This window comes from Perna viridis, chromosome 3 (genome assembly GCF_037379345.1).
Source record: "Perna viridis isolate PV_CMFRI_1.1 ecotype Kerala chromosome 3, ASM3737934v1, whole genome shotgun sequence".
Taxonomy (NCBI): domain Eukaryota; kingdom Metazoa; phylum Mollusca; class Bivalvia; order Mytilida; family Mytilidae; genus Perna; species Perna viridis.
Window position 1 is genome coordinate 55,554,026 of NC_142447.1, and position 121,896 is coordinate 55,675,921.

The window sequence follows — 121,896 nt, forward strand, 5'->3', positions numbered from 1 at the left end:
TTGCTCATTTACTTTTGTTTCTTTGTACGTGTTAATTTGGTTATTTCGTGTACTTTGTTGTGTATGTCTATTTTCCCAGTCTAGTCTTTATCCTTGGAATATTTTCTCTCTAATCTTGGTTCCCTTGATTACTCTCTACAAACTTGCAAGAACCATCAGGTATTGAGACATCCGGTGTGGATAGAAATATTACCAAAACCAATCGAGGAGGGCCATATGAAATGATGGGTACCTTTCAGAGGGAAACCATATTCGCAGAGGAAGCAGTGACCCAAGTGTGATGAAGAATAAAAAGAATAAGATTGATATTTCAGTAGTTGTTCAGACGACACTGTTTTGTTGTTTTTGTTTCTACGAACCATGTTGCGAAATTATCCGATTTTGATAAACCGATAAATATAATAGCGACTCCTTAATGCACTCGTAATTTCAGTACTGTACATTGGTATATGATTTGCATATATATATATGCAACGACATAGGGAACGACCAAAATTTGCATCGCAAATTTGACAGTCCTAACATCGTTGGGAATTTATATTATTATTATTATTATTATTATTATTACACCACCTTATGCCATGGTCGGTGTTATAGACTTCTATTTCCTATATACCAGTCGACCCCTATATATCACAAAACTTATGAATAGTATAAGTACACTATTTGCTGTTGTAACATATGTTTCGTATTTTTTTCTTCTAAACAAATCCCGATCCCAAGTACTTGTGATCTGGACCACTCTATTTTTCTTTTTCAACATTTTAGAAAATTTTAAATTTCACCAATAGTTTTTGGTTTATCTGTGTCTGGAAAATATATACAAAATACTATTTAGTGGAAAAAAAAAGGCAATAATTCCAATACTTGAGTGTCATATATGCTGGTGGGTTTCTTGTCTCTTTGACATATTCCATTCTCGCTATATATGTACAGTGTAAACGAGTTATTTCGTACACATATTGATAATTCATCGTACCAACCTAAATATATATTTATTCATTTTGTACACCAAAAATAACTACACAATAAGCGGACATAGAAAAAAAATGTGTATTCTCCGTTTATAAAACGCTTAATTATAAACTTCCTGCTAAATTAGCCACGTGCTTGTCTACAACGATGGCACAGAGTCAGAAACCTCTAGCACGATGTTACTACTCAAATGTATATACATGTGAGAAGATCGGATGCAAAAATTATCAAACGGGAGAGCAGAATCACAGGGATTTGCTTCTACTACCAAATATGCAACCCGACCACAAGGACGTGGGTACGGCTGGTTCCCGGCGACCCCCGCCCCCCTCCCCGTTTTTCTCAGGAACCATTTTTGTTTTTGACTCGTTAATTTGATTAAAAATCGTACTTCGCTATTTACTTGAACATATCATAAAGGAATACATGTACCACTATATGACACCTAGTATAAAATGCACTCATCAGAGTTCTAATTAATTGAACAACTTTCTTCAAGTGTTCAGTGGCGGAAGGTACGTTCGGGAAACATTTTTAGAATAAATTTTTCTCCAAATTTTGTTTGCATCGCTTCGCTCGGCAGTTTTATTTACGCCCCCACTAACCCGAAATCTGTGTATTGCTTCTATATCACTGACGATTCGTATTGTGATTACTACATCCAAACTTGCATTTGCTATGGGCCTACATGAGTTATGGAGAAAACAAAAAAAAAAGAATTTTGGCTTTTTAAATTCTATGAGCAATATATTAGGTAAATCTTAAAATGTTATTGGTTTTCTAAATGTCGATCCTAGACAAAGTTGCTTCCCGTAAAATAATAAGATATACATTTGTTGTATAAAAACAAGGAAGGATTATCACAAAGCATAACGTTCTGATAACACTCAGCGGAAAACAAATCATTTACATGTTTTTTGGGAACTGATATTTAACGAAAGTGTTAAAAATATAACAATATACAGAAACAAAAAGTAATTTATGCAAATGTATTGAAGTTTACCTTCTTTCACAGTTATAAATGTAGATCGTTACCAAGTTCATGATGGAGACTTTCAGTCACTGGGGCCGCAATGTCTTAAAATTAAACTCTTACAATTCAAAGCGTAAGTCCCCAGTGATAGAAAAGCCTCCGTTTCTCTTTTAGATCATGGGGGTAGTCTGTTTATATTCATGACGTAGGATTTTAAGACATCACTTGACATGAAAGTATATAATGGCAAGTTACTCATTTTTCCTAGGCCTACAGTCTGTCGTACATGTTTTGTTAAATAACAGACCATAGCTGGAAATTATTGACTTAGTTAAATATTCTACTTACCAGTTAGTAAATTGTGTTATACTTTGACAACCAATTGATTAAGAAAGTCAGTATCAAAAATTTGATTTTTTTTAAATATTATTACTTTTTAAAACACACATTCAAATAAGGATTTTTTTTTTTTTTTTTTTTTGCTTAGTTTGACTTTTTTAACTAAATAATATCCTCTTTAAAGACCCTTTCTGCTCATTTTTTTACTGAAAAAGCAATATACCACAATGTTTCAAAGGGAGAAAATCCATAGATATATACAAAGAACCACTGTAAGTTTTACCATTAAAGTTCTTCTAGTGATATATAACATAGTTGTTTGGCATTGTTATTTCTGTCCTTTTATATAAACATTTAAACAAGCAAATTAAATCATAATTTGGAAACATCATGTGCCACCCACCCTCATATTTCATTGATTTTTATATGGCACTGTACTAAAATGCTTGTCTTAAGAGGTAAAACTTACCTGATGTGACCTCTCTAATTCTCGCTGTAAAACTTACCTGATGTGACCTCTGTAATACTCGCTGTAAAACATACCTTATATGTCCTCTCTAATACTCGCTGAGCTAGTTTCAGGATATCAACTTCGAACAGATAAAATGTCCGTGATGGAGCATGATCAGGAGTCTTGGATATCTCCTGAAATTAGAGAAGTTAATCTGATTTCTAATACAGTCATGATAATACCATTTCGTCATATGTTACCAACCTGGTGTTCTACATATAACCTCGCTAACTTGTTTCACTCTTACTGGGCCAGTATTTATATATACATGTATTAAAAGAAAAAACTTTCTTGTTTCTTAACAATTAATTTTCTGCCTATAAAACATCTAAAGTAGAGTAGAAAAAGGGAAAACTTATCAAAATAATTATTTCTGACACTAAACTTACAGATGTTGTGATGAAATTCTGTGTAAACATATCATACAATAATTCTTTAGCCTCCTTAGCTGATATCATAGCAAAATCTTCTATCTAAATGTAACATTAATAAACGTACAGGAATATGCATATACATTGACTAATTGAATATGTAAATCATAAGAGTTAATAGAGTATAATAATATGGAGGCAAGTCACGACTTTATACATAATACAGTGGCTTATGGTAAAAGTATTAATTTTTACAGTGGACAGAAAAGCGCGATAGTACCCTCGCAATTGATTTTAAATACTATATAATGCTTTTCATTTTTTGAATTAAAACACGCTATTATGTTCACTTGACAGAAAAATATTATATATACATGTACAATAAATCACTTTAGACAACAAAAGTCAGTTAGATATAGTAGGAATTCAGTCACATGTCTGTAAGATAATGTGTGAACTAAAAGATCAGATAAGTGTCATTGAGATACTGTGGGAATTAATGATCAAATATCATCAGTGAGATAAAGTTGGAATTGAAGATCAAATAAGTGTTATTGAGATATAGCAGAAATTAAAGATCAGATGAGTGTCATTAAAATACTGTGGGATTTAAAGACCAAATAAGTTACAGCAAGATAAAGTGGGAATTGAAGATCATAATAAGTGTCAGTGAGATAGCGTGGGAACTGAAGACCAAAACGGTGTAATTAAAATATAGTGGGAATTGAAAATTAGATCGGTGTCATTAAGATATAGTGGGAAGTAAGGATCAGATAAGTAACAGTGAAATATAGTGAGAATTGAAGACCAGATAGGTGTCAGTGAGATAAAGTGGGAACTAAAGACCAGATAGGTGTCAGTGAGAAAGGGGGAATTAAAGACCAGATAGGTGTCAGTGAGATAAAGTGGGAATTAAAGATCAGATAGGTGTCAGTGAGATAAAGTGGGAATTGAAGATCAGATATGCGTCAGTGAGATTAATTGTAATAATTCAAGTTATATCTTTAATGCTGCTATCCCTAAATTATCTAACGGTAAAAATTAACAATATGCCGATCTTCAACTCCCACTATATATCATTGAGATATAGTGGACATCATTGAGATATAGTAGGAATTGAAGATAAGATAGGTTACAGTGATATATAGTGGGAATTGAAAATCAGATAGGAGTCTAAATGTTTCTTTAAGAGTAACACTCTAAAAATTCTAAGACACTTGGAACCAAACCTTAAGAAGTAAATTTTTTATTGATGAACAAAAATTCACATAAAGGATGTCATACTAAGAGGTTTTTGTTAGTGAGAAAATTTGTCTCTGTTGACAAAGAATACAAAGATAAGAAAAATTAAAGAGTGAATGGGTAGCAGTTTGTTTCAAATAAATATGTTGCCATTGAATGCAATATGAATTTCAGACAGTGGTCAAACACCTATGACCAATTTTGCACAGGTGGTATTTTTCATGATTATTGAATATTTAACGTTAATCATCATTCTACTTATATTACTGAATAACATGCTAAAGGTGCAAAATATTTTTTTTAAATGCAATCAACAATTTTTTTCCGAATTTTCACCAATCATGGATCTTTATATACTTATATATATTTTTTTAATTTACATAAATCATCAATCTGCTATTGTTCTGTTAACAACAGGCAACAACAGGGAAAAAGGTCAAAACGACACCAAAATTAGATACTGAAATACTAAACATTTTATCAATTTACAATTAGATCATCAATCTACGTTCAGTTTCTAAATAATAGGCAAAAACTGATAAAAACGTCAAAAATGACTCTTATAAGGACCATTACTCCATGGAGGATCAACATATTTTTTCTGAAATTGCACCAAAAATAGATATTGAAATACTGAACATTTTATCACTTTATATTAATCATTAATCTGCTTTCATTTTCTAAATGAAAGGCAAATAATGCCAAAAAGTTACAATTAGTAAAAAAATGTAATAACTGTAAAATTAGTAAAACAACTATCTTTAAATTTTCAAGGATAATAGATCTCTTTAAGTCAAAGAGCCTGAGATGTATCTGATTTCTTCTATCTGATATGTTTTTGAGATATTAACAAAACTACATGATGACACCCGAGTATTCTATTTTAGTAGCGGTAGCCAGGTTTTTTGGAAAGGGACCATAGCAGGTATCTTTTTTGCAGTAGACCTGCCAAGGATAATTGTCACCAAGTTTTATCAAATGTTGTTCAGTGGTTTCAGAGCTGAAGATTTTTTTTAAAGTTAATGATGGATGAGAGGTGACAATAACGACGGCATTCATAAAGTGATGATTAAAGCCAGGTGAGCTAAAATGTATAAAAACCCCTCAATTCTCTTTGTCATATTGTACCACTTTTCTATTAACTAGTAGTAAGTATAACAAAATATATCCATCATAAAAATGATTTATCATTCTAGAACAACAGTTTCTAGATGTGATGTAGCTATCTGGATTAATGCTTTGTAAATATCTTTCATAAGTTAAGGAATGTCTGGTTAACTTCAAGTTTACTTACTAATAAGACAGAAGCTAGTTTCAAAAGAAGACAAATTTGTTATCAAATGTTCCCTAAATAAACTAATTCAACCCCATTATGGGGATCCTTAAATTTAAAAATAAAAAGTTTAAGACGGATTGTAGTATGACAATTCATATAATACCAACAACCCAACCTCAAGGTTCCTACTTTACAAAGAAAGACCATGACCAGTCCTGTCGATAATGTCTACCAGAATGAGTAAGGTCTCGTTTATTCTGGTTCTAGTTGACAGATTTTATATATTGTATGAGAAATCAACGTTCTACGTACTTCAGTAAACAATGTGGAGAACACAAGTAGGGACATCCCCTGTTTTTTTTTTTGTTTTGTTTTTGTTTTTGTTTTTTTTTTTTTATGGTTTATCAAGGAAACATCAAACCTTTTACCTCTCATCATTAACTAACTTCTTTCTCAAAATACATGTATAATACTGCTATAATTATAAACAAAGGATCTGAATCACTTACTGTAAGTAATAGCTTCATTACTTTAAGAATCAAATTTCTGTAAAGTTTGTAATTTCAGAGCACTAGCACTGTTTTCTTATTTTAATGATTTTTTTTTGTCATCCAAGAATGATGTAAATGTTGATATAAACTTTAGAAGTTACATATAATAGCACATATTTGTGTTACATAGATGCAAACATTTTAAGTGACACCCCAAATAGGACAACCTGGTCAATTCAGGCTTGGCACCTTTCTGAATGCAGTCGTATACTGAACTCAGGGCATCATCTAGGATTCAGAGAATGGGAGAAGTGAGTCGTGAATAGGAAGAAATCCTACTTTACCGCTGGAATTTTTTTTATTGAGTTCATATAAAGTTGTATCTTAATATGAACATTATTCTAATAAACGATAAACAAATAAGATGAGATTATTACTGTAGGTGATCAGATTGTCATTGAGAACTTGTTTCTTAGTAGCATGTTGTCTGCACTTGCATGTGGTCTCTTCATGAAAAAGAAAATATTCGTAAATCATCAGTTCTGTTATTGTAATAAGTGCACTGGTATTGTAGGTGATACAAAGCATAAATCAACCTGCAAAGACATACATATTATTCATCAGCAGTATTGGGGCTTCAGGAAATTTAAGTCAATTGACAATATTCAAAATCGCACACTCCGTCCATCATTTTGCTCTTATTCTTGCACTACAAGGAGTTGTCGGCTGGGTACCATGTCAATTCCGTCAGTGGATAAATGAGATGAGATTCTGGAACAGAGTACTGTCGTTTGATTGTGATCGAATCATAAAAATGCTGTTTGAACTGGACTATCTAAAGTGTACGAACATCTGGTGTAGTGACATGAAATATATAGTCCAGCAGCTTGATATGGAAATTTTTGTTTTCATCTCAAAGTCGACAATAGATTTCAAAGAGTAATCAAGGGAACCAAGGTTATAGCGGTAATCAAAAGAATGTATTCCAGGAACAAAGACCCGACATGGAAAACGGACAAACACAACAAAGAACATAAAGTAACTAAAGTCATACAAGCAAAGTAACAAAAGCAACTGAGCAACTCGGACTCCACTAAAAACCGGGAACATGGACCAGGTGCACCGGTAGGGTAAGCGTCCTCTGCTTTTCTTGACACACCCACCGACTTGCTCATAAAAAGTCGAGTCCGGCGTAAACGAAAGAGGAAAGGAAAACTATGACAACATAGGTAAAAGACTAGATCCACTGAATAACAACATACCAAAGGTCACTCCTATAAACATGTGTACAGCATACCAAAGGTCACCCCTTTAAACATGTGTACAGCATACCACTCCTATAAATATGGGTATAGCGTATCAAAAATTACTTCTATACACAAGTGTACAGTGTACCAAAGGTCACTCCTATAAACATTTGTATAGCGTATCATTTACAAAATTTATATGATTGATATCTTTGTATTTAGTACAAAATAAACAGCATATTGTATGCAAATAAATAGGCTTTGCTATAAATTCTCAATTAATTGTTGTGTTAGACTTATATTGCATTTTAACAATAGTATTATAAAAAAACATGTATACACATACATTCCATACATTTATTTATATTCAACCTTGATAAGAATGAATCCATATGAGTTTAAATACAGACTACAAATGTCGAATGAATAAATTATTGACTGAATGAAAAAGGCAGGCAATAAAACTGTAATATTTTATTTTTTATTTGTGACATTCTTAAATCTTCTGTCTTGATCAGCATAAAATAAGTATATTTCTAGAACAAACATTGTATCATCTATTTGTATTTCACTGTTCTCACCTTAAATATAATAATATTATAAATTTTGAAAAAAAATATAAACGTGTTTATCAAACCATACAATTAAAAAAAACAACAATATGATTGAAATATATATGGTCTGACAATATTAATGTCAATTGAACAATTATTTAAATTGTACTCAACAGAACTGAATACTAGACTTGGACTTCGGAATGCAACACTTGGAATTGAATTGAAAGTATACCAATATATTTTTTTCAACTTTGCTGCCACGTTTACCCTTTTTCCTAGGCTATATAAGCTTTTTAAAAATTAAGTAACAGGTCCTAGTTGACTATTCTTCTTACCAGTCAATAAATTATGTTTTCTAGATGTATTGAATATATTTGTGGCAAAGAAGACCAAATTTGGAATTGTGATGTACCATTCATTGCCTGATTCTGACTACGCAGACTTTTTGTATCGCGCTTATTAGGCTTCTGGAACAGGGTTATATTGCTATAAGATTGAAATCATCACTACAGAAGTTTTATTGTCGTCGTCATGAACTGGGTGTTACGGCGTATCCATCTACACCATGAAAACTGACGTGTTTGTCTGTTTTCCATGTCCATGTCTCCTTGCATTACATTCTTGAGATTTCCGTGAGAATCTTGGTGCCCTTGATTACTCTTACACAGAATGGTACTTTATGGTTTATAATGCCAAGGGGTAGTCGAATTTTTATTCACATTTGAACATTCCGTTTAACAGAAATTCTTTGATCTTTTTTTTTTTTTCATAGGTGTGATAGTTCTATTACTTTTTGGTTATCGTCTCCTTCAGTCTGTTCTATAGAGACCACTGTAGCATCCACCCCATCCTGCTTCTCTAACAGACGTCTAAAGAACAGTTTCAATTCAATTCACTAACATTTTTTTACTTAAATATAAAAAGTCACAATTGAAATTCAAGAAAAAACCTCTTTGTGGCTAACAAACCCATTCATCTAATAGATTTACAATTACAGTACCCGGTATGTCAACTGATACATACTATGTAGACAAATATACATTTTACTAGCATTAAAGATCTGTTGTAAATTATTAAAGGTCACAGCTATCCTGATATTTTTAAAGCAATGGCAAAAATAGTGGCATAAATGTAGAGGGATAGGTCTTAGAAAAAGAGCAAATGTCAATTGTGCCAAGCAAGATTTATAAAAAATAATTTTCCAACTTATCCTTCCTGCACAATTTTGTGGAAAATATATCGGCTGTTTCTGAGGTATTCAATTTTGGGTATGACTGATAGTAGACATAAAGTCCAGATGAGCTTAAACATTCAACAGCACTGTACATTTTCTTTATATTTGAGAAAATGAAAATGACTGTCAATTAAAATAAGAAGGTATATAAATGAGGATAAACACTAATCACTTTTGAATGCATTGTAAATTATACCTGTGCTCTGACTATCTCATAAAAATCAGATCTCTCACTATCTACTCTACGCAACGCCGCGTAGAGTAACATATACAGTGAGCGATCTTATTTCAATGAGATTGGTCAAAAACTAATATTGTGTCCACACTTCTCCAAACTGTTCATGGTTCTACCACTGTGGTTGTATCATGCTGCGCTCCGCAAAGCCCTTTATTTTCTAAAGGAAAATGAAAATTTGCTTTACAAATTTTTGTATTCTCTTTTATATGCTATATTTGAGGTCATTATTATTACACTTAACTAGACAACCTAGAAAATAATACTATACTACAGTTAGTATCATGTCTCCTTTAAATCTATAAATGGGTTTACTTGACCTGAAATCTGCGTCTTGCTTTTATATTATTGACGCTTTGGATAATGATTACTACATCTAAACTTGCTTAGGATATGCATGATATCTGGTGAAAATCACAAAACCAATTTTGACCTTTTAAATTATATATATATATATATTAGGTGAATTTTAAAGTTTTATTGATTTTCTAAATGTCGATTCTAGACAGAGTTGCTTCCCCTAAAATAATAAAAGATGAATTTTTGTATAAAAACAAGGAAGGATTATTACAAAACATACAGTTCTGACGAAACTCAGTCAAAAACAAATCATTCACATGTCTTTTGGAAACTGATATTTGACTAAAGAGTTAAAAAAATAACACGATACAAAACCAAAAAGTAATTTATGCAAATATATTGAAGGTTACCTTCTTTTATTGCGTTATGCACAGTTATAAATGTAGATCGTTCCCAAGTGCATAATGGAGGCTTTCAGTCACTGGGGCCGCGATGTCTTGTAAACTCAAATTAAACTAAACTAAACTCAATTCAAAGCTTAAGTCCCCAGTGGCAGAAAAGTCTCCGTAATTTTTTACGTTCATGATGATTGTCTGTCTGTATCCATGACCTAGGATTATGTTGTCTTTGTCAAATTGATGTGTTGTTCTTTATTCTTTCCAATATTTATATTATGTTTTTAGCATTAAGCAAGACATTATTATTTTACTATTTTTGTTTATTGATCACATTTCAAAGTTGGTTGTTGTTATCTAGAACATCCAGGCTTTCAGTTTGGCCCCACTTTTTCCATCACATTGGGTATTAAGGTTCCACTATATAGATAGGTCACTGAAGATAACTTTATTACAATTTGTGGAAAATATATTGATACACTTAAACAAGCAAATCCAATATTTGTTTTCCTGTTAAAAGTATATATTTTTCAAAACCTTACATTATGAAGATCCATGAAAAAAAGATAGATATTATTAGCATAAGCATTTTTGAAAAGAGCCAGTTGGTGCAGGGAAGAGAACCCAATCCAGTGAGGACCCGAATCTTTCCGGATACCTTAAGGCATGCATTTTACACCTCTTTACCTTCACAAGTTTTGCATCTATTCATGTACGAATGCTTTGCTACCCACAATCAATATTTCCACCAAGTTTCACCTTTTATTTTTAAGTTTTACAAAATTAGACCGGGTCAGTTTTGTGTACAAAACAGTGCACCTGTATCTTATTTGAATGATGCTACTTAAACTCCTTCGTCAGAAATGTCACCCTTTGCAACCATTAAACAATTGTTTATTATAGCTAATATGAATACGGTCTTCATTCCATTTGTATTTCTGTGCCTGGTAAAATAATACAAGCAGACAAACAGGGCGTTACCTATATGCCTAAAGAAAAACGCTTGTGTTTGCCCAAAATTTAAAAATTGCTTTTTGACTGACAAATGTATTAAAGAGTAATCAAGGGAACCAAGGTTATAGCGGTAATCAAAAGAATGTAATCCAGGGACAAAGACCAGACATGGAAAACAGACATACACAACAAAGAATATAAAGTAACTAAAATCATACATACAAAGGAACAAAAGCAACTGAGCAACTCGGACTACACTAAAAACTGGGAGCATGGACCAGGTGAACTGGTAGGGTAAGCGTCCTCTGCTTTTCCAGAAACATCCGCCGAATTGCTCATAAAGAGTCAAGTCCGGGGTAGACAAACGAGGAAAGGAAAACTATGACCCGTTGAATAAATCAGTTTTCATGGTGCAGATGGATACACGTGTGACCGAGTCTGGCACGGATAATAACTCCAAGACGTGTACACTGAATGCTACGTTTATTACAATGGTAGAAGCGAGGATCACAGAATATACAACATGTTCCGAATATATACTATTCACTTATATAAAACATATCCTTAATTCAATGTACATCTGGACATAAATCTGGACATAAACATTCCATGTGTCCAGTTAACTATTCACTTATATAAGACATAACCTTAATTCAATGTACATCTGGACATAACTCTGGACATAAACATCCCATGTGTCCAGTTAACCTGCCTTGCGTATGATTTACTGCCCATTTATTATTTGTGTATAATTAATTATTTTGTATGTGCCTTTGCTTACACTTTAATTGTTTAGCCTTAGGTATTTTTGCTATTGTATAGTTACTTATTTTCATAATACGTTCTTTTAATTCCCACTTTTTGGTTGTTCCATACACCCAAGCATATATAATTCAATTTATAATTAACATGAACAATACTAATTCTTAGTCATCAACACATTCCTCCCTTTCTCAAAATAACAATTTAATCATTAATGTTAATGTCTAAGTACTGTTCTATCACACACGATGTTCATGATGACGACCATTAAACTTCTGTAGTGAGGACTTCAATCTTGTAGCAACATTACCCTGTTCCAGAAGCCAATATGTTAGAATTCTAGCGCGATACAAAAAGTCTGCGTAGTTTCGGCAAGCTCTTGCATAACGTATGAGTTGTGATATGAACACTCCATACGCAGGTGCTGAATGGATGTTGCCACAGATGAAAGGAAAGTTGGAAATTTTGAATGATAAGTCATCACCTTTGTCGTAAAGGTTGGTCAATAGTTTTCCTTTACCATCGATTTCTAAGTGTAGGTCAAGATATGAGGCTGACTTCACATAAAATATAGTTATCAATTATTTAACTATATCTTGTTTGTATTCATTTCGAGAGGTCCCTCCTCGAAACATATGTAAAGTACGATACTTCTTTGATACCACTGCTGATGAAACTAAGGTCTCCGATGGTAGTCACAAGTCCAGACTTTTCTTACCTAAATTATACCGTAGATTTTTTAGTAGTAAAATTCTAGTCCTATAATTCAAGTCCCTGCATTGCACGTGATAGAACTTCCTGGTGCTAGATTTTGCTTCCGATGTTGACATTTTTTTAATTATTATTTACTTCTTGTATTCAATTAAGTTATGTATGTTGATGCTATACTGCTGATGAAAGGTCACTCATATAAACATAATTACAGCATACCAAAGGTCACTCCTATATACATGTGTACAAAATATCAAAACTCACTCCTATATGAATGAGTACAGCATACCAAAGGTCACTCCTATAAACATTTGTATAGCGTATCATTAAAAAAATTATGATAGATATCTTTGTATTTAGTACAAAATAAACAGCATATGGCAGCAAAATAATGCAAATAATTAGGCTTTTCTATAGATGATCCATGTGTTAAGACTTACATTGCATTTTAACAAAAGTATTATAAAACCATGTATACACATACATTCCATATATTTATGTATAACCAACTTTAATATGAACGAATCCATATGAGTTTAAATACAGACTTCAAATGTCCAATAAATAAGTTATTGACTGAATAAAAAAGGCAGGCAATAAAACTGTAATATTTTATTTTTTATTTGTGACATTCTTAAATCTTCTGTCTTGATCAGCATAAAATAAGTACATTTCTAGAACAAATATTGTATCATCTATTTGTATTTCACTGTTCTCCAACCTGAAAAAAATTAAAATTATTAGTGTTTATAAAACAATATAATTCAAGCCAACAACTAATTTAAATATTCAGTTGAAATATTTAGGTCAGACAATATCAAATTAGTCTGTTAATTGTTTCGGTAGTCACAATATGACAAAATAATAGATATAAAACATCACTTGACATGAAAGTATATAATGGCAAGTTACTCATTTTTCCTAGGCCTACAGTCTGTCATAGAAGTTTTGTTAAATAACAGACCATAGCTGGGAATAATTTACTTAGTTAAATATTCTACTTACCATTTAGTAAATTGTGTTATACTAAAACTTTGACAACCAATTGATTAAGAAAGACAGTATCAAAAATTTGGGTTTTTTTATTTAAATATTATTACTTGTCCCTTCCGAGATATTTGTTTACTTAAAATGCACGTTTATGAGTTAGGGAGACAACTTGTGTCAGATCAATAATATGTGAATTCTTAGCAATTTTTTGTTGTTAAAGAAATAAAGCCTTATTAAAAACACACATTCAAATAAAGATTTGTTTGGCTTAGTTTGACTTTTTTACTAAATAATATCCTCTTCAAAGACCCTTTCTGCTCTTTTTTACTGAGAAAGCAATAAACCACAATGTTTCAAAGGGAGATAATCCATAGATACATACAAAGAACCACTATAAGTTTAACCATTGAAGTTCTAGTAGTGATATATAATATAGTTGTTTGGTATTGTTATTTCTGTCCGTTTATACAAAACATTTAAACAAGGAAATTAAATCACAATTTGGAAACATCATGTGCCACCCAACCTCATATTTCTTTGATTTTTATATGGAACTGTCCCCAGGAAACTGTCACTACTAAGTCATATAAGTCTGAATAGGGTACATTTTGTTCTAACTTGTGCTAACTCTGTCTTAACTTTTCTAAATATGTCTGAAAAATACTTGGATTGTCTCGACTGTCTCACCATGTCCAATCAAGTCTCCAAAAGTCTTGACTGTGTTTCGACTTGTCTTATCTTGTCTTGGCCAGTCTCGATCAAGTTTTCACAAGTCTCAACCTGTCTTGAAGAGTCTTGAACAGTCTTACCAGTCTTGAATAGTCCTAAAGAAGTCTCGACTAGTCTCAAATTAATCTCAAACTGTCTCGATAACATATATTTAACAATTTAGGACTGAAAACAGTCCTAATTTAAGAATTCAATGATAAACCCTCTGTATCTCTTTTATGCATGAATTGCCTTTTGCATAATTTTTATGGAGAGTGTTACTTAATTATTCAGGTTATAGGAAAGAACATTTAAAGTGATACTATGATATGGAAAACGTCAAAGTTCGGATGGAAGAATTTGAAAAGAAAGTCAAATAAAAATATTTTAATTGAAAAATTTGATGTTTCACCGCTGCCTGTGAAATAAAAAAAATATATTATATACAATTTGCTCTGCCTTATTTAAATCAATGCATGCATACAAACATTTTCAGTAGATAACAGATTATACATACTCTTAGATTTAAACAGCAATATTGTGCTGAGAAATTGAATCAGTAACAACTAAAAAATGTAAAATTTTGGCCAAAATTGAGCAGATTATAGGTTGAAAACCCGTTTGTGGTTACCTCTGAAGACTGTCTTTTTTTAAATACTCCTGTTCAGCCCCGAAGTTATTATTAAAAAGAATTTGAATCGCTTTTCGGTGCATCTTAACACCGCTCAGGAGTCCTGGGTACAAACAGGACCGGATAAAAATTCTAGGTACCTGTAAGTGATGTTCATCATTATACTAGAGAAAACTGTATACTGGTATTTACGCTATTCAGCCAATATACAATATACCGTGCAACCGGTCTTGGCGCGTGACATTTATTACGATCTTCGAAATCACAATACACATATTACTATAACAAATTTCGAACAAAATTGTGCAGATTATAGCTTGAAAACCCTTTCGTAGTAATCTCTGAAGCCAGTCTTTTTTAAACACTCCTGTTCAGCCCCGAAGTTATTTTTAAAAAGAATCTGAATGCTGTTCGGTGCATCTTAACACCACTCCTGAGTCCTGGGTACACACAGGACCAGATGAAAACACTAGATACCTGTATGTGACGTTCATCATTATACCAGAAAACATTGTATACGAGTATTTACGCTATTCAGACAATATACAATATACCGTACAATTGGCCCGGCACGTGGCATTCATTACGGTCCTCGAAATCACAACACCTATATGAACTGCTTGAATCACATAAGCGATAAACATGGTACCGAATAAATTGATGTTGTATCATATTATTTTTTAAGAATTCTTCTTTTTTCTTCTTTTATTTGTTTTTTTATGTTGTGTGTGCGGTTTTTTTTCAAGAAATAAAAATTATAGTTTATAAAAGGATGTATATAGAGAAGAAAATGTGTTAAAACTCCTGCCTATCGATAATAGTATTATCGTTTTTAAATTAATTTTCTATATCTTAAGTACATCTATGTATAGTCGGAAGAGAAATCAAATTATGTTTTAAGCATTTTAAAACTAATTGAAGATATGAGAGATGCGAGATGCATCCCTATATAGCACAAGGAAGGAAGATAGTGTGGACTGACGGAAGTACGGACACTCTACATGTTTACATATCCTCACTTTGCAAGTTTAGATATAACGATATCCAAATGCCTGACCATTTAATGATATGATTTAACGTCTTTTGGCAGAAAGAACGAGAACGACTTTACCAATCGAACAGACCCTGCTTTAAACTAGTCGTTCAGCCAAATAAAAGAAGTTCGCACTCTCGCTTGCACCGAAAACAATGTGTCTGGCTATCTTTTTGTTAAGATGTAACTTGTATAAATATTGCGAGATATGTATTCAAAATCTGTTGCGGATGTTCCGCGTTTATGTTGTAGATGCATAATTTTGCATGATAACGCAAAAAATATAACAATAAACAGTTTAGTTGACGCTAATAAGCCTCTGTGGTTACATGTACATGTTTGACATAATATACAAAAGGTTTATGAACTATCTCACTTTTTATCTAATAAGAAGCAGACAAGTGACATGCAGCAAATTTGTATCAGTGTCATGTTTAACAATATACATGTAATAAACACATGCAATTATTGACTCCTTTTAGTTTGGCTATACCTAATAAAATAGAATGTTTGAATTTGTTAACAAAACACAATCATCATAATCATCTGAGATGTAAGCAGGTTGTTTCTATAGTTTATAAGCTATTCTTTTTTCAGACGGTAGGTTCGGTGTAACACTTAGATCGATTTTTTTTAAACGAACATGTGTCTATTGGTATCAGAGAGGAGCCAGTAACGCGAGGGTATAGAGGTGAAAGATGTCTTATTTTACATTTGTATAGTTGTTGACCTGTATCAAATTAAAAGGGACTTCGTGTATGTACATGTACCTGTATGATGAATTGTCAATATGTACATTTGTATTACGGTTTTTCTATACAGTAATCTTTATAATATACACGTATGTTTTATCGCTATATTTAATGCGAACCTTTCTTGGGTTAGTCCTAATATTATAAAAAAAAACCTTAATCAGGGGCTTTATTATTCCCTAATTAATTAAGTTTTCAGAATTTAACATAAATACATGTATTTAGACACAAGGTAGTTACCTGACATTACACAGATACTGAGTGGAATTATTTAATATGTAATATACTAGTGGTACACTTGTACATGTATATATAGTTCATTTTTGGTATCAAAGTAATGTCATAAAATCTAGTATTGAGTCTACTGCCCAAGTGAACCGAAGACGAGAAATATGAATAAAATTTAAACCTTATACACATGTAGTTACACTTGTAACAAAGAATTAAAAAAAAATGATAAAATTCCGATCTGAATGGATATTTAAGGCTCCTCCCTTATTCCACTTCTACATGTATAAAATTTACATGAGTATTTCTATTTAAAGATTAGACAGCTCAACTATAAACAAATTACCTTAATGATTAATTATTTCAATGTGTGATGTTTGGTACGGAGACTCATTTTCTTTACATTGTATATGTATCGTACATGTTTAATTCATACGCACAATTAATTTGCGCGCTGGGGTTTGAAATAGGCAGCAGATGTGTGTAAATAATTTGTGTTTATATCGAGTTAAAAATAAAGCGGAATTAGCGAGAAAACTACAATGCAATTTTTTAGAGATGCCTCATTGGAATAAATAAAAATAGAACTTCATGTATTTCAGTGATAAACTCACCTCAACGGTGCAACCAAAGAGATCTTTAATCAAAAATATGTTTACATGTAGACTAGACTAGAAGCTTGAAACTAGTATTTCTATATTAAAAATTTATTCTTTCAAAAAATGACGATTTATGTTGATTGTGCCACAACCCTGTTGTCGGCTATTTATTTTAGTTAATCGGATTCCCTTGGATAAATCCACGATGATATATATACTTATAACTTAATTTTTCGTTTGGACTGATTTGCAAATACATTATGTATCGGACTTCATTTGTAGTTAATTCAAGGGACGATTTTCCCTCAGTTAAAGATAGCGTGGGCAGCTTCTTTTATCTTGTCGCGGTTCGAGGATCTGTTGACACAGGTGTGGGCTTGCAATTAACAGACAAGTATACACGCAGGACTTCATTAGATGTAACATGATTATTTAATTATGAAACAAGTTGCAGAGTCATTAAATCAGGAAAACAATAAGTTTCGGTCTACCCCAGTGGTTTAATGTAAATGTTGCATAACAAGAACAATAAACATTTCACAAGATTTTTTTAAATATGTTTTGGGGAGGAAAAAAATTGTCACGCAAAATCTCTCACATAAAAGAGTTGAAATCAGGGATATCTCCCCTATACCGACTGTCAGAGGTTACAAGACCTCACCTTTGGGAACCCTCTCATGTTTGGGATACTATCCCTCATACGCCAGTTTTTTAGTCCATTGTAAAACTTTAAAGTTATCTAAATAATATGCATACAATTTGTTAAAAAGTGGGAATATTTGTGTAATTTTAAGTAACTTTTGAAAATAAAGTACATTTTCATTTTCATTATTTCATAAGTTACAGGTCCAAGTAAAACACAATATTTCAAGGCCCACAACTATTTAGATATATCCCGGATATGAAAATTAAGAATATTATATGTTTGAAGTGGCTCAAATAAAACGTTAATTACAATAACGAATAAGTGAACAATAGCCACTTTTAAAATGTAAAAAGGAACTACATAAAAACATATAGATTAAAGGTACAAAATTGACAAAATGACATTATGTCGTGAAATGTTAAAGTAAAGGTATATCAAATATTTAGATATTAGAATTAAAAGTATTTTTATTCAGAAAAATATGCTTTAAATACAATAAACATCCCCACTTTTAAATAAATTAAGACAATTTCCAAACATTCTAATGATATAATTGATGAATAACTCACGTCGAGACTAATAAGGTTGTTGCGAGCTTTGAATGAAATTGTTGAGACAGTTTAAGACTTAGTTGAGACTGGTTGAGATTAAGTCGAGACTATTCGAGACTGGTAAGACTGTTTGAGACTGGTCAAGACAAGTTAAGACTGAGTCAAGACAAGTCGAGACATGGTCGAGACTAGTTGAGAATAGTTTTGACAAGGTGAGACTCGGTCAAGATAATCCAAGTATTTTTCAGACATATTTAGAAAAGTTAAGACAGAGTTAGCGCAAGTTAGAACAAAATGTACCCTATTCAGACTTATATAACTTAGTAGTGTGTGGGTTGTAAATTGATAATGGTCAAATGTAACAATGTACCATGTAACATCAAATTTTAATTGCCTTTAATGCCAAGGGGCAGTAGATTTTTACTTACATTTGAACATTTCGTTTAACAGAAATAATTTGAGCTTTCTCCACAGGTGTGATAGTTTGTTCTATTTCATCTTTTTGGTTTTCGTCTCCACCAGCCTGTTCTATAGAGGCCACTATAGCATCCACTCTCTCCTGCTTCTCTAACAGTCGTCTAGGGAACAATTTTATTCAAAATGTTTTACTTAAATATCATAAAAGTCATAATTGAAAATTCCAGAAAAAGTTTTGTTGTGGTCAACAAACCTATTCATCATTCATGCCAATTTAAGTATAATTAAGTTCTCAAGTGATACATACTAAAAAATGTGTCCCTTTTGGTTTTAAGTGAAGTCTTGAGTAGCCAATTCAAGCATATATGCCTGTTTAGTGGCACCAAAAGATCAATTGTTCAGTTAAATGGCGGATCCAGAGGGGGTGCAGGGGGTTGACACCACCTTTTAATTAGAAAATTTGTTATTTTCATGTGTAAAATTGACAAAAAATGGCAAATAATGTCCTAGCATCCCCCTTTTAATGAGGAACCCTAGCTGGCACCCCTCCTTTTCAAAGTGTCTTGATCCGCCCCTGCAGTTTACACGTGTCCAGCATCTAAGTTTTTCAGATATTTTCAAAATAGTAGCAGAAGTATTTTTGTACATTTGAGGAAATAATGATAAATTCAATTAGTACAAGTGGGTATATAGGTGAAAACCAACCCTGACACTTAAAATACATTGTAAATCATACCTGTGCTCTGATAGCTCACTGTCTTTTTTAATCATTGCATTCAGTAGGGCCTGAAAATTTAGTAGATTACTTTGTTACGATGTTTGACAATGTTTATCAATAAATACTTCCAAATTTAATTTAAGATTTTGATGTATTTAAGAATAACAATCATTAAAAACCAGAACTACAAGCAAATTGAACTAAATTTAAAGGTATTACTTGTCTATGTATCAATACTTTTATGAATACGAAGTGCCTGAAAGATGTGCAACTTAACCTGAAGTATTTAAAAAGTTCAAATACAAAACAAATAGCAAGAAAACATATATATGTGTTTGTCTTAAGAGGTTAAACTAACCTGATATGACCTCTCTAATTCCCACTGTAAAACTTACCTGATATGACCTCTCTAATAATCGCTGTAAAACTTACCTGATATGACATCTCTAATACTCGCTGTAAAACGTACCTGATATGACCTCTCTAATACTCGCTGTAAAACATACCAGATATGACCTCTGTAATACTCGCGGTAAAACCTACCTTATACGACCTCTCTAATACTCGCTGAGCTAGTTTTAGGATATCAACTTTGAACAAATAAAATGTCCGCGATGGAGCATGATCAGGAGTCTTGGATATCTCCTGAAATTAGAGAGGTTAATCTGATTTCTAATACAGTCATGATAATATTACTTAGTCTGAGGTTACCAACCTGGTATGCTACATACAGCCTCATTAACTTGTTTCACTCTTACTGGGCCGATATGTTTATATACTTGAACTTAAAAGGTAAAACTTTCTTGTTTCTTAACAATTAATTTTCTGCCAATAAAAACATCTTTAGTAGAGTAGATAAAGGAAAAAATTATCAAAATAATTATTTCTGACACTAAACTTACAGATGTCGTGATGAAATTCTGTATAAACATATCATACAATAATTCTTTAGCCTCCTTAGCTGATATCATAGCAAAATCTTCTATCTAAATGTAACATTAATAAAAAAATGTATGTACAGGAATATACATATACAATGATAATCATAAGAGTTATAATCATAAGAGTTATAGAGTATAATCATAAGGTAGCAAGTCACGACTTTATATATAATATAGTGACTTACTGTAAAAGTGTCAATTTTCACACTGGACAAAAAAGCGCGAAAATTAGTACCCGTGCAATTGATTTTCAACTCTATATAATGCTTTTCATTTTTTGAAACTGCTAAAATGAAACCCACTATTATGTTGACTTGACAGAATAAAAAAATTCAGTATCTTAATACATGTACAATAAAAAACACTTTAGACAACTAAAGTCATTGAGATATAGTGGGAATTTAGTTACATGTCAATGAGATAAAGTGGGAATTGAAGATCAAATAGGTGTCAGTGAGATTTAGTGGGCATTGAAGATCAAATAGATGTCAGTGAGATATAGTGGGAATGGATAGTCAGATATGAGTCAGTGAGATAAAGTGTAATAATTCTTTATATCTCTAATGCTGCTACCACTAAATTATCTAATTATGAAATATTAAACAACATGCTGATCTTCAGTACCCACTATATTTCATTGAGATATAGTGGGAATTGAAGATCAAATAGGTGTCGGTGAGATTCAAAGGGAATTGACGATAAGAAAGATTTCAGTGAGATATAGTGGGAATTAAAGATCAAATAGGTGTCGGTGAGATTCAGTGGGAATTGACGATAAGAAAGGTTTCAGTGAGATATAGTGGGCATTGAAGTCTAGATTGGTGTCGGTGAGATCCAGTTGGTATTGACGATAAGAAGAGTTTCAGTGAGACTTAGTGGGTATTGAAGTCTAGATTGGTGTTATTGAGATATAGCAGGAATCAAATATCAGATAAGTGTCATTGAGATACTGTGAGAATTAAAAACCAAATAGGCGTCAATGAGATGAAGTGGGAATTGAAGATCAAAAAGGTGTCGTTAAAATAAAGTGGGAATCGACAATAAAATAGGTGTCATTGAGATATAGTGGGAATTGAAGAACAGATAGGTGACAGTGAAATATAGTGAGAATTGAAGGTCAAATAGGTGTCATTGAGATATAGTGGGAATTGAAAATTAGATGGGTGTCAGTAAGATATAATGGGAATTGAAAATCAGATAAGTGTCAGTGAGATATAGTGGTAATTGAAGAACAGTTAGGTGTCTGTGAGATATAGTGGGAATTAAAATCCAGATAGGTGTCAATGAGATACAGTGAAAAAATCAAGTAGGTGTCTGCGAGATGGTAAATTATTTAATAACATGCTGTTTGAGGTTGTATCTAGGGAAAGCAACATTGAAGATGTAATTTTGACAATGTTTTGTTTTAGTTGTACATCTATACATGAAACTTTTTTATCTAGGTGTGAGTTAAAGTGTATAATGTCATGATTATGCAGAACTACCACCATCAACAACTTACTTGTTTCTGTTCTAAATGTTTCTTTAAAAGTAACACTCTAAAAATTCTAAGACACTTAGAACCAAACCTGAAAGAAGTAAAACATTTATTGATGAACAAATATTCGCCTAAAAGCTATGTCATACTAAAAAGTTTGTTTGTGAGAGAAATTTGTCTCTGTTGACAAAGAATACAGAGATTAAGAAGAATGAAAGACAATTCATGAGTGAATGGGTAGCATTTTGTTTCCAATAAATGTGGTGCAATTGAATGCAAGATGGATTTCATGTACTGGTTGTATAAAAATGCAAACGTGACAAAACTACGAAAGTGTTCTTAATCTACTTAAGTTTGAGTTAAACAGAAGAAAATCTTAAAACAAAGCTAAGTTCAAGAAACTACATAGATACGTCAAAATGCATAATTAACTGTTAACTTCTGTTTACTGTCCAATAACTCTTCATAGTATTAAAAAAAAACAATGAAATATAAAAGGGGCTTCCTTTCATGAAGACTGAGGCCATTTACCAACAAGAGATTCACAAAAGCCTGAATTGTTCACCTGGTTTAATAGCTTAAAAAAATTGAATACATGCAAAACCGAAAAATTAAACACTTTTGACCAATTTTGCACTGATGATATTTGTCATGGTACTGAACATTTAAACATTAATCATCAATCTACATATGTTAACAGAATAACATGCTAAAAGTGCAAAAAATCATAAAAAATGAAATCAACAGATTTTTCTAAATTTGCTCCATTCATAGATCTTTACATACTTTGACATACATATTTTTTTTAAAATTTACATTTATCGTCAATCTACTATTGGTTTGTTAACAACAGGCAAAAACAGGGAAAATGGTCAAAATGACACTCTCTGGGGCTATGACTCCAAGAAGGGTCAGTAGATTTTTCTGACATTTGTACCAAAATAGATATTGAAATACTGAAATACTGACATCAATCATCAATCTGCTTTTCTCTCTAAATAATAGGCAAAAACTGCCAAAAACCAAGAAGGTTAATTTAGCAAAAAAAGGAAGGGCAATAACTGCAAAATTAGTAAATCGACTATCTTTAAAATTTCATGTAAGATAGATCTCTTCAAGTCGAAGAGCCCAAGATGTCTCAGATTTCTTTTATCTGTTATGGTTTTTGATACAAACAAAAATTTATGGTGACACCCCATGTTCTATTTTTAGTAACAGCAGCCATGTTTTTAATAAGGGACCATAACATATTTTTTTGGAGTAGACATGCAAAGGATAACTGTCACCATGTTTTATTCAATGCTGTTCAGTGGATTCAGAGGAGTAGATTTTTTAAGAAAAGTTAACGACAGACAACAGATGACAACAATGACGACAGACGCAAAGTGATGATTTAAGCCAGGTTAGCTAAAAATGTATTAAAATCCCTCAATTCTCTTCGTCATATTGTACCACTTTTCTATTTACTAACAATCAGTTACATCAAAATACATCCATCATAAAAATGATTTACCTTTCTAAAACAACAGTTTCTAGATGTGATGTAGCTATCTGAGTTAATGCTTTGTAAATATCTTTTATTAGTTAAGAAATGTCTAATTTACTTCGTTTACTTGCTTATAAGACAAACTTAGTACAGAAGCTAATTTCAGACACAATTTTATTTATCAAATGTTCCCTAAATAAACCAGTTAATCCTTCTTACAAGGATCCTTTCAATCTAAAAGTAAACAAATTAAGACAGATTCTAGTATGACATATGATACTAACAACCCAATCTTAAGGTTCCTACTTTACAAAAAAAATCCATGACCTGTCCTGTCTATAAGGTCTACCAGAATAAGTAAGGTCTCGTTTATTCTGGTTCTAGTTGACAGATTTTATATATTGTGTGAGAAATCAACGTTTTACGTACTTCAGTAAACATCGTGAAGAACACAAGTAGGGAAATCCCGTTTTCTTTTTTTTTTTTTGGTTTTTTTTTTTTTTTTTTGGTTTATCAAGGAAACATCAAACCTTTTACCTCTCATCATTAACTAACTTCTTTCTCAAAATACATGTATAATACTGCTATAATTATAAACAAAGGATCTGAATCACTTACTGTAAGTAATAGCTTCATTACTTTGAGAATCAAATTTCTGTAAAGTTTGTAATTTCAGAGATCTGGCACTGTTTTGTTATTTTAATGATTTTTTGTCATCCAAGAATAATATAAATGGTAATATAAACTTTAAAAGCTATAAACAGCACATATTTCAGTAACACAGATGAAAACATTTTTAAGTGACATCCTCAAATAGGACAACTTGATCAATTCATGCTTGGCACCTTTCTGAATGCAGTCGTATACTGAACTCAGGGCATAATCTAGGATTCAGAGAATGGGAGAAGTGAGTCGTGAATGGGAAGAAATCTTACTTTACCGCTAGAATTTTTTTATTGAGTTCATATATAGTTGTATATTAATATGAACATTATTCTAAAAAATGATAAACAATTAAGATAAGTTTATTACTGTAGGTGATCAGATTGTCATTGAGAACTTGTTTCTTAATAGCATGTTGTCTGCACTTGCATGTGGTCACTTCCTGAAAAAGAAAATCTTCGTAAATTATCTCTGTTCTGTCATTGTGATGAGTGCACTGGTATTTCAACCTTCAAAGACATTGTTATTCATCAGCAGTATGGGGCTTCAGGAAATTTAACTCAATTGACAATATTCAAAATCGTGCACTCTGTCCATTATTTTGCTCCTATTCTTGAACTACAAGGAGTTGTCGGCTGGTTACCAAGTCAGTAACATCATTGGATAAATGAGGTGAGATTCTGGAACAGATTACTGCCGTCTGATTGTGATCGAATCATAAAAAATGCTGTTTGAACTGGACTATCTAAAGTGTACGAACATCTGGTGTAGTGACATGAAATATATAGTCCAGCAGCTTGATATGGAAATTTTTTCATCTCAAAGTCGAAAGTCGACAATAGATTTAAAAGCTGTAGAACAGAAATTACTTGAATTGTACTCCGTATTATGGTCAGATTCTTTACAAAATGTTTCGAAACTGAGGACTTGTAGAACTTTTAAAACGAATTTCAAACTAGAGAGTTATGTGACATTGAACTTAAGCAAATCAGAGTGATCTCATTCAGCGAAAGAGTAATCAAGGTAACCAAGGTTATAGCGGTAATCAAAAGAATGTATTCCAGGGACAAAAACCAGACATGGAAAACAGACATACACAACAAAGAACATAAAGTAACTAAAATCATACAAACAAAATAACAAAAGTAAATGAGCAACTCGGACTCCACTAAAAACTAAGAGCATGGACCAGATGCACCGGTAGGGTAAGCATCCTCTGCTTTTCTAGAGACACCCGCCGAGTTGCTCATAAAAAGTCAAGTCCGGGGTAGACAAACGAGGAAAGGAAAACTATGACCCGTTGAATAAATCAGTTTTCAAATTTCGCTTTAAGTATTTTACCACTACACATTGAGACAGGACGTTATATTGGTGAACAGATCGAGGATAGACTGTGTGCAATCAGCAGACCGTGGAGTCAGAGACCCATTTTCTATTAGAATGTGATCTTTATAACATTCGAAATGACACTTTTCATGATATTGTTTATTTTAATGAATATACATTCATGATTTGTTTACTGTCCGAGCTTCCAATTTAAGACCTTCTCACATATGCAAGTGATCAACTGATAACGCTTTTTAATACTTCTACTTTCAAATTCCTTTTTTTTTCTTTTTATTCATTACGTTAAAGATGTTCTATTGACAACCCGTGACTATCTTTTGTTTCTAAATAAAATGATTTAAATAAGAGGTGACTTAAAGGTCCGAAAGGTCGGGTGTTTGATACATTATACTTATTCAATGTAACATAAATATCATATATGTTAACACAGGTCAATATAATAAAATAATTACTTACTTACTTACGTACTTACTTACATTTAAAATGTTTCGTGGAATTAATTTCAAATCATTGAAAATTATAATTTAAATTGATAAATGAATGACTGTATCTTGAAGATGCGGTCTATAATCCAATTATCACGTGACGTGATTTGTACAAAATGGAGTGTTATTTTGCTCTTCAAGAAAACATGGATTTTGGAGTCATACATTTTGTACTTTATATTTTGGACCTAAATTTCGCAACAGTGAATATTATTATAATTATACATTAGCAATTTGCAACTTTTTCAGGATTTTTACTAACTTGCTCATTTATCCTTATTTCATATATTTCGAAAATATTTGTCAGTTTTCATTGTGACCTGACCTAATATAGCCTGGGGGTTCGATTTATTTTGAAGATATATACTGAAAAGTACTCAAAACATAATTTCCTAAGTTGGACTTTGGATCTTATGGTAAAAAGGTTGTAAATAAGAACCGATGACCCCTAACGTCAACCGAATTAGTCAATAAGAACAGTGGCAATCTAGTCAATGAAAGAGACTTCGTCATTGATTACTACGAGTCGGGCTATGGTAGAAAATGAGACGCACAATCCCGTTGTAAGTCTCATACTACAAATCGTCACGAACATACAAAATAGTATTAGCCAATTAAGTGCGAACATAGATAAAAGGCTAGATGCACTGAATAACTCAGTAATGCTTGTATCCGGTAGAGTAACAAGATTAAGAGACCGAAACCGATGATTTGAGTAAGAAATTTCTCCAATGCAAAGAAAGCTGTCGGGGTATAAGTGGCCTATTCGATAAGGCATACCAACAAATAAGACTGAATACCACAAATCTGATTAAATATGATGCAGATATAAAGAAAGTCGGGCATCAAGCGGTATATATAGCCCCAGAGAAATCGCTTCAATTAAGGAGCGAATAGAAACACTAGAGAGGCGTGGTCCGATTCATATGAATACTGCTATAGATAATTCTGCGATACAAAGGCTGCAGGAATCTGTTGAGGTTCTATGAAAAACAACCTAATTTTTACAAACTTACTTGAGCAACGCAACGAAGATATCGAAAGAAAACTAAAAGCTATTCTATTTGACCAACTTGGTATAGAGCACGAAATTCACTTCGGATATGTACACCGCTTTGGAAGACAGCAAAAAGGTAAAATCCGACCGATAGTGGCGAGATTTCTTAATCATAAAGATATGGACCTAGTACTCTCTGAAGCTCGGTGGCTTAAAAACACACTCTGGGGTATTTACGAACAATTCCCAAAATCCGTGGAAAGAAGTTATACCCGGCCCACAAAGAATTTAACAGCAACGGCGGCAAGCAAAACTTGTACGAGACAAATTGTTCATAGTGCACAATTCATACAAAGGACAAGGCACCGAGAATCGTACAACCGAACTTTACTGCTACAGATCCAAAAACTCTGCAACAAACCGAGTTTAATGTAACGGAACCGAAAACCGCACAACCTGTGAACAGTGCGACGCAGGATACTGGCTATAGAGACAAACTTTTATAATCGCCGAAAGACAACGAGAGGCGATATAAACGTACGAAAATGGGATCCAACAGTTCTCAGTCTGGTAGTGATTCACCCTTGCCATCTGACCAACGGTCCAAAGATCACATTAGATCTCCTTCCAACCCAGACATTGCATACTAGGAATGCCTAGGGGATCTTGCCTTCTATGAACTTGCATAGTTGTTACAAAAACGATAAAGATGGTATTATAGATTTAAATGTTTATATGCCAATGTCTTTACTATATCATGAATGTATAGTTAATGATTATGATACGTTCGTATAATCATGTATTTGGATATAAAGGACAATATTACCACATGTTTGAATGTGATTTTTCTTCAGTTAATTCGGACTGTTGTGAAAGTAATTTTTTAATGAGTTCTTATTGTGAACAAGATACTATAAATACTTTAGATAAAAATTTGTCAGTCAGAAATGAAAAACTAAAATGTGCCCTATTTGCTGTGGAATAAACAGTAGATTACAATATCCTGAATTAATAAATTTGCACCAGAGTAATGATATTATATGCTTAGTAGAGACAAAAACGGATGACTTAGATATACTCGACTGTCCAGGTTATAAATTTCATATGAAAAATAGAAGAAAAGTCAGAAACAAACGTTCAGGGGGGTTATTGTATGATTTAAAGAAAATTTTTATTGCAATATTGAATTTATAAGTAATTACTGTAAATTTGTTTTATGGTTTAAATGTAACGAGAGTCTGTTTAACATTGATCAAACTGAAATTTTTGGTGCCAAATATATTCCTCCTGCGTTTTACTAAGTATTCTTTAGAGGAAGCTTTTAATGAAATTGAACAGGAATATCTATCCCTTTCAGAGCAAACAGAGTATGTATAACTTCTAGTGATTTTAACGCAAGAACAGGAACTAATCTAGATTTTGTTAAATTTGACGAAAATGAATTTTATTTCTGAATTCATTGAAGATTTAACCGGACGCTTAGATGCTCTAAATTTTCTGTTGAACGAGTAAATATGGATAAAACAAAAAACCGATATGGAAACTATCTTTTGAATTTCTGCAAATGCAACTGTTTAAACTTAACGGAAGAGCAGGAAATGATAAAAACGTAGGAAAACTAACGTGTAGAAATGCAAGTGTAGTTGACTGCTGTATTTGCAGCCCGGAACTCTTATTGTCTGTACATAACTTTGATGTACTTGACATGAGTAAACTTTACTCAAATGTTCATTCACCTGTTATTGTCAAATTTAAAATAGATATTGAAAACATAATACATGAAAATCGTAATCCTGAAAGTAACGGGACAGTCACGCAAAAAATTATGCCTTGAGACAATGAAAAGTTAAATGAATTCAAAAACAATATCAATAATAATACAGTGTTGGAACTAGAGCATAAACTAATCTTTCAAAGTAACGAACAAGGCATAACGACCGAGACAGTTGACTCACTGCTTAAACATGTGAACTCATGAACTCGTGGATCGTTATGATGTATCCATCTGCACCATGAAAACTGATTTATTCAACGGGTCATAGTTTTCCTTTCCTCGTTTGTCTACCCCGGACTTGACTTTTTATGAGCAACTCGGCGGGTGTTTCTAGAAAAGCAGAGGATGCTTACCCTACCGGTGCACCTGGTCCATGCTCCCAGTTTTTAGTGGAGTCCGAGTTGCTCATTTGCTTTTGTTGCTTTGTATGTATGATTTTAGTTACTTTATGTTCTTTGTTGTGTATGTCTGTTTTCCATGTCGAGTTTTTGTCACTGGATTACATTCTTCTGATTACCGCTATAACCTTGGTTCCCTTGATTACTCTTAATGACTTAAAGGACATTTTCTTGTACTCTGCAGCAGAAACTTTTAGGACTCGTGCTATCAAAAATACGAGAAATGAAAATCTGATAGAAAACAAAGCAAATAAGCGCTGGTTTGATAATGAATGTAAGAATTTTAGACACAGTTTTCGTCAAGCTAAAGGAAAGTTTAAATCAAAGCCTACGATGCAAAATAAAACACATGTCAGGAGCAGAATAGCAATATAAATATATCGTAGACAATAAGTAAAAATCATTTGTAAAAAGTTGTCTGACGAACTACATCATGCATCAAATGATAATCCGATGAAATTTAGGAAAATGCTTGGATCACATAAAAGGAAACAATCAAATATTGAACTTGAACAGCTATTAGATTTTTCCAAAACTTGAATTTAAACTCTATAAATAGTGAAAATGTGGATGAGCTGCTTATTGAAAACCCTACACTGAACAGAAACTATCATATAAATGGTCCAATCTCAAGGGATGAAATACGAAAATGTGTATTTAATTTTAAAAAAGTTAAGGCGTCTGGAGACGATATTACAAATGAATATATTAAAATTCGTTAGACAAATTCTTAGATACCTACGAGAAATTATTTAATATAATATTTGACACTGGTGTAATACCGGGCAGCTGGTTAAGTGGAATAATAAAGCCAATATATAAAAATAAAGGAAAAACTATCGACCAATTACTATTTAAGCTGTCTGGGAAAATTGTTCACAGCTATACTGAGTAAAAGATTAAATAGTTCTTCAGACAAATTTGATATTTAAAGCAAAACCAATACTGCTTCAGAGAAAAATATTCTACTCTCGACAACATATATACCATATATACATTGTTTCAAATTTTGAAAAATAAGAACACTCTATATTGCGCGTTTCTAGACTTCAAAAAAGCTATTGATAAAGTACGGCACGACGGTTTATTTAATAAATTACTTCAAAATAATATCAATGGTAAGATGTATAATGTTATCCATAATATGTATGATAACATTAAATCATGTATTTCCCACAATTCAAAATCTGAATTTTCAATGCGAAATGAGTGTCAGACAGGGAGAAAATCTTTCTCCTTTTCTATTTTCAATTTTCTTAACAATTTAGAAGACTTTTTCGTGTTGCAAAATATTGATGGGTTATCAAGGGTTTCAAAAGATACAGAAAAGAAAACATGGATAAAACGAAAATAATGATATTTGGACTTGGAAGAATCAACCCAAATGAAGAACATTCTTTTAAAGGATCAAAAATCGACATAGTAAAAGAATTTGGATATCTCGGAATTACTTTCACCAGGACATGCAATTTTAAGAAATTTTTTAAGCCGATAAAGCTCTTACAGCAATGCATGAAGTATTAAAAATTGGACGTTTATATAGGCTTTCAGTTAAACTACAATTGGAGCTATTTGATAAGATTATTAAACCAATACTGTCATATGGATGTGAAATTTGGGGCTTTGGGAAAAATGATGTACTCAAGAGAATACACTTAAAAGTTTTGTAACATTTTCTAGAACTTGAAATAATCTTTGCCAAATTACATGGTTTACGGCCAGTTCGGTTGATTTCCTATCAATATTGATATCAAAATTAGATGTATTTCATTTTGGTTTAGATTAGCTTATGGAAAAGAGCAGAAAATTTTTAATAAAATGTACAGACTCTCCAAGATATTTGACCAGGGCAATAGAACTTATAAATCATTACTTTTTATGAAATTTTTTTTTGATGAATGTTGTTAAAAATTGGGTGATGAATATCATATTTTGGAATGTAGTGTCTTAAATGAGGAACGTAAACGATTTCTCTTAAAATATTAACTTCGTAATTATCAGGCTTATTAATTTATCTGTATAGGGACTCCTGGCTTTTTTACACTGTATCATAGGCTCCTGTATACGTTATTGTAAATATCGTATATGCACTCCTTGAGACGTTCATGTTTCCCATTTTAGCGTTGGTGCATCGTTTATCATGCATTTAAACATCAGTTTGTGTTCATTTAAACACACGATAAAAGCATTCATTTAAACACATGCTAGGAGCGTTCATTTAAACGCACGATAGAAGTGTTCATTAATTATTGTACTTTGAGTATTTCCTTGATTAAAATGTTACTTTTATATTTTTTGCTATTATTAATTTATATGATTTCATTAATTCTATCTTTTTCTGTCTTCATTATATGTCAATATTATTATTTTTCGTTGTTCGTCTATCGTGAGTTTAAACGCATGATATAAGTGTTCATCTATCCTGTGTTTAAACTCGCACTAGGAGCGTTCGTTTATCATGCGTATAAATGCATGCTGGGAGCATTCCTTTATCGTGTGTTTGGGTATCGTGCGTGCGGGAAACCTAAATGTCTGAAGGAATGTAGCTATTGTGCTTATTGTATTGTATGTTGCATGCCGTAATCTCTGTACTAATATTTATTGACTTTATGAGAATAAAGATACCTGAATTAGTTTTTCAGATTTCTTAAATTAGTGCCCATAGTGCATTCCATTTCAACAGCTTAATTAACTTTTGTTTGACCTTATCAAAACAAAGTGTCAATTCAGAATCCCTCATACACAAAACTGTGATCCAAGCTGATCCAATTAAAAATTTTCATGTTAAATAATTGTAAATCTGCAGGGGGACTCAATGTGTAAATAAATTAATTATTGTCATCAAATTAAATGATTAATCAAGGAACACAAAATGTACCTTACCTTTTGTGATTGTTTCCCTTTAATTTTTGAACTCATATGCTGAATATGTTTCATTCAAATAGGTTCTACTGGTTTTATCCATTATCCAAGTCACCAAAAGGGGCGAAATATTCCCTGGATTGCTTGGAACTGGTGAAAATTAAGTGAGCTTCCTCCAATTTAAATTTAATTTTTTTTCTTTGCTACGAAAATCACCGCCATTTTGGTTGTTTATTACCTGACATGCTAGAGGTATCTCTCTTTCGTCAAATTGCACAGCGATTTCAATTCTCTTGAAAATACATCAGCTGGCAACTTCTTAGTTTTTTTTTAATTCTTGGCGACTTAAATCTCCATTTTGCTGCCTAGATTATGCCCTGACTGAACTATCCATCAGCATAAAGTTCAGGGAAAAGGAAACATTTAAAGCATTTTCTATTTTCCCCTATACCCTAAGTTGATAGTTTACTGTTATATTTAAAGGATACTGACAACATACATGCCTCCTCCACTTTCATCCACTTTGCTGATAAAACCTGTCTGTGAGAAATATATAAATTTATTAAAGCTTCATTCCTTATTAAAAGTAAATTCTATCTTTCTTGAACAATATCTTGACAATATTGGGAAGCAACTACAATCACTTACGACATATGTACCATCTATACATAGCCCACACTAAATCAATCCATCCAGTAGTTTAACATGTGTACCATCTATACATAGCCCACACCAAATCAATCCATCCAGTAGTACAACATATGTACCATCTATACACAGCTCACACCAAATCCATCCAGTAGAAAAATCTATAATTTTTTACATAATTACATAGATTTTTTACCTTGTGATTTATCATGTTCTGATATGTATAAAATGTTTAGCAGAGGACTTCATAAGTATGATTTTACTTACGTCCAATCCACTTTGTTTAAACTAATCAAGTGGGAGCAAATGACAAAAATGTTCTCAGTTATTCCATATAGTGAAAAATAGCAAAGTTTAACCTAACAGAAAGTAAATATTGGACAGCACCCAAATCCCAACAAATGCTCAGTTGAAATAAATCTATCCATTGGAGCTGAGATAATTGTGATGGAATTTGAACAGACAGAGGGAATGATGAATTGAATGACAGACACACAGGGTGGTTCCAATATACTATCCATTTGTTGAGTGGGGGTATAATATCACAATGGTCTGTTATGCATACAAAGTATACTAATGCTTTAGAAACAATATATTTTTTACAAGTTAATTAAACTACATAACATTGAGAAGAAACCATCTCTAAGGACCACACTATAGCCTAAATAAAGTAAATTATTAATATTTTGGAGAATCAACATTACACAGAAAATTCAAGCTGATCACCCCTCACTGCAAAATACCAAATACTTACACCAAAAGACAACAAAGTTACAGCATGGACAAAAATCATTAACTTGACCTTGAGGTCAGAGTTCATGGTAGGCAACACATCATCTTGAGCTGAACTACCCCCAAATATCAAAAGCCTACACCAAAAAAAACCAAGTTACAGCCCAGACATGATTTGTTATGGACAGATGGACGGCACGACAGATGGACGGCACGACAGATTGATGGACAGACAGATGGACGGCACGACAGATGGACGGCACGACAGATGGATGGACAGACAGAATGATTGCTATAGGATGTCAACCACTTAATGGCTGGCCCTAACTACAAACTTTTTCTTCCCAAAAAATACACATAGATATAATTTTTTCCTCTAACTTTTTTATCAGCTATTTTGTTTTAAATTGTCTACTATTATGATTTCTATCATATATAACTCTTTACGTACTGAATCATCACAAATAACAGACAGTTAGATTTGTAATCAATTATCAAACACATATCTCTACTTACTGAATCATCGCAAATCATAGACAGATAGATCTGTAATAATTTCCTAGTAAGTCCAAAGTCCTGAGGTAATGAGTTAAAAATCTGCAATCAACAAGTGGTCATGTGACTGTGATGTTAAATAGTAGAAAACCTAATAACCTTATCTTCATGAATTAAAAGAAAATTGTTTCTGATATAACAAAGTGAAAGTCACATGATACAAAATTCTTCATACCACACATCAGACCAGTAGAAGTACTTTGTGTATACAACTATTGTACTCATAATGTATAGAAATTCAATTAGTGGTATAAACAACAGTAAAAAAATTAATAATTTGTGAATGGTATAATTAATTGGAACGAGTAAATAACACAACTATTATCCCAAGTGCCAAAGTATGCCAAGATTTATCAAATGTGCAGAAGAATTAACACAAGCATTCTTGACACTACTAATTATATTATACTTATTCATTATAATTAATTAATTAAAATATATTTATTCATGATAATTAATTTATATTATAGTTATTCAGGATAATTAATTAATAATCCTAATTATTGTATAGATTTTTCCCATAATGAATTGTTGTTTTCAACATAGATCTTAAATTCTGTGATTGGTGGATTGATATTTGTGACATTTTGGCAAGAAAATCCAAGAGTGAAATTACCAAATTTATTTCATAGTGTGAATTATCAATTTTAATTAAACAGGGAACATCCCATAAATCACTGCTACCTATATAAACAATAAAATATCAGTAACTTTCATTCCTTTAACAATATTTTTCTTGGTCTACTAAGCACCCATTTATCAGATAAAAATGTACTGTTTGTTCTGTTTTGTTTGGTAGGTTTTATTCCAGGTGCAACAGCAATCAACAACACTGGTCAACAATTGTAAAATCACAATAAGATAAATTCTTCATATGGAGTACAAGCTGCCTCTTTACAGCAATACAAACCTCTGTCAATGTAACAGCATTGGTAACAGTGCTATATGGATCAGACTTCAACTCACTGACTCTAAGTACAGTTCTCAATACCTCTCCGGCCTTCTGTCAAAAACAAAAAAATAACTGTTCAATATTAGATGGTAGTGTTTAAATTGGCATTTAATGAAAGCAATAATTTCAAATTTTGTTGGTTGTAAAGCAAAGACATGAGCTACAACAGCAGTAAAATAAGGAAAGATATATATTAAGATAAATATAAAAAGAGGACACTGTTTAACAGGAAGAAGAGTACTCTTAACACAACTGGCTCTTATCTCATCTTTCTCTATTTAAGTGATTAGAAAAAAAGAATAACTATGTTGTATTTGTTTAAGGAGAATAAACAAACAAAAAAATAAGGAATTTCAATCTCCATAGAATATAAAATACTGCACTGACAGAAAATTTAAAATGAGTAATACAGATTTCAATACAAGTCTATGTAAACTATGGAGTGATTTAAGGAGGTAGACCTAAGGTAAGGGACACAACTCTTACAAATCACTGTATTTACCATTTTACACCAATCTCATGTAAGCATCACAGTAACTTGGACTAATTTTATTCTGTTTCAAAGGAAAGCTTGAAAGGCTTGGTAAAATTGAATATGATACAAACCTGTCACTGATTTCAAGAGTAATGTCCTTTACCCTAGGTCTACCTCCTTAAATAGTTCTCGTGACAACGCTGTAAATTATGTTCTTTAAGCTGTGAGTAGCATGTAAGTCAAAGTGATTGTTTCAGACAACTGTCAACATTGTTCAATATAATTAATATTCATTATGGGTAGAACAAGCCCATTTGGAGTTTGAATATTTCAATCTAACTGTTTGTTAAAACTTCTTTTCACAAGCCTGTACAAAGTAAACAGAGATAATTATCACTATACTCGGCGTCACATAAATAACATACTGTTAAAATTTGAATAAAAATATTTTCTACGACTTTATTGACACCTACCGTCGTTTAAATTGTCTTAAATGACTTGCTCATTCGTTTAGCCAAACGGCTTCTCCCTAAACATTGAATCGTTAAGTTCCGGTCAGATTTTAATTCTAGGTGCCAATATTTACATTGTAAAAAGTCGGCCATGTTTACAGTGATCGGGTTGCTAGGAGATGTTGTTTACATTTAAATGGTTTGTCCAAAAACCGAAGAACCCAGAATGCACTTCGGCATTATTTCGGATATCTCGGATTTATTTTACGCGAACAACGTACAATACCGAGAAGTTGATCAAGCAGACAATTGTCACCGGAGTTCGACGGGAACTTACGAACTTCATTTGTAAACAAATCGTCCCGTAAAAACCAACATGGCGGATATTAGTATGGGATTTTCCCGTAAGGATTTGTTACGCATGATTTAAGCTAATAAGCGACTTGTTTTTGAGAAGCTGTTTGGCTAAACGAATGAGCAAGTCATTTTAGACAATTTAAACGACGGATGGTGTCAATAAAGTCGTAGAAAATATTTTAATTCAAATTTTAACAGTATGTTATTTATGTGACGCCGAGTATAATATATATACAAGAAATTATGTCGAAAATAACAAAGAAAAGTGGCAAGCAAGGTGTCACACAATTAACTTTAAAAAGAACCTTACCCTATCAATCTTGCTGGCTATAGCAGAGATAATCAGCTGATCTCTCATGTATTGGTGGTACCTGTCATAGTTAATTTTCCAATAGATTCCATCATCTTCTGGGCCCTAAAATGAACATAGTGATAATGAAAGACAGATAAAATCTCAGTATATATCACAAAAACAGGTGCAAGTGTAGGGATGTCAATTTCAGTTCATAATTTATCATACAAACAGTAAACTAAAATTTACATTGCCATTTTAATTTGGAATTGAGCATTTAGAAAATGTATTCAATGTATATAAAACACCATCTGAATGTTGACTTATAAGACCAGAAATACTTTTTGAAAAAACTGGTTAATAAATGTATTCGCACATGTGGTAATCTTCATAATAGACCAGTTATATGTGTTTAGACATGTGGTAATCTTCATAATAGACCAGTTATATGTGTTTAGACATGTGATTATCTTCATAATAAACCAGTTATATGTGTTTAGACATGTGGTAATCTTCATAATAGACCAGTTATATGTGTTTAGACATGTGGTAATCTTCATAATAGACCAGTTATATGTGTTTAGACATGTGATTATCTTCATAATAGACCAGTTATATGTGTTTAGACATGTGGTAATCTTCATAATAGACCAGTTATATGTGTTTAGACATGTGGTAATCTTCATAATAGACCAGTTATATGTGTTTAGACATGTGGTAATCTTCATAATAGACCAGTTATATGTGTTTAGACATGTGATTATCTTCATAATAGACCAGTTATATGTGTTTAGACATGTGGTAATCTTCATAATAGACCAGTTATATGTGTTTAGACATGTGGTAATCTTCATAATAGACCAGTTATATGTGTTTAAACATGTGGTAATCTTCATAATAGACCAGTTATATGTGTTTAGACATGTGGTAATCTTCATAATAGACCAGTTATATGTTCTTGGTAAGTAATAGCAGTCCTTGGAAGACTGTAATAATCCTCAGCTTTGCCTCAGACTATTACAGTTGGACCATTATTACTGACCTTGGACATATAACAGGTCCATTATAGAAAAACACACTGATTAATAAACTATTAATAATTAAGTTTTTTCCATAATGGATCAGTTTTTACAGGTACATTTTTTTTTTGTATTTCCAAACCTAAAAAAATAAATAAATATTTTATAGATAAACCAACCTCTCTTTCTGGTGAGTCTATTATCCTTCTCTTCTTTGTTGTCAATGCACTGCCATCTGTTGTATTATGTTTCCTCTTCCTGGACCCTATTAATAACTATTCATTTTACAAGTGTGCATGACTACTTTATCCTAATAAAATATTTGAAATCATGTATTTCTTGTTCAGGTCTTAATTTTTGGGGAATAAAATTACTCCCCTAAAATCTTAGAAATTTGTACAAGTCTGGAATTTGTAGTCCTTTTTTGTAAGTATACAAATAACTGACTGTTGATAATATGAGAATAATTATTTGTTGATGAGTAAAAACACAAACACAGACTGATTATTTCTATCTTGACATGATTTAATATTGTGCTGTATCGTGTAATACTTTAATTTCTGTGAAATTCTGAGTAGTTATCGAGCAACATTGTCCATTTTGTAAAAATTCCTAACTTGGTATTTTAACAATCCCCCTAACTACACAACTACTTCAATGGAGTATCCCAATACACAAAAAGCATGCATGTAAGTTACAAGTGGCGAAATCGATTGACAGTTGATAGTATTGATTTGCATTACAAAATTTTTTTTATCTCATATTGTAAAAACAATATATTGCTATTTTATTTTTGTTTTCTGGTGTTTTTAAATTAAAATATAAGAATTGTTTTCAATTGTTGGTTAGATTATGGAATATAAATGACTTTGGGTTGGTCTACGCTGAATAAACCGCTGGATCAGTTAAAGCTACAACATAAACCGCTTTGTGGTCTATTCAGAATAAACAGACCAAAAATCATTTATATTCCATGATCTAACCAACAACTGAAATCAATCCTTCAACAGTAAGTGTGGAGGTGTAATTTGAATTCTGGTTTTATATATTTATCATGACTTATCGTCCAAAAAAACTTTGTACAAGCAGTAAAACAAACATACTCCAGTGACAAAAAAATGACTTTGTTACCATCATAACTTTGTTCAGGTAATTCATACTTTATGACCATCATAACATAGTTCAGGTCATTCATACTTTGTTACCATCATTACCTAATTCAAGTAATATATACTTTGTTACCATCATTACCTAATTCAAGTAATATATACTTTGTTACCATCATTACCTAATTCAAGTAATATATACTTTGTTACCATCATTACCTAATTCAAGTAATATATACTTTGTTACCATCATTACCTAATTCAAGTAATATATACTTTGTTACCATCATTATCTAATTCAAGTGTTTTATACTTTGTCATCATCATTACCTAATTCAGGTAGTTTATACTTTGTGACTATCATAACCTAATTCAGATAATTCATATTTCATTATCATCCCTACCTTGTTCAGGTAATTTATACAAGTCCTCAACAACACTATCTTCAAAACCACTCTCAGGCTTGCATCTTTGTAGAAAATGTGTATTCACTAAACAATTAAATTTTTCTTGTACAAAACCGGTGGTGATTTCTGGATGACCTGCAAACAAAAGATTTTAATTTTTTTGTATTTTTGAACAGCTCAGAGAAATGTTGCTTTTTATCAATTTATATCTAAGATCAGAATTGATAAAGCAGTCGCCAGAGCCTTTAGATTTGTAAAGCCTGAAACAATTTTTTAAATTTTATTCTAAGACTTTGGTGTTTATGTTAATGTACATGATTTGACAGACAGTTTCGACCTGGAGATCTTTAAATTGAATTTTGAGTTGAAAATTTAGAAACTGAGAAAGGCCAAGTTGTAGTTTGTAGTTGAATTATGCAGTATGTTGAATGTTTTGTGTTATATTCATCTAGGTGTTCAATCCATGTAAACCAACACCTAATCTGAATATTTCGCAAACTGGCACACTGCATGCTAGGATGCATCACAAATTTTGTTATGTGTTTATAAAATGTCCTTCATAATCAGAGTGGTGAATTTAAAAATAAATCAAAGAGTTCAATATTAACAAATTAGAACAATAAGCTTGTTTTTAGATAGTTACATTTGAATTCCATCCCTGTACTTTCCTTTTATTCCTGTTTTTATCCCATATTTTTGCAATTTGATGATTATTTGAAGCGTAAAAATTCAAACCATTGATATAAATTGATTCAGTACTTGAATACTTTTATTTATATATATTGTTATCATACATGTAATATAAGCTTCTTCACATGCTTTAAAGGTAGATCATACCTTTACTAACTAATTGATTAATTAAAAAATGATATTTTCCATGTGTGTCATTGTGCTCATTACTGTACAGCTGACAATGACATGTTGACTGCTTGATGATTTCATAAGGTTTAAAAATCCATCACTCTGTGATACATATACTTTTGTCAGTTAATAAATTGTATTGAGATTTGTTGCTGATTGTTACTGCCTAGAAACAGAAGTTTAACAATACAAATTAAAACAGGCCACTTGCCCTGTTTTTAGCTGTATTTGTTATGTGTTCAAAATTATTGCATTAATGCAAGTAGATTAAATGGACCATTTCAATTGTATTTAAAGTCATTTGTAAAAAAATAACATATACATTGTACCACGAGTGAGTAATACTTATCATCTACACAGATTATACATGTATAATATTTATCATCTGTATGGATCATACACTTGTAATACCTAAATGTATCATTTGTATGAATTATACATGTGTAATTCTTAACATTTGTAAAGATTATACCTTTGTAATATTTACCCAGTATATTTTATACGGATTATACATGTGAAATACTAAACATCTGTACAGATTATACCTCTGTAATGTTTACCCAGTATATTCTATACGGATTATATATGTATAATACTTATCATCTATACAGATTATACCTATGTAATACTTACCCAGTATATTCTATACAGATTATACGTGTGAAATACTAATCATCTGTACAGATTATGGATGTGTACAACTTTTCATCTGTTTGGATAATACATGTATAATACTTATCATCTATACAGATTATACATATTGTCTATACAGATTATACATATGTGATACCTATCATTTGTACGAATTATACATGTGTAATACTTATCAGTATGGATTATACATATGTAAAACATAACATCTTTAGGGATTATACATGTGTAATACTTATCATCTAAACAGATTATACATGTGTAATACCTATCATTTGTACAAATTATACACGTGTAATATTTATCATCTTTACAGATCATAAATGTGTAATGCATATCATTTGTACAAATAATACATGAGCAATACCTATCATTTGTACAAATTATACATGTGTAATACTTATCTGTATGGATTATACATATGTAAAACATAACATCTTTAGGGATTATACATGTGTAATACTTATCATCTAAAGAGATTATACATGTGTAATACCTATCATTTGTACAAATTATATACGTGTAATACCTATCATTTGTACAAATTATACACGTGTAATATGTATCATCTTTACAGATTATACATGTGTAATACCTATCATTTGTACAAATAATACATGAGCAATACCTATCATTTGTACAAATTATACATGTGCAATACTTATCATCTTTACAGATTATACATGTGTAATACCTATCATTGGTACAAATAATACATGTGTAATACCTATCATTTGTACAAATTATACATGTGTAATACCTATCATTTGTACAAATAATGCATGTGTAATACCTATCATTTGAACAAATTATACATGTGTAATATTTACCATCTTTACAGATAATACATGTGCAATACTAATTTTTAGAGATTATACATATGTAATACCTATCATTTGTACCAATTATACATGTATGATACTAATCATCTTTACAGATTACACATGTGTAATACCTATCATTTGTACAAATTATACATGTGTAATATTTATCTTTACAGATTATACATGTGCAATACTTATCTTTACAGATTATACATGGCAAGAACAACCGATGGTTACTACCAACCAAGATATGTAACTTGTAAGAGCAACCAATGGTTACAACCAAGATAACTGGTAAGGTCAACCAACAGTTACAACCAACCAAGATATATAACTGGTAAGATCAACCAATGGATACGAACAACTTTAATACGTAACTGGTAAGATCAACCAATGGTTACTACCAACCAAGATAAGTAACTGATAAGATCAACCAATGGTTACAACCAACCAAGATTCATAAATATATCTAGAATTGAGGTTTTCTTAAAATCCTGAAATTTTTCCTTAAATCTTCAATTGCAAATGATTTGTTTGGTTGAAATTTTGAGTTGAAAAAAAACTGAGATTCTTTATGAAACTAGACCCTAGTAGGATCAATCAATAGTTAAAATGTGTTACCTGCATTAACCAGAGCCTCATTTAATTTGCTAGTGACATTCTGAATGACTTCTGACATCATCATTTTTCCATTTTGTAAGATTTCTTCAGTGACAAGTTCTGCAGCATCTCCATACAGTGTCTTGGCATTGTATATGTATTTTGGAAACCTGACTCTTCTTAGAATATTGTCTGAGTTAATTATGTATTCATTTCCTCCTTTTTCATCATCTTTAAAACTGCATATATTATGCTGGAGGAACACACATAATACTTTCTTGACCTACAAAAAATGGAAAAAGGCATATCAACATAATGTAAATAAAGTTAGTTACATCTGAAAGTAATTGTTTGTTATCATACATTTGTACATGTACAAAATGTATTCACAAAGAGCTCACTGTGACCTCTGACCTTGGTGAACAGGAAAACCCCACATACATTTGTATATCAGCATGTCATCTTTGTATATGCCAACTCAATGTATAATATAATTTAAGATTTAAATCCAATCAATACTATAGTCAAGATTTAACAGGAACCTTACCTTTGGATTCACTATCCTAAACAAACTTTTGTGTCCATCCAACCACAAATCTTTTTAAAAGGTTTGAAGTATAGATACATGGGAATCTCTCTTGAACTACTTGCCATTCCCATGAAAGGGTTTATAATGCAAATTGAGAGCATGTACAAAATGTAAATTGTGTAAAATTTGTGAAATCTTACACTTGTTTCAAGAGGTGTAATAACTACAAAAAATATAATGTATTTTCTTTCTACAACAAAAATTTAAATTTCAAAGTCTACCCGCATCTAATAAGAACAAATGTTATAATGAAACACACAGGTAATTAAGGGAAAGCTCTATAGTGGTTTGTGGAAAAAGGTTCTGTGTCAATAGCATGATATTGCAAATTGCAAAATCTTTGCAGTCATTTCTCAGATATAATCCTCAGTTGATTTGGAGCACTCCAATTTGGATAAAATTTGTTAAAAAAAAAATCCTTACATTAAATTCTCTAACCTTAACGCCTAAGAAGGTTTTAGTTCATATTAAGACCACACAGTTAAAAATTGTGTTTGTTCCAAACACTTGCATCAATAAAACACAATCTTCAAATCATAGTACGTATGTGAAAGTTTACATCACACATTTAAAAGTAAAAGTTATTTCACATACATGTATGTTACAAGTACACGTTACAACTAATCATAACAATCGGAACACCTCAGCCTTTCTAGTTACACAAAAGAAAAACCTCGGAGACACTAGGCGAATGGATCTGTCCGGAATTTGACCAATCCAATTCTAAAATAATAGTTTAACTGGATGAATTTTTTACCATGACTATTTTTCTTAGCTCCTCACTTTGCGTCAAAATTCTTGGAACAGTTGTTGTTCATTATTTCTAGTGCTATCCAACCAAAATTTTTAGCACCACCTGGTGGATGGAACTACTTTGATTCACGTAAGAATACATTTCCAGCAAATTTTTCAGGAAGAAATTCTCCTTTCTGCATCTGAGGTTCTTTTGTAGTGTAGCGGAAATGGCAGAGTAGTTCCAATTGCTAATTATAAGTAAACTAAACATGTATCCATATCGAAATTAAGTTCAAATGTTTAACTTTCAGGAGAAAAATGTGTACTGTGAACAGACTTAAGACTTAACATCTTTTCGGGGTATATGGTACATGTGGTAGGAAAGCCTATCATTGACAGAAACAAGTGCCTGCGCCCGTGAATGTAATCACCTTTTCAAGCGGTAGTTTGTTTTTGGCAGCCAGGTAGCGCAACGCACAGGTATTTTCCTTTAACAAGGAAGAGCCGGTACATTTTGCAAATTCTCCAAAATGATCTTTCAAAATATGTGAACACAGACTGTTTCTTGTGTGCGACATTTCATCAAATATGAATACGGGTTAAATATCGGCCGGGAAATGAATTTATCATTAATGATGTGTTGTAAATTTGTTCGATTCGCCACATTGAATTTTCAAGCCAAATAGACATTTTGATATTGGAGGGTGTAATATAAAATCCCTGTGTCTGACACTACTTGACCAATAAGAACCAAACTTGGTTTATAATTGCATGTTCCTTAGGATATATTGCCTAGAAATGATGTTGTAAATTTTTATCTGTAGACAAACATGGCTGACATTACTAAAAAAAAATGCTATTTTCCTCAGAAAGTATAGAACAGAACGCCATGAAACGGTTGGTGTGAATTGTTGCTTTAGATATACTGCACGATATACCGTAGGGATTATTTATCCTGCCTAGAACCATAGACCTGTAAGTAATTACAGGTGTATGCTAGAACTGAAGTGGGGATTTTTGATTCATCAAAAGGCATGGTCGCTGTTACTAAAATAGAACATAAGACCCTTACTCTAACAGTGCACCTGGTCCATGCCCCCAGTTTTCAGTGGAGTCCGAGTTGCTCTTTTACTTTTGTTGTTTTGTATGTATTGCTTTAGTTGCTTTATGCTGTCTGTTGTGTTTTTTCTGTTTTCCGTGTCTGGTCTTTGTCCTTGGATTACTAGATAGATAGCTTTATTCAGATCAGAACATCATACATACAATTTACAGGACAGCATCCATTCATTAAATACAGTCATACAATATGTAGTATACTCTTATGACAATATAGTATTAAAACTTGCCATGAATGCATCTAGGCTAAATTTTAAAATTTAATTGGTAGCCTTAAAAAGTAAAAATTAGGTCGATGTCTAACATTGGATAGCCCATTAAAGCTTTTCAGCTTATTTCCAATGGGGTCCATTAAATGTACTCAAACTTATTTAGGGCTAAAAATCAAGAAGCACAAATTGACCAACGCACGACTTAGGCAGGCTTTATATTTATATATTATGAAATAAAATTACTTTCTAAAGTAACCTTCATTTTTTCAAAAAGACTTTTTTAATTCAGTTTTAAAACTGTTCACATTTTTTGTTCTCTTCAATTCTAAAGGGAAACTATTCCAATCCTTTATAGCATTATAATAAAATGTATTTGAAGAATGGCAATTAACCGATGGAGTAAAAAAATTGAATTTACTTGATCTTGTATCATAAGTATGAATATCTGCCATTTTCACAAAATTGCTATTCATGTACCTTGGGCACTTATTATAAAAAAATTCTATGTGCATGGTTTAGACACATTTGTTGTACTCTTAGTTCAACATTTAAAAAAAACAGTTGTTAACAAAACATGATAATCAACTCTTTTCCTGTGGTCAAAACCATTAATAAATCGTACAATTTTATTTTGCATAACCTGAAGCTCTCTTTTCAGAGATTTATTTATACCACTATACCATGACGAACATACATAATCAAAATGACATTCTATAAGGGCCATACTCAAAGTCTTCCTCGCATTTTTAGATAGACATTTGGCATTCCTGTATAGAAATCTCAGTCTAGCATTGAATTTTTGGATAATATTTTTTACAATAATATTACCAGATAGGAATTGGTCAATATTTACTCCCAAATATTTTACATTTTTTTGAGATGTAATAGTACGTTCATTACAAGTAACAATAAACTGTGTGTTTTTTGTTTTTTTTTTTTCATTTTCTTTTTGATCCAAAAAGAATACACTCTGTTTTTCCTAAGTGTAGTGATAATTTGTTATCTACTAGCCAATTACTACAGGACTGAAGCTCCTTTCCCAGTTTAGTTGAAATGATATCTTGATTTATATGCGAGTACAATATAGCGCTATCATCCGCATATAATGATAGCTTGCAGTCAGACCCCACACTGGCAGACATGTCATTGACATAGCATAAAAATAGAAGAGGACCTAATATACTTCCCTGCGGGACCCCACAGTTGACCTTACGAAAGTCAGACTGTGTACCATTTGCGCTGATCATCTGCTGTCTATCAGATAGATAAGAATCAAACCAGTTCACATATGATAAACTAAGACCCATAACTTGAACTTTATTACAGAGAATCTTATGGTCAACTGTGTCGAATGCTTTATGTAAGTCAAGCATTATCATGCCAGTGTAGAGTCCGGCCGCAGTCTGCGACCTAATGTGATCAAATAAATGAATGAGGCAAGTGTCTGTACATAAATTACCTCTAAACCCTGACTGTAATTCATACAATAATTTATTTTTTGTTAAATATGATTCAAGCTGACTGTAAACAGCTTTTTCTAAAATTTTTGAAATAACAACCAGTATGCTGACAGGTCTATTATTTCCGACCTCTAGTCTACTATTCTTTTTAAATATAGGGCAAACTCATGTCTCCTTCATATTTTCAGGTACTATACCACTATTGATGGACAAATTAATTATATATGTAATAGGTTTTTTAAGTGCACATGCTCCATCTTTCAGATATTTTGATGGTATTCCATCTAAACCAATACTCTTACTGATATTTAAACTTTCAAGATGTTTGAGAACAAAATCTTCGCTCACTGGAGCTAATTCAAGCCTTAGCTGTTTTGAAAAAAACTACACTATAGAATTTTTTTAAAATATCAGAAGAATAATGATAAATATTTTTAGCTTGAGGTAATTTTGATACCAATTTCTCTGCTACACCTGTAAAAAATTTATTAAAATGATCAACTACTTTTTTAGAATCATGACAAACTTCGCCGTCCACATCGATGACAATTTTACTAGATTCTTTTGGTTTGTTGCTATATCCTAAATTTTTCATTTGTTGCCATAATTTTTTTAGGATTATTTTTATTTTCCTCAATTTTGTTTTCAAAATACATTTCTTTTGCTTTCTTTATTTCTCTTTGAGTTTTGTTTCTCAATTTACAATAATTTCCATAATGTATAGGGTTACCCTTTTTATTATATTTTGAAAAAGATTTATCTCTTTCTCTGATTAATTCCAAGATCTCTGGAGTGATCCATGGCTCAGTTCGGCCTTTAATTCTTATATCTTTAAAAGGTGCCACTTCATTTAAGATGTTAATAAATTTCTGTTTAAAGATATCCCATGCGGCATTTACCTGCCTGTGTAGATATAATTCCGACCAATCTAAAGAAGAGAGTTTTTCAATGAAGATGTTTTTATCATAGTTTTTTGTTGATCTTATTTTGACTCTATTGTAAACACTCTTATTATTTTTGACAACTTTTCTAGTACAAAATATTATACAATGGTCACTGAACCATGACTGTATCACACCAGACTGACTAATTTTATCTTCCGAGCTTACAATTAAATGATCTATAAATGTTTTACTAGAACTTGTAATTCTTGTTGGTACATTAATAATTTATTTAAGACTAAATCTACATAACAATTTGATACATGATTTTGCTAATACAGACATTTTATGAATAAGACAGATATTAAAATCTCAAAAAATATATGTTTCACAATTTGGACTAATCTTTTCAAGAACTTCCTCAAAAATATCTATAAAATTATCTAGCTTTGGTGGTCTGTAAATAGTACCAATAAGTATTGGTTTAGTTTTTGGCAAGATAATGTCTGTCCATATATATTCCATTTTATCGGTTTGAAGATCTGGACGTGGTGAAAACGCAAGGTCACTTTTAATGTAAAGACACACTCATCCTCCCTGTCGGTTTCGGTCATTACATTCTTTTGATTTCCGCTAGAATTTTACAATCAAGTATATCAACCTACAACCCCCTTGTATTTGTAAGTCATGAAACTATCCGGGTGAAATCATATCCTGTGGAAATTATTTTACATTATTATTTATTTTTTTTTTTTTGCGGAGGACATTATTTCACTGAAGAAAATGTCCACGCCTATTAAATTGTTTCCACTACTTGAACAATGATTTTTACTATTATATATTAAGAAGTAACTAGAGGTATTCTTAACTGTACACAGGATATGATCTCATACTGCAGTATTCTACTATATCAAGAAAATGTAGTTCACATAGACTGAACAGAATTCATAATTGTTCATAGGATATTCTTTCATACTATTAAATGAGACATATGAAGAGTGAATAGACTTCATACTCTTGATAAAATGGATAATATTTATCAATTAAATAATATCCTGAATGAAAAACTATATGTAAAACATCCCATGAAAATCGTCCAGGATACTTATTAACATCTGAAAACAACGTGGATGAAAATAAAAATCTAAAAGTGTCATGGACAACATGTCATATCATATAATATTATATGCATCCTTGTATTAACATTCTATGTAGATCGATTCTAGATATATAGTCTAAATATGTTCAACATCACCAAATGATGGTAATATTTACATTGAATATTTCAGATAACCGATATCCTTCATCAGCATAAAACCAACAAAGTTCAAGACCAAAACATAGATTCTGAAGCTGAATCACACAGTGAATGATTGTACCTTTATCAAAGACACACATAACCGAATGATTAAAAATCTGAACGAGAACGAGGGTGTTTTTATATTAAATAACAACGGAAATGAATTAAATGTGGAAAACAAAGAAGAAAAGTCGAATTAAATTATAGTAGTACAGCGTATTGATGTATAGCATAGTGGTGTACCAGCTTTAGATAGGACCTAACAATAAAATTTTTTCTCGTTGATTCCATCTGAGGAAATTGTAATTTTTTTCATCCAAATACTTATTTGTTTTTTCTTATGTTCGATCTTCAAATAATGTTTAAGTTGTTTTAATTAAAAACTCTACACAACGGACAAGCGGGTATCATGTACTACAGACACACAAGCGGGTATCACGTACTACAGACAACCAACGGACAAGCGGGTATCACGTACTACAGACACACAACGGACAAGCGGGTATCACGTACTACAGACAACCATAAGAGTGAAGCGACTAATGGATAGAATTTTCAACAAATAAAACGCATGGTAAATGACTACACTGGACTACTATGTCGAAAAATCAAATTTTTAATGACATCAGAAAATTAAAATAGTAACGTAGAATTGAACTTCATGAGTCACTAGCTCTATAATAACACTGGAAGGCATCGTTTTGATGACACACTATAAAGAAGACGAAAACTTGTAATAATAACCAAATACATGGAGACAAATTAACGACCGCCATGGTAATGATTGATAGTGTTTTCCCCAGACATTTGTGAAGGCATGGTTATTTAAGTATTTTGAGGGCACTCGACCGCACAGTGGGTTTCATTGGGGGCACCCCACCTTAACACAAGGGCAAATTATTTACTGAAACATGCAATAAATATCCTTCACCCTAGTATGGTATTGTAAACGTATCATAAATGGGTGTCAACACAACAGGAGTACTTGCTAACATGCAAATAACTTAAAAATAATTAAATTTATCTTATAATTTGAAAAGTTGGATTTTGCCACTTGGGGGCACATTGTAAAATTCATGATGAAGGCAGCATTGTGCTTGAAGATGAAGGCATGGTGCAGCACCATGCTAAATTGGTCCACGGAATCCTCTATATAATTGAGCATAATTCTGCTCCCAGTCAGAAAACTCTACACGTTGACGTACTTCCAAACAGAGTGGGGAAACGCTCTCGGACCCACGTGGGGTCCGGGACTAGGCCAGAGCGTCAACACAGCAGCCCAGCCGCTAGTAGGACATACTCTGACCGAGTTCTTCGGTCAGGTATCCCGAAAGCTGGGCTCCGCCACCAACACCAGTTGGTTCTACTTTAATCTTGTAGCAACATAGCCCTGTTTCAGAAACCTAACTGTAAGAAGTCTAGCGCGAGACGAAAAGTCTGGCATAACTTATGAGTTGTGATATGAAAACTCCATACGCAGGTGCTGAAGGGGTATTGCCACAGATGGAAGGAAAGTTGACAATTCTGATCACGTTTGTTGTAAAGTTTGGTCAATAGTTTTCCTTTACCATTGATCTCTATGTGTAGGTCAAGATATAAGGCTGACTTCACAGTGTCTGAAGTATCCTTTATCTCAAGTTCTTTGTAGTAGATGTGATATACCAAGTCCCCAAAACTAGGATTGTTCAACGACATTACGTTATCTATATAGCGGAAACTGAGATTAAATGATCTGGCTAAACGATGTTCTTTCTTTCGGATCAAATCAGCTATAAAGTCAGCCTCAAAGAGTGAAGGAATAAGTCTCTATATATGCAGAAAAATGTTTATTAAATAGATTTCAAACATAATTAATAATAATTAATTAATAATTAATAATAATTAATACTAATGATATCATCTCTCTATGTGCTTCTAATGATGGTCTTTTGTTCATTCCGTTAACTTTTTGTCAAAGACAATGCACTGTTTGCGAATCAAAGAAGAACAATGGTATTCCAATATGAATAAAATAAGAACAATGGTATTCCAATTTTATTCAACAGAAACATGTTGCAACAAATATTTTATAAGAGAATAAACAATTGTAAGTAAACTGTGAATATCATTTGAATCGTTCTCCGTAGATTGTGATTGATTTAAAGTTTCAGTAGCTTGGCAGCAATGAGTAGAGACAATACTGAGATGAAAGACATCACGACAGAATCTGAAATTAGAATTGACATATTAACAACTATATATCACCATGTTGTAGAAGCACTAGAACTTGTATTGCAATTTTAATAATAAAATCAAGTCAATTTGAAGTTTAATTGCATTCGACGTACGAATACGAATCCAAACAAAATTGAAATATCTGAGAAAAAATCGTCAAGCTGAATCTGTATTTCTAAAAGAATGTAATTAAAATTATAATTTGTATGCGTGCTTTTCACGTAAACTATGACATTAATTTCATTGGTTATTTAAGTGCATATCCTCACGTATTTTCTTTAAGGGTTATCTTACAGATAAGATTTATAGCTCACCTGCACCAGAACACGTGAAACATCCAGCATGTGTTGCATCTTCGTCACTTCCATCTGAACAGTCTACTACTTTGTCACAACGTTTGCTTGAGTCAACACAGTTCACTGACCCACTGAAGCAGCCATACTGAGATGAGCCACAGTTCTGTAAGAACATTTACATAAAATACATATTTTTTTTCTCTCCAAATAAAACAAAGTGAATTATATTCTATGACATAAAAGCCATGAAACACTGTTTGCACAACTTAATACTGATACTTATTAAAATAAATCACAGAAATTTGAAATACATGTATTATCAATAACTGCTCTAAAACGCTCTAAAATTCGGGTTCTTTTTTTCAGCTTTGTACAGCATTTATTGATAAGATTTCAAGCCCGCGTGTTTTTTTTATACACGCCTCATATATAGCTAGCATAGTTTCTTACTTTATCCAGATTTCCGAGTTGACTAGGGTAACAGGTTGTTGACCAGCATGAAGATGTTTCGGAACCACTACCGACACAGCTGGCTCCACCATTAGCAGGAGCAGGACTGTCACATTGGCGAGTTCTGGTGTACTCCCCATTACCACAGGTTACCGAGCAGGATCCATAGGAAGACCAGGCTCCCCAATTACCATTTACTAAAATAAGAAAGGTAAGTTTTTATGATATTGTATGACACAATCAAGAATGAGTGAATAAGAAGCAAATAAATTAATGACGGTGAAAATATGCCCATTTGATTTACAATCAAATCAAAACTATAGAACAAAACACAGAGAGTAAATACTTGTCCCAAATTGATTACTAGCTATTACAGATTTTGATACTAATTCGATTTCCAATTTTAGTTCTACCTGCTTGTCCATACGTGCTGCAAGCTAACCCTGCAAGGATGGTCAAAGTTATCAGCGGTGCCATCATCAATGACTGAAAGCAAAGAGAGAACAGGTGGTTATACAGGATGTTTTAACCAAATTACATGTAGGTGTCGCAGAAAACAGTAAAACAGTACATGTTAATTTTTTTCTATAAAATTACAGATAAATCGCGTTTTAATGTATAGAACTCTTTAAGCCTAGTTCAAACGCTAATTAATAAGAAGACATGTATAAATGTAACCCTCAGAGATATCAATTTAAGTATAACCACTACAAATTCTTTTGCTATTTTGAAACTTGCAGCGTGGGAATTAAAAATGAAATCATTACATACATTTAAAAAAAAATAATACGTTGTTGTGACAAGGTAAATTAGGCATTATCTTTTTGTGCCCTATGTCGTGTATGTACGGATTTTTTTAATGAGATGTATGTAAAACAACACATTGATATTTCATTAGTGATCATTATAAAGACAGTAAAGATGTATCTGTTTGTCTTTTTTTTTTATTAAAAATATGTAAAGTATAGGCGTAATCAAACGTCTATGAATCTTACCTTTAAAGTCTTTCTAAGCTACCGGATTCTCAAGACACAACTGAAATACTCTAACGAATGTAAGTTGTTATATTTATTTAATATATATTTTCATAAACGACCAGACCTTATTCGTATCTGTTTAAATATTTATGCAAAAGATAAAAAAAAACAAAAATGATATTAAAATAATATATTTAATCGTAAGATAATAGGATTATTACTGAATATCCTAAATATCATTGGGGATTTGGAACAACAATTGAATAGTACGGGGGCTGAGATAACCTCCGTGCATCCCTCCACTTATCGTTTTAGTTGAGCAATAACTTGAAGAGTCGAATTTATGAGACTTTTTACGGAAAAAATCGAAAATATCATTCTTTGCATTTTTTGAAAAATTCTGACTACGAAAATCGCCAAAATTCATCAAAGAACCCCAGAGGTATTAATTGTGATAATACTAAACAGCTAAACAGAAAATACTAAATAAGACATAAATACTCTTGGGGTTTTGACATGAAAAAAATAAGTCAATTTAAGCGATTTTCGGTGGGGATAGGGGTACACTTTTTCTCATTTTACCTCAGAATCCTAAGTGTTACTGCAACATTCTCGGTATCATTGTAAAACTGAGCCTTTGACCTACAAGGTGATAAATTTGTTTAGTTTGTTCACATATGCTGTCCCAGGAAGACTCACAAAAATCTTGGCTTTTTGACCCAGTAAGGTACAAATATAGGCTTATACTGAAAAAGAATCCGAGTATATTCTTCGGCGACAAATTGATTCGGTAATGGGAGGTATAAAGATACCTAAAATCGCCATGAAGTTTATGGGTGATGGTGCACGGTGGACCCTCTCAGCCTATGGACTATAATTACTGTGAATACAAACTTCTGTTTTCTACAAGTACTGTATAAGCCCAGCTTTTTTTATAAACTTCTGATAGATACATTTTTCTGTCGAGTCCTCCAAAAGAACGAGGATGTTAGCATTTTGTGTTAAATCAATGTCCTGTATATTTTACGACCCGTGTGTCAATTTCAAGATTTCAAGATTTCAAGATTTTATTTAGTTAACTCAGACATGGAATACATGTAACATGAGCAAAACATATTGAAAAATATTTTATACTAAATGTATTACATATATGAATTAAAACAGAAATATACATTCTAAATAATACGAAAAATAACTTCATAACATTATAATGAAGTACATCCATCATCACCAAACATGAAAACAATAAATAGCACATAATTCTAGAATTAGAGCAATAAGGCTATCTTTTAATAGACAACGACAACCGTTTATACACCTCAATATTACATATATAAAGAGAGTAATCCTATCATTTTTTATATGTTTGGATGTTTAAGATAGTAACTAGGAATAAGTTTGCATCTTTGAGAAACTTAATGGTCAAATTTGCATGTAAATAAGTAATGAAACTCATCACCGACATCACCAGTATTACATAAATGACATTTTCTGTTTTGCTTAGGAACATTTTTCCATCTACCCGTTTCAATTAAAGGTGGCTGTTCCGATAAGTCAAATTGTGACACTAAACGACTTCTGCTCGAACGCCTACACACGGAAACAAGATACAATGGAAAGCCGAAACTAATTATTAATTTTATATATTGTAAAGCATTTTATACAAAGTAACATACCTGCATGATATAGCTTATAACATGACACTATTCTATAAGCCATGACTTATTTACCAGATAATAGATATAAACATATTTTACCGTACTAGTCGGACTGGAAATTTGAAAATTATGATTAAAATGTATTTGATAATGATAAAACAACATATTAGTATTTGTATGTCCATCATCTTTGTTGTGTAATTACTGAAAATAAAAATAAGCATGCACCATAATTAAAACTTCTACTGAAAAAAAATTCTCCACTAAATCTTCAAATAAACACCATTTTGTACGGAACAATAGTTTTTCATTCCGTACAATTTCCGTCTATTCAAGGTATAAGATGATACACACAATAAGTGGGAGAATCGTGATACTTCAAGACGTGGTGGTAATAAACTTAAAACATATGGAACATTCAAAACTTATATAGGATGCGAACTTGATCTCAAAGCAATACAATCTACTGCTCAGCTCTGAGCATTTGCACAATTTAGATGTGGGGTGCACCACTACGGCTTGAAACAGGACGTTTTGAACGTTTACAACTGAATGAAAGGACTTGCTATGTGTGCAATGATATTATCGAAACCGAAGAACACGTCCTGCTTGAATGTCCATTGTATGACGATATTTGATGCAAACTTTTTGACAGCATTACTGAGACTTATCCTAGCGTGCCAAGATGTAATATTGACTCAAGCTTGTGCCAAAACCTGCAAACTGATTTTAGATAGGCGAGAACGATATTTATGCCATTGATTTTATTGATTCAAATATTTTTGTTCTTTTTTTTAAAACCTTTTTGCATCAGAATTTTTTATATATTTACTTATTTTGTAACTAGGGAATTTTTAAGTTTGTTAAATTCCCAATTATGATTTTAAGGTTTTTCGTTTTAAATACTGCTTTTTCCTTAATTTTAGATTTGAAAATTTCTATAGAGTTTTATTCAAGTTGTTATCGCCTCTCATATTTTTCTTAAAGAATATAGCATTGATATATTTTTATTGTATTATAATCTGTGTATATTTTATGTATATATTGATAGTGAGACGTTAATAAACAATCTATCTATCTGTAAAAAGCGATGATCAATGACGTGTTATATTACGAGTTGTATTTAGCGCGGTAGGTGAACTTCATATAACCACACTGAATATTTTGTAAATACACCACAAAACTTATGTTAACTGGGTTTATTCCCCAAATGTCTACTGGCGAAATTAACATGTCATTCAGGGAGGGGGTTAAGGGGCTATCAAGGGGGTAAATACTATGAATTTTGGCGAATGCACACATGAAATTGTTGTAACACTCTACAAAAAAGTGTATGTATGAATAGTTTTTTAAAATGTTATCTATCTATTTCAAGAAAGAAAATCTGGGTCAATTCTGTTTTTATTCTGTTTTATTTTCACCTTAAATGATTAAATAAACAGTCAGAAACTTTATTAAACTCTGTAATTTTCTAATAAATAATCATTACAATATCAAATCAACTGTAACTATTTTGAAATACGCAATAAAAGCACTTATACAACAGTTCACACTATTGCAATTTGATATTCTTGTAGACTTTCATTTTTTTTAAATCTGAGTGCAATATCTGGGAAGTAGAGTCATAAAATGTAGTTCTTAACGTAATACTGTGTATTCCAAATTCCTAATCGAAGTTTTACGTCATAGAAAAAAAAATTTCTGTACTTTTGTCGACTTTGAAAACGCGTTTGACACGCACTTTGGTATAAAAGAGTAAATCAAGGGAACCAAGATTCTAGCGGAAAGGAATGTAACCCAGGGACAAAGACCAATCATGGAAGCAGACACACAACTAAGAACAAAAAATTACTAAAATAATACGTACAAAACAACAAAAGTAAATGAACAACTCGGACTCCACTAAAAACTGGGAGCATGGACCAGGTGCACCGGTAGGGTAAGCTTTATCAGTTTTTCTAGAAACACCCGTCGAGCTGCTCATAAAAAGTCCAATCCGGGGTAGACAAAAGAGGAAAGGGAAACTATGACACGTTGAACAAATCGGTTCTCATGGTGTAGATAGATACAACGTAACGATCCACGAGTTCATGACGACCATAAAACTTCTGTAGTGATGACTTCAATCTTGTAGCAACATAGCCCTGTTTCAGAGGCCTAATTATCAAAAGTCTAGCGCGGTACAAGAAATCTACATATTTACGGCATGCTCTGGCATAACGTATGAGTTGTCATATGAAAACTCCATAGGCAGGTGCTGAAGGGATGTTATCACGGATGAAAGGAAAGTTGACAATACGGAATGAAAAATCATCGCGTTTGTCGTATAGTTTGGTCAACAGTTTTCTTTTACCAACGATCTCTAAGTGTAGGTCAAGATACGAGGCTGATTTCACAGTATATGTAGTATCCTTTATCTCAGTTACTTTGGGGTAGATTCTATGTTTAAAATCCCCGAAACTAGGATTGTTTAACGATAATACGTTATCTATATAGCGGGAACTGAGATCAGACGATCTGGCTAAATGATGTTCCTTCCTTTGGATTTGATCAGATATAAAGTCAGCCTCATAAGAGTGAAGGAATAGGTCAGCGAGTGGAGGAGCACAATTTTGTTCCCATTAGAATGCCGACCGTTTGTTGAAAAAAACGCGTCCACCACACTAGACAAATATGTTATCGATAAAAAAATAATCCAGCTGTATAAAATGCAGTTAGTGCAATCAATAGAAAAATGTTCAATACTATTTACAACATAACATCAAAGCATGCCTGCATTACAACGAACAAACATCTGAAAGTTGGTGTCCGACAAGGAGAAAATGTGTCATCCTTTTTATTTTTGCTATACTGAAACGATTTAGAGGTTTATATGGCATAAGAATGCATCCGGACTAAACACGATTACCAAAGTTATCGAGAAAAAAAAGTTTTCCCTATAGCAAGTGGTGTGTTGCAAAGTTCATCACCTTTCAACTTTTATTCAATATTTTGTTTTTATAAACATGCAAACATTTTTTCATTAATATGCAATCATTTTTTGTTTTCATTAAAACGAAAAAAGGGGTTACATAGAAGTGCCTCCTACGGCATGAATGAACACAAATTATAAAATACAAATTAATTTAAAAATCTTGCATATTAACAAAAAAATATATCGACTAAAATTGGCAGGTGATGAATTTTGCAACACATCACTTGCCATATTTCCCAAACTTGATATCATTCAGTACGCTGGAGACATGGCTGCTTTGGCCGAATTGGCTGGAGAGCTCCAGGAAGCGCTAAATGAGTTTTACAATTATTGTAAAACCTGGCATGAATGTCATTTTCCTTTAAACAATACCGTCAATAAATATATTTTAAACAAATCTTTCTATTTATAGGTTAATTAAACAACATACACCTTCAAATGACTGTACTTAATTATCTTTCGTTCCGGGAACACACCGGTCATTGTATTCTTCGTCTCTTGCAAGAATGTTACACAAAAATATGTCGGTCTAAAGATGTGACCAAATTTCTTGTGAAAAGATATTATCCAGCTAATACATTGTTACTTTGTACAATACACTGCTTTTATAAAGAAACATTCGAAACAACAAAAAATCTCGAAACACTGATACAAAAAAAAGTTCGGACGTTTTCGTATCCGAGATGTGGAATAGTGATATAAAAAGTTTCTTCTTGACCATTTCAGAGTATAGGTTTCTGTCTATATTTCCTCTTGCATTTCGTTTACTTTTGCTACTGTTATAATGGGAACTATAACGGTTGTGTTGAAGGCATTATTCATCGGTATATATAAACGCCAATGCAATGAAAATAAATTAAATAATGTTAATAACAAGAAGTAGAAAAGATACAAGGTTTTCCTTATGTTTTTGGTAGAATATTTTTCGTCGACCTCTAAATGAAGGTGATCAATTCTATACTTTCATCATATACCAACAAAATACATACGAGGGCAAACAACGGGTTATAACATATAGTTTAAATAAATTAAAATACATGTACTTGTTGAAAGAACTGACATACTTTATCGCAATAAAAATGCGTAAATTCTTTATAATTGAGACCAAATAAGACTACCTAAGAAGTAGTAATGACATTTTTATACAGATCGGGTATATTTGTTTTACTGCTTTCTAAACATAATCTAATGACGAGACTAAGTCTCCAGGTCAAGCGACGTTCAAACATCATTAAGGCAGGCTATCTATTTTCCCCAATGTTCTATCTTACTTATATATTCGGCAGTCCTATACAATGGATTTCTCGATCTTATTACTTTTTATGTCCAATACGGCGCCACCCTAGGATTCCCATTATAATTATATATATTTGACTGCAGTGAGCAATTAATGTGTAGTTCATCTTCTATGTTCGCCATATTCAGATAAAAATGTAATCTATGTATTTAATATGATTTTACCACATACTTTTTTACATATGATTTTCATATTTTTAGGACTTACACGTGCAACATATCAAGAACATATATGCTTAACGCATGCTAAATGGTTTTAAAATCATTTAATCAAAATGATTTTCACACAGCTTTATATATGGAAGGCATGTGTTTTTCATGTGATTTTAAACTGGATTTTGAATGTGTTTTTAAATGCACAAAACACAACTTTGACCATTCCTTTACATATGTTTCCATATATTTAAAAAAAAACATATAAGAGTAATAAAGAGAAACTAGACTCGAGCGATAATCAAATAAATAAAGACAAGTCAGGGAAAACACATCAAAAATTATTGTAATATCATGAATACACATCTGTATATTTTAGGATAATATAGGGTTAAACAGTTGTTTGTTGGTTTGTTTGTTTGTTACTTTTATCAGCGAGCTAAAAACTACCACTTGTACTATTTTTTTTTTTTTGTATTTTTTTCGAAAAAAGTCTTCTTTCTAAAATATATCATAAAAAGACCATTCCAATTTTCTGAAACTGCCCCATGTCAATGGAGTAAATCTCTAATGTTCTACTTTTGAAGAAAGTTGCCTATCAGAATATAGTAATTTTAAAACGGCCATATGATATATATTTTTTAATGTGATTATATCTACATTTCAAGTATGCGTCATATGTATTGTTAGTGACAATGTTAATACCAAACAATTAGAAATGTAAATATTAAAATAAGAAGACTTATCGACACAATAATTATTATACTATCAAAATGCGATTAAAATATTCCTGATGAAATTAAAAACTTAGTGTCCAATATAAGCACAGGTTTTAAAGAAAATATTCATTTCCATTCAATTTCATTCCTCCAGTAAGGTAAGACTGCATTCATCCGTCTACAAATACTATAGCACATAAGTAAAGTTTCTTTCAGTGATAAACATGAAGACTTTAATTCTGTACAACAAGTAATATTAAATAAAGAAATGATGGCGAAGTAAGAAAATCCTGTTAAATGTTTGATACAATATATAGAACCGATTAGGAAATCATCAGATGCTTTTTAATTCGTATACTTTATAATAAATCTTTCTGTAATATAGGGCTGGTGGATCTTCCATCATGAAGTCAGTATTATGCCTGGCGGCTCTTTTTGCTTTGTGTTATGGCCAAGGTAAGTATAAATAATATCTACAATTTTTCTTTTTAAGACATATTCCATGTTACAACTGACCAAGATCTTCAGTGGATTATGGGCTGACAACATCTTTTTTTCTAATCAGATCTGGAATTATAGTAAAACAAAGTTGTGAAATCATGAGTATAAAAAGTATCTTATATCTAATAATTTTTTTTTATTTATTTTTTATACTTCGTCTTTAAACTGACCCTTCATCTACGACTTTTAAAAAAATTTTCTCTTCAGGCCGGGACAATCAAGGAACAGAGTTTATTATGGGATGGATGGATAACACGAGTAAGTGTAGTAGAAAAAAGATGTGAATGGAATTAGTTATTTCCAAAATTAAGTTAACGTTTTTTTTGTATTTTAACTTGAAGTTTTTTTCTGCTTTAATGTTTTAATATGAGTAGTATAAGTATGATTTACACCAAAAATTGTAGTAACACAAAATCTACTCTTCAAACTAAAGACCTTTGTACGAATATACCAGCCATATAAATCAAAACAAATATAAGATAAATTAAATTATGATTTATTTTGAAGTATCGGGATCCAGCTACGATCTTGAACTGTTTGTCACAACAAGTTCCAACACACCAGCTACAGTAACAATCACAGCACCATTGTTCTCTCCTGGAACAACCTTAGCTACAACAACAGTCAGTAGAGGTGACATTGAGAAAATCAATCTTTCAAATAGTCTTCGTGGTACAGGCGTAGAGGTCAACAATAAAGGAGTTCTTATTGAAGCAACCGAAGAAGTTACTCTTTTCGGAGTCAACAAGGAAAAGTGGTCGACAGATGGGTTTGTTGCTTTTCCAACGGACGCACTTGGTACCGAATATATTTTGATCACTTGGTCTTCCGATGGTCAGTTTATTATCATCGGGGTCACAGATGGTACTACTGTCACTATCACACTTCCAACAGCTGTGTCGTCCACGCTATCGGTCTCATACAATGGTAATTCCTACACAAACGGAGACTCGTTTACTGTCTCACTAGATCGTTACCAAGTTTTCCACTGTTATCAAAGTACCGGAGACTTCACTGGCACAAAAATAGTCGCAAATCACCCTGTAACAGTTTTCAGCGGTGCAAAGAAAGTCGCTGTCAGAGACTCCATGACCGGGGGCAGCTCAGACCATCTTGTGGAACAGATGATGCCAGTCGATACTTGGGGTAAAGACTTTTTCACCATAAGTACACCCGACCGTACTGTAGGAGACTACTTCAGAGTTGTGGCAAGTGAAGATTCAACTACTTTAACCGTTGGTGGCACGACTCAAAGTTTAAATGCTCAGGAGTTTGCAGAGCTGAACGTTGATACCGGAGACTACAAGACTATTTCAGCAGACAAAGCAGTTATGGTTGTAATGTTTGGGAAAACAGCCAGTTCTCAGTCTGGTGATTGTGTTAATGGCGGAGACCCCCAAATGACAGTGATGCCACCGGTGCCACAGTTCCCCTCAGATTATACTTTCAGCACAGTCCAAACGACTTCCGGAGACTTTACAAATTACGTCCTTGTCGTCATCGATACATCAAAAACCTCTGATTTGGTAATCGACAACAGCCCAGCTAGCACAACCTGGACTCCTGTTTCGGGATCTACACTTGTTGCAGCAACGTTTAATATCAGTCCTGGATCTCACTCCGTCTACCATAATGATCCTGCAGCAACATTTATGGCCATTGCCTTTGGAAACGCACAAACCAACTCTTATGCTTACGCTTGTGGGTTTCGCCTGGCCACCATTAATGGAGTAAGCATAATTTTTTAATTCTTATGACTGAAAACGTAATAAAAGATACACACTTACTACGAAAAAGACGATGAAGTAATTTCTTTCTACATAAACTGTCTGATGTCTCATAAAATAATCTCATTTCATTAGAAATCTTAATATACACTAAATGATGTTACATTCCATTGTTTAGTTTCTATTATAACTGATGGCTGTGATATGTCATAAGCTTATATACTCCGCCACACGAAGTGGTGAGGTACAATATACTACCGTTAAAAAAGGTGCGTGGTCATCCGTCTGTCAACGGCGGTTTCTAGATGACAGCAAAGAATCTTTTTTGCAAACTTTCAAAAGTATTGGGTATCATAAAACGCAGATTAAGTTCGAATTTCAGTGAAAACACTTTTAAGTATGTCATTCTATTTAGGTGTGTACCCCCACTTCCACAATCGCTGGAGACATCATTGACAATGATTGTGACGGCTGGCTAGATGAAGAAACTAACAATGGCATAGATGATGATGGAGATGGATTGGTGGATGAAGATTTAGCTAACCCTCCTCGAGGTTAGAAAGATAACAGTGTTTTGGATTATCCCCCTTTCTCGATAATTGTTACTAAATATTTCAATTGATTGTTTTAAGATAATGTAAAATCATGTAATCAATGTGATTTGGTGGTGTCTTTCTATACATAAAGGGAACATTAATTGGTGTCCACTTGTATTTTTGAAAATTCATTTGCTATTAGAGTAATTATACTTTTATCTAAACATCACTGTATTGCTACTGAAATAAATATGATTTTTTTTATTTCTTAGTTAACGGAAACTGGGCTGACTGGGGTCAATGGGGCGCGTGTTCATTGACATGCACTAGTTCCGCATCTCCTGCATCTGGAACTCAGACTAGAACAAGAACATGTACAAATCCGGCACCAGCAAACAATGGACTAGACTGTTCTGGGTCAAATACCGATACACAGGCGTGTACCATATCAACCAATTGTCCAAGTAAGAAGGTCTATCTATAAACGTCAGTTATCTTTCATTCAAGATAAACCGAACCATATATGGAAACCCAAACCAGTCAAATTTCGTATTCTGAATTTTGAATCTCCCATTTGTGTATTTATATACCGTCTGAAAAAAAAAACCTTTAATCTTCATATAAAGAGCTGTACATAAAAGCAAAAACTTGGATATCAGTAGAATAATCGATTGTTGATTTCCAGTCGATGGTCAATGGGGTTCCTGGTCTGCTTGGTCTGATTGCTTGGTGACATGTGGTGTTGGTCAGGTTAACAGGACACGTGATTGTGATAATCCCGCCGCACAATACGGTGGTGCCGACTGTGTTGGTAATAGTACAGAATTTGAAACTTGTTGGAATGGCACATGTTACCCTTCAGTAATTGGTAACATAGACAGAGTAAGTCTTGTCCTACAGAAGCAGTATTATAATTAAAGTTAGAACGAGTTATCGCGTAACAACGAGAAAATTAATATATGTATTCTGTGTCAAGTAACAATAATTAATGTTTGGTAGTAAAGAGTTCAAATTTGAAATTCGAATCATATGCAGTTCAAGAAAAAAAAATCAAGGCAGCAATCATTTGATGCTCTGGAGAGGGGTATGGATTGTTCATGAAAAATAGTTTATTTTAGAATTTTGATGAAAAAATCCTTTGAGCCGGCAATTTGAAAAACAAAAATATGTGTTTTACTCTCATGTATTTTAGTTTTAGCCGTAAATTCGAAGAAAAGTATTTTCGACTTGTCGCGAAAAAAATATTTGGTTTTCCCCGAAGACGAGAAAAAAAAGCCCTCTCACCCAATCCTGAAAACCAAATGGTTTCTGCCTTACAATCTGATCTGATCGTTTGTTTATGTACTTTTTATACCTATCAAATACGAGTTTAGTTAAATTTTCAGCAAAATCCACAGATGCAGTTTTTCTCCGAGTTAAGCCATTTTAAAACTTTGCCACCCCCATTTTTTCACCAATACGTGGCGGGGTATCACTTAATATTCCACATAAGCCCTATTTTTCCTTTTCATTTTTTAATGTAGAACTGTTCTTGGACATGGTTTGGTTGTAAATCTGGAACAATCCAGTGCATTGATTTCTCCTTCCGATGTGACGGAACAAATGACTGTGACGACGGAAGTGACGAATCCGTAGACATAGCCGGCTGTGATTTGTGCACCGCCCTCGACAACGGATCTGGTAAGAATTTCACCTTAAAGTTTTCTATGTGAACATATAATCTTCTTGTTCGTTACTGAATTTTCTAAATTGATTACGTTAAGTGAGAGACTAATATTGAATCACCACATCTATCAATCAAAATCATTTGATACGTATTTTGAGAATTAGGATTCGTTATTATTACAACATATTCAAGTATATAACTTCTGAGTAAATTACATTTGTTTGGATCTTAAAGTTAGACAAATTATGTAATATAGCAATGTACATGTATATGAGAAGAAAAATGCTTTTTTACAGGGTGTGTGACATGGTCTGTTGGTTTGGTCTTCTCAACACTCCTCGTGATAGGACTGAATACTAGGATGTTATTCGCTTGATAAAATAAACTATTGACATTTGAATGACCAAGGATAGACGGTGTTCATTGTTGTTATATTTATTATTATTAAATGAAACTGTATCAAAACTGTCGTTCACATAAAATAATAGAGGAGGTCAACGTGAAAAAAAGTATTGATACAAAATTTTTCAAAATCCTTTTTTTTTTTCAGTTTCTGTTACGTTCCATTTTTATTTAATTTGTGGAATACAACTTCGTGCTGCTCGGAGACGTTGATTGTCGATGTTCAATTTTTTATCGAAATCTTTGTCCTACTTTCGTTGGAATGTAGAAGCCTGTTTAATTATCGAATTTCTTAACTGGTGTTAAATGATTTTTGTCAGTTTTTAGTGTCATAAAAAATCTCTAGTTATTACTCAAAAAATAAGTTTCATTCATTTATAAATTCACACTATTCTAAAATAAAATGTGTTTTACAAATTATTAAAATATGATTGATGCCATAAGTCTACAAATACAAATCATTTAAAAAAACAAAAAAATACACTGGCACAAAAATCGTTTTTACAATTGCATGCAAATCTGTGAAAGATTTTGTCATTTTGACTGGGATATTACAAGTCATCTCCATTGTAGATATTGTCATTTTTTTTCACTTCTGATCAGTTTTTCAAGAAAGTCTCTCCGAAAAAGGATTAAATGATCAGCCTGTTGTCGCAAGCCATCTACCAAGCTATAGATTATATCTCATCCATTTCTATTCTACTTGAATCAACGTTTTCCTATGGGGATAATTCAGTTGGTCAATTATTTTTATCGCCATAAATTTGTCATTGCTTTATAAAATGTCACAATATTAAAGCAATTTTAGCCTCTTATTTCTCACTTTTAACAGATTTTAGCTTTTCTTTATTTTATTGGATTTGTTATGCTCAGTACTGTGTATGATTAACGGGGAATAGGAACCACAGAGTGGACATGGATTGATTCGTCCTATCAGTATAGATATGATCTATATTTGACCAGGCTGTTAGAATTGTTTTTATCTCCTTAAGGTTGGAAAGTCAAAGAAATTTTAATGAGTGTTCATTGCATATCAGAAATTATAGATCAATATGTCATTCCCTGAAATCTGTCGTTCCTTGACCTACAAATGAAAAACCAATATTTTCATATGTTTTGAATAATACCTTTGGACCAAGATCATACAATGTAAGTCTCAAACGCTGCCTGGAAAAATATTCCCTGCCTTATTGAGAAATAATTTAATTTCAGAAGGAACACGCTTTCTGATTGGAAAAAAATGTGTCCATAATCTCATAGACCAAATTTTGTATGACTGTGACGTCAACCTACACAGGCAAACTTATTTCACATGATTTTCACACGAATTTCACGTGATTTTCACCTGAATTGAGCAAATAAACTAAGTGACAGTTCACGTGAAATTCGGGTGAATAGAGCCTTCACGAGAAATTCACACGAAATGTACAGAAATGTCAGAAAAAGCACCGACATCATTTTGGGGAATAATTGATAAAGTTTGAGATGAAGGTTTAATGAACGCTCCTAGACAATCGTCCATGAGTATCAGACACTTCTTCCAAAGTGGAATTGTGATGTTTTCTGGTCTGAATATCGCCATCTTGCACATGATACATATTCTTGTACATATGTATGTATTGATATACAGTGTATATTCTATATACAAATGTATGCCGAAAGACAAGTTAATGTGACGTCCATTTTATTGTACTTGTATCAGTGCTGTTCGTTATATATGTCAAATACACTCTATTATGTCAAATACACTCTATTAAAACAGTAGTACATATATGTAGATGTAAAATATATGTACCATGTTTTTTTTAAACTGTTTACTTACAATCTCAGTTTCCTCTATATAGATGACGTATTATCCTTAACAATCCTAATTTTGGGAATTTTATACATCGCATCTATTCCCAAAGGATTTGAGATAAAGGATACTACATACACGGTGAAGTCAGCTTCATATCTTGACCTACACTTAGAGATCGATGGTAAAAGAAAACTATTGACCAAACTTTACGACAAAGGTGATGACTTTTCATTCAGAATTGTCAACTTTCCTTTCATATTTGGCAACATCACTTCAGCACCTGCGTATGGAGTGTTCATATCACAACTCATACGTTATGCAAGAGCTTGCCGAAACTACGCAGACTTTTTGTATCGCTAGAATTCTAACAAATAGGACGCTTGCCCTACCGGTCCACCTAGTACATGCTCCCAGTTTTTAATGGAGTCCGAGTTGCTCATTTGCTATTGTTGCTTCATGTGTATGATTTTAGTTACTTTATGTTCTTTGTTGTGTATGTCCGTGTTCCATGTCTGGTCTTTGTCCTTGGATTGCATTCTTTTGATTACCTCTATAACCTTGGTTCCCTTGATTACTCGTACAAAACACCAATCTGGATTTAGACCTGTAAATCAATTGATCTTTCAATAAAGCTATCGATAACGACAAAAAGGTCCGATGGTGTCTCTCAGACAGAAAACAACAAGTTGTTATAGATGGAGTAAATTCAAATTCTATTGGAATCTCAGCTGGGGTTACCCGGGGATCAATATTGGGTCATATTCTCTTTCTAATTATATTAACTATATTGCTCAAGACATTGAATGTCAAATTAAACTTTTTGCAGATGATACAATTGCTTACCCGTGATAATGATAAAATACACTCTTGGTCTAACAAGTGGCTCGCCTATTTCAATCCAAACAAGACTGAAGCTTTGACCATCTAAAAAAAGGGATTGCGAAACCGCACCATCCAACAATTTATATGAATAGTATTATGCTCAAAGAATTGAAAGTCATAAGCATCTTGGCGTCGTAATTTCTGATGGTAGAAGTTGGAATATCCCTGTAGAGACAATCATTGAAAAAAAAATCAGCTAGGATGACCAGTGTTAGAAAATTGAACTTTAAGCTTAAAAGGAAGAACCTGAACAATATTAACTTTTCTTTTATTAGACCATTAATGGAGTATGCCGATGTCCTTGCGGATAATGTGGTTGACTCTTTATAAATCTGTTAGGAAACTTATAATAAGAAGCCGCCCGGATCGTTACGGGTGGAACAAAGATCGCCTCAAGCAATTGTGGAACTACCTTTTACCAGGTCATTTTTATCAAACGATTCAGCAAACAATCCTTCTAACATCAAAACACACCTCACTAGGAACTTCAAGAAAACATCGGACTGTTATCAATTTGGTTCTCGGAAAGACCAAATTAAACTATCGCAATTACGAGTGGAGTGTCGTGTACATTAATACGAAAAAAAATATTGTAAACTCTACTCTATGCAGGTGTGGTCAGATAGAAACCATTTTACATTTCGAGTTTTCATGTCCAAATTATGAGTTTATTAGAAATAACACTTTAGGAAGCTTTAATGATATTGATTTTCTAGCTGCTCTACATGGAAATGATCTCCTGGGTAAAGACGAACATTTTCAAATATAACTGCAAGTTTCACATCTTATGAACAGAAGTAAACGAGTAAGTAGTTTTATGAGTTTTATGCTGAGGAAGGATATCTGTTATCCGAAATATTCAATTTAAATTTTACCATCTTCTGGTGATGTTAAACATATTTAGACGTTTATATAAATTCCCAACGATGTTTGAACTGTCAAATTTGCGATGCAAATTTTTGGTCGTTCCCTCCGCGGGACTCGAACTCGTACCGCTGTGACATCTATGGCAACACCGCCTGCACGAAGTCCAGCGCCCTAGACCACTCGGCCAGATAGCTTTCGCTGGCTGTTAGAACATCGTTGGGAATTTTTAAGACCTTTCTATACGTTTATGTATCTTCCCTGTATCAATTTGATCCGATGGAACAGTGTAGCGAATAGATTCGTCACATTCTGAGACGTTTGTATAATATTGATTGTAACCACGACTACAGTTATATGGTGAAATCACGGAGGCTTGAGTACATAACCGTTCAGTCTTTATTCAGGATACCAAAACTTCACAAAAGCCGTTTAAATCACGTTTGATTTCATCTTCCGGTTCTACTATATATATTTCTAAATTATTAACATCTACTTTAACTTTAGGGTATCGACAACTTACCAGATCGGTATGGTAGTGTTATGACTTTTCTACCCTATATACTGCCACATTTACTTACTAAAGACAAAATTGTTATATTTGATTTAGTGATCCTCAAATGAATCTGGCTCTCAATTCATTTTTGGGGGGATTTTTCAGTGATTGAAGACGGGATAAATACATCTATTGTACATATTTAGATATGATCAAAGCTTTGAATCTTTAATTGACAATTTTTTATTCAATTAGGTAATGCTCTATACAGACAGTTTTTTTTGTATTCCAATATGAACTAATTGTGTTCTTCTCATAGCAGATTTATTTCTCTACTGTTATGAATAGCAGTTCATGGCTAAACTTTTAAAGATCCTTCAAAACATGATCTATTGCACAGAATTATTAATACTTTTAGATATTGTTGAAATTTTGGCCGTAAATCATCCTACGTTCGAAAACTCATTATGGATATCTACCCAAAAAGAACTTGAAAAAGAACTAAGTCTATCAAAAATTGTACTCGTACACCTTTTTTTTTATCATTGTCATATTACACTAGAAAATGGCAACTTATGACATAGAAAATTTTTAATTTCCTAATGTTAATTCCCATTTCTAGATAGTGATATTCCTTAAGCACCATCCTATAATAGTATCTATAATTCACAACTGGTTTGATTTAAAGCAAAGTGTCAAATTTAAATGAACGCAAACAAATTCTTCACCGAAAAGCTTTTGCCACCAAAGGTATTGATATCACAAACTTTTAAAAACATTTACTAAGGTTTTGTTTTGTTTTTTTTTTTTGCCGGTACAAAACTTTGATACAAAAAATATAAAAGCACTTGCAGGTTCTTATTTAGAAATGGTACTGCTCACACAGTGTTTTTGCGGAAATATAGTCTATGAAGCCCTTTTCTTCAAACAAAATCCGACGATTTATCGACTGCCCTTCATTGAGTTATTGGTAAAGGATACATTTTTCCTTTGAACCTTGTTTTCACCAATAGATATATTTGACCTCAAAAAACTAAGCCATTTTTATACGACTGCAAAAAAAAAATAAATGCAGTTGTGTAATGTTATGGCGCAGTCGTCGACGTCGTCGTCGTGTGGGGTCACCTTTTTTCAGTTCGATACCTTTAGCTGTGTGTGGTTGACCATTTTTTTTCTGATTCTGCATGATTTTACTTAATACTTGATACTAGGAAGGTTACTTTTTAATCTAACTTTTTGGCCCTTACTGTTTTAGAAAAAAGACCAAAAAGTGTAAAAATATGTGTTTCATTAATACCCATGTAGAATGTTTAATTTCTTCTGATTTTAATTATTCTTTTTTATTGTATTCCTTATTTAATTCTAGTAAAATATATCAGCAGATTTTATGTGTTTTGCACCATTATCATGTTATAGGAGAGGGTGGCCAAAGTTGGTTTATGCCCAGAAAAATCAACTTTGTAATTTTTGGTCCGGTTTCGAAAATTCTTTTTTCATTGGATTCCACATACAAATCACTGCCCTCGTTTTTCAATCAGATTTCGGATATCTCATTTTTTAAAATTTTTGGTCCAATTTCGATTTTTTTTATTGGATACTTCATAAAAATCCTTGCTTGCATTTTCAATCAGATTTCTCTTACGATTTTCTACTTAGTTTAGTTTTAATACTATTTTATTATATATATATATATATATAGAAAGGTCTGAAAAATTCCCATCGATGTTAGAACTGTCAAATTTGCGATGCAAATTTTTGGTCGTTCCCTCCGCGGTACTCGAACTCGTACCGCTGTGACATCTATGGCAACACCGCCTGCACGAAGTCCAGCGCCCTAGACCACTCGGCCAGCTAGGCTATGTTAAAATATAGCTTTCGCTGGCCGGGTCATTCCTCCTCGTAGGATTAATCTAGGGCTGTAACTTAGTACATGATGTATGGTAGTACGGGACAGTTCATTTTAGATGTTATTATCTAGGATAGAGGATCAAATTAATGATGCATGTCACAATTATATTGGTGATTTAGCTGATAAGGAGAAATAAGAAATTCTTTAGCCAATGAACAAAGACCAAAGCAAGAAAGCAATCAAAATTAAACATGGATAAAATAAATCAAGACATTCCAAAATACTATTAGCAAACGTTCTATAAAAGACAAAATATAATGATTAATTTATGAATAAAAATTAACTTATGCACGCGTGTAATTTAAAAAAAAACATACAAACTACCGTGATTTTTCAGCCAACTTTGATCTTCCAGAGAAATAGTCTGTTTCATTTTTTATGTCTACATGTATATTTGATTCCGTCGAAAAATAGTGTCATTAATTTCAATGCAAATGTTATTGATTTACTTAAGTCTTAAGTACCAATTCTTTGAGATAGGTAACATGTAACAGTTTCGGCTCGTTTAATCGTCGACAAAATTCTCAGCACTCCATTTGCGGATGGTTCAAACATTTACTATAAAAATCGCTGTTCTGAAATATGTATTTAGAGAGGCAATCTTCGACTACAACAATCGAAATTTGGGTAGTCTAAGATTTTAGACTAATGTCTAAATCAAGGTAACAAAACTACGAACTACAGATCTTTCGACTAATGGCCTTTCGGACTTCTGATTAGTCCTCTTTGCAAGCGTACAAAAAATTACTTTTTTAAAAATTTTTTTTGTCAAAAGTGAAAGCAATCTGAAGGTAAGGAGTGAATTATGTTGTTAATACTTGCCCACATTGTTGTCCACCGACGATTCATCAAGCCTCTTCCCATGCATGATTTTTAGCTTGCTTAGTACAAATTTATGGATTACTTGTGACTTTAAAGTAAGGAGAAATGATTTTCCATGAAAAATAATGTTTAATGTCGGAAATCGGTAACAGTAACATTGAGGTGACATGTTTCACAGTTAATTCTCTTATATGTTCATAATGTTGTGCTATATTAAAATTTTCCTTTATATACAAGCAATTTGATTTTTTGGAAAATTTGAGGTCAAATGTGGGTAATTTTTAAGACGCACTTTAGTCGTATATTTAATATAAATTAATAACTTGTAAGTTATATGGTTTTTTTTTTTGTTTTGTTTTGTTTTGTTTTGTTTTGTTTTGTTTTTTTTTTTAAACAACATCAATAGAATTGTCATGTAATGGGACGTTATTGATTGTGTATTTCCATTTAGAAGACAATAAGAGCTATACTAGCGTCAACTAAAGCTGTATTGTTTAATGTATTGTTCCAGACATCGATTTAAGACAAAAGAAAATCTTTCTATCGACACCCGTGAAAATTTAATTGTTTTTGTTCATGGTGTCAGAGAAAAAGTAGCCTTTCGTTCAGAAAACAAAAAGGAATTTTAAAATGGAAAGCCTTCATCATCATTATACAAGGTAAAATACTTATTTCACTTTATAATATACGTAATATAATAATACACAAGTAAGTATATCTCACTGACAGAGAAACCATTACATTGCTTGTCATATATAGTTCATATTGTGATTTAATTAACTATATATACTACTCCATGTCTATTTATTTTTCTGAACAAACAATTACGCGCATAGACAGGATCATAAAAAGACACACCCAATTAATGGTAATTATTTATCAAACAAAATGTAACAGATGCTTCCATTTTTCAACAGATGTACAACGGCTAAATGTGCTTCGTGCTTTAGAGACGGTGATGTAGAAACGTCAACTCACTGGTGCGTCGACTGTTCGGAACCTCTTTGTTTTGGCTGTACCAAATACCACAGAAAGTCAAAGGCTACCAGAAAACATAAGATGATAACAATGCAAAATCTTGGCGAGCTCAGTCCAGCTGTAATCGGCATCTCTTATAAATGCAAGGTTCATTCTGACCAATCGTTAGCGTTTTTCTGTCCGTCACATGACACCATGTGCTGCGTTAAGTGTATACCGGAAATACATAAATATTGTGACCGCTTGATCACTCTTGACAATGAAGCAGAGAATGTTAAACGTAGCAATTATCTGAGCACTTTAGAGAAGAGGTTACTTGAAACGAAAAATAAGATGGCTGAACTAGTCAAAAAGAAATACGAAAATAAGACTGCTATTCATGAACAAAAAAGCAGAATTCAAGACGAAATAAAAAATGTAAGGAAAAGGATCAAAGACCATTTTGACAAATTAGAAAGTCATCTGTGTTTTACTCTAGAAAGAGCTCATGATACCTGTGTTAAAACGCTAGAAGAAGGAATCAGACAAATAGATGAAAGAATACGTAAGATGGATGTTTGGTACAACGACATCATAACCTTGAAGAAAATTGCCTCTGATGTTCACGTATTTACCGTTGTTAAAACCGTTGGTCCACTTCAAAATAAACAAGAGGCCTATTTTAACACTTTACAGGTTAGATATATTTTTTTTTAATATGCCTTTACTTTAGATAGCAGAATGTTAAAAATAAATTAGTTGCAAAAGATATAAAAAAGTTATTGACAGTTAGCGTAAATTGTCAATTTTCGCGAGACCTAGCCCTTGTGTAGATTCAAAGGTTCGACTGAAGTCAAAATATAGGACAACTTCTTTTCAAAAATTTACATCAATTATAACTCTGAAACTGCTAAATGAATAAACGTCATTGACCACAAATGCACATGCCAAGATTGCGGAAAAATATATAAACTATGTTTCACAAACAACAAAAGTGGAAACAATATATCTTTAAATAAATCTACAGCTGTCAAAATTAAGATTTAAAATCCGAAATTCATACAGTCCTCTTCCTATATTACAAACATCAATAATCATGAAATGATATGATATGCATGATGGGCAGAGCAGTATGTGATTGAACAGGAAGTATAGTGTGTTAAGTTCCCGAGTCAAATAAATGCACCACCCGCTATGTTGTTACATTGGAGGTTTGTCGACCATTAAGAATATGGGAGAGTTTCTAGAAAATTTGCTTTGCGCCTGTGTAATCAGTTCCGAATTACGTATGTTTTGATATATTCATGTCTCAAATCCGCTACATAAATAGGATGCTGTTATCAAAGTTGCTCTGTGCTAGATATTTAGGCTACATATAATGAGCATTTCCAAAAAAGACCTGTCTGTTTTATGTTTACACATTACTGTTGCAGAATATGTTTGTTACATTATTAATAATTTTAAGGAACATTGTTTTGTGTAGAATACTCTTTACGGAAGGACATATATATTAAAATTCTAGAAATATTCAAACAGACTTAAAAATAATATGGTAAGTAATGTCATAGATTATAGCCTATGCGGAATTTCATTTTTTTTTATACTGCTCTCTCACTATACCGAGTATCCTTGCGATTGACATATGAATATCGTTCGCCGCTCACTCTCAATGATCGTATAGCTATCGCTAGACATTCGTACTCACCCTTAAGTAATCGTGGTCGTTCGTGTGTATTAACGAATATAAGGAACATGCTCCTAAAATTCGCAAGGAATTGAAATTCTCAATCCAATCGTAAATAATTCATATCCATTCTTAAGCCAATCGTATTGATGGCAAGCCATTTGCATTCCTTATATCTTCGCATGGTTGTTTTTCTTTTCCCATTTAAGACTGATACGATATTGTTACCAATGCTTACGAGTCATTTAAGAATGAAGCGAATAGCTTACAACTTTTAAACGATATTCAAGAGAATGTCTTACAAACGCCTACGGATGTCTTGCCAATGCTAGCGAGTGGTTACAAATGCATGCGAATAAAATGCGAATATTAAGATAATATTACAAACATCTTGCGATATCAGTATGAAATTAGCACGAATTTTTCGAATTTTTAAATTTTGTTTAAAAATTTAACTACCCTTTTTCCCCTCGAAAAAGAGGAAAAACATGGAAATAGTCTGATGTGTATTTGTCGTCACAGAATAAAAAAAAACCCCAAACTTTTATTATAGACTGAAATTTTCATTAAAGTTTACGAAAAATGGTCTCATACTGTCTGTAATTTTATGACACTAGGCAAGGAATTTATAATGTTAATATAATATACTATAATATATATATACTGAATAATATTGTAAAAGACAAGGCCGAAAAAAAGACATTATAGCAAAAAAACAAACAAAAAACAAAAAAAACTACCGAAGTATACCAAAAGAGAAGCCAACGCACACAAGCACAAAACGTGCATAGATATAAAAGTTAGATCAAATGCCCAAGGTTCTTTGGTCGGTCCATTATCATACATTGTAATAACGAAGCAACGCCAAATATTGAGCTGACATTGATCTCCTCAGGAGATGGAAAGAGTGTCGGTAAAACAAGAAAAACAATATTCATAGAATTTCTTGGCACGGAACACAATAATATACTGTTACGAGGTATATAAAAGTAATTATAAGTGGAAAACCAAAACAATCATGATAAAGTAAAATTGACCTACTTTTGCTTAGATGCTGACCGACATGTACATGTATAATGTATATGTATGCATATATATTACAAGGTTGTGTGCTCCTACAATGAACGCAGTTGTTGAGATTTAAATGTGAATGCAAATGGATGAGGCAGAAAATGTAGGAGGTGGTGTTGGAGAACGTGGCGGTGTAGCAATTGGTGTGATAGAATTGTTAGATCTATCACCGGAATCGTCGGAATTTATTATTTCCGCTTGGGTTTTGTTGCTTTTCTGTTTTTTTTTTCATTTGGTCATCTTTGGTAGGACAACATGTAATTCTGTCCGATTTCCCTTAGCCTCGACCCCTTCCAGCTTTTTTTCCACCTCTCGCCATGACTTGTTAGTTCGAAAACTAAATTCAAAATGAAGTATTCGAGAAGAATTGTAAAAAAAATCGCAACGCAAGCGTTTTTATTCGTTTTATTCTAATTGACATTCGCAAGAATTCGTTAGACTCGCAACGATTATTGCAAGCATTCGTAAAGGTCGTAAAGACATTTGTATCATTCAGAAGTTAATTGTAAGAAATTCTTGTATATTATTGCAAAAAAAAATCATAAGATTCGTACGGAATTCGTTAAACTCGCAAAACACTCGTAAAGATTCGTAAGACAATTGTAAACGATCTAAATCCCTGATTTTCAATATTTTAAAAACCTAATCTTATTATTTCTGACGAATTTTCTGCAAACGCCAAAATTTTTTATTCGCAAGGATATTCTGCATAGTGTGAGAGCAGCATTGATACGAATGGTGTTTTAATTTCATAGATGAAATCTTGATTCACTCAACCATCTATAAAATCAAAACATCTATTTGAAAAAAGTGATTTGATACTTCTTGCTTCTTGCTCCATATTTTGAATGTATTTTGCATTGGATTTAAAACATAAATGAAGTGGTGTTTGTTTCAGGATGAGTTCATAAAATATAACATCGAATTTATCGAAGAAGAAGCATGGCGACACCTTATTGCAGAAGTTCCAACATTTGGGGAGATTTCAGTTACAGAAACAAATCACATGAAGGCAAAGGAATATTTACGTTTCAAAAGAAATGAATTTGCTAACAAGCTTGTCGCAGAACAAAACTTCATATTTACAACGAACAAAAAGTTCATTTTTTCCTCCTCAAAACTAGATAAGGGTACTAAAATTAGAAGTGCCTGCTTCTTACCAGATGATAGGCTGGCTTTGGCCAGCTTTCATGATAACTTTATTTACATATGTAATAAAGATGGGGAGAAGAAGAAAAGAATCTCGCTCCCCTTTAAAGTAAATGATCTGACGAACTTCGATAAACAAAATATTATAGTAGCTACAGGTCCTAGTATACAAGTGTGTAACTCTGATACATTTGTTGTCACAGAGCACCTTTCAAATATTCTAAATGACGTCATTGCTTCTGCCAATAATTTGATAGCTGTTCGGTCACCATCTGGTACGATATCCGTTTTGGACAAATCTGGTAAAGTCCATAGAGAGCTTCAAGAAAGGTCCTATGGCTACATTGCCATAGACCGATTTGGTCGAGTTTATTATACGAACAACGCTAAAAATGAGGTCTATTGTTTCTACCCAGGTGGTTCGCGTTATTGTATCTACAGGAACGAGGACCTAAAAGATCCTTCTGGGATGACGACTGATGACGCGGGGAATTTATACGTGGCCGGACATTTATCTCATAACATTCACAAAATATCAGCCCAAGGAAAACATCATGAAGTAATACTCTCCTTCAAAGATGGGATCCACCTTCCACAGAGAATTGTATTTAATGACAAAACCAAAGAATTATTAGTTATAAACAACGAATGGCGTTCAATTGAAATATATCAGTTACCATAGAAGATCACAGTTACCCCCCTTTCTCTAGTAATAATAACAGAATTTTTAGACGTCACAACAATTAAAAGTACATTTTTCACTAAATTATTGTAAAATTACGCATGTTTATTTAGAAAAAATGGAAAAACACAGACGGAAAGCGGAAGAAATCTATCACTGAACACCACAACTAATAAGGCAGGACTTAATAATGGAATATCTATTTTCGGTAATTGTCAATAAAACTTATTTTGGTTGGCTGATTTTGAAATTTAGAAACGGTTTTGTGGGTTTGAACAACTTGCAAAGTTTAATTCCCTCTTTATTGAAATGTTTTTAAATGATTATGTAACTTGATGAACACGACCTTTGGATTGTATCAGTAGAAGAATAAATCTCTTATTGGGAAAGGTTTATCTAGATCAACATGCTTGTCGATTTAATAATTACTATATCCTAAACTTAGTAATTTTTCTGACTAAGTACGTCGTCTAAAAATAATTTCTTGTTCAACAGATAAAAATGTCGATTTGTTTCCCTTCTGCACAAGAAACCGACTAGATTTCTAAATAAAATTATTTCAACAATGATACTTCATCACACCAAATTAAAATCTGGACTAGTTTTCTTTTAAACCTATCAAATTTGCAATGAAATTTGTGGGAGTTAATAAACAAACATTTCAACTACAGTCTATTCAGGGTGAACACCCATTGCTGACCTATGATGGCCTGCGCATGAAGTTCCGAAAGTCATTGACCTGTTGATTACGGTTTAATTCTTTGGTTTTATGAGAACAAGTTGAGTACCTTTTATATGTCATTAGTTTCTCAATTTTTAAGAAACAACAACTTCTTTTTCGCTGCGTCAAGTCCTCTTCTTTTAAAATTCATTGGAATGTACATTTCTTTATTTCTAAGCGCGTTTAGACATAGTACCACTTTTTTCTAAAGCAAAGAGAGAACTGTTCCCATCATAACAAAGTATGATACCCGTAGGTAGTAGCATGAAAAATTAAAGTATTATTTCAATCACATCACCTAACATTCGCAGTAATGTCGAAGCACCTCTAGTATACATTCACAATATACTATGGTTACCTTTCTTCCACCTCCTAGAAAATGGACTTACAAATTCTGCAACTTCATGAATTATAACTATCTTTGCAGGAATGTGTAATATAATTGTATGTGTAACAACTTCAGTATTTGACGTTACATTATGTACGTTTTAAAACTGAAAACTGTGGACTCCGCAACATAATGATAGGTGTTAAGTTTTAGACTCAAACAAACAAACAAAAAATGATATTCACTCCCTATCAGCGTCATTGTTGGGTGATTTTTAAGATTTGATAACATAATGTCAATCCATGTTTCATCTTTATAACATAATGCCAATCCATGTTTCATCTTTATAACATAATGTCAATCCATGTTTCATCTTTATAACATAATGTCAATCCATGTTTCATCTTTTTATTACTTCATTTTCTTTAATTTCTTTTGCTTTTTGAAGGTTGAGGAAGAAAACTTGGTCCATCAATGATTATCATTATCGTTACATTAGTTTGTAATGAAGTAATGTGGGGAATTACGATAATTATTATGCTAATACGTCAATATACTTCAACAACTTGGGTCTATGAGTTCTTCCGGCTATAGATTTTAAAGGACCACACAAAAATAGTCCAAAAGACCTCGGGGTAGAATATAAAACATCATGTTAAGTAAAAGATGCCTATGTACGTGTTAATAGAAGTTTGTAGTTTAAAGTACAAACGCATAAAAACACAACACGAAGCAAAATTGATATGTTTTAATTTAACACGTACCATAATCATATCAAAGAAAAGGAATAATTATACGACATGTTGGACCTACTCATTCTCGCCACCCTGCGATGACCCTTTATTATGAACATTTAGGTGGTCTCCTTTATGTGTACAGTGTTTTAATGACCCTCACGTTATAACTCAAGCAAATGGGATAACGATTGAAGATATACTTTAAATGAGAACATTTTACATTTGTTGTTTATTGGTTTTTTTATCAATTGATTATGCAATGTGTGAACGGAATGATTTGTTACGTTTTCTGATGCATCGAGTGCAATTCATGAAGCATATTGTTTTTTTTTTTTTTAAATGGGTCTATTTAATTTGTTTGAGGCAGACATTATTTCATAACTAACAGTCTGTGTGGCTTTATTCTTACATAAACTAACATCAATTTAAGTTCGATTTGACAAGTCGTCTCGGCTAGCCTAAACCTCAGAGATACAGTTGATAACTTCAAAGAAATTTGAAGACCGGTCGAACAAACTCGATTTACAGTAATCACTACTGTGATTGTCATAATATAACAAATCATGTTAAGTCTGTCAACATTTGCCTAATTCATTTAAACATTTTATTGTTGAGCGGGAAAATCACGCTTAAATTCTTTTTGGAGAACAAAATGGTCAAAGAGTAACTGTTTTACAATTCAAACGAAGATTACTACGCTTTGGTCGACACAAAATTATTAATTTTATTTATATACAAGTTTAATATAAAAGGTATCCATTTTTTAAACAATATTGCTATTCAATACGTAGTATATGTAAACATTGTCTTATTCCTATTGTATACTTTTGTTTTATGTATTATGTAATTCATATTTTACTAAATCTTGCGTAGATCACAGTGACTTGAGAAAATCAGGTTCTATTATAAAAAGTTAAATTTGTTTGATAAATATTCTGAAATAATTCAAGTTTTGTTTCTACTCATTCCAGTTTGATCTCATTGATCGCATTATTCGGTTTTTTTCTTCCTTTTTTTTTGTTTTGCTTTTGTAACATTTAATAAAACTGCTTAGTCATAATGATTAACGGCAGTGACGATCTTACAGTTCGTACCTTAGTGACGACACTGCTAGGTCATCATGTACCGTATAAATTATACACCTTAGTTGAGGCACCGCTATGTTAGAACCATCACGTACCTTACACACTTTAGTGACGGTACCGCAATGGTAGAACCATCACGTATCGCATACACTTTAGTGACGGCACTGCTATGTTAGAAATGCACTGTAGTGACGGCACTGTTTTGTTTCCACTCGTTATAGTTTGATCTCATTTATCTCATTTTCATTGGGTCTTTTGCTTTTTGTAACATATAATAAAACTGCTTAGTCATAATGAATAACGATAGTGACGACACTACTAGGTCATCATGTACCGTATAAATTATACACCTTAATGACGGCACCGCTAGTTTAGAGTCGTCAAGTTAACACAAATTTGGACTGACCTATTTCTTAATTACATTTACAACTCAATATATATGTGACATTGAACTTTTAAACAGGATTAAAAAAAGCATTGCTATGTTACCATCAGACAATAGAATAGTTGTTAAACAGCTGTCATGTCCTGTAGGCTTCAAGATAAGCTATGCCCTTTACTGGGCTGTCATTGACATTTTGGTCGACATTTGTATCACGTTTGAAAATTTCCAAGTGATATCTTTTTTGCTTAAAACTCATTGTATATTACTCTTACGCCTATATGAAAACATTAAGCATGTTTAAAAAGTCCAGCTGTTGACTACTGTATAATACTCTACGCTATGAAGCATACGATATGCTACTATAAACCAGCATTTTGGACATTCCATCGGACGATGTACAAACTTGTCCATTGCGTTTGCTATTCCGTGAATTTGATAATGTGTTATAATCTTCTTTTTATTTTTTGTAGTGGAATAGCGATGACAGTAATCCTTATTCCTCAACACTGTAACTCCCTTTAATCTAAATTGTCTGATAATGTTTTCGTTGTAATTTGACAGCTTTTGGTTTAGCGTCTCGTGTGTGCGGACGTTGATAAAATCGGTATTCTGCATTCATAGTCACTATAAAACCGACAATTTCTCCGGTTATATATTGGAGGAGGTATCCGCGGTACGACCACGAGTACCTACCTCTCGCTAGATTCCTCTAAATGGATAGTTCACGGACATTTGGATCATGACATTTCAAGCCTAATGAGATAGACATCGGTTTCTGATAAACATCGACTTTTTTTCTTAAAGTTGTGGTAAGGACGTGTCTGAATTTTACAGATGCCCTGCATTTTAATACTAGTAATGTACAAATGTATTTTTCTTCGTGTCGGCGTCTTAACCATTTTTTCGTGTCTACATGCAACTTTCACGTTAATTCTGGTAGAATCCACTAAAGAATAAGTCTAAATCGAAGTTTAAAAGGGATATATCTAAAATGAAACTGTTCATAGAAAAGAAACAATTCGTGGATTTCCTGTTTTATTCAGCAAAGGACAAGGAAATCACAGCAGTTTGTGTACAAAGAATTTCACAAGGAATTAGTGAACAGTTGGTGTACCAAGAACTTCACAAGGAAATACAATTTTTGAAATCGAATTGATTTAGTTCTGAAGCACAGAAATAGGTTTACATCGATTTATGAGATTATCATAAATATGATAAAATTTGTAAATCAGAGACTAAAGACAACACTTGAGGGAAAAACCGAAAAAAGAACACTACGTTGTATGGAATCCCGTGTCTCAAGGAACAACAATTTCCCAGCATCAACTTAAAAGATCTGCGTCTGGTAGCAGAACTTAAGCATGTGGAGGAACAATAAATGGTTTGAAATAGGATATCGTGACCATCAGCACACATTTTGATTAGGCGACGGAGGCTGTTCCACCCAGGACATATACCAAACCGAAGAAAACTGTTCTGGAGACTGCCATATAAATCAGATATTCCTCGGACGTTGAACAAAATTATACGTTGTGTTTCTTAGCGCTAATTTACTTTCATCATGTTTGCTATTCCATTAATTTAATATTGTATTGTGAACCACACACACAAAAAAAACAAAACAAAACAAAACAAACAAACAAACAAAAACAAATTATACGGAATGAAAAACATCGCGTATACCATCGAGTTTGCAGATAAATATTACTTCTGAAACCATCCTTCAAATAGTTAGTAATCTTTATAGAGTAGTGATAGTTCAAGTGAATATGCGTTGGTGGTTAATAAATAAAACAATAAAGTATCAAAGTGCTGAGGCACTGACTCAATGAAGACCTCAAAGTAATCAAAAATATTCATGTAACCAAATTGTAAGCTAAATAAACCGATCAAAACTTAGTCCTTTTAAAGAACAACTATTTGTTTCAACGCAGTTTATATTTATACAGTCCGTTTAACAATATATATTTTTGGATCTTCTTCTGTTCTTTTGTATTATTCCTTTTGGTATTCCTGACTGTACACGTACGTTAATGTCCTTAAATTTCCTAACACTAGAATCACCATTTCTTACAAAATATGAATTCCACTGAGAATCACTGACTATCAATATTCGATGAATTTTCAAAGTAAGAATAGATCTACAGCGTGAAATTTCGGTTTGGAGATGCATGTAGTAGAAATGAATTCTGCAGACTGGAGGAAATTGAACAAAGGCCTAGTCTCAAGGAACAAATGAACAAAAAACTTTCCTTGTTTGTACTCACTTTCCTGTAGAATTTTGTAATAAATTTAAACTAAAATTTGTCCCTGTCATTGTTGTCTAGATTAGGCTATGGGTTTAACTCGTCGAAATTGTGCATGTATTTACATTAAATGATTACCTTTCTCTAGGAATTTTTCAGTTAAAACAAGGATAAAAACTCTTGTTGTAAAAATTACTATGCAGTTAATATATCATTAAACTAAGAACAACTTCATAGCTCATGGATTTGAGCAATTAAGATTCAAATTTAGTTGGAAAGTCAATGGTATAGAGATGTGGTGAATACAGGAAATATGATGCACTTTGAGTATAAATCTATCCTTTTTTCTCTCCAAGACAAAAAAGTTACTAGTGAACCCATACCCCATTAGTATCACTTTTTTGTGATGAATCACTATTGTTGAGTGTTTCATACCAGTCTGCCTTCAATAATGTATGTGCATTTCTTTCATTTTTTTCTGCATGATTGTTTCACAAATATGTATAAGATTATAATACAAGTAACTCTTATGTTTTGCAAAAATATAAGTGCTAAGAAATCAGGCTTCATGTTTTTTATATATTTTTTTTATAAATAGATGTTGACATACATTTACAGCTCCTTCATGCTACACATACATGTACCAGCACTTGAGAATCATGAACTTTGTTTCATGCTTAAATAGTGTCCCAGCACAGAAATGGCCTGTTTTACTTTTGCTTTCTTCTCACTTCATCTAGTGAAACTTATAAGTGATAACCAATGAAAAGAAATCAAACAAAACATCATAACAGTGTCTGATATATGCAAAATGTTACAATGTAAATTCATAAAAATATATATGTATTTTAACCATGTGATATGGAGAAACCTCCACTTGTTGGGAAATATTGTTATATGTACATATAAATTTTGGCAAATCTGGCAAAAGTAAAGGTTTGGTGGTTATAACAGTCCCATGTTTGTACTGGTTTTTAAACCACCTGGTCAATTTTCCCACAATGATCAATACTGGTGGATTGAAAATTTGCGAACAATATTTCTGTCATTATTCATTGTTTTTGTCCTACATTAAAAACGTTAATATAGTATATATCTACTATATATGCCAGTAACTATAGTTAGAGTACATGCACATGTATTTTTGTAGTTTTCAGTGTAGAATTCTTGTTCACAGACATACAAATGTAAACTGCAAATTTTGCTAAGAAATATGAATACACTGTTCTACACTAGCAATAAAAACAGTATTCCTATCATCAGTTTTGAAAATTTTAAATAACTGTGTACATACAAAGTATATGAATAAATAATGTATACCTTTAACACTTACCTAGTACATTGTACATGTAAGAATGTCCATGAAAATCAACTCTTAGAAAAGGTCTATTTTTGGTTAGTCTTGATAAGTCCAATACATTTTCAATGCACTTTCATGGACACAGAATTTCTAACATAACTGTGTCTTTCTGTCATGAAAATCTTGTTTCTTACTTTATGATCTGCATTCTAAATAAATGTATCTGGTATATCTTGACAATGTACTGAAAAAGAACCATATTGATAATCAGTTATGACTTAAATGGATATAATACACATGTACATTGTATTACTATTTTTTTAAATTCCATACTGAATAGTACATGCCAAAATCTGTATCACATGCAGTATCAACAGGAGACTCCTATATCAACTCAAGGGCCACTGGCCCGCGGGGTGATATAGGTTGATGGTTGATACTGCATATCAAACAGATTTTCATGTCATGTGCATTCTTTTTTATATTTTATCTATACAAAATGTACTTCAATTGTGTTCTGTGCGGGGTATGATATATGATATGCAAAATATGTCTATGGGTGTGATATAGGGTATGCCATATAGGTTCATGGGTGTGATTTAGAGAATGCGATATAGGTCCATGGGTGTGATATACAGTATGTGATATAGGTCTAGGAGTGTGATATAGGGTATGCAATATATGTCTGTGAGTGTGATATATAGGGCACTTGAAATGGGTTTAGGGGTGTGCTATACGGTATGCAATATACCGGTAGGTCGAGGGCTGTGCGATATAAGTCTAGGGGTGTTATATACAGAAGGCAAAGAAGGCAATAAAGGTCTAGGGGTGTGATATACAATGCAATATAGATCAAGGGGTGTGACATAGAATGCAATATAGGTTTAGAGGTGTGATATACGGTATGCAATATACGTCTAGGGGTGTGATATACAGTATGAGATATGTCTATGGGTATGATATACAGTATGTGATACAGGTCTAGGGGTGTAATATAGGGTATGCGATATAGGTCTATGGTCGGTGTGGAAGTTTGGATTTTAGGAACATGTACAAGTGTATGTGTAGTGTCATGGCTCATGTATCCACTCGCGTCCCAAGGACATTACTTTACTTCACTGGATACCTCTCCTTTTTGATAGTTCAAGGTTACCTACTGAATGTGATGAATATGCCACATGATCTCCTTTCATCCTTACCGTTGAAACAGAGACATTGTTTATGTCTCTGCTTTGAAACCATAATAATTTAACAATTCTGTTTATTTTCTATTTTAAGTACTTCACGGTTTGCTACATGTATGAACATGTTTATTTTATTTATGTATATGTACATGTAGTAATTAACATATATATACACAGTGCTTGCATTTTATGTACAGAAGTTAAATTTCTGGGATCAAATTAATCACACATGAAATTTTCCAATAAATAGGAGGGGTGTCAACCCAATGCACCCTCCCCTGGATCCGCCACTGTAATCTATACTTACACAAAAAGTGTACATTGCAGCTCCGAAAATGCGTCATCAGAAGCTCCCGACATCTTCATTAAAAGGGTCAAATCGAGAGAAAAAATGCGAATCTCGATTGAGCTTTCCTCCCTGCGAGTGCGAATGTTCGGGTCAGTTTGACAAAAAAATGGTCCAGCTCTCTGCGTCAAAATTTAAATAGTAAATATAATATAATCATTGAAATCTTGCAGTTCTACACATATTAAATAGCCTTAATATCGTTATACGCCCATATCGTAAGTAAACTAAACATCACATATTTGACATAGAGTATGATCGGCGGCGGAGCGATATCTTAATGCAAACTTTGCAAGGAGAATAACCCGCGGAGTGTTATTTTGTTAGTTGTACGTTGAAATGGCTATCCTGGTTACGTAATTTGGTTGCCGACGATCTCTAAGTCAAGTTGAGTCTATAAATAGACTTCCTTGACAAAAATTACATTAATTTTCATTGTAAATTTCAGTTATTTCTGATGAATGATTGTACGCCTTATAATGGAAAGGATCAGTGAAAGAGACAGGATTGTTCGATTTGGGTCTACCACGGACAAATTTATAATAATAAAAGAGTATTCTTTTCCTCTGACGACGACCGTAAGATGGAAAATTTGGGCCTCATTTTCTGTGTTTCATCACGTTTTATATGTATTTTATTTGTATTTAATTCCCTTTTACCTTTCAAATGTGGCTATTGTTAACTTTTTAATTATTCAAATATGTAATTGATTCTTTAATCATTCATTTAGATCTTCTTACATGTAGTCTATTTCCAAAAGAGTTCACGCTAACTTAAACGGTCTACCATCTTTGTGTTACTTTTATCGCTATTTTTCTATGATTTTAGAAACATTAAAAAAAAACAGATAAATGAAAACTTTCACCTTTCTTTGACTTCTTGCGGTATGAGATGACGGTATGAGACGGACTTGCTGATTTTGCCACGTCTCTTTCACTGAATCTGTGCGATGGAGATTATCACGGACACTCGAGTTGGGTACATGTATCCATTGAGAATCTTTCACAGTAGTTCACCATAGATGAGTTGGTCAATGAATTTCATCATGCAATTCGAATAAAATTATTATCACAATAGATCAAGATAAAATATATGACCCATATAAGACTTGAATCAGTCAGGTTTAGGGGTAGTGTCCTTTAAAACACAGATAATATTTCATCCTTAAAAAGTCATTTCGTATTTTAAATTAGCCTCAGTCAGGAAGTTACTTTAATGACGCGATTGGGTATATTAGGTTACTTCATGTATATACGTATGAAGAGAATGACGAAGTAGTTTAGGATAATTACATCATTCTCCTTAACCAATTATTTATTTTCCAGGAAAATTTGTATTGCATCATACTATATAGACTTCTACGTTTAAACTCTGTGGTGCTGTACTCTCCTTTAGTCTCCCGCGGTTTAGTGGACAAATGTTCTTGGTTTGTTTTTCTATCATATAACACAGCTCTGATACCTGAGAAGTTTCTTCCTTGTATTATATCGTTAACTATATTGGCGATCTCATTACAAGAACATTTATTCTGTTCATAATCATGACTTATCATTTTATGTACCAAACATTGACAGTTTCAGTTCATTCATTCTAACTGAAATCATCAACATGATGTCAGACGAAGTACCTGTTGGTCAAACAAACATACAGTAAAATATCCGGTACAAAATCATAGTAGTCTAAATCTCGGATAAACAGGAACAAAATATTGATTCTGAGAATATTCTCAGAAGTCTCTGATTGACTTTAAATCTTCAGTCCGTGTACTATTGTAACTGACTTTTTTTCTTAGTAGTCGCATACTTTAACTTCTTGTGATTTTTTTTTATACTAAAATAGTCGAGGAGCTTATTTTTTTTTTCACAGAATATTTCTCTTCATCTGCATCATCTTCAATGCCATATTGATTTTTTAATGAAAGCGACTTCTAACTTCATTCGTGTCGAATTTTCAATTGAGTATGCATGTAATGAAATCTTAATACTCAGAGAAGACTATTCCAATTAAGTCTACAATACGTTTCTAGTAACAGATAACTCTGAATGCACAGCCCCGTGCGGGTCCGGTGTCAAAAGAATAGGCCCGCAGCAGCGCCAAGCTTGTCGTAAAAGGCGACTAAATAGTGATCAGAACCAGCTAGGGCGCTTTGCCCACAGAGCAACTGGGTTGTGTGCCCCAGATGGTGGAATGGGGTACCCCTGTCGTGCTACATGCTGGGGTCGTTAGGCTATACGTCGGAAAAGCTGACCACAAACCATAGTGGTGCACCGTGTTGAGAAAGACGCTTCGTTCCTGGCACCCTGCTGTGGTATTCTATAGGAGAAGGAACCTTTGCGCTCCGCCACAGGAGGCTAAATTGCCCGACCCTACCCATCCCTTCCTGTTTAAGGTGGCAATCAAAATTTGTCTACCCTGTTATCCTTGTGTCCCATCCCATTTTTCATTTCATCATCGCCCCGTGCAGGTCCGGGTGTTAAAAGAATAGGCCTGCAGCAGCGCTAAACTTGTCGTAAAAGGCGACTAAATAGTGCTCAGAACCCTGGGTTGTGTGCCCCAGGTGGTGGAATGGGGTACCCCTGGCGTGTTACATGCTGGGATTGTCAGGCTACGGAAAACCTGACCGCAAACCATAGTGGTGCACCGTGTTGGGAAAGATGCCACGTTCCTCGCACGTTAAAGAACCCTACTGTGGTATTCTCCCGGAGTAGGAACCATAGGGCTCCGCCACAGGAGGCTAAATTGCCCGACCCTACCCACCTCTCCCCATATCCAGTGGCAATCAAAATTTGTCGACCCCATTGTCCTTGTGTCCCATCCCTTTTTCATTTCATCATTTCATGTTCATTTTATCATCAATTTAATGTTCATCGTCTGAATATAGCTGAAATATTGATGCTCGGACGTTAAACCCCACCAAACAAACAAACAAACATTTCATCGTCATCATCATCATTTCATGTTCATCGCCTGAATATAGCTGAAATATTGGTGCTCGGGAGTTAAACCCCAACAATCAATCAATCTGAATGCGCTTTGATTCACATAGTCAAGGTTATTATTGTGTTTTTAACTTTAAACAGATAGTCATGGTGACATAGCAGTCTAATTAAAATTAAACTTTCTGTACTGCTTCCACCATTTATCTTGTTCGCCTGCTTCTGACGATACTAAGAGATCTAATTTGGCAAGTAACCGAGCGCCCCGCGAGCGCCAGCTCTACCTACTAGCTATAGTCGCAAAGAAGTCATCTACCACCTGGTTGTGGCTGGTTTAAACTACTTCAGTAAAACCGAAATGATCATTAGGTTAATTTTTATTCTAAAAAATGTCTATAAACGAAATATTAAGAAAAATAGCTTACGTGCTTTTGTCAATACTAAGAAGGTCAGTCCATAAATAAACATTTTACAATGGTCTCAATGATTATTAGGAATTCGGAAAGTATTATGCAATCTCTTGTTAGAGTGAACATAAAAAGTGGGGTTTGCACTTTACCTTTAAACAGGGAATTTTACTAGTCTAGGTACTATATTTACAATTTGTCTGCTCCCATACATATTTTATTATTCTCACTTCAGACGTAGCCGTTTCTCATGAAAGTAGCGTCTCTACTTATTTAAACTTATATTCATTAAACTCTTTTGATATTTAAGAAAACATCCCCAACCACAACTATTTTCGCACACCTTTTTGAACTTGAATCAAAAAGGGCTAAAAAAAATTGCCAACTTGGCCTCGCTACAACACAAAGCTATCATTGTAAAGAGTTACATAATGGACGACTATTTGTTACTGTTTAGTCTGCATGATATTACCTAAGATTGGCAAGTCACCAATACGCGATGTATATTATAGTAAATACGTTTATAGGTCACAAATGGTTGTAGTAAACACTACATAAAGAATGCTCGTCGACAATTGTCTGATTTTATTGATGTCACATCTCTGAGTACAAGTATTTAGGATAGTTTGATTATTATGAATCTCTACTTCCCCCAAGACTGACGATTTTCTCGCCAAGCCCAGATTGCGATTTGAAGAAAAAATTCCGTATCATTTCTTTCCATTCCTGTCCGTTCTTTTCTTTGTCTCTTAAGGTTGTATTTCTATTTGCTTCACAGTTATCAGTCCAGCATTAATTTTCCCATAGACTTCTATAGTGAATTGCATATTTTTAATAAAACTGATTCAATAAAACTATCACTTATGTATCATTTCTAAGGACATGTGAAAAATTAATTTCCCGCAAAAAAAAGTAGGGTGACTCCACGAAGATCGGACAGAAAAGTAGCCATTTTCTATACTTTCACTTTCGTTTTGCACTCTTCAAACCAACATTAAATGTTCTTCACAAAAAGCTTGTCACCTTATAGTATTATGTTTGTTCTATTTCATAAGTCATTGTTCATATATTTTTACATTAGTTTGTATAGAGACAAAAAAAACAACGCACTGAATTTTTATACTCTCTATGTTTTGACGTTCATCCGTTCAGGGATATGTAATGCAAGACTGGTACATACACATTGACGTTCTTATTTATTCCTTTTCGTTCCATGATGTTGTTTGTAGATTTTCTTTGCTCTCCTGTCGTTCATATTTCTTGCTGCACATTCCTGTTTCGTGTTTTAAGGTTTTCTTCTTAATTTCTTCTTTTCCGTCCAAGTATGTTGTTTGTAAATTTTGCTCTGTCCCTTTTCGTATCATTTTTTTCCCGTTTCTGTTCCTTTCTTGATGTTATTTGAAGGTTTTCTTTGCCTCAACCTTTTTGTTCAAATTTCTTCCTCTCCGTTTATATGTGATGTTTGTTGATTTTCGGTGTCATTTTACTTTCAGTCTTCTGATCCTGTAAGTTGTTAGTACATGTAAGTTTGTGTGCCTCCTTTTCGCTCCTGTAAGTTGTAAGTACATGTAAGTTTGTGCCCCCTTTGCGTTCCCGTAAGTCGTGAGTATATGTAAGTTTGTTTGCCCCCTTTCCGATCCTGTAAGTTGTTAGTACATGTAAGTTTGTGTGCCCCCTTTCCGTTCCTGTAAGTCGTTAGTACATGTAAGTTTGTTTGTCCCCTTTCCGTTCCTGTAAGTCGTTAGTACATGTAAGTTTGTTTGTCCCCTTTCCGTTCTTATTGTTCTTTTTTTCGTTTCTGTTCCGTTCCTATAATACGGAAAACCTGACCGCAAACCATAGTGGTGCACCGTGTTGGGAAAGATGCCACGTTCCTCGCACGTTAAAGAACCCTACTGTGGTCTTCTCCCGGAGTAGGAACCATAGGGCTCCGCCACCGGAGGCTAAATTGCCCGACCCTACCCACCTCTCCCTATTTGCAGTGGCAATCAAAATTTGTCGACCCCATTGTCCTTGTGTCCCATCCCTTTTTCATTTCATCATCATTTCATGTTCATTTTATCATCAATTTCATGTTCATCGTCTGAATATAGCTGAAATACTGCTGCTCGGACGTTAAACCCAAACAAACAAACAAAACAAACTGTCCTTGTTTAAAGGTAGTGGCTGTTCTAGAAGTCCATTTTATAATGATCTGTAACAAATTCCATCTTTCAAGGAGTTTTGTTTGTTTCATTTGATTTTACTGGAAATTTAGTTAAAAGCTTAAAAAAATCTTGATGGTGAAATGAAATTTTTTATTTACTGTTACCTACAAATAGAAAGACTCTAAATGCAAATGTAAAATTTATCTATTAAAATGTATAATATACACGCAGTCTTCTTTAATTGATTATACTGTATATATATCTTTAATATTTAGTATTAATATGTTGTAAGTTGTAATGTTTCTAATCAATGCTTCTTTTCCTCTATAAATGAATACTCATGTAATCCCCTGTGGAATTTGGAAAAAAATGTTCTATGTTCTATATGATCCTTGACATTCTAGTTTCATCCATTCGTTCCTGTATGGTGTTTGTCAATATCCGTTGCCCCTTGACTTCGAAATTGTTTTCTATCCGTTCCTTTCACAGGCACTTGTCATAGGAAAAAAGTCGACCCCTATACTTTACATTGGAGTCAATTTTTTTTCTGAGACAAGTGCCTGTGGTTCCATTTTGTTGTTTGTAAATTTCCCTTGACGTTATAATTTACCATTTTGCGTTAACCAGAGTTGCGCTAGATCTAATTTAATAAAATTTCGAATTGCACGGAAGCAACTTCTAAAACTGTAATGCATTGAAAGTTTAGAACGTGTATTGAAGCATACACCTGTTATATTGTAGTTCTTGTTGGTCATTTGAATTGGTGTCCGAGGCTTCATGTGCTTTATTATCTCGTCATTATTAGGACGATTGTTGTTTAGATGGCGACTCTTTTTCGCTTTAATCGATTAAACAGTTTATATGCCATAGTAAGTTAAGATTGTAAGCCGAGACATGTATATGTATATATAAATATATATATACTAGTGTATGGATGTGTAAATGTGATTTTTAATTAGTGCATGGACCGGGTATTCAAACTATTATTGTAAGCGCCCATACATATTCAACCATATGATTCGCTTCATGCTAATTTTTTTCTCTGATAACAGTATACATACAGTGTAAAATAGTTGACTAATTAGTCGCGCAATCGATACAACGGTTCACGGAGTCACTTATGCAAATGTTGATTGGAAATGAAACACTTCCTTGAGTACAGGTGTGATGTCCCACCCATTTACCCCGCCCCCGTCATGTGATTAGCATACAACATAAATATCCTGTAGATTTCTGTTGTAGAAAATTCTTAGGGTGTACATATTGTAAATATAAAGCAATAATGTATGTCTGAAGAAATGAAAAGGATATTAGTGAATTTTACTTGGATATGGATACTTATGGCTCAACCTTTTGTAGAAGGTAAGTTACAATTAGATAATTTACAATAAACAAAATTATAAAAAAAATAATTATAATTTTACCACAGAACATTAAAGTATGATTAAACTGTTCTAAAGATGTAAAGGGTGTAATGATACAAATTATGACACTTGGAATAACAAAAAAATATGTTATGTGAATTCTCTGCATTAACGAAAGTGCCAAATAATTTGTGTTGGCCAAAAGTTTTAATAAAGGTAGACATGTATAGTAAATTTATGTAATTTTTCACAGTAGTGATTTCTATTCGGATGCGTAACATAAAAATATCAATAACATTAAGTTTTATTGAAATTCCACGTTGGTGCGTGCTATAAATGAGACAGTAGGGTGAAGACATGCACCAAGTTTACTCTAGATAATATATCATGTACAATACACAATTTGACCGTTCATGGTGTAATAACCTAATTAGCTGAATGTAAATCAAATAAATCTTTATTTACCGTTTCCTTTTATATTCAAAGAATGTGTTTTCTTCCATACTTTGTAACTTGTTATGGGTCTGTTGTAAGGCTGTCGGTATTCATATACCATTTTCACAGATAATGAACTTCTGTGGCAACACAATCAACATACTCATAAAATGAAGAAAAAAAAATAATAGGGTAAACGCCTTAAATCCAATTCGTAAAAAAAACCAGCAAGTAGTTCTAGTATTTAAACGGATAATGACGCATATCAAATTGATTGTGAAGTGTCTAAATTTTTAACGGGGCTGTTAAACAAAAAAAATAGAGATATATTAATAACGAGACATTAACTAAATTGTGAGAGAAAAAATAGCGACTAGCGTTAATTCGTTGGATGACATATGACCTTTAACTGGAGGTCAGCTGAAAATAACGGGTTAGGCTCGTACTCAAAAGTGATATCAATAACTCATTGTATTAATCATTAAAAAGATATTTTAAATTTACAGCAAGTGAAGAAAAAAAATTAGCGAAAAATGTACATTGTGTGTGTTCCAATTACTCCTACAAGAGGTTGAAATTCTATTCCTCCATTCCTTTACGGAAAATAGCTTTCTAGACAACCTCTAGCATTGCTGATTGATTGATTGATTGTTGGGGTTTAGCGTTCTAGCATTGCTGGAGTAGTGCTAGAACGTTAAACCCCAACAATCAATCAATCAATCAGCAATGCTAGAGGTTGTTTAGCATTGCTGGAGTAGTGTTCCAACCTTGCTTAGAGAAATCATCTAAAGGGCTAGATCTACATGCATGCACATTTGATTTTTAATCATAAGCACAACTTTTAAGCCATTCATCTTAATTTTCAAAGGTTAGAACAGACCTCTTGGTATTAGACTGATATGAACCCCAGTCAGTCATAAAAAGACACTATAAAACCAGCTTTAATTATTTTTTCCTTAAGAACAAATGACTCCTAGTTTTCAGGTGCATGAACTAGCAACACATTTATATGAAGTTGATATTTGTGGACTATAATATATCCAGCTTAATCATTATATCAATTTACATTCTGTATACATTTACTCCATCGGACTACAAGTAGTCAATGGGAAGGCGTGGATGATTCTTTGAGATCCCACATCCTGTTGATACTAAATTACGTGCAGTTTCTCTCATACATTAAATAAACTCCATTGATCGACAGCCAAATTACTTCTAAGTGTAGTTAAGTTACTATTGAATCTTAATTGCAGACTTTCAAAATTACCACACGTTTTCTTATTATTACTTAATCGTTGAATGTGCTCGTCGTGAATGTGTTTCTCGACTGTTTGTTCGAATTGTATGCGCTTTCCAGCAATTTTTCTACCGTACCAACATTTCCTAGCATTTTTTGTATCCGCCTTTTGACTGTTGATCTGGAACTTCTCCATTAACATGCCTCTGTACATTTCTTTCTGCATCGGTATACTGAGCTGAATAGACGGTCATTACATAAAAGATATGCAGTTTGAAAATTAAATTATAGAAGTCTTCAAAATAAATTGTGTAAAAGCTTGATTTCAATTATTAAATATTCTAACATCGTAGAGTCGGAAAAATATATGTACTAAAAATGTTTGTCGGGGAGAAAGGTTTTATGGCTGTATCAAAATCCCATATATCTGTACTTCAGTCCACTTCAAATATTGAGACGAAATACTCAGAAATTACGAAGACAATGTAATTTCAGACAAGAAGGACATCTGTCTACCCATGAATGTCAAATAAGTCAATTTAGGCACGTCCTGTAATCCCTTTGGTTTATAACACATAACCCTCTTTTCTATCAATGTCTGCAGAATAAAGACAAAGGCATGTCTATTGTCGCCCCCATCGGTGGGGAAATGGATTTGCACTGCAACAGGTACATTCTTGCTTAACCGCCAGATAGACGTTAATATAGGTTATCATTTTGATGATAGATTGATGTCAAAGAAGCAGTTTATAGTTAATTGTAACGATAATCAGTTTCTTCTTACTACATACATTTTAATTATAACGGAACCAAACAGGACATTGACAAATGCACTGGATCGTAAATTCAAGGAACATGCATCACTCGCAGCAACGGGATGCTGTAAAATTTACCCAAATGGAAAATTGACATGATGAAAGACGTTAAATTGTTATGAAGTTTTAACTATTAACAAATACTAAGTACTTGGAATATTTTATAAATGCTGTAATGTCCTATATATCAATAATTCGAACTAATAATCAAATAAGTATTTTTTATGTTAATAAAACTGATATAAAAAAAAAAGAAAAAAAAAGATAAAATGGTTATAGATGTATTGACTGTCAAACAACAGTTTTGTAATATTTATGTTCTTGTTTTATCTTACAATATATTGTATTTCGTTTGTTTTGTTGATATGCAAATGAAAACAAAACAAACAAACATGTGGTATTATGGTAGTGTGAACTGAACATTGTGTTCAAAGAAGAGGGTTAAGAGGCACCTACAGAATCCCGATCGGTATTCATTGTCCCCGATTTCAAGTGGGAAATATTTACCACAGAAAAATTAGTTTCGAAGTTTAGACTTCGAATTATAAATACCTAAATACTCGTTGAATGAGGGAAGTTAGGATTCCTTCCAGTTGCCTTATTACCGAGTTGAATTTACCTGTATTTAATAAAAGAACTGTTATGAAATGGGGCTTAAATTAGCGTACTGATCAACGGCTACACAAAATGAAAAAATTAGGGGGTAACATCCAATACTTGAGGCGACACAATTAAAATTTGTCATTTTGTACCTGTTTTTTTTTTTATATACTTACAACAAAAATTTCAACTAATACTTGGCAAAAGTAATTAAAATGCCGAATGAAACAAGGAGGCAAAAAAATGAATAAAAAGAAAGTCTTATACAACATGAAGAATACAACCAATAAATAGCCAATTGCCTTTTTAACCACCGAGACATGCTTTTGCAAACAGTCTACGACTGAAAACTATCAATTCCGTTAAAGACGATTAGCGCAATACTTATGGTGCCAAAATAGGAATTTGTTTTGCAGACCAATTTTCTTTCCAGATAAATAAATTGCAATTTGACAATCTAAGAATCCTATTTGTAGGCAGACGTCTGCTTTTTATATTTTTATTCAATTACCAAAGACGATCGGTAATTGTTTTTCAAAGTGATGGAATGGAGTATGTGTGAAGTCATCGATCCCGCCATGCAGTTGCACATTACGTCATGTAATAAAGCTGACCTTGGGCCAAAGATGAAGGTTAGCTGTTTTTTTTTCTTTTTTTTTGTCCAACTTCGGGACATTTCATTTTACTGCAATTTTCTACAGACTGTGATGTGCGGAACTAATCAACTTGCTGATTTCATTACTTTCAAACACACTTTAACTAGAAGTATAAAATTCAGACACTGCCCATATCAAAGTGATCCAAGGTTAAGAAAACCCCATCGAACGAACGATGATTTTTCAATCGACATATGTTATATTTTTGCGTAACAATTGTCCTTTCCATATTCACATCTGTACTTTTGAGAAAATCATGCATTTATCTCCCATGTACCTCTCTTTTGTCTCAAAATCAGCGACCAAATGAAAAACTCAGATTGGTTATGTGGTCAGTTACCGTTTCTTAATTAGAAATATAAGTGAGTTCAGTGAGTTTTTGACATGCATGAATCACTTCCTGTCTGATTTTTACAAAGATTGCTACTTAAAATAACAAATTTCAATTTATTATTTATTGACTTTCTTCCTTTTTGTTAAACTGACTTTATTGTGACATTATTATGTGCTGGAATTAAAAGAATTATCATTTAAAAATAACAGCGGATCAATCTGTGAACGGAATATACTCATAATACCTGATAGCTAACTAATCTGCATCGGAGACAAGGATGGCATTCCTGGTCTTAGTGTCATTAACTAGAAATTACACAAGAGGTGGTCATCGAATGAACTCACACTTTTAATCTTCTTAAATGAGGCAAAGTTCTTATTTGTTATACAAAGCATCGTCCCTTGGTGTTGGATGAACCAACTACTTCTGCTCTGAACACAAGGATACAACAATTTGATTCTAAAGCTCTAGAATACTAAAGTAGCAATGTTCATTTGGGTTATTTTAATAAGTTATTTTAATAACTGAATATAAGTAGCTAGTTGTGGTTGAAACATTGATTTTTTTTCCTGCTTCATCTCTGCTGTACCTGACATCCCACAATTTCATACTATATTGTACTATATGTATTTGGTAAATCAGTCATTGTAGCACAAATTCAACTTGACATGCTAAGAAAAGATGACAAGACAAGGTTTCTCAGGAAATGCCAACAACAAATATAGGAATAGGCATCTTCAATAGTAATACCAAAGTTGTTTTTTTTTTTTTTTGCTGTCTTCGGGAACTAAAACTTCAAATACAGTTGCAACATGTATCACAAAGACAATATACATTCAAATGCCTACTTAGGGAAATTTTTCTAAGTTTGCCAGCTCAACCGCATCACTGAAAAAAACCTTATTAAAACCAACCCAGATCCCTGCAAAATTAAGAAATGCTGCAGTGATGGAAATGATCTGTCTCGCTCAATCTTCAACAAGCATCATCAGGCAGAATTAAAGGCAAATAGTAAGAGAGAAATAAGAAGAAACATGCATGGCAACACCGAGAGAAAGACGTTAAACAGATGAGATGGACATAACCTAAGAAGATAGTAATGAGTATCTGACAGTGTCTATGCTATTTTACGTTAAGTGGATCTGTTATGGTATTAAAATGATGACTTGCTAGAATCTTCTTGAAAGGAAAACCTACGAACAATAAATAATGTTGACACAAAAAGAAAAAAGGCAACCGAAGAGATGTCAAATTGACGCTTTGTGTTTTGCTGCATATATGCTTATATTTAATAAAAATTTTTGTTCTGGTTGTGTTTACAGTGACAGTAAAGCAGAAAAAAAAATAAGCAAAAGGACAAACGACGAAGTACTAATAGGCCATCAAAACTTATCTTTTGGTACATTTTTAGATATTTCTATCTATCGTTACAAATACGATTGACTATAGTGTCTTACAATAGTATCTGACCTCCCAAGAAGAAAATTTTGTGAAGCCATCTGTTATGCTATACTCCTTATACATTGTGTAATATTATGTATATAATCAAAGCTTACGGTAAATTCAAATATTCGTATTACAAACAAATATGACAAGGTCGTAATCTCTATCAGTCTTACTCGCTTTGGAGGAGTTTTACCGTATTTTTAGAAGAATTTACTTCCAATATCACAAAAACTTAAGTAGATTAAAGGTTTTAAAAAAATAAAATCGAAATTAATCTGAATGCTAAACCATCTCAAATGACCTTCACATTGTTGTAAGTCTGCATGTCTATATTTTATATACTGAAAGAAGTTTACACGTACTTCATCATATTCATTATAATACATCGGCTTCTATACCATGTCAGTTCTAGTCAACGTCAAATAACGAAAAAAAATGTATTAGACTAATTATTCAATTATCACATGTTTATTTTCTGAATATCCCGTCACCAGACCGGAATGTCGGCACTTTCAATTCATCAATAGATAAAGTACATACACCTGAAAAGGTTATAATTACTTATAATTCTCATGGTATGGAAGAATAGATAAAGCTTCCTTGGGTTTACCAGACGAATAAGTTCCCTTTAAAAGTCTGACTAAATAAAAAAAAATGTTTTAAAAAAGTCTAGTTTATTAGATGAACGATTTCATTTCAATATATCGACACGACTAAATATCAGACTTATGATGATCATTGTACTGTGGATATAAGAATTTCTACGACAACCAGTAACGTACTTCGTTTCCTAACCGGAAATTGACGAGGCTTTCTTTATAAGACGGATTTCGAACATAAAGCATGCATAATTGTTGAAAAGTGTTTGGTGCCCATGTATTTGATCTGGTCATGAAGAGATTGTTTTAATAAAGAATACAAAGCATACATATAAGTACCTAAAAACTGAGAAACACGAAAAATTGCTTCTCATGCTACGACAGATTTAATGTAGATAAATCCGACAAAAGGTGCCAGTCTGCGAAGAACTAATCGTACCACAGACACAAATTCTTAGGGAATTTTATATTGAATCAGTACGGATATTTAACGTCTCGCTAAATCAGTTTTAATTGCAGGTGGTTGCACCATGCAAATGCACATATTGTGCAGCTATTAATCATTTATCCATTACTGTCTGATGGAAGAAAAGATTGTATTAAAACGATCAGACCTTGTCAGGCTGACAGGGGAAGAGGCCGTGTAGAACAATAATATTACAACCTACACAGCCAGTTTTTTATTTAATCCTTTTTTTATATAAGATACAAACAAATTATGTTTTAGATAGAAATCATATTCCAGTAGATATATTTCTATAAATTAATGACTCCTTTATGGTTATGCAATTAAAGGTACAATATCAACAATATAAGCCAAAAATGAACGAGAACCGTCACGCAATCTGACAGTATTCACCTTTAAACCAAATAGCGGACGTTATAAAGCACTTAATCTTAAGAGTGCAACCATCAATTAACGTTTTTTTAGTGTTAATATCAAGTACTCTGACGTATTTTAAAAAGTCAGATAGTACAACGGTCCTTAATTTTAAAACTGTCATTCTAGGTGGAATATGCTGGGGATCTGTATCTAAAACTGGTAACTGCAAGAAGATGATTATGTTAAATGTGACCAAGGAACAGTGTTGTAGTGTAAGCAGGGGACCAGATACAGGATGGTCACCACATTCAACGTCATCATCCGGCCTTCTGTTCTTTTGGGAGTTCCTGTCTAAAGGTGCACCAGCATGTCAAACGTGTCACAGTAGGTCACATTTATAAATACTTATCATATTACATACATTATCATACACATGACCACTTTATGAATAGGCCGAATCCGTTTATCAGTAAAGCCAACAAATCAAAATAAAAAAGACTTACAAGCTCAAATATTTTGTTTAATGAGAAAACAAACTGAAATCGGGATACGTAATATATGAGTAATAACGAGTACAATAAAGCGAACAAGTAAAAATAAAAACTAATCAGAACAAATATGTTTCTGTATTACAATAATTTAAAAGTCAGGCTTCAAATTAGTGATACAGTTAAGTACATTTTAAATGTTGGTGTATTATAATATTTAAATATGATAACATATACTTCGCTTAGACAGTTGTAAAAATGTGGTCTGTCCAAGCACCAAGAAATGCAGAATGAAGAAGTCGAAACCAAGGTGTGTGTGCAAGACTAAATGTAATAGAAAAGACGATAGAAGACCGGTCTGTGGGACTGACATGCGAAAGTACAAGACTATATGCCATCTAAAAAGACACAATTGTAAATACAACACAGAAATTAAAGTGGACTATTTTGGAAAGTGTAAAGGTGAGTGATACAAATGTGAAGTAAACGAAAGAATTACTGGCTTTAAAGTATGCTTTATTGGGTACGTTAAGTATTTGAAACTCATCGGGGCATCAAAAGTGATGTCGATATTTTACAAACTATTCATTGTATTTCATTAACAAAAGATTAAATGCATATTTTACAGATTCTTGTAGAAATGTAAAGTGTCCAACAGACCGATTTTGTGTTGAAGATCAAAACGGTCTACCGCATTGTATAAACTGCAGTTCTAATTGTGCATCAGCTCCCCGGAAACCAGTTTGTGGTAGTAATTTTAAGACCTACGAAAGCGCATGTCATTTGAAGGCTGAATTGTGTAGAACAAGTAATATAGTACAGATAGCATATTCTGGTGTCTGTCAAGGTAAGCACAGCCGGTCTATCATTGTACATGCTTCGAAAACAAGAACTCTATTGCAAAAAGATTTTCAAATTTCTGTTATATTTTATCACCTTCTGACTTTCATGTTTGTCGTTTGGGAAATTCTACCAATGATAAAGAAAAATATAAGTTTAACCGTTCCTTCCGATAAATGAAAAATGAAAGAAATATTGACTTGGATTATTCTGACCTATTCGAGAAGGCATTTCCATGACTTGCCTATTCTAAAAGGCATTTCCTCGACTCTCGCATTATTCGCGAAGGCTTTCCCAGATTCAGATACTAGTCAACTGAGACAAAAGTGTACATTGTACTTTAATTCTAAATCTTTAAAATCTTTGGGCAAATACTGACGTTACAATTTACGCCTTTTTTTCAGCTAACGCGACATGTCTTTCGATCTCATGTCCGTATTTTATGAAATGTTTAGTAAACCCAGTAACAAGACAACCAACGTGTACGAACTGTAGACGACTATGCTCCCCGTTATCTGTTGTCCCGGTGTGTGGTACTGACGGGATATCGTACAAAAATTACTGTATAATGAGGAAAAAATCTTGCGATATGAGAATTCTTATACAGACAAAACACAGTGGGCACTGTAATAGTAAGTAGAAATACAAAAAGGTCACATTACGTATATAACTGAAACCTTAAACATACATAATTCAGCATTAAAATAATAAAAAAACTGAACTCAATATCCATTGCATCTGTAAGCCAATCACTGTGTTATCTAAAAAGTAAGACTTAGTAGAAATACCATTCACTGTAGAAACTAAAACAGTAAAACTTAGTAGAAATACCATTCACTGTAGAAACTAAAACAGTAAACTTAGTAGAAATACCATTCACTGTAGAAACTAAAACAGTAAACTTAGTAGAAATACCATTCACTGTAGAAACTAAAAAGTAAGACTTAGTAGAAATACCATTCACTGTAGAAACTAAAACAGTAAAACTTAGTAGAAATACCATTCACTGTAGAAACTAAAAAGTAAGACTTAGTAGAAATACCATTCACTGTAGAAACTAAAACAGTAAACTTAGTAGAAATACCATTCACTGTAGAAACTAAAACAGTAAACTTAGTAGAAATACCATTCACTGTAGAAACTGCAACAGGAAGGATAAAAGTAAGAAAATAAACAAATGTGTTTAACAGTGAAATATTTGTTTTATCAAATTTCTATAACTGCATACATGCTTGTTTATTTTCCCTTTATTTTACTTAATGGCATCATAAAGATATAAACACAGTCATTGAAGGCTCAGCTCTCCAACGGAGTTTTGTATTTCCTTTACATTAAAATATTAATAAGTACTTCATGAATTAATTTTAAAGTAAAGCTTTGCAAAATGACTACCTTAATTGTCAGGATTTTAAAGCGTGACGTGAAGCATCTCATAGAAATAAGCGTCATTGTTTCCATTTCAGAAAAAAGACGTAGCTGCAAGGGCTGCAAGCGGCATTTAAAGAAGCTTTTAAGGCGCAGAAAATACAGACGAAAGAAATATCGATCGAAGTCAAAGAAGAATCCAATGTTTAGTAGGTTTAAATGTAAGTAATGTTGTACTCATCATGAAACAAAATCTGTAGTACATTGAAGGGAGTATGTCAAACATTCTGTCATTAAAAATGCTTTGCAGTTAATGTTATTGATAAATCGCTTCTTAAGAATATAAATCGCGGAAAAAAACTCAAGAAATAATAAAAAAAACTGTTCATACAGTATCCATTCACAAGCGAATTCCGATTTTGGTCTGTCTTTGAGTACAAACATTGAATAGTTTATGCACCGAGTTATGTGTGTCATTCAAATATACACATGAACTTATTAAGATTGTCTATGACATGTTTTTCAGCTAAAATATATGGAGGATACACTTTATACCCGGATTCAGATTTAACAACACAGAGAAGCACTATAGACCACTATAAAGACTTTGGTTGAATATAACTTGGACCGAGAGGGTGCAATCTGTGATAATTAGTTTTTGTTGTGATATCCAGGCGTCAGTGTTGTACAATGATGGTGTTAAGTTCTATAGAACGAATGCACAGTGTGAACATGTATTATTGACAAAACAAACTTCAAACTTCAGTCAGTTCAATCCTTCGGATACTCTTCATATAATTAAGACTGTCGTTATTTGTATCGTTGAAAAGTATTACATTAACTATCAACAGTGGAACATTATGACATAAGTAAGCAATCTAACAAGTAATACAGACTAGGTAGTTTCTGTTGAAAAAAAAAACGTAGTAACCTTGCATCGTTTAATGAATTATATTAAAGCTAAATTGTACTTAGCCGAGATATTGACAGATGTGAGCTTTAATTGCCGATTAATTTACTCGCTTGGCAGACTTTATCTTTCGTTGGACCAGTGTAAGCCATTGACATCCAGATTAGGAATTCAGGTTTCACATAAAGGCCATTTCACAATTTTCAAACTTCCTTAAATTATCATTACTTGTCCATCGTTCACTTCGAGTAATAAGAATATCGTGCATGACTCTGGTTAACTATATTGTTACTTATTTTATGTATCATTTGTGTAAAAATTGCTTTTTATTTATGTATTTGTTATGAATCGTGATCTCTGTTTAATAATTTTAATAAATACAAACTAAACATTTTTGTCTTTTTTCAACAAATGTATGGAAATAGTGTCACTTGTATGACATCACATAAATAGCGGTCTGGTTCTGATACTGTTCATTAATCATTTGTCTCGTGAAATGTGAAATGGAAACATAGTGACAAATGAGACGACGGTCGTGCAGTGATCTGAACGTTCTCTAAAGCATTACTTCGTAGAGTCAGGTTCTATGGAAATAAAATTTGGTCGCATGTGTGTCTTCGTGAAAAAATTCGTTTGAAATGACTCCTTGAAACGCTCAACTGAGTGATAAAAATGCCCCGAGTTTATTGTCTTCTGACATTAAAGATTTCCCGTCTCGACTACCTTTAAAATGAAGCTTTTAGGCTTTGCTTACTAAACCTTAGTTTGTGAAACTTAATATATCATGTCAACATCTGTTAATAACAGGACTTAGTCACAAAGACAGTACGCAATTGTAGTTAAAACCAAATTTACATAAGACCGCGTTCGTCCAGACAAATTAAATTTTAGTATAACTTATAGTACAAAATAAATGGACATCTAACAGAGTGTAGTCCTTCAAACAATAATAACCTGTTGATAATTAATCACAAATAATTTAATTTGATTGTCTATTTCTCAACTGAGCAAGATAGTTTATTTCCCATAAACTAACTTGGTACTGTCGATTGGTCCGCAGTTCGCAATTTAAATCACTCCAAACTAAATAAGGCTTTAATAAAAGGACGATTCCAAATTTTGATTTGAATCGATTAAAAACTAAATTATAAGGATAGTTTTTGATCTTTCACCAAGTTATGCTGGCATAACAAACTTTGGGGTATTTATGCTTGTTCATAAAGCGCTTTGCTTCGTTGTTCATGACCGTAAACCGCCCCAAAGCATTTCCTGGTCAAAAATTAAAAACAATTCTTAAATGTCCTTTTTGGGGATTTTAGGAAGTTGGTACGGGAGTGGGTTTCACTATTTACTTCCCATTCGAGCGATAAAAATGACCTTGTCATTATAAACAGCGCGAAGTAAATATTTACGTGATGTTTGTTATGCAGAAAAGTCAAATATTCAAAACAACGCTATTTTAGTTTCATCTAAGGGTTTATGTTCTCGAAATTGCTTTAAAAATGTACAAAATGAAGATGTGACTTTTTTTTGTTGTATTTGATGCTTTCGATTCAACTTTTTGCGTCATTTTTTATATATTGTAGAGAGTCTCGAGAACCGACTCTTAAAAGAAAATGTCTGAAGGAAAAATCAATATTTCCATTTCATCTGTTGTAAAATGTTAAAGTTACCTTTAAAATCGTTTTTGAAGTTTTTTACTAGGAACATCAAACACTAACACATAGTCAATGACAGGAAAAAAAAGACTTCTTTGTTAATAATACCATTCCTGTAATACAACTCATTATAATAATGTTGTAATAAATATTATTCCTTTCAAATTTTTATACACTATACGGTTTTTTTTTTTACAAATACATGTATACCGTAAGCCTTCAAAGGATAAAAAAAAGACATCATTAATGACTCAACAATATAGCATACTCATCTAGCAAGAAAAAAAAAAGGCAAAATTTCTGTGCTTATTATAATACCCTTCCTATGTTAAACCCTTAAACTCACTTGTTCAATTGCATCCCTTTCCATATAACTGTATATTTTGAGTTTCTTTTAAAAAAGATTTAGAATTTATCACAACATTATATTCAGAGCTGAAAGCAGTCAAATAGTGTGAAAAGTGCGAAAAATATCATTTAACGTTTAACGTTGAAATACTGATTCCATCTAACACAGACATGACCCCTCCACCCTGTAAAATTAGAAAAATAATAATTTCAACATCTATATAAATCATACGTGCAACAAAAATCACAGTCCAAACTAAAATACATGTCCGGTGTGTAACTAATTCTTGCATGTATATATGCTGCTGTTTAGACATCTGCATATTTATGTTCATGTACATTAATTAATGTAAATGTTTAGTAATATAAAATAATAAGAAATATAACCAAATCCCAAATAGACAATGTTTACAAACAGAACTTAACATTACACTCCTGATCGTAACTACACTTGTCAAATCGTAAGTGTTAAAATGAGTCGTAAGTTATGACGTCGTACGAGAAAATAGTACTGTACAATCATAATTTACGGCTTATTTTACACTTGCGATTTCTTTTAGTCGACCAAGGTGATAACATGCAAATTTTGATTTTTTTATTTTGCCAATAGGTCCCCTTACAGTGGTTCTAACAGTCTGTTGAAAATGATGGTAGATTTAACCCAGGTGTACGGAATATTTGAATTTTAAAAACATTTCACATTATTGACAATATTACTATTTTTTGCAGTCCACTTAAGCAAGAACATCCAATGTTCTCCGGTTTCAATATTTGTTACATATTTGACATTGATAGAAAATGTGTAAAATTGAGATCAGAGACGTAATGGCTCCAATGTGCTGTGTTTGTTCTTCTTTACAAATATTTATAATCCTTTGATCTGTTTCATGATTAAATTCAGGATATTTGATCAGAAAGAAACATTTTTATTAAGTTGCGTAATTTGAATTAGTTATTTTTCAAAAATCCAGTAAGGGTTTATTTTTTAAATCGACTTCTTTTATAAACTTACAAGAATCTTTTCAATAAAACATACAGTTTACCTCGAATATAATATAAGACGCAGTACCAAAGATGTACTTTTAAGAAAGAAAGTTTAAAATACCCCGGTACAGCCCACACGGGCTAAGTTGTACGAATAGACAATAGCTTGCTTGTGACTTTAGTTTGTGAACTTCTTATGAAGAACACCTAGTATAGATCAAATTAAACTGATAAAACAAATCTGTTGTATGATATGTCTTTTTTACCAATCGTTAATTGGGGTATTCCTGTTAGTAGCCGTGCTATAGTTGTATAATATGCCTTTTTACCAATCGTTAATTGGGGTATTCCTGTTCGTACATGTAGTATGCTATAGTTTATGCTCAAGTATTTCTTCGGGATTGTTCAAGGAATGGAAGAGCACTTACTGTTCTGAAATCTAGGGTTAGTTTTACAAACGCCACTGGATTTTTTTAAAAAGAAGTTGACAATACTGTTGTCGAATTAATGTAAATATATTTTTGAAAACCGATCTGATTATATATAACGAGAATGGGCATGGTGAATACTAGTATGTCAAACAACCTCACAGGGATGAACGACAGCTCAAGACCACCCATGGGTCTTCCTTGAACGATGAGGAAACCCTTTGGTCACAGGGCAGGCTACAGCTGGCCCAAAACATCATTATACACAGGTACAGCGAAAGAGTTGCCCCTATATACTCAAGTAACATAAAAAATAAATAAAGGTGAAACTAGGCATACAGAGGCCAAAAAGGGCTGACTTGGAAAGGCCCAAACAATGCGGCGGGGTTAAGTACTTTGGCATGATCACAACAACTAGTGTTCCGTATTTACACAACACATACATGTAGTATATTTACGATTATCACAAACATTAACAAGTAAACTATGAAACTCTTTTTCGGAGCGGACATGAATAAAAAGAGACAACCCATAAATGTTTAATTACCATATATGATAAAGTAAAACAAAACAAAAACACGATTCTCAGGGTATTTCAAATATGACAATACGTAAACACACAAGTTTTGGTGCAATATGATATCCTTACTCCTTACAATTGAAAATTTGATAAAAAATGTATAAGTTCTATTGTGAAAACTCTGCAAAAATCATCTAAAAACCCACACCTTATATCAGAGAAGAATGCGAGACCAACTTAATCATTCATAGTAAATATCTTTAAACAGCTTGAAATTGTGAAAAGCAGTAAAAAATATAGAATTTGCGTGAGGTTATTTCAAATGTATTGTTGCAAGATAAATGCATTTCCTGTACGTTACGAACAATTCTACTATTTCACTGTAAGTGCAGTAAACAAGCATGGTTGATTAACTATTTTCTTCTTTTTTTTCTACTTAATTTAACACTGCAGAATTTTGGACGTGGTTGACAAACTTTAGCCTAATTAAAATGAGATGTGATACCTCTATCAGTGCATATATCATCGAAAAAAAATCAACAATAGCTAACTATTTGATGAATGTGAAACAGTTATTATGAATTCCCTTCCCTATCAAGTTATCTTGTCGCAGTACATAGAATTTATCAGGTTAAAAAGATACCAATGGAATGTAGGAGGTCCAACAAAGCATCCAAGTATTCCATGTCTACATAGCACATATGGAAATGTTCTAAACACGCAAACAATAATAGAAACCTAATTCTAAACATAACAAACACTGTAAATAACACCATCTGAAGACTTCCGGTACTCCACTGTACTGTTCTCCCGGAAGAGGGGGGTGGGCTTCACTGAGCATTGACGGGGCGTTTTTCTGGTAGTTCGTGAACCAATTCCAGACAATTTTAATGGATATACATTCCAAAGGTGCGTAGATTAACTTTTTTTTATTGTGTTCATAATGACATCCCAATGAAGATATCCTTATGATAATACTCAATTCTAGACGGATTCCAGACAATCAGATCTGACCATTCCAAGAAAAGGTGATAAAATCATACATCATTTCATTAAAATTTAGCGGAAAATGCAACCTCGTTTGTCTGAATATATGTAGCGAGTGCCCTGGGACTGGTCTTTAATCAAAGATATTGAATGTACCACAAAGTGTGCAATTAAATACATCAAAAGAAAAAAAAATTGAAAAATAAAAAAAAATCAGGAGCGGATTGATTGGTACAGGTCGTGATCAATAAATAACAGATGGAGACAATGCAAAAAGAATATTAAAATATAAAGGCTCTCCGAACTATTTACCCAATGGTGATGAAAACATACCGCATGGGCCATACCCGATGGTGATAAAACAGACCGCATTGACTTACACCTTTCACAAGACATTATACGTTATTGTCTAGTCCCTGCACCGAGATGTTGAGGATCAATGTATACATCTTGTAGTCCAGAAAACGTCTCATTCCCCACTGTAACCCCATAGACCAAGTATAGTTTTCAGATTGTTTCTTTTATTGTCATTGTCATCACTTATTAACACAATTTTGAAATTTAAAAACAAGAGGCTCCCAGGAACCTGAATCGCTCACCTGGTTGAATTTTGCCTTTCAATGGCAATAAATTTAACAAGAAGTTAATTTTGACTCAAGAAGACTTTGATAGGACTTATCATAAGGATCACTTCAGTAATTGAAAGTTTCTTTCTATATATCATAACAGTTTTCAAAATATTGGCTGAAAACTGTAAAAACAAACCCAGTCATTTTTCCTCTTTCAAGGACAATAACTCTTACAAGGACTCGTCTGACAACTTTTATTCCTAAAACAGTTGTAGGCATAATAATCAGAATCATTATAGCTATTGAAAGAATTTGGCTAAACCAAATGGTTTTGGAGATATATGCGAAAAACTACTGTCTGACCCCTATATTCTATCTTTAGTAAAAGCGGTCATGTTTTTTAAAGAATAAAAATTCCCCACATCATTTCTATGCAGGATACCTCAAGAAACATTCATGCAAAGTTTGGTTCCAATTGGTCAAATAGTGTCAGAGAAGATTTTTTAACAGAAATAATATTCAGAATAGCAAAAACAATGTCAAAAAGAACAATAACTCCCACGTGGCGCGAGATGGATTCAAACGAAAATTTTGCCACAGGTAAATCTCAACATGCTGAACACTCTTACCCTATGTCAGGATTTGGCTAGACCTACAGTTGCGATCGCATCTAACCTCTCTTAAATCCTGTCAGAATCTGTCGGGAAAACTGTTCTCTACGACATCAGATAGAACAGAATTTCCTGACAGATCCTGACAGGGTCTTACAGATGCTGTGCTGGGTAAGGACACATTTTGCCATATTCCCTGACAGACCCTGACAGAAACTGCCCTGGGTCATGACAAAGAAAAAACGAACAGCTGTTGTAAACTGTCAACCTCTGGACAGTTGCTGACACTAAATCTATTTATTCTGCGTGACGTAATTTAGAACTGGAAGTTCGCGATTAATAATGGAAATTGTGTGATGTACAATGTAAAGTAAATTAGCAAATCCGATTAGGAAAAGTTCTTGATTTCAAATTTTCATTAAATGATTAAAATGTCCAATTATATAGAGCTCATCGTGATCATCATCCAACAATCGCTCGACCGTGGTCCATTTTCCAACATGGCTCAGTTCCTCATCGTTCAAAAATTATCATTGTTTACATATACTTGTGTATTAATTTCATATTTGTGACTATGACAACTGTATTTCATTTAAAGTTCTAAAAATTGACATGTTTCTGCAAAAATGTATACATAAATATGAGTCATTTTTTTTTTAAATGTCATATTCTTAAAAAAAATGTATGAGTGCAAGCACTGTCAATTTCCAAAAGGGTCCTGAATTGTTGATTAAAATGCTAAATTATTCCATATAATATCAGTTGGGTGACTGCGACACAAAAACTGGACTCAAAATTCTCAAAATTGACTATTTTTGTCAAAGAAAACTATATATAGCCTGAACTTGACTTAGATGTCGTCGGCAAGTGGGATTCAACCGGAAGTGGATATTGCCACATTGAACTGCCTAAATATTCCGCGATCTGTTCTCTTTACTCTCCCCTTTTTCCACCTTGCAAATTTACGTTAGTATATCGCTCCGCCTCCGATCAATATGTGATGTTTTATTTTTCGTAAGAGATGGAAGTATTATGACACCAAAGCTTTTGTAATATTTTTTGAATTGCAATATTTCTATGATCATGTGCTTATCTTAAACTATTTGAATTTTGTCTTGGCGAGCGGGACTATTTTTTTTCTAATTGACCTGACGCAGGTCAAACACGATACCTCCAATAACAGAAAACAATATGGCGTCGGAAGGACAAGTGACTAATTTCAAAGCACTGACGCCATATTGATTATTACAGACTTTCGTTTGGTATCTAGAAAGTGCTGGAATACTAATAAAAAAAACTTATTTGCAAGTGTGCTTAAATAACACAGTGAGCAATTATACCACCCAAAAACGTGTTTTATTGAGATTTTCGGATTTTCAATCTGGTTTTCGGTTAACACCGAGGTTTTTGGTTATTCGAGCAACCCGGTCAAACATTCACAAGATGTCGGAAGTTTTTAATGACGGATTTTTTTACCTGCAATGTACACTTTTTGAGTAGTTAGTATTTGTGATGTACAAAAAACGTAAGTATAGTTTTAATGTTTATGCTTACAGTGAGGGTGCGGGGGTAGGGGGGAGTTGGCATCCCTCCTTTTTATGGGAAAATTATAATTTTCATGTGTAAACTTGACAAAAATGGCAAATAATGTCCTAGCACCCCCTTTTGCTGCGGAACCCAAGCTACCACCCCTCATTTTCAAAGTGTGTGGATCCGCCTCTGCCAGATGGGTCCTGAAGAATTGAGAAAGTGTTCTAGTGTTTGTAAATTACAGGTATTTTTGTGAACAATTTTGATTAAAAATAGTTTTTACACATGCTAAGAGTTTTCAAGTTATTCTATATTTTATACACATTGTACTGTTAAATACATGTAAATCCTATATATATATCATATATGTTTGATTTGATGCCAGGAATTTAAAATGCAAGCATGTACATGAATAAACATACAAATGTACATGTAGCAAACAATATGAAGTATTTAAACTAGAAAATAAACATTTGAGTCATGGAATTGTTTAATTAATATGATTTCGAAAGCAGAAACATAAACAATGTCTGTTTCAAAGGTAAGAATGAAAGGCAATGTAATTAAAATTAGATCTTAATTGCTCCCCCTTTTTTCTATGTCACATGAAGTCATGCGACAAAGGAAAAAGGGGAGCAATTAAAATCTGAATTTGATTGGGATGAAATGAAGCCATGTGGCATATTTATCACATTCAGTAGTTGATCTTGATCTATCAGAGAGATATCTGGTAAAAATTAGGTATTTATATGTACCCAAACAAACTTTTAGAGCATAAAAAGTCCCCGCTTATGACATTACTGCTGAAAATTTTCCTAAATACGTTAAAAACGATTTGATTACATTTTTATTGTATTAGAAATTGCTCCATTCTCAAATTTTCAATTATTATCACTGTGGCTGACCTGTGATTTAAATACCCAATATCACTCCCCTAGACTTACATTGCATACCCTAAATCACAAGCCTAGACCTATTTCGCATGCTCCTAGACCTATATTGCACACTGTACAAATGTATATCACACCCTAGACCTATATGGCATACTGTATATCACACCCTTAAACCTACATGTATATCACATACCCTCTATCACACCGCTGGACCATACCGCACCCTTAATCATACATAATATGCATATCATGCACTGCATATCACTCCCCTAGACCTACATATACATGGCATACCCTATATTACACCCCTAAACCTATATGGCATACAATATACCACATCCTTAGACCTATCGGGTATATGGCATACCATATATCACACCCCTAGACCTATATGGCATACCATATATCACACCCCTAGACCTATATTGCATACCCTATATCACATCTCTAGACCTACATTGCATACCCTATATCACACCCCTAGACCTATACTGCATACCTTATATCACACCCTATACAGAACACACTTGAAGTATAATTAAAATAAATGTTTTGATGAACATGACATGTCAAAATCTGTATTTGATGAGGTATCAATCCTCGACCTATATCACCCCGCGACCAATAGCCCTAAGTGGGTTGACATAGTGGGTTGATATATATTTTGGCATGTAATATTCAGTATGGAATGTACATGTGTATTATATCCATATACATGTAAGTCATGATTGATTATCAATATGGTTCTTTTTTTAGTGCATTGTCAAGATATACATTTAGAATGTAGATCTTAAAAGTTAGATACAGGATTTTCATGACACATGAAGGACACAGTCCATTAGGTTTGAAATTCTATGTCCATGAAAGTGGATTGAAAATATGATGGATATCAAGGCACCCAAATGTAGACCTTTGCTAAGAGCTGATTTTCAGGGACATTCATACATGTACAATATATTAGGTAAGTGAAGGTATACATAAGTTTGTTCATATACTTCCAATGTACGCAACGATTTAAAATTTTCAGAACTGGTGATAGGTCTACTGTAAACATTGCTGGTGTAGAACAGTTGTCACATGTCTGAGCAAAATTTGCAGTTTACATTTGTAAGTCTGTGAACAGGAACTTTATACTGAAAACTTCAAAAATACATGTGCATGTACTCTAACTGTGGTTACTGGCATATGCAGTACAGTATTTATTGAAGATTTCATACATGAAATTATGATATTTGTAATATAATAATACATGTATCAAATTTGTAATTTACTTTACAGTGTGACATTAATTGCTCATAAATAAATCAATATACAGGGATGGATCAAGATATTTTGAAATGGGGAGAGGGGGGTCCAGACATCATTATATATCAATGATGACCACTCAACCTCTATTTTTGCCTGATTTTGCACACAATTATATGTACGTGTAAGAATATTTCTCATCAAGAGGAGGTTTCTGTACTTCCATATGATGTGGCTAAAATACTTGTATATTTCCATGCATTTACATATTGTAACATTTTGCAATTATCAAAGGTACTGTTATCATCTTTTCCTTGATTTCTTTTCAGTGGTAATCCCTTTTAAAGTTTCACTAGATGTAGTGAGAAGAAAGCAAAAGCAAAATGAACTATTTTTGTGCTGGGACACTATTTAGGCATGAAACAAAGTTTATGATTCTCTAGTGCTGGTACATGTCAACATCTCTTAATAAAAACTACAAATATGAAGTATGATTTCGTGCACTTATTTGTTGGCAAAACATAAGAGTTACTTGTATTTTAATATAATTCATATTGGTGAAACAATCATAGAGAAAAAATGAAAGAAATGCACATACATTATTTAAGGCAGACAGGTATTAAACACTGCGCTTAAGCGCAATAATGATTCATCATAAAAAGTGGTACTCATCGGGTATGGGTTCACTAGTAACCTTTTTGTTTTGGAAAGTAGAAAAGATTGATTCAAAGTGCATTTGTTATAAAGACAGACAATATATTTCCTGTATTCATTACATCTCTTTATCCTTGACTTTTCATCTTGATCGGAAACTTAAATTGCTAAAATATATGAGGTACAACCAAAGTTTTTTTGGTTTAAAGATTTTTAAACTGCATAGTAGTTTTGATAAGCAGAGTTTGTATCCTTGTTTGAATTGAAAAATTCCAATAGAAAGGTAATTATTTATTGTAAAAAAGTGTATAGTTTTGACATTTTCAACTCAGGGCCTAATCTAGGCAACAATGATAAGGACAAGCTTTAGTAAATTCTGTTTGAAAACTAACAATATTGACATATTTGTTCATTTAATCTATTACAAATCACTGTCAAAGAGAGCACAAACAAGGAGAAGTTTTTTTGCTCATTTCTCCCTTTAGATTAGGTCCTTGGTCAACCTAGCTTCCATAGTCCATAGGATTCATTTCTACTTCATGCATCTCCAACCCGAAATTTCAAAGTGTGGGTTTTTTCTTACTTTGAAAATCCATATAGTATTGATAGTCAGTGATTCACAGTGATCATATTTTGGAAGAAATGCTGGTTTAGGTGTAAAGTGTCAAGAAATTTGAGGAACGTACACAATTAGGAATACCAAAAACAACAAAAGAAAAGAAGATCCATAAATGCATTAATAAACAAGCAGTATTGATATGTATTTCATTAAAACAGATGGTTCTCTTTAAAATGACTAAGTTTTTATCGTTTTTTAGCTTGCAATTTGGCTACATGAATATTTATGAGGTCTTCCTTGACTCAGTACCTCAGCACTTAGATTACAATAGGCATGATTGCAAGTGCATTAAATTTCCAAAAGGGTCTAAAATTTATTGACTAAAATGCTAAATTATTCCATATAACTATCATGTGGGTGGCTACAACAAATAAATTTGAGTCAAAATTCTTTAAAAATGTCGTATTCTTGCAAAATGTATGAGTGTGAACACTTTTAAATTTCACTGAGATCTAAATTTTTGTATAAGCTGTTTAAAATTGTCGATATAAAGTACACTATATCATACTTGTGACTGCAGTCCAAATTCTTTAGTCAGGTGTGTAGCAGGTAAGGCTACCTAGGGCTGTATCAAGATTTTTTGTTGGTACTGCATGCCGTACATAAAAGTCTTGTCAAGTTCTAGCAAGGCTCCCTTTCCGTCTACGAATCGGGATTCGGGCGCTACGCCAATTTTCTTCCGAATCATGTACATGTACTGTATGTAATTCAGTCAGAGAAGTATTTTCTAGCTAATGACTGTCAAAATCTGTCAGGATCTGTTAGGAACTATTCTAATCCACGTCACAGTATACGTAACTGTTCTACCTAGAACACGACCCAAGACAGATTATGACAGAGCTTGTCCTAAGCCCTTACAGCTCCTGACAAAGTGTGTCACGAGTCACAACAGTTTCTGACAGTTTAGAACTGTTTTATGACAGCGAACCTTGACAGAATCGAAGAGAGATTAGAAGTAATTGCAACTGTAATGGTTGTTGAGATATATGCGAAAAACTACTGCCTGACACCTACGTTATATTTTTAGTAACGGTGGCCATGTTTATCGACGGATCGAAATTCCCCACTCCAGTTCTATGCAGGATACTCTAAGGAACATTCATACCACGTTTGGTTTCAATTGGTCATATAGTTTCAAAGGAGAAGAGTTTTGAAAAATTGTTCACGACGGACGCCAAGTGATTGCAATAGCTCACATGGCCTTCGGTCAGGTGAGCTAAAAAGTAGATCAATGCATTTCTTCATATACAAATCTGACTAGAAGACCTAGTTTCCGTCCTACCGTCCTTAGTGACATACGAAATAATACAAAGCTATTAGAGGGATCTCTGACACCATTGTCATGTCACGGTTTTGTTTTGGTTAAATAAGGCAGACATAATCATATTACACCTTAAGTGACAATTACGAACCGAGACATGAGTATTCATTTCAAAACTGTCCAGTTCTTCTCTTGTGATCAAACGAAAATGTCTGATAACTATCTCTTGTCAAAAACTTCATAAACACAAGAAGAAGCTACAACTGAGTAATTTCAATGTTTCTCTGTTTAAAATGTGACAGTGAAAGATTTTATCAGGATAATTAATTAATTTGCAAGGACAAAGTCAATATACTGTAAAAAGACATACTTATCACTAAACTGTAATGAGAAATACTATTTATGTAAAATTCAGAAATGCTTCAGAAAATTGATCCGACACTGGTGTTCTCCAGAGCCATGAAATGAATTCATCTTCAATCTGTGTCATTGACCTTATTTTAAGACGCGTTAGGAATGTAGCGGTATAAACCTATTAAGTCTGTTTTATGAGATTTTACAATCTGACAAAAGTTTCAAATCTTTTAACGGCATGTGCGTATTGTTAAACTGAAGCAAATTACAATGATATTATAACAAATTTTATAGAATTATCAAACTCCATAATTATTTATAAATTTGATCCTAAACATTTCTTATGGGCGTTATATTGCGACTATTAGAATCATTAAACCTTTATTTGTGACACCGTAAACCCTAACTAGTATTGTTTTAAACCCTTAAGCCTAAAAACATATATATATGTTTGCTGAGTACATTTTCTTCAAAGATTTGCCTTCAAAAGTATGGTTAGTCCGTTGATGTAAAAAGATTGTTCTCTTTTGTTCGTCATGAAACCAAAACAAATGAGGATCCGCTCAAATAAGTTATCTATAGCAAAACGTTTCAACTCTTCTGGTTTATTGCAATAAGTTATCGTTTAATGTCATTATTTTAGAGGACTCACTTTATTTTACCATGCTGACACATCAAATTATCTCCTTATGTCAAATTGATAATGAACAAGTTGAATGTACATAAAAATGTAGTTGAACATTATTCTATCCTAAATAGTAAACTAAATATGTTTGGATAACTGGCAAAATTAATTATGTGAAAGTTACTTAGCAAACTTCCAGTCTTCAAAAATCATTACCGCAACGTATGTCTAATATATCTATCAGGTCACTGTTGCATGAAAAGGGATTCGGAAGAAAATAATACGTCATTCGCTACACCTTTAGCCTTTTATATCAAAACTCTGAAGATTCGAGAAGTAAGATCACTCAAATTAGTACCCTAAAACATTCATACGAATTCTGAAGTACTGTTTGAATTCAAGCTTATTTCATATTCAGACACTGAATACAGAATGACAATTTATAGTGATGGTAACCATCTTCGTCCCAAAATGTTACTCAATTCTGCCAGTCATTTGGAGAAAACAATGGATTAAACTCAGTCTACATTTTTCATTCTTTATGCTTTCTATGGAATATGTCTATGAAAAACAAATGATTTGTTTGGAATAAATTGCAAGTGACACCCTTCTGAGATTCTATTTTAGAACAATTTGAAATGCTTCGCAAGGCGCGACTGAATACAACAGCAAAGATCGATTTTCACACATGATACAGTAGGTCTTAATTTGAAATATGATCAAATGTTTTAATACAGCAAAAATTTCGGAAAAGAATTAAAATTCGCGTGTCTCTGCATGTAACTAGGTGACTCAGGTGTTTGCCCCAATAGGTTCTAAAGTAAGACTTAAATTTTCAAGACTAAAAAAAAATAGACAAGCAGTTTCAATCTAACTTTTAACCATGTATTCCATTAAGGAAATGTCAAAAATCATTTTTACGTGCATTGTAGGGCACGAACTTTTGGTACACCAGAACAAGTCGAACTGTAACTTTCAGTTTTATTTTGAGTTCATAAAATAGTTTCCGTTTCTGAAACATTTTTTTTATATGAAAGTACCGTTTTCTTCCTCAAAAAAAGTTTTAGTATCATAACTAGATATTTACCTTGTACTTTGGATGCGATAAAAAAAAGACAAAAAAAAAAAAAAAAAAAACAACACACACACACAATCAAACAAACAAAGACAAGAAAAGGCAATGAACATGAAATATATGATAAAATGAACATGAAATAATGATGAAATGGATAAGGGATGGAACATGAGGATAGTAAGGTCGAAAAAATTTGATTGCAACTGGAAATAGGGAGAGGTGGGTAGGGTCGGACAATATAGCCTCCTGTAGAGGAGTCCAATGGTTCCTTCCCGATAGAAAACCACAGAAGGGTTCTTTAACGTGCAAGGAATGAAGTATCTTACAACATGCAAAAACAAAATCGGTAAAAAAACAAATATCTTATATATTCAATCAACAATATCCTCCAAAACTTGAAAAATTAATATCCAGCCATAGATGAAAGGGACAGCGGCCGATCCAGAAGGGGTGCAGGGGTTAGTGCTCCGCCTTTTTATAGGAAAATTTGTCATTTCTATGTGCAAAATTTACAAAGAATAGAAAATAATGTAATAGCACCCCCCTCCTTTTCTGATGAACCTCTACCAAAACAATGTAAACAAATCACATTATTTTATTTAAAATGTAAACGAAATTAATACTTTTTAAAATTATATCTTTATATATTCATCCATGACTCTACCAGCTCTATAAAACCATTTTCATTTGGGGAAGGTATAGCGAGTTATTGCTTATACAGGTGCAGAAGCAGCTAATACGGGTCGATTTTTGCGTATGGAGTTTCATATTACGACTAATTCTTTATGCCAGAGATTACCTAGTTCCATGGTTGATGATTGCCATTCGATTCCGGGTTCCCCTTGATTTTCCTCAGGGTCGGATCCAGACAGTTTTTCATTAATTGTATTTGTATTTGCCTCATGTTACACATAACTTGTGTCTGAGTGAAATAAAGGATCTTGATCTTGAAAAGGAGGGCTGTTAGCCGACGTTCATCGGAAAAAGGGGGTGCTATGACAGTATTTACCATTTTTTGTAAATTTTGCACATAAAAATGACAATTGTTCCTATAAAAAGGTGGGGTACTAACCCCTGCACCCCTCTGGATCCGCCACTCTCCCTTTCATCTATGTCTGGATATTAATTTTTCAAGTTTTGGAGGATATTGTTGATTGAGTATATAAGATATTTGTTTTTTACCGCTTATTTTTTTTTTTTGCGTGTTGTAAACAATATGCATTAAAAACTTAAGAATTTGTGTAAATAACGGTTACATAGTACACGAACGTGCAGGTGGGTTATTCATTTACTTTCTTTATAAATCCACATTTTCAATAGATGATTGTTTAGGGTATTGAAATCGTAACTGCATGCAGGGGCGTGGCGGGCGAGCGCCCCCCCCCCAAAAAAAAAAAAAAAATTGCAAAGTATGGGTTGTCAGGGATAGATTTAGGGGGTTTTAGGTTGAAACTAATTTTTAGCTAATTTTACCACAAAAGATATCTAAATTGCACCCACGCTAGAAGAATGTTTAAAAAAAATTAACTTCAAAAAATTGTTCGCATGGCGAAATTTTAACTGTACGTCCCCCCAATCTAAAATCCTGGATCCGCCCAGGCATGTAAATCCACAATCCTTTAATTATATACATGAATATAACAATAGGTAAAAATCGGTGCTTTCTTGAATTTTCAAGTTATTATTATTTTTTTTTTAATTTTTATTTTTTTCAAAATCCAACATACATGTTACAATTACAATCAAAATATAAATGATACATACAAATCACCAATACTACTATATTATTGTTAATTAATATAAATACATCGTAGTTGGGTTTTTATTATAATTATATAGAATAGAATTTGGAGAAAGAAAAAAAAAGAAAAAATTTGAAAAGAAATGAAAATATCAAATCAGGGTATTTAATAATTTACACTTATGTAAAATACATATATTCAAGTGAATAAAAATCTAGCTGTATACACAATTCCTTATTTACATTGAATAAAAATATAGTTTTCCAAATGAAGGAAAAAATTAGATCTAATAGGGTAGCCGCAGCATTTCTCGATGGCGTATAGGTAAGTCAGTCATTCATCATACATACCTAACTGAACCAAAGGGACTATCAATATACATATATAAGTTAGCTCATTATAGGAATGACTTACATTTTTTTTCGATCTAATGAAGAAATAACTTAAATTTCATAACCTGCATAGCAGGTTATCTTTAAGTGTGCAACACGGACATTGAGGTTATTTCAAATAGGCCGAAAAATTATAACAGCCATTATAAATTAATTTTAATAAATTATCAAAAAAGGTTTACGACGTCACAGTCATATTACAAAATTTGGTGAATGAGATGATGGTTAAAATTTTTCGTCAAATCAGAATGCACGTTACTTCTGAAATTAAATTATACAATCATACTTAAACAATGATATCAGAAAACAAATCACGAATCACTGACAAAATGGCTAGAATATTTAAATCTCGATTTTTTTTTATTTTATAATCCTTGTGACCAGAAAGTGGAGATTTTAGTGTCTTTATTGGAAAATATCTTATAGATAAATAAAAGATGCACAATGGGAATTATTTCCAGGTTAAAGTTTATTGTATGTAATAAGTTTCGTTCATACGAGGCAATTTTAAAGCAGGGTAGGGGTACTATTCTTTCGCCTATATTGCCTTGAATAATTTTAATTATTCATTACTTTAGCTCATAAAAAGCAAAGATGCTATTTATGTGTTTGATATACAAAAGTTTGTTTTAAATACAGTATTTGATATAAAAAAAAAAGGCCAATTACTGGTGAAATGGGAGAAGATCTGAAATTTCCCTATTTCAGATTAAATCATTATTGTCACCTTGAAACTGAGAACTTAGAGCCCGAAATAAGCAGATTTGTTGGACACATCTATATTTCAAAAATAGTGCACAAAATGTCCTTTTTACATCGTTTATATGCTGAAAATAACATTGTGGATTTAGTTGGGGTATTTTTCGAGGGGTAGTGATGGAATTTTTATCACCTTATTGCACTTAAAATTGTTCATTTGAAAGCTTAGATACAATATAAATGTACTGTTTCAAACAAAAACTTATTGGTACTGTGATTTTTTTTGGAAAAATTGATAATAACAAGTGATATAGAAGAAAATATTAAATTCTGAAAATTCCACTTTTTACGACTGAATAAAAATCGTAACCCTAAAGAGAAAAAAGGTGTACGAATTGCGCAAATGTGTTAGACACTTGGTTACTTTAGTTATAAATGCCTAAAATGTAAGATTTACAGTGCTGGTACGTTATGAATGGGCATTATGTTTATTTGGCTAAGGATAATATGTCTTTCTACGTTAATTCGTACTAGAAAATAAATTTTTTCTTGGTTTTATAACAATCTATCGAATGATACCAAACTTTAGACGTTTTGGTCCAGCAGTGACTTATAGAGTCAATTTATGCGACTTTTTATGGAAAATTCGAAAATGCCGTTTATAGCAGTTTTGGATGAATTCTGACTGAAAATCACTACCAAAAGATTCCCAAAAGTATCAATGAGTACATGTACTATACAGGAAAAAATACCAAAACAAGCCCTTTTTAATGAAGCATTAATAGTCTAGGGCTTTTGACATTAAAAAAAATATGTCAATTTACACAATTTGTAGGTGGGTTGTGGGTTTCTTTCGCATGTTTTGTTTTTAACTGAAAAAAAAAATACACGTGCCAGTACATGTTCATCTTACTGCTGCATTGGCTTCGAAGTTCATAACCAAATATCAGAAATACCGGAAGACGCTTCGAAACAAATCACTAATAAATTCAGAAGAAAAATGACTTTCTTAACTAAGTAAGAAATATTTCGAATATTTATATAAACGGTCAAACATGTTAAAAGATATAAATAAATAAATAAATAAATAAAAATATTTTTACCATACATTTTTACTATTTTTATCATCATTTTGTTTATTACAAGTCTTTTTTCTCTGATAATCAGGGGGTGGATAAGGGGAATTTAAGGGGAAACTAAAGAGACTGTACATGCACATATGATGCCCTCCCCCCCAAAAAAAAATATGCTCAATCTCCAACTGTAACGCGACCTGTAACTCGTACTAGCCACATCCCAATACACCACTAGTGAATTCCCCTATGGTCGCTAATACCTCCATATGATGATGTGCATACCAAGCAAAACGTTTACCTATGAGTTAAAAAAAATAGAGGTCATTGCATATATAATTTGCATTACAGTCCAAGAGACTTAAAGTTTATTCAAACAGGTTGAGAGTTCTACCACATATGGACATTGCATCAACAGTACACGTAAGTACAATGTACTGACTTCCAATAAAGCCAATGAGATACCTGAATACTTCATAATAGCATACTCACACGTATTTGAAATCTGTCTCTGACTCGTAAAGCAATCGGCGGCCCGGGCGTTTGTTTAGTTACTAAATACCAAGTAAAGAGTATTTCGCCATAGAAAATGCTTAATCAGTAGTATTTGTAAGTAGAATCTTTACTATACAAATTACAGTTTTTTTATATGTGCATGGAATTGTAGTAATTGGCAAAAACTAAATATATATATAAAAAAATGCTATACACTTAAAAAAGTAAACAGTATTGCTCTTTATTTGGTCATTGAGACATGGCGTTATTTTGTACTTCAGAATTCTAGTTTTTTAGTTTTTTTATAATTTTTTATTTTTTTCCAAAATTTTCAACATACAATATACATACAATACATTACACAATTATACATCATAATCATCTTTTAACACAATATGTATATATAAATGTTCAAAAATTGGTGTTTTTCAATTTATAGAAAAAGAATGAGCTACAGAAAGATAAAAAAGGAACTAGGGATAGCATATAGAAAAGATTTAGAAAAGAAGAGAAAAAAAAATTAAATGAATAAGTTGTTGTCCTGTTTACAATATTGACACAATTATGTTAAAACATTTTGGAATTGTTGCCATTTCTTGTTAAATAGTTCAACTCTTTTAAAAGTTTTTTACAGATAACATTTTTTCTATTTTATACATGTATTTAAGTTTTTCTTTCAGAGCAGTTAAAGATAACATTTGTTTAAAACAGCGTGTGTTATAAATATATTGTTTGATATTTAAAATTATAATATTATATGGTTCTCCCTTGGAAGTATATGATGTGTTTCCAAAAATGAAATTTAACTTAGTTAATGGTATGCTTATGCCATGTATCAAAAACCAATTATCAATTTCACTAATAACATTTTGTACAAACTCACAATTCCAAAATAAATGCTCAATAGTTTCTGGTTCTACATTGCAGAATGTACAAGCAGAATCATTGATAACATTTATTTTAAATAAAAAATTGTTTGTGGCTATTATACGATGGTTTATTCTGTATTGTAACCAT

At 32.7% G+C, this 121,896-nt stretch overlaps 4 protein-coding genes and 3 long non-coding RNA genes across 8 annotated transcripts; 5 read left to right on the plus strand and 2 right to left on the minus strand.

Moving 5' to 3' along the window:
- Nucleotides 1–13,170: 13,170 nt before the first annotated feature.
- Nucleotides 13,171–44,143, minus strand: LOC148622978 (DNA-directed RNA polymerase III subunit RPC3-like). The gene is made up of 15 exons (XM_088573390.1): nt 43,963–44,143; nt 42,229–42,490; nt 39,269–39,406; nt 37,938–38,023; nt 36,758–36,862; nt 35,122–35,214; nt 34,173–34,253; nt 32,765–32,816; nt 23,778–23,838; nt 22,289–22,355; nt 20,749–20,832; nt 20,390–20,491; nt 19,865–19,914; nt 19,140–19,289; nt 13,171–13,294 (listed from the first exon to the last, which is right to left on the minus strand). Exons 1-15 carry the CDS (start codon nt 44,107–44,109, stop codon nt 13,186–13,188), a joined length of 1,587 nt encoding a protein of 528 aa, XP_088429516.1. The 5' UTR covers nt 44,110–44,143; the 3' UTR covers nt 13,171–13,185.
- Nucleotides 44,144–51,088: 6,945 nt separating this feature from the next.
- Nucleotides 51,089–51,632, minus strand: LOC148622979 (uncharacterized). The gene is made up of 2 exons (XR_015920895.1): nt 51,461–51,632; nt 51,089–51,173 (listed from the first exon to the last, which is right to left on the minus strand). It is a non-coding gene; the product is annotated as an uncharacterized LOC148622979 (long non-coding RNA).
- Nucleotides 51,633–59,641: 8,009 nt separating this feature from the next.
- LOC148622980 (peptidylaminoacyl-L/D-isomerase-like) lies at nt 59,642–63,713 on the plus strand. The gene is made up of 7 exons (XM_088574155.1): nt 59,642–59,693; nt 59,946–59,996; nt 60,246–61,468; nt 61,881–62,019; nt 62,274–62,465; nt 62,687–62,883; nt 63,525–63,713. Exons 1-7 carry the CDS (start codon nt 59,642–59,644, stop codon nt 63,711–63,713), a joined length of 2,043 nt encoding a protein of 680 aa, XP_088430281.1.
- Nucleotides 63,714–71,379: 7,666 nt separating this feature from the next.
- Nucleotides 71,380–76,784, plus strand: LOC148622981 (uncharacterized). The gene is made up of 3 exons (XM_088573391.1): nt 71,380–71,499; nt 71,758–72,493; nt 75,451–76,784. Exons 1-3 carry the CDS (start codon nt 71,471–71,473, stop codon nt 76,381–76,383), a joined length of 1,698 nt encoding a protein of 565 aa, XP_088429517.1. The 5' UTR covers nt 71,380–71,470; the 3' UTR covers nt 76,384–76,784.
- A 14,558-nt stretch (nt 76,785–91,342) lies between these two features.
- On the plus strand, nt 91,343–102,508 carry LOC148622982 (follistatin-A-like). Of its 2 annotated transcripts, none has more exons than XM_088573392.1 (7): nt 91,343–91,567; nt 98,701–98,898; nt 99,249–99,464; nt 99,631–99,849; nt 100,247–100,474; nt 101,306–101,428; nt 101,734–102,508. In XM_088573392.1, exons 1-7 carry the CDS (start codon nt 91,492–91,494, stop codon nt 101,820–101,822), a joined length of 1,149 nt encoding a protein of 382 aa, XP_088429518.1. In that variant the 5' UTR covers nt 91,343–91,491; the 3' UTR covers nt 101,823–102,508. The 2 variants fall into 2 exon arrangements, with proteins under 2 accessions (XP_088429518.1, XP_088429519.1); XM_088573393.1 differs by lacking the exon at nt 91,343–91,567 and adding an exon at nt 95,152–95,288.
- Nucleotides 102,509–106,853: 4,345 nt separating this feature from the next.
- Nucleotides 106,854–121,375, plus strand: LOC148622983 (uncharacterized). Its single transcript, XR_015920742.1, has 3 exons — nt 106,854–106,964; nt 120,765–120,807; nt 121,319–121,375. It is a non-coding gene; the product is annotated as an uncharacterized LOC148622983 (long non-coding RNA).
- Nucleotides 108,999–112,496, plus strand: LOC148622984 (uncharacterized). Its single transcript, XR_015920896.1, has 3 exons — nt 108,999–109,747; nt 111,402–111,606; nt 112,220–112,496. It is a non-coding gene; the product is annotated as an uncharacterized LOC148622984 (long non-coding RNA).
- Nucleotides 121,376–121,896: the final 521 nt, after the last annotated feature.

Bases quoted from the DNA above. Each gene is read 5' to 3' on its own strand.
- LOC148622978 (XM_088573390.1), bottom strand. From the start codon at position 44,109: ATGTCGCACACAAGAAACAGTCTGTGTTCACATATTTTGAAAGATCAT. The intron at 42,491-43,962 runs GTGATTACATTC...CATTTTTTGTAG, and splicing joins ACAAACTACCGCTTGAAAAG to GTCAAGAAAGTATTATGTGT. The intron at 13,295-19,139 runs GTAAGTAAAAAT...AATTTTTTTCAG, and splicing joins GTTAAACGAAATGTTCAAAT to GTTGGAGAACAGTGAAATAC.
- LOC148622980 (XM_088574155.1), top strand. From the start codon at position 59,642: ATGAAGTCAGTATTATGCCTGGCGGCTCTTTTTGCTTTGTGTTATGGC. The intron at 59,997-60,245 runs GTAAGTGTAGTA...TTTATTTTGAAG, and splicing joins GGGATGGATGGATAACACGA to TATCGGGATCCAGCTACGAT. The intron at 62,020-62,273 runs GTTAGAAAGATA...TTTATTTCTTAG, and splicing joins TTTAGCTAACCCTCCTCGAG to TTAACGGAAACTGGGCTGAC.
- LOC148622981 (XM_088573391.1), top strand. From the start codon at position 71,471: ATGGAAAGCCTTCATCATCATTATACAAG. The intron at 71,500-71,757 runs GTAAAATACTTA...ATTTTTCAACAG, and splicing joins CTTCATCATCATTATACAAG to ATGTACAACGGCTAAATGTG. The intron at 72,494-75,450 runs GTTAGATATATT...TGTTTGTTTCAG, and splicing joins CCTATTTTAACACTTTACAG to GATGAGTTCATAAAATATAA.
- LOC148622982 (XM_088573392.1), top strand. From the start codon at position 91,492: ATGTCTGAAGAAATGAAAAGGATATTAGTGAATTTTACTTGGATATGG. The intron at 98,899-99,248 runs GTAGGTCACATT...TACTTCGCTTAG, and splicing joins AGCATGTCAAACGTGTCACA to ACAGTTGTAAAAATGTGGTC. The intron at 99,850-100,246 runs GTAAGCACAGCC...CCTTTTTTTCAG, and splicing joins ATATTCTGGTGTCTGTCAAG to CTAACGCGACATGTCTTTCG.